A 144179-nucleotide genomic window follows, 5' to 3' on the forward strand; every position below is an offset into this window, starting at 1 on the left:
GCAGAAGGGTTACAGTCTGAGGCGAAAGGGTTAACCATGGAGGGGGGAAGAGGAGGGGGCTTCACTCCCTCCTACAAGGAAGTAGTAGCTAACAAAAGCAAGACACCACCGGATAGAGGCAGAGGGAGAGCGGAGGAAGGAAGGAGAAACAGGGAAGCGGAAGCAGAAGGCTCCAAACGAGAGGAGCTTGAGGGCACAAAAGACAAGGAGAAAACTGACAAAAGACAAGGAACAAAAGACAAAAATCAGAAGGGACCATGCAAACCCAAGGTTGAAATCACTCCTAGAGTAGTATTAAATAATCCAGAGTTGCAGGCCTACAAGGAGCACATGCAGACGTACACTATCATATGCAAATTTATGGGCTTATGGCCCACTGAAAAAGCTTTACAATCGTGGATCCGATACCACTAGAAACCCAAAGGGAGCAATGATCTCCATCTGGGGTGAAAAGGTTTCTTCACTGTGGTGTTCACCAACATCGAGGACAAAGACAGAGTGTTTGAGGGTGGCCCCTACTTCTATGCTGCGGCAGGGCTTTATATGAGGCCCTGGAAGATGAACTTCGTTCCGGAGAGGGAAACTTTTACCTCGGTCCTGGTTTGGGTAAGACTCTATTCTCTACCTTTGGATTATTAGCAAACAGAATCGCCAGCTGCCATAGGCAATAAGTTAGGGAGGTTTATTAAAGCGTCTGAAGCCACAAGGAGGGGAAAATATACTTCCTTTGCTAGGATCTGTGTGGAGATGGATCTATCTGGAGCTCTTCTGGATGAATTTATCTTGGACGTTTTTTATGAGGATTGGGTGCAGACAGTAGACTATGAACACATCCCATTCAGATGTTGCGGATGCCATGAACATGGACACCTGCTGAGAGACTGCCCTCTCAGTAAAGTAGAAAACAAAAACAAAAGCAACACAATGAAAGACACAGACAGCTTTCACAGAGTAGTCCACAAAGGAAAAAATGCCAAGAAAGGGCCAAAACAATATCAAGAGGGAGGGCAAAAGGACAATCAGAATCAATACCAAGTTCTTGAAGTGGATGTCAAGACAGAGATAGAAGATCGAGCTATAAAGGAGGGTTATGATAAGATGAAGGAGGAAGAAGATAATGATCTGACACAGGAAAATGAAAAGCAAAAAAGGCACATGATGAGTGATTCAGAACAAGAAATGGATGAGGAAATGAACCAGAGTGAGATGGAAACGGAGGACAATGAGTTACAAGAGATTCTTGACAGAGAAAACCTAGATCTAGAAGGATTCCTGAATCGGGGAACTCTTGGAGGAGTTGAATCATTACCACAAGAAAAGATCAATAGAATACAGCAGCTATTCCTATGGAAAACGCAAGCAAAGAGTTTGGAGGAAGTAAATAACATTGAAAGACAGAGCAGCGAAGGAGGGAAAGCAATAAAAGCAGCTCCGAGGCTAGCACCCAGAAATCCAGGAAAAAAAAGAGGCAGAAAAGAATAGAACGAGCTCCTGATGGAATGTGGAAAGCTCATGCTAGACTCAGGTAAAATGAAAGATCTAACCAACTACTCTATCACCAATCTTTAATTATGAAGTTCACAACATGGAATATTAGAGGTCTAGGCAGTAGGATAAAACAGAGAATGATAGATAATAGGATGAAACAAGCAGTTCCGGATATAATTTTTGTCCAAGAACAAAATGCTCTATACAAAAGCTAAAGCAAATCCTTAGTAAATGGCTCAGCAGATTTGAGTTTCTAGAAGTCAAAGCGGAAAACTCAGCAGGAGGTATCCTCACACTATGGAATCCCCTAAAGATTGGAATAATCGATGCGGAGGCATCAAGGAACTATTTATCAGTGGTCATACAGCCGGTAGGTGACAAGAACACCTATCTAGTCACGAATGTTTATGGCCCCCAAAAGTTGGATGACAAAATCAAGTTTTTAGATTCCTTGGTTGATCTCTGGATCAGGTATGTAGGGTTACCTTGGGTCATAGGAGGAGACTTCAATATGATCAGATCTCTCTCGGGAAAAAAACAAAAAAAAAACAAAAACAAAACAAAACAAAACAAAAAACAAAAAACAAAAAACAAAAAAAACAAAAAACAAAAAAAAAAAACAAAAAACATAAAACATAAAAGACAAAAAACAAAACAAAAAAACAAAACAAAACAACAAAACAAAACAAAACAAAAAACAAAACAAAACAAAAAAACACAAAACAAAAAACAAAACAAAAAAGGGGGTACAAGAGTTCTAAACAAGGATGCCGCAACCTTCCAAAACTTTTCAGAAAACATGAAGCTAGTTGACATTGAGACAAACAATGGCCTCTGCACTTGGAATAATAAAAGAGGAGGAAATTCCCAGGTAGCATCTAATTTAGATAGATTCATGATATCGGAGGATCTCATGCTTTTAGATAAGGAAATAATTGCAAGAATTCTCCCTTATAGTGGCTCAGATCACTGGCCGGTACAAATGGAGATCAAGGGCATAGGCACCCCTAGAAACAGACCTTTAAGATTTGAAAACATATGGCTATCACACCCTGATTTTATCAGCAACATTGAAAACTGGTGGGCGGAAGATCTGCAAATTCAGGGATCATCAATGTTCCTACTACACAAGAGATTAAAGCACATCAAGATGAAGCTAAAAGTTTGGAACAAAGATATTTTCGGAAATATTTTTGCAAGTAAGAAATCGGTGGAAAATAAAATTCTGGAGCTCAACCAAACTCTGATCAAGGAAGGATTTGACTAGAAAAAAAATGAACAGGTAGGAAAATACCATCTAGAATGGGAAAAGTTGTGTAAACAAGAGGAAATTTTCTGGAAACAAAAATCAAGAGTGCAATGGCTTAAGGAAGGAGAACGCAACACCAAATTTTTCCACATATCTACCATTGCTAATCGGACTCACAACAGGATCTCTTCGATCAAGAATGAGGACGGGCAGATCCAGCAAACCCATGAGGAAATTGAAGCTGTGTTAGTTAATCACTTCAGGGGTATAGCCTAGGAAGACATTTTAGTAAGGGAGCCTTTCATCAAAGATTTCACTAATCACATCCCTAGGTTGGTAACCAGAGAGGACAATGATAATCTCAACAGACCTGTAACTGAAAAGGAGGTAAGTGAGGTTCTCAAGGAAATGCAAAATGGCAAAGCCCCTGGTCCGGATGGATTCAATGTGGATTTTTTCAAATTTTGTTGGAACATTGTCAAAAAGTATATTATAAGGGTTGTGGAAGACTCCAGGCTGAACAGAACTATTTTGAAAGCTCTCAACACCTCCTTCATCACTCTTATTCCAAAACAGGATAATGCCCAAACGCCAGAGAAGTACAGACCCATTGCCTTATGCAATGTTATTTACAAGGTTATTTCCAAGGTAGTGGCCAACAGACTCTAACCCTTGTTGCCTACGATTATTTAGGGTGAACAATCTGGGTATGTGGAAGGCAGAAAAATTCTTGATAACATCATTCAAGCTCATGAGGTGGTTCACTCGTTTACTAGCAAAAGAAAAGCGGGTATGATAATGCAATTGGACATTGCCAAAGCTTATGATAAAGTAAACTGGACTTATATCAAAAGAGTGCTTTCTGCGTTTGGTTTTGATCATAATTGGATCAGATGGGTGATGGCCCTAGTGACTTCTGCCAGCTTCTCAATTTTAGTAAATGTCTCTCCCTCATGTGTTTTTCTTCCATCTAGAGGACTTGGGCAGGGTGATCCGCTCTCGCCTTTTCTCTTCATCCTCATGATGGAAGGGCTGGGGCGGTCCATTAAGCATGCTAAAGAAACAGGAAAAATTCAAGGACTCCAACTATCGGAGAATGGGCAAGCTCTGACCCACCAACAATTTGTAGATGACACAATGTTACAAGGAATTCCCACTGTCAAGGAAGCGCTCGCTTACAAAAAAATTCTGAACAACTTTGCAATGGCATCAGGTATGGCGGTCAATCTCTCCAAATCTAAAATTTTTTTCTTTAACACTCACATTGCCATCCAGAGAAATGTTTCCAGGATTCTAGGCTTCCAAAGAGAGTCCCTCCCCTTGAAATATCTGGGAGTTCCGCTAACGGTTAATCCTTTGCATAAGAGCATTTGGGAACCGTTAATTAGCAAGATGCAAGACAAAGTCAAAAAGTGGACTATCAGGTCTTTAAATGTGGCCAACATACTACTTCTTGCAAAAGCAGTGCTCCAAGCTATCCCAGTCTTTATGCTATCAGCTCTTCCTGCCCCAAAAGGAGTCCTATAGCAATTCAGAAATATCCAAAGAAATTTTCTTTGGGGCAAGGAGGAAACTAGGGAAAAATGGGCCTTAGTTTCTTGGGAAAATATTTGCAACCCTAAGAACCAAGGAGGCCTAGGACTGGATGATCCAGAGATTCTCGGTAAGACTCTGGGAGCCAAACTTTGGTGGCGGTGGGTCAAGGATCCTGAGGCTCAATGGGCAAGCATCTGGAAGGAAAAATATGTAAGCTCTTGGCAAGCCTTTGAGCTAATAAGAATGACGGGAAGCAGGAAGGGCTCTCCCAAATGGAACAAAGCCTGGGAAAACAAAGGAGTGGTGCAAAATAACAGCTTCTAGGAAATAAGAAATGGATATCACGCACTTTTCTGGGAGGACAAATGGCAGTAAGAACCAAAACTATTGATAGAGGATTTTTCAGGACTCAAGCAAGAGACAGATAACCAGGGACTAGTAAAGGTAAAGGACTTTTGGCAACATGCTCGCAATACTGAAAAATGGAGAACATGGAAAGTAATAGATGGTAGAGAAGACAGAACCCTCAATGACAAAGCAGAGACCCTAAAAAAGATGTTGGATCAAAGGATGATTTTAGTCACTGAAGGGCAGGATCAACTAAGATGGGGTAGCAATAAAGAGGGAAACTTTAATATTAAGGAAGCAAAAGGTATTCTCCTAGGACTGGTTTCACAAGCTCCGGTCAGATCTTGGCAGAAGCTTTGGAGGAACAAAGGCTGGATGAAAATCAAGCTCTTTATGTGGCTAGTCCACCATAGGAAAATCTTAACCTAGGACAATATTAGAAAGAGGGGCATGCTGGGACCCTCCCGATGCCAGCTCTGTGAAGCACAAGAAGAGACAATGGAACATCTTCTCAATAGCTACATTTACACCTCAAGGATATGGGATTTTTTTGCCTCTATCTTCAATCAATCTGACAGAGACAAAGACAGTATCACAAACACCATAAACAATTGGAAGGATAATTTTTCGGAGCATGAGGTTCTTAACTCAACCTGGGCTCTCTTGCCAAGTTTTATAATATGGAATGTTTGGAAAGAAAGAAATAACAAAATTTTCAAAGAAGAAAAGAAGTCCTCTCTCCGCCTGTTGGAGAAAATCTTGAAACAGCGAAAAGAAACAGTGGGCACTATAGTTAGGGATCTCCCCAAAAATCCTCCCTTAGAAACAGAGCTGAATATTCTCAAACAGCTAGACATGCAAGGGCTTACTCCTCCATGTTCAAACAGGAAAATCATCTTAAGGGAACTAATTGAGGATTTTTGGACCCCCCCCCCCCCCCCCCCCGAAGGCTTTTTAAAGTTTAACATTGATGGAGCGTCAAAAAATAACCCTGGAATGGCTGGTTTTGGAGGAGCTCTAAGGGATGAATCAGGAAACATCATCTCCCTCTTCCACTGTCATTTAGGAAGAGCTACCAACAACATGGCGGAACTAATGGCTCTAGAGCAATGCTTATACTTTTTGAAGCAGGACAACTGCCACAAGGTCATGATAGAAGCTGATTCAGAGTTAGTCATCAACGCAGCCAAAAAACGTAGTCATGGCACAGGACCAAAAAAAGTAACAAATCATTGGCGGTTAATAAGGGTGCTCCAAAAAATTCAAATCCATCTTCAAGGACTTCGCACACTCAGATTCAACCAAGTGCGTAGAAAAGCCAACAAATTGGCAGATATCCTGACCAATCAAGGCGTCATCTGTAAGGACATAAGCAATTCTATGAGATGGCGAGAAATGCCACAAAGCCAGCTAAAAGCTCTTTGCCACTCCCAGGCGGAAGAGGACAAAAGAGTGTATCAGCACAGAACCAAGGAAGCCACGACGCAATGAGCAGTTTTTTGCAGAATACTTATGGTTGGTCAGACAGATCAACGGAAGATAGCACGTCAGAGGAGGAATTAGCAGCTTTAATCACCAGTCCGCCGAATAGCCCTGAAGACGGGTGTTGGGTTTACACTATTAGGAGCAGGAATGAGAACAAAAAACGTTCTTGTGGCATCACTTCCCTTTCCTCGCATGGCAGAGTTTCAAAACCACCTCTTGGGCGGTTGTGGTGCGATCGCACCACTTTCCGGCAGATGGTGGTTTCGTTCGTTGGGCAGCGACACCTTTCATCGCTTTCCGCGTGGATGAGGGACGGTCCAGGAAACCACCCTTATCGCACATTAAAATTCTATCAAGTTCGGGTGTGCGATATTCTGCTCCACCGTCGATTTTTCTCTCGTCAGATCAACGCTCAAGATTCAGTGAGGGTTCAGTGGGGTCGGAGGGTTGTATTTTTGCTACATTTTGTAATGTTTGTTTTCTACAGCATAGGTCTTTACTTAAGCTTTGGGAGGCAGAGTTTCTTTAGTGGTTAGAAAGCGGGTTGGCACGGGGTTTTGCCCCGGATCTCTTTTGTTTCGGTACCCGAGAGTGTGTGATGTGGAACTCTTAGAGGTTAGAAAGCTTAGAGACAGTAGAGCACTTTTTTATTGATGATTCTTTGTAAGTATTGTAATTATGTTTGACTTAATGGAAAAAAAGGCACGACTCTTGCTTAAGCAAAAAAAAGAGAATAGGAACATCGAGGATGAAAACCACTTCCTCTTAGAGTGCCCCGCGTATAACCACATTAGATCTCAGTTTCACAATCTTTGTTACAATACTGACATTCCTAGCCTTTTACAATGTCAAAATTATAGTGAGCTCGGGAGGCTTCTCTCCAAGCTTTTTGAGCATAGGAATAAAATCTTAAATCAAAATAAATAATTTGTTTCTTTAGGTCCGATAGACCAATGTTTGGTCTCAGTGGACATTAACCACCACCATCATCATCATCATCAATTATATATTTTTAAAGAATATATACATATATGCCTAGTTTAACTTAAAAATGAAATAAATTTTTTCACCATATTTTTCTGATTAATTTTAATCAAAATTTTAAAAAGATTTTTAAAAATGTAAATATAAGTTATTTAATTTACATAATTCAAATAACTAATAAATTTTTCAATATATATATTTTTTAATCTTAAATCATATAAAATAAGGTTTTGACCGAAATAGCTATATACAATTCTAATTATTACACGTCAAAGGCATATAAATTCCATCTTCCTAATTGATTGTCTACGAAATTTTATTCGAAATTCAGTAACATCTTTTAATGTTTTTGGAGAGTTATTCTGCATTTTATCATTGACATGTACTTTATTTATTAATTTTATGGTTTGTTAATTCAAAAAATGGTTTATAAAAATGATGTGATAAATTTAATTGATTTTTTATGTAAGAAAATTGAAAAATGGTTTAAGATTTAAGGTTATTTAATAATAGTGAAAAAATATTTTTTACTCATTGTTATTTCAAATGGTATGGTTTTTTTTTTAATGAAAATGATGAGTTAATTTGTTTTTTAAGTAGTATAATTTTTTTAAATAAAAATAATGAATTAATTTGTTATGTACAAAATATTATGTAAATAATAACAAAAATAATAAATAAATAAAATGAATTATAAAATAACCAGGTTTGAAATTATTCTTCACCTCGGAAGAAAATGTGTGTTTCTTTTCACTTAGAGCTTGGAGCGACCAATGAGCAAGTAGAATCATATGTCTTGCTTCCAGGGGTGAATCTCGTTATTTCTTGAAGTCCTCACTCCTTGATCACCCTTGCTGATTCAAAGAGTACAATTCAACATTTACAAGATGGCTCTTCTCCTTTGAATCCCAAGTTTAGTTCAATCTTCAAGTGGGTTCGGTTTGGGCTCTCTTCTCTGCTGAAGGTGGTTTTTCTCCATGCGCTGAAGGCCCTAAACTCTTGTGCTAATACCTTCGCTAACCAAGCTGTCCACAGTCACTACGACACCGTTCACATCAATGCTCGCTCATACATTTAACCCATCCCAGGATGAAGCTCACGTCAATATTCGTTATTTGTCAGAGGTCACAAGGTGGTGAGGTGAGCAGAGATGGAATTTGATGGGTTATTTGCATAGGGTAATTTTTCTGTTAAATATGGTTCAAAATTTTATAAATTTGTCAAAAATTTTACGAAAACAACCGTCACTTTATCAAATTTTTATCAAATTTAACAAGTAACTCTCTTTTGAAATTCCAATGGCAGTGAGTGGTTGCATTTCAAACCCACAACGACTAACAAATAGCAAAAATTAGATACATGAATGACATTATTATAACAACCAGCTTTTGGATTTTCCGTGAGGTCAGGACAAGTATTGGTACATGCTCATTCATAGTTGCATTAACAGTGAGATCATGGGTGTCGTCGTGTCCAAGCACGGTAAGTGCTCGTCCTTATGGCGATTGTGGGAGTCTCTTGCCTATCAATGCAATATTTCCAATTCCTCCCCTAAACGTTGTGTGCTTGGTCCTTGTCTTGCTCCCTTCAAGTAATGGTGCACCATGCTTTATCAATTTGAATTGGAAAGTATTCAAGACTCCCTGCATTGCACATCAAGTCGTATTGAGGAGCTCGCAGCCTACATAGAAACATCATTGAACATACCAATTTAACATTGATAACACTTCCATCCATCCACTTGAGGATAAATTGAGTTGGATTCATAGCGAATTGGAAGAGGTTGAGTTGTATAGCTTTCTGATGCCATGTTCCTCCTCTTCCTCTATTCATTCTACTTCTCCTCAACCGGAGCAAAACCCTAGTCTTTCCATACTTAAAGCAACTCAGGTAATAGACCAAGATGCTTTCCACAAAGCTAGTGGTTTTTTTCTCGAGAATAATTAGAATATTGTTTTGTGTATATAATTTTGGGAATTATTTATTATATTTATAAATATAATAAATTCTTAATATACACAGGCTTAAGAATTTATTTTTGTTTAACACAATAAAGTTCAAGCCATAGTTACAAATTTTTTAGATGCAATCCTAATACATGCCATGGCCCAATTTTTTCTTAATAAATTTCCCAATTATAATTAATTAATTTAAATTTAAAAATTTAACAAACTATATATATATATATCCTTTTTATAAACATTAAATGAATAATAATCATTATGTTATACATAGATATATATTCATCTTGAGTTGCATGCTTTTTTTTTTAATTGGCATAAAAATTTTATTAATCAAAAAATATTTTGCAAAACATACATGGATCTCAATCAGTGTCTTCTAAAGGTAGATAACTCTCCTAACCATAACAACTTATTACCATCCTAAGAACAATTTTGTTTCAAAAAACTACTTGTACCATACCTTGAAACTATCTACTTAGACATTACTCAAAAGTTGTATCAAAATTATCCACTAATAAGAGTTATTCTTTGAGTACATATGGATCAAAAGAAAACCCAGTTAAAGGTGAAACAGAGTGACTGAGTGTTGGAAAGGAGTATGAGCCTACCATGATGCACTATGTCAGGTGCTTTGAAAGACACAAAGTCGTAAGGGTGCAATCCATATTGGGGAAAACTTGCCAAAAGCATTAGTCGTTGCAAAGGTAAACTTCTAGTCAGAAGTAACCACTAGACACAAGGGCTCTCCATTTTCTAGAGGGACATAGTTGAGATGGTAGGTAATATTGAACGATGGAGCATTAATCACCACAGGGGTATCAAAGATGTTCCCTGAGTCAGAATCTGAATCTGACACTACATACTTCTCCACCCTTTATAGGCGAACAAGAATATCATCCAAGCAGTACCAAATACTTCTAAGGAGGCCTTTCAAATCCTCTTGACCTGCAAATATCCTATAATGATCCACTTTTTTGTCCCGGATGACCAAATGGAGTAGTGATTCCAACTATTGGTAACTTGCAACAAATGTAGGAACTGCAACTTTCGCTTTCGAAATTTTCCAGGGTCAAGAATCCATTTGTATTCCTAATTTCCAAGTTCAGAGTCTGAAAAATAGGCTTTGTCCCCAAATTCTCGTAATTCCAAATCTTGAATATGCTTTCTAGATTCTGGAGGTATAGTATCAAATAATGTTGCAATAGAGGTCCAGCCAAACAATCGCCTGGAGTGAGAATCACACCTTGAGCCGAAACCTGCCCTACAACTTACCATTCTATGACGATGTGGCATAGTCATGCTAAGAAGTGCACCAGAAAGACAATAAAGATGAAATTCATTATTACCCTGAGGGCTATTGACCAATCGTAAGGTCATGTTCAAAAAAATTAGATATGGTGTACTTCAACAAAGAACTATATCATCACAAAAACCCACAAGACTCAGAACTGGACACAAACCCCAACTTCTTAAAACCCCTCTATATAGGGAGACAAAAGGAATGAAAATTGATGCCATAGAGAGACCTAAAGAAACTCTCGATGGAGGGGACTCAATTGCGTTTTACAATAGACAAAATCAAGAAATAACATTGAGAGAATGGACAAGTAAGTATGGTAGGAATACAAGACAATAAACAGTAATTAAACCAAGACCAAGGATTTCGTGACCTACATTGGACCAACGCAAAGGAAAATCATGGGTAAACGTAAAATGGAAACAATTCCATCTTGAATTAAGGTCCAAAAAGCAAAATATGCTCCATTGTGATTTTGAGAAACCAAGGAAGAATAAGCAATTAAAACCAAATTGAAAAATTGCCAGGGTACTAGACCTCGCACACCAAAACCGGACAATTGAAAGAAATACCTGGGAATTCGAAGTCGTGCAGTGCCAAGGATGGAAGCATGATCATGAGTTCAAAGACCGACCCTAAGGTTGCACTGTGCAAGAACAATATAAAAATCATTGACTAAGAATTCGTTGGATATAAAAAGACTCTCTATCCTCAAATGTTTCCCTCCACCAAGCTTGGATGAAAGGTTGTCGACGCATAGAGGACGTCGTGCCAATCATGTCATAATAAATTGAAACCATAGACCTTATGATGTTATAGAGTACCACATACATTCGCCATCCTTTACATCCCTTCCATTTATAATCACACGAGGAAGCAAGCCCATATGCATTTGGAGGATTATTATTTTTCCCAATTAAATCCAAGGTAGGACAAATGTTTTGTATGGCACTCGTCTTAAGACAAACATTATCCTTGCATTGTTAAATGCCATTAATGCATTGTAGACATGCTACCTCCACTCCCATGGTGGATCTCGTAAGGCCCATTAAAACTCACCTAACCAAAACTGGGCGAGTCAGGTTTATATGCACTGAACATTTGCAAGAAATAATGGTTTCTACCTCCTACCTCCTTCACTTGTTGAGGAGGGAACGCCACCAAAAAATGATATTCTATTCCCATTATACTTACCTTACATGTATCTTCGTTTGAGAGAATGTTGTCCATTGGATGCCACGTTCTCCTCCACCTTGGGTTATGTGCTAGTTGACACCCCCATCAAGGAACCTCCAATAGCTTTCTCCTGTTCTAGAAATGTCATTATTGCTTGATTTTCCACATCACAATCTAGAATATGCCATGGCTTGTCCATGCCTAAACCCTGCATCTGACAACCCAAATTTTGCAAATAGTCTGCCACATTGTTGCCTGCTCGTTTTGTGTGTTCAACTAGGACATAGTCAAAATGTTTCAGACATTCCGCAATATTGGAAACAACTATTTCCAATCACCAACAATGAACAAATATAGAGGCATGTTCTCCATTTAGTATTTGTTTAATACATTGTATCACCACTAGAGAGTCTCCATGAATCTGTATTAACTAATACCCCTGATGAATTGCAATATGGAGTGCTCTTTCCGCTACTAGGAACTCTGAGAGATTTCTTGTTGCAATCTCGCAATTCACCACAAAAGCTTTTGTAGGGATTGAGTTGGCATCACACAATATTCCCCCAAAGCCTACTAGCCTTGGATCCCCTTTCGAAGTACCATCAAACCTTAATTTTATGAAGTTATTAGGGATGGTTGATAATAATAGTTTTCAATTAGTGAGGGTTCTATATGATTCCTTAGTAGAGAAATGGCATTGTTACTATCCAACTGCAGATTTCTTAGAACAATTGTCTCCAACCCATTAGATTCCCAATCCCCCCGTGACCACGTGACCAATAATATAGTCTCCCTCAGATTTTTTAGGATTTTTTTTTCCATCAATTCCGATGTTTTCTCCTTCTTACGAAAATATCTATTATTTCATTCCTTCCATAAATTTCATGAAATGAAGCCAAAGATTAATTTTCATGCTTTATTAACTATGATATTCTTGGTAGTTGTCCATTAGTTGAGTGCAGAAATCATATCCTGGAATTATGGAAATAGGTGGCTAAAGAATTTCATTAAGAGTCCCCATACCTTAGTTGTAGAATTTCTCACTGTAGATCACCTCATAATGCAACATACTAAAGCAAAATACTTGATCTACTTCTACAAACAAACTTGCGGAAGCTTAATCGATTTTGAGCAAGATCAAATAGAATAGATATAACAGAGAATGAGAAAGAAATCACACATGAACACAGAAGAATACTTTGGGGAAAGCCTCAGCTAAAAACCCCGATCTCTGTAATATCACACAAGTGGAAATATGTTCGAATTACACAAAGCTTTAGCTCAAAAGCTATCCAACTCTCAGTAAAATCCTACAATATAGCTCACAGACTGAATAGACACAACATATGCCTTCCCTTAGCCCTCCAAGCCTCCTATTTCCTTGCACAGTTTCTCCTGGGGTCCAATGCTGCCACCTATGTGAATGTTCCATTCACACAACTCATCAAAACCAAAAGTAACTGTGCAATCTCCAAGGAATGAATTCCTTCTGCATGCAAGAGATATCCTCCATGGAATATTCCTACAACTGATAGTACACTGTCCCATCATCTGATCTCAACTGGGTCTCTAACTGAACTGACATGCATGAGTTATTTATGAGAGAATATTCAGTTATCTGAAGTGCTACAGTTACATGCATGCATGCATTAACTAATTGAACTCACAATCGATTCCGCAAACTGTTGGAACTAATCTAACTAGACTTAACTCAGATAATTAAGCTAACTAATTACAACTCAAAGTACAACTCATCCTGATCTCCTTAATCAAGGGATAACTTCCTCAATCAATGGAGAAATTGTTGCATGTCTTCACATAGACTTCATGTTTGATTTCCTACAACTAATTAACTTAGGATGAATTAATTAATTATTTTACAAATAGCTACTAAGATCAAATTCGAATTTTAATTCTCAATTTTAGTTCAGGGACTAACTAAAATTGGAATGTATCCCGAAATGCTATTTAGAGCAGTGCTATTTTTAGCACTTCTATTTTTAGCATTTCTTGTTGCTATTTTCAACACTCCCTCTCAACAAGAAAGGGTTTATCAGTCACCCAAATCCTGTCTCTGTGGAACTCGAACTTGCATTTTGACAATGCCTTAGTCAAACTATCTGCATCCTGTTCCTCAATCGAAACATACAGCAACAACATGATCCTCTTCACCACACAATCTCGAAGATGATGATACTAGATATCAATGTGCTTGGACCTGTCATGAAAATCTAGATTCTCAGAGAGTTTGATACAACTCTGATTATCGCAGTAGATCATAGTTGGATCCATCCTCTGACCAAAAAATCCCACTAGAATCTTCTGCATCCAAATGGCCTAGCATGTTTCCTGACTGGCAGCCATGTATTCAGCCTCTGCTGAGCTAAGTGCAACTGACCTCTGTTTCCAGTTGTACCAAGAAACTGCAGTTGAACCAAGGTTGAAGATTCCTCCAGAAGTACTCTTTCGGTCTGATGGACTCCTTGCCCAATCTGCATCTGTGAAGCCTTGAAGCTTCACTCCCTCTGTTCGTCTGTACCACAATCCATACTGAGATGTGCCTCTGAGGTATCTCAGCACATGCTTCATTTCCTTCCAAAACAACTTGGTAGGTTGAACCATAACTTGACTCAGTTGGTTCACCAAAAAGCATAAGTGTGGTTGTGTGTTCACTAGATACATCAGTGAACCCACAAGCTACCGATAAATAGTAGCAGCTACTACCTCACCTGAAGTAGCATCCTCCTTCCTCCATTTACCAGCTAGAGGAGTTTGCATGGTCTTTCACTTCTCCATGTGGAACCACCTGATTATCTCATTGGTATACTTGCCTTGAGAAACAAACACTTCCCCATACTTCTGTCACACTTCCATGCCTAGAAAGTAGTGCATAAGACCCATGTCCTTGATCTTGAAATCTCTTGCAAGGTCCTCCTGGCAAGACTTGATCAACTGATCATCACCTGTCAAAATCAGATCATCGACATAAAGAACAATGATCAATGGCTTACCTTCTACCATGATGTGGTAAAGGTTCGCATCTGCTTCACTCTTGGTGAAGCCCAACCCGGTGAAATAGTTGTCGATCCTGGTGTACCAAGCATAAGGTGCTTGCTTCAACCCGTACAAAGCCCTCTTGAGTCGGCACACATGCGACTCATGATCGAATGTCACAAAACCTTATGGCTGCTCAATGTACACCTCTTCCTCAATCTTCCCATTGAGGAACGCAGTCTTCACATCCATCTGATGGATCCTCCAACCCATCTGAGCTGATAGTGCCAACATTGATCTAATAAATGAGTACCTTGCTACCGGAGCAAAAGTCTCATCGTAGTCGATCCCCTCGACCTATGAGAAACCATGGGCAACAAACCTTGCCTTATGTTTCTCAACACTGCCGTCAGTTGCCTGCTTTACCTTGTAAAGCCATCGGGAACTCACCACTAACTTGTCTTGAGGTCTTGGGACAACATCCCAAACACAGTTCCAAACGATGGAGTTGTAACTCCTCCACCATTGCATCAACCCAGACTGGTTGCTGCATTGCCTCCTCGAATGAAGAAGGTTCGGACTCTACACACTACCCAACCAGGGCCATGTAACCAATGTACCAATCAGGTGACCTCCTCTGTCTGCGCTGAGAAGATGGTTGTCCCACATTCTCTCACGCATCTAGCATCAACCTGTCATCTTCCCTTGAGCGTTTCCGCCCATCTCTGGAAGACTCAGCATGAGTGGATGTCTCCACTCCCGGATCCTCTGCATGCGACTGCTCCACATCAGTCTAAGGCTCCTCCTCCTTAGGAACTGAAAGTTCCTCCTCTGCATGCAACTTGAGGTCCCTCTCAAGTGATACTCGCATGGCTTTCTGCTCGTCGAAATTCAGATCTCTGTGTACCACTGTCCTCTGACTAGTAGGCAGGAACACCCAATAGTTGTGGGGTGTATATCCCCAACTCAGCTGTTGGATCTAGCTTCTTCCGGGCATCTTTGGTCACATGGCAATAAACAAATGATCCAAAGATCCTGAAGTGACTCACATCTGGTTGCTTCCAGGAAAAGGCCTCCATAGGTGTCTTCATTCCTAGTATAAGGTGCGGGCTTCTGTTCTACAAGTATATTGTTGTATTGCATGCCTCAGCCCACAAATGAAGTGGTAGACTTTGGTCATGCAACATCGCTCGAGCTTCCCCCATAATCGATCTATTCTTCCTTTCAGCCACCCCATTCTGTTGTGGTTTATGGGGTGTCGTCAACTCTCGTTTAATTCCTTTTGCTGTGTAGAAGTCCTTAAACTATTGGGAGACATACTCTCCACCATTGTCGCTACGCAAGGCCCTTATTTTCTTTCCAGATTCTTTTTCTACCAAGGCTTTAAACTCACAAAACCTTGAGAAGGTCTTATCCTTCTTCTGCATAAAGTAGATCCAACATCTACGAGAAAAATCATCAATAAAAATAACATAGTACCTTTCTTTAGCAGTGGAAGCTGTAGAGAATGGTCCACAGACATCTATGTGAACTCGCTCCAGGATTGCTCCAGCTCTACTGTCTCAATCCTGAAAGGAAGATTTCGCATACTTACCTAAGGTACAACCTTTGCATGTATCCATCTGCTCCAGTTTTCCCTTGGGAATTCTAGTAGAAATCTGTTGCATGATCTTCAAGGCCCCATGGTGCAAGTGGCCCAATCTTCTATGCCATAGCTCGCCAACATCTTGGCTCTGCACCAACTCTGCTTTGGAACTAAATGCAACACATTCATCTACCTCTAGCTTGTAGAGATTCTTTACTTGAATCCCAATCCTCTTGATCTATCCAATGATGATATGCCTCAGGAATACCTTTCCTTTACTAAAGACTGCATCATAGCCTTTGTCTTCTAACATAGCCACGGACAGAAGATTCTTCTTCAGACCTGGCACATATTTTACATCAATCAAGGTGAGAGGAGCTCCATGCTCCCTCTGAAACACAACTGTACTTTCACCTAAAACACAGTACTTTCCATCATCACCCATCTCGATCCACATCTGGAGATCCTTCTCCTCCAAGGTACTGAAAAGATTCTTGTCGCCGGTCATGTGGAATGAAGCTCCACTGTCCAGGTACCAAAAACATCCCACCATGGATGAAACCATGCATGCGATGACAGAGAAATCCAACTCGAACTGTGAGGCCAGTGCCTCACCATTTGATCCCTTCGAGGATCCCTTCTTGGATTTCTTCTGTGGACAATTCGTAGCATAATGGCCCACCTCATGACAATGAAAGCATCGTACTTTTGATTTGTCAAACTTCTTCCCACCATGGGAAGAATTGGATTTGGAATGGGATGCCTTCCCTTTCCCTTTCCTCGCCTTACTCGCTAAGGCTAGATTTTCTTCATCATCTTGCTTTGATGAAGATCCATCTCTGGTGCTTCTTCTTATCTTCTCCTACATTAGATCCAACCAAAGTCGTTCCCAATCTGGCAGTTTCTCTCTTCCATTTATCGAGTCTTGGTAGCTATGCCAGCTATTAGGAAGACCGAGGAGAGTAAGACTCACCATGTCATCATCGGCTGTCATGATCCCTACACTTCCAAGCTCATCCCTGCAGTTGGTGAGCTTGTTCAAATACGTAGAGATCGTGTCGCCCTTTTCACACTTGATTTTCCGAAGCTTGTCTTTCAGTGCCAGCTTCCTTTGATCGTTGTTGTTCTGATATAGATCTTTCAATGTTTTCCACATTGAAAATGGTGTCTCCTTCCCATGGAAACTAGAGACTATGTGGTCTTGAACTCCCTCCAGAAGGATTCTCCTCACTCTAGCCACACATTTCTTCCATTCCACCAATTCTGTAGCATTAGTTGTTGTTGGCTTGGGGACTTCTTGATCAATGAAGTCCTTTAGACCGTTGTCCTCTAATACTACTTCCATTTGATCCTTCTAGGCTATATAATTCGAGCTGCCATCAAGGGCATACTCGAGTCTTAAACCGTTGAACGCCATTGGTGAAATTTCAGATGTGATAAGAATTTGAATTCTATAATCAGGAACTTCAAACTTAGAACTTCTCCCTTCTTTGTATATTTTTCTTCGCTTTGATCACCTTTGCTCTGATACCATGTAGAATTTTTTACTGTAGATCACCTGATAGTGCAATATATTAAACCAAAATACTATATTTACTTCTACAAACAAACTTACGAAAGCTTAATCGGTTTTGAGCAAGATCAAATAGAACACATCTAACAGAGAATGAGAAAGCAATCACACATGAACACAGAAGAATACTCTGGGGAAAGACTAGCTAAAAACCTCGATCTCTGTAATATCATACAAGTGGAAATATGTTTGGATTACACAAAGCTTTAGCTCACAAGCTATCCAGCTCTCAGTACAATCCTACAATACAGCTCACAGACTGAATAGACACAACATATGCCTTCCCTCAGCCCTCAAAGCCTCCTATTTCCTTGCGCAGTTTCTCCTGGGTTCCAATGTTGCCACTTGTGTGAATGTTCCATTCACACAACTCATCAAAACCAAAAGTAACTATGCAATCTCCAAGAAATGAATTCCTTCTACATGCAAGAGATATCCTCCATGGAATATTCCTGCAACTGATAGTACACTATCCCATCATCTGATCTCAATTGGGTCTCTGATTGAACTAACATGCATGAGTTATTTATGAGAGAATATTCAGTTATCTGAAGTGCAACAGTGACATGCATGCATGCATTAACTAATTGAACTCACAATCAGTTCCACAAACTGTTGGAACTAATCTAACTGGACTTAACTTAGATAACTGAGCTAACTAATTACAACTCAAAGTACAACCCATCCTGATCTCCTTAATCAAGGGATAACTTCCTCAATCAATGGAGACACTGTTGCATGTCTTCACATAGACATCATGTTTGATTTCCTACAACTAATTAACTCAAGATGAATTAATTAATTATTTTACAAACAGCTCCTAAGATCAAATTCAAATTTTAATTCTCAATTTTAGTTCAGGGACTAACTAAAATTGGAATGTATCCCAAAATGCTATTTATAGAAGTGCTATTTTTAGCACTTATATTTTTAGCATTTCTTGTTGCTATTTTCAACATTAGTGGCAAAGGTACATGAAAGAAATATATGCTATGTTGTTTCATGTGCTACATGATAGAGAAAACAAAGAGAGGGTCCTTCAATTCCTCTTCTTATTATATTCTCCCAAGTTAAAAGACGTCTCCATGCTATTAACCAGAGGAATTTGGAGATATTTGGCCACCAGAAACTCAACCATATCCACTTCCAAACCTGTTGATTCTCTATAAATGTTGACCTATTTCAATATGACATGCTTGTTTCACTGTAAAACAACCATGTTTCTTTGTCCCCCAACGTAATATATCACCACCATTCAAAATACTAATCCTTCGTTGTTGTATCTCTTGGTCAAGCTTATCCCATGAAAGTGGGTATGGAGCTATAGGTCAGTCACTATGTAGCTTTTGTGTCCTCTAGATTGATGAGTCACTAGATCTTTTCCAATAGTCTTGTACTTTCGTATTACCTAAATTCTCCATGAATTTTTGTATCCCTTGTAGTTCATCATTTTCATTAATTCTTGGCACTTGTTGCCAAGCCTCGTCCCAAAAGGCAATTTGTTTAACCATTTCTCTACTCTCTTGAGCCCAATTCCAAAGGTTGAATCCCGCATGATACTCCTTTACTCTTAAACTTTCCTCTGTTGTCGAACATTGGATATATTTGTGATTCCATATTTATATGCATAGATGTTCTCCTCCTATGATCCATTATGACCAAATTTTTTATCCAAACATCATGCTCATGATATCCAAATCTTGTAACCCTAATCCCCCTTGAAATTTTCGCAAAAAGAGTTTATCCCAGCGAACAAGCATCCATCTCTTTTCCTTAGCTTCGCCCTTCCACAAAAATTCCCTCCAGATTGTTCTGAGCTTGCTTCCTATCTATTTAGGAAGTGACATGGTTGTCATCTGATACAAAGGGATAACTTGCAATACTACCTCGGTTAATACTAATCTACCTACAAAGTTGAGTGCTCTAAATGTCCAATTTTGCAATTGTTTCCCCAATTTCTTTGTTAATTCTTGCCAACGACTTATGTGTTTGGAGAGAAGACTAATGGGACTCCCATATATTTTACTAGGAGATAGCCTCTTGTAAATTCCAAACCTCGGGTCAAATTATTAGCAACTGATTCCTTACCATTAAAGAAGAAAACCTTGGTTTCTTCCTATTTAATCATAGTAACTTACGCTTCCGCAAAGAGTTGCATTATTTTTTGAAAATTTCTTGCTTCTCTTAATGTTGGTAATCCGAATAAGCATACATCATCAACGAATTTTTGAAGTGTAACCTTTAAATCATGTCCAAACAACTTAAGTCCTTTTATAATACCCTTGGTACATGACTGCGTTAATAGTCTACCCAAACTGTCCATTGCAAGGATAAAAGGAAATGGAGATAAAGGGTCCCCTTGCCTTAATCCCCGTATTGATCTAAATGTAAAATAAGGGGGGCCATTGACAAGTATGGAAAAGAAAGGCGAAAAAATGAGTGAAAAGATCCATGAAATCCATTGCGAAGAGAACCCAAAAGAATCTAAAATGTAGAGTAAATAGTCCCAACTAAGATAATCATAGGCTTTAGATAAATCAAGTTTTATTAACATACCCAACTTCTTTCTTAATACCATCCATGATCTACCTAACTTCGACGAACCCTGTTTGCTCTAGCGAAATGAGACTGGAGAGCAGAGGTTTTAAACATTTGACTACAACCCTGGATATGATTTTATAAATGACATTGCACAAAGCAATGGGTCGAAAACCATTAGGGTCTTCTGAATGATCTTGTTTAGGTACCAATGTATTGAAGGTGGAATTTAGGCCTATCTGTAACGACTGAGTTTGTCTCGATGCCTCCACTAACTCATGGATCTCTTTCCCCATAAACAACCAACATGCTTGATAAAAATCCAAGATTAACCCGCCCGGTCTTGGTGCTTTATTTTTGGGTAGACCCATAACTACCTCTTCCACTTCCTGAAAGAAATTAGTTGCATCAAAGTGATATTCTACTGATCAGAGATAATTTGAAGGATCCCTTTGAGAATCTTACTTATTTGGCCTTGCCTTTGGCAATAATTTTCTGTTAAGAGGTGCCTATAATAGTGTACTAGTTCTTCCTCAATTTCTGAATGTAAAGTTTTATGTTCTCTGTCAACCCCTATAAGAGAGAAAATTTTGTTATTGTGCCTTCATTGTATCATTGAGTTATGAAAAAAATCAGTGTTTCGTTCGCCCGCCTTTAACCACTGAACCCTAGACTTCTGCTTCCATAACATTTCCTCTCGTTATCTCCTCTGTTTTATCTAATGTAAAGTGAGTCCTTCTTCCACAACTAGGTTCATCGTCAGCCCCTCAAGGATCATGTGTTGTTGTATGTCTTGCGTTTTTTGCTCCAACCTTAGCTTTTCTTCAAAAATGTTGCCAAAATGTTATTTGTTCCAAAGTTGTATACTTCTTTTTAATGCCTGTAACTTAAGTTGGAAAGAATACATGTTTTTACTGCCATGCATAGATGTTTCCTTCCACCAAGCTTGAACCTGTTCTATCAAATGAGGATCCATTAACCAAAAGATCTCTAGTTTAAAAGGCCAATTTTTTGGCGTTGCTTTCAAATCTATATCTAACCGAAGTGGCTAGTGATATGACCCTAAGCTAGGAAAAATGGTGGCTTCAATGTAGATGTCCATATGTAGCACCTCCACCGTTACAAGAAACCAATCTAGTCTACTTGTTATCTAATTTCGTTCCCCCCTTCTATTATTCCAAGTAAAAGTACCATTGACTGTAGGAATATCAACTCGCCGCAAATCCTCAATGAGACCATTAAAATTTTATGAGACCGATTTAAGTCTACCTGAGCCCTCATTTCTTTCTAAAAACGATCTTATTAAGTTAAAATCACCTCCTAAAATCCAGAATCGATGTTGAAGGCACCTTCTATGATAGAAACAATGAGTTTAAAATTTTGGCTTATCTATTGGTATTGGAGGTTCGTAGATCACTATCAAAACAATTGGTTCGTTTGTGCCCAAGTATCTAGAAAGCCCTGTTAAAACTCAATAGCTTGCCACACAATCTTGGAAAATAATCTCTTATGGGTTCCATAATAATTCCAATCCTCCAACGCTCCCTTGCACATCTAGTTGCATAAATTTGCATCCTTTCCAAAAAAATCAGAGACTTTTTCCAATTTTTCGCATACTAGCTTTGTCTCTTGCAAAATTAGGATTGTCGACTTCTCATTTTCCATTTATTCCCTTACATATCTTTGCTTTCCTTTGCTACTAAGGCCTCAAATATTCCATGTGAGGATCTTTATTAAGAGCGTTTTCGAATGGTTGGATAGTAATCCTCTATCTCCATAACTTGTCTTGAGTTCACTGAAACATCTCCCGTCTCTTGTAAAGAATCCTTTTTATTTTTCCTTCCTTGTTTTTTTGCTTCTTTAATAATCTCCTTAACTAAAATGTCTTTACTTTTCTCTTGAAATTCTTCTATGGAATGTAAACTTGGTCCCTTCGAAGCTTGCTTATGTCTTTGAGTTTTCTAGGCAAACAAAGCCTTAGCATATTGGTCGCATTGTTCCTTCGACAAATTTTCTAGGTCTTCCTTTGCCCGTTCATTGATAAGGTCAGCTAGGAAACTTTCTTCCTTGGACAAAGATTCGTAGGGTTGCCTTGTCAACTGGGCCACCTCCTCAATGTGTAGTAGGTCAGTAACCTCAATCTTTTCGTGTATCTCCTCTACATTCTCAGGAGCTTTCTGCTTCACCGCTTGCTAAGTATCTTTCTCCTTCACATGAGGAGTTTTTTCCCTCATTTGTACATTAGTTGTTGTTTCCTCTAGTGGGTCTTCTTCCATCTCTGTTAGGGCATCAAAACTATATTTTCCTGGAAGTAGTTGCGGATTGATGGTAACACGCGTTCTAGGATTTCTTCTGCAGGTGGTTACTTTGGTAAACCCTTCATTTTCAACCGAACCCACATTGTTTGGTTCCTTTCTTCGACTTGGGCAATCTCAAAAAAGGTGGCCATGATCATGGCAAAGTCGGCAACAAAAATGGACATGCTCATAACCAATTGGTTGAGACCAGATTTCTCCTTGATAATTCAAATTAATGGACTCTGGGAGGAGCTAGGGAATATTCATATATATGCAAAGACGAGCATACAACATGTTCCAGTCCTGTTTGGTTACTTTGGAAACTTTGACAAAGCGTCCCAGTACATTTCCAATACCTTCCAATATTTATGGGATCAAGAAATCAACTGGTAGGGAGTATAGTCTTATCTAGACATGTGCAGACACAAATTCCTCTTTATCGGGGTTGAAACATTCTTCCCAGTGCCGAATGTACAACCCCACATTATTATAAAAATAAGGCCTTCCCTCAAATATTTTGGCTCTATCTTCCAGGTTGGAGAAAATTACTATGAAGAATCCTTTAGGTCCCAAATGGAGATCAATTTCTCCCTTCGGTTGCCACTTCTGTGAAATCCATCGTTCCATCTCTATTAGAGGGCCATCCTCCTATAAATTTACATCTGAAAGCATGATCTTTCAATCTTTTCCAGTGATCCTCTAGGGATTTTGGCGAAATATCAGAAGTATAGTTTTGCGATGCTTTAGGGATACATCTACCTTGAAGATCAACTTGCCATTTCACCTCTAAAAATCGACATTTCCAAAGAATTCGCTTCATTCTTCTCACATTTGACCAACCTGTTGTAGAGCGAAAGGCAATATCCCTGAAGGAGGGGGAGGGGGAACTAGTTCCCCTTTCAAAAGACTCATGGAATGGTAAGAAATCCATGAAACCCTAAGGGTTGGGCTCGCAGGGTTGAGACAATAATTACAGAAATAGATGCGAAATCGAATCTCGCTCAGGTCACTCCCACTTTTCCAAATTCACAAGTCTAGTTCCCCTTTCAGGACACTAATAGAATGGTAAGAAATCCATGAACCCCCAAGGATTGGGCTCTGAGGGTTGAGACAATAATTACAGAAATATATTCACTATCAAATCTCGCTCAGGTAGCTCCGGCTTTTCCAAATTCACGAGTGAAATCGGGATTCCACTACACACCTAATCCATCTTGACTCACGTGTTAAAAACATTAAAAACTTACAAATAAATATAATGATGGTTAATTTGACAAAGACCCATTCTTATTTTTATAAAAAATACTTTTTCCTATTATAATGCTAAAAATGAGACACAATTATCTAGTTTGTATTTTATAGCACGCGATGATATTAAATTCGGATATGGTGCACATGGGGTTCATTCAGTCTTCATTGAAGGAGGCCCATATGTCCCGGGAATCTCGCCTTAGTAGGAGGTACAAAGTAACAGCTTGAAAGCATAATAGAATTTTTAAAGTCAAAAATTATATCTTAAATTTAATGAAACATATATCTTTCATTATTGACGTTTTAGTGGGAAAATTAAGTATTGACATTTTAATTGAACAACTAATTAGATGCCTCAATATGAATATTTTCATTATAGAAATATTTGGTTGAATTTGATATAATATGTACTTTGTTTATTCTCTTTTAGTTAATGGAATCTTTATATAAATTTGACAAAATGAAGACTTTAAAAATAAATATCCTAATTAAAATATTTTAATGAATTTTAAAAATGAATGGTAATATTTCTTATTGTGTTTTTTATAATTCAATATGGAGAGATGTTGTCACGTTATATTAATGTCGACCATAAATAAAATACTTCAATTTCTACATTAATTTTACATCAATTTTTTATAAAGAGATAAAATAATTAAAAAAAAAAAAAAAAAATTACTTTTTAATATGAGGGAGATATTTATTTTCTTCATTAACTAATATGGAGTTGACATAAAATAATATTATTAATATTGCATGATGTTTAGTTCAATTTATGTTTATTTTTCATGTAATATGTGAAACAAAAATATATAATAAAAACAATAATTTACTTTTTAAAACAACAACAAAAATATTTTACTGTTAGCCGTAAGTAAAATGTTCCAATATCCATATTAAAGAAAAATATAATAATTAAAAAAAAAATTATCTTATATTTGTATTTCCCATTATGAGGGATATGTGCAATTTATTTCATTTGTATGATGGAGTTGATATATAACATTTTAATAATATTAATAATAAAGAAAAAATTATTGTGGCTTAAAACATACATCAAATGTTTTAATATGCATGGGAGAGAAAGATTGAGAGAATTTTATTTCATTAATAAGTCTTTTATAATTCAAGTATGAGGGAGATTTGTATTTCTTTCAATGTTTAATCTAGATTTGATATATAACATTTTTAAAAATATTAATAATATAACTAATTAATTGTTTCTATACACGAAATGACTAAATTTATATATTATATAAAATAAGTGAAAATGAGAAACTTTTTATAGTTGAAACAATGAGTATGTTGCTCAAAACGAGTATAAGTTTATCTAATTCAGGATCTACCAAAAACTGAAAAGAATCAAATCTCTAAAAATGCAAACTTTTCATTAAATTTTACACTAAAAAAATTATATTTCTAAAAATTTGATCTCTCCATATAAATTTTAGATCTAAAATTAGATAGATTCTTTTAATAATATAAATCATATGCTATGAAAATTGGTAACAAATTCGATTAAACAAAACTAATTCATATCGAAATTGGAAATTGGGCGAATGTCTCAAATTACTCGATTTGATTTGATTGGTTATAATATAATTTTGAAACATTGAATTCGACCTATTAACTTCTGCCCAAAAGAGGGTAGGTAAAGGCAACCATTATAACATGTGCGTTTTAAAGAATTGTTTCCAAGCATTCATTTGAAAAGCCGTCCCTTTTCTGCGAAACACGAGAATCTCATGATTGTAAGATCCCGACTTTTACTTTAACGATAAACATATTTTAAAGCATATGTATCGGTTTTGTCTTATTAAAGAAAAAGATAAATCATTCTAATAAACACTTTGGACCATGGTTTATAAGGTTGTTAAATCGTTATTCATTTGTTTTTAGAGTGAAATCCATTTTCAATTTTATATATATTAATATTAGTGAAGATTTATTATAATGTGAAATTAGTTTTAAATATAAAATTTGAGTAAAGGTTAGTATTTTGAGAGATTTGATTTTTCTAGGTGTTTGATAGATCTCTCTATGTCATGATAATGATTGGAAAGATGTGATGAATTCAGAAAATACAACTTTAGATATAGATTGATTTAATTATTATTTTTGCTAAAGCAAGAGACGGTCCTTCTATTAACTTAGGTAAAAAATAATGATTTACACAGGTTACAACAAACTCCCACAAAGGGAGAGTGAAAACACAGAGGCGCAGACTCCCACAAAGGGAGAGTGAAATTACTCAAAGTACCCAAAAAACCTCCAAAAATCAAATAGAAACAATGTCGAGACTGCCCTGGAACCGAAAGCAAGCAAGTGGATTCAAAGTCCGCTCCCCAAAACCCACCGAAGATCTGTCTCATAGCAATCCGGCAGTCAAAAATCAACCCGTGCAAAGGCAAAGCCCGCAGAAAAAACCTAAAGTTTCACAATCAACGCTGACCGTTGATCTTATACTTCAGATCCAACGGCTGGTGTCCATATCGTGCGGCTTAAAAGCTCACTGAATACCGCGCGATGAAGGCGGTTTGCTTTTCTGGTCCTCCGCCACGTGTTGCATCCTGAGTGGAATCGCTAGCTTTTGAAAAAAACCGACTTTGGTTTAGATGGCGCCCGATGAAGGTGGTAAACCATTAGTGGTTTTGTCCTTTCGAGCCCACCAACTTGCACGCCAAAAGGTGGCCATAGATCTTCCTCCTCCGGATCTGACGGTCACAAAACAAATCGGACTGCACATCCGCTCGCGGATTACCCAGCGATGAAGGCGGTAAACACTGTTCACCCCCCTCCACGCGTCGCTAGCTGAATGGCATCGCTTGTCATCCGAGAAAACCTCAGAGGGCGCCTGAAGCAGGTGGTATATCTCGAGCAGTTTTTGACCCCGGTAATCTCTTCCTTTGACCTCCCCTGCATTGTATGAGGAAGACCTGGCTGGAAGGGTGGCCTCCTGCAAGGAATGCCATATGAGTGGAGTTGGCGCTCTGTGACGTTCATCTCACATGGAATCCCTTCTCCTGTGAGCAAATATCTTCTGTCTCAATTTCTGCGTTTGTTTCTATAAGCACCCTTAGAGAACCGACAATGCATATCCTCTGATAAACTGTCTGAAGTGAACTTATTCATCGTTGACATAAGGTAAAATTCTGTCTCTTGAATTTTTTTGAAACTGTTGTCTGTCATTGAGGGCCCAGGATGAGCATTCCTCCTTCATCCTATCATCCGTTACCTCCTCCCACCAGTAGCACAAGTCGATATGCTTGTTTCGAACCCCCTCATTGGCAAGCCAGTCCGCAACTTTGTTGGCTTCCTTGTGGACATGCACCAACCTAAGAGTTCTTAGCACTCTTAGGTGTGATTGGATTCTTTGGTAGACTTGCAGAAGCCACCAGTGACCTGAGATTTTCTCAGGTGCAGCACCAGCATTAACCCTCTTCACCGAATTAATGACTAATTCCGAGTCAGCCTCAATGATGACATTGTGAATGTTGTACTTGAGCAGTGTTTCCAAGCATAGTTCCATCGCCATGAGCTCAGCCATATTGTTGGTTGCTTTTCCTAGATAACTGTGGAAGATGACCAAAATGTTTCCTTCCTCATCCCTCATGACCCCTCCATAACTTGCTTCACCCGGATTTCCTTTAGAGGCCCCATTAATGTTAAATTTTAAAAAACCATGAGAAGGGGGTTGCCAGGAAGCTGAGGTATTCTTGTTGATCCGCATAGAACACTGAGGGAGATGAACCTTGAGCTCTAACTTTTCCAAGATTCTGGCCTCTCTTTGTCCTATGAGTTTTCCAGTATCGACACCTCCTAAGATATGAATAGACTCTTTGAGTTGCTTAAGGATTAGCTTTAGAATGCTACTCATCGGGCTCGCCTTATACTTGAAAATCTTGTTGTTGCGCTCTTTCAAAATATTCCAGATTAAGAACCCTGGGGTCAGTGCCCAGGTGGAGGTTATTATCTCATTATCCGAAAAAAAAATCTGCCGGTTTATCAATGTAGCAATGATGTGATTTGCATTTCTGTTTGTCTTCTCAAAGACATTACCAACCCAGTTCCAAAGTATTGTGGTGAATGAGCATCTATTCAGGAGATGATTAGTGGTTTCTTCCTGTTGTCCACATAGGTGACACCATAAGGGGCCAACAAAGCCTCTTTTCCTTAGGTTATCCCATGTTAGAATCTCGCCCTGTTGAACCAGCCACTTGAACAGTTTGACTTTCATCCAATGAGGATTATCCCAGATTTCTTTCCACGTCTTATCAGTATTTGGATAGTTAAGCCCTTTGTCTATCCTTTTGGCCTCCTTAAGGGTGAAGAGACCTGTCTTATTCTTTCCCCATCTTAATTGATATTCCAAGGTTGAGGTTAAGATTTGCCTCTTTTCGAAAATACCGTTAAGGGTTATAGCTTTAGTACGCATCATGCCCATTTCACTATAATCTGGAAGTTTCATATTCTCCATTTCCAATTGTTCCTTGAGTGATCCCAATAGTCCCTTACCTTCCTTAATCCTTTTTTGATGGTATCTGTGTGAATGTCTGCTAATCCTTCACTATGGAGATTGCCCTCCTGCTACCAATTATCCTCCCAAAACTAGGCCAAATTTCCATTTCTGATCTCCCAGAAACTATGATTTTGGACTAGGGCCCTATTCTCCCATGCCCTATTCCAAATTGAAGAACCTTTTACTTGTCCTGTCATTCTTATGAGGTTCTTCTCCTGCAAATCTCTTGCATACTTTTGCTTCCATAGTTTTGCCCACAGGGCTTGAATTTCCTTTAGCCATGTCCACCAGATTTTGGCTCCTAGAACTCTGTTAAGAATTCCTGGGTCATGAAGACCCAAGCCACCATGGGATTTTGGTTTGCATACCCTGTCCCATGCCACTAGGGCCCATTTCTTCTTTTCTTCACCTTTCCCCCAGAGAAAGTCTCTTTGAATGTTTCTTATATTAGTAATTACACCAATTGGTGCCGGAATGGCTGATAGCATATAGATAGGGATACTTTGGAGGATAGCCTTAGTTAGAATCAGCCTCCCTACTAGATTTAGGGCTCTATTTTTCCATTTGCTAATCTTATCTTTTAGCTTATTTAGAACAGGCTCCCAAATTTCCTTGTGTAACGGTTTGTCAGTGAGGGGAACTCCCAGGTACTTCGCGGGCAATGACTCTCTTTGAAAGCCCAAAATTCTGGAAAGATTTCTTTGAATCGAAATATCTGTATTGAAAAAGAAAATCTTTGATTTAGTGAGACTTACCTCTATGCCTGTTGCCATGGCAAACTCACTCAGAATCTGCTTGAATGCTCTGGCTTCCTTGATTGTGGGTGTGCCTTGAAGCATAGTATCATCTACAAATGGCTGATGTGTCACTGTGTCCCCACCTTGAGTGATTCTCAAACCCTGAATTCTCCCTTCCTCCTTAGCAACTCTGGTTGCTATCCCTAACCCTTCCATCATTAGAATGAAAAGGAAAGGAGAAATAGGATCACGTTGCCTGAGACCTCTAATAGGCTTGAAGGTTTTGGAGGGAGAGCCATTGAGAAGAATTGAACAGCTGGCAATGGTAACTAGCGCCATGACCCACTTAATCCAATTGTGATCAAAGCCATAGGCTTTTAGTACTGCTCTTATGTATGACCAACTAAGTTTGTCATAGGCCTTTGCTATGTCCAGCGGAATTATCATCCCTACCTGTTTATTGGTACTGAGTGAATGAACCACTTCATGTGCATGAATTATGTTATTAAGAATTTGTCTTCCTTCCACATAGCCCGTCTGCTCCTCTGACACTAGGGTAGGGAGGAGTGGTTTGAGACGATTGGCAATTACTTTGGATATTATTTTGTACACCACATTGCATAATGGAATAGGTCTAAATCTGTCTGGAGAGGTGGCCTTTTCCTGTTTGGGGATTAAGGCTATGAAAGATTCATTGAGCACCTTCAAGACTGTCTTAAATCTTCAAGAGTCTTCTACTACCTCTAGAATATCCTGTTTTACTATCCTCCAACATGTTTTGAAAAAGTCCACATTGAAGCCATCCGGGCCTGGTGCTTTCCCATTATGCATCTCTGTAATGACTTCCTTAATCTCTTCCTTTGTTACTGGTCTGTTGAGATTGTAATTGTCTTCTCTAGAAACCAATTTAGGAATGTATTGAGTAAATCTTTTCGTAAACTGATATCTATCTTCCGAGGTTTCCTTCTCACTAGGGTTCTTTTGTGTCTTCCTTCCCCCTCCTTTTCCTTTTCCTCCTACTTTGGTGAAACCTGTCTAATCATTCCCTTTGTTGGTGTTTGGGTATTCCTCCCTTCTATTAAGAGGACAATCTCTAGATAGGTGCCCATGTTCATGACATTTGTGACATCTGAACGGGATATGTTCATAGTCAACTGTTTGAACCCATTCCTCGTCATAAACTTCTAGAATGACCTCATCTGGAAGGGCTCCTGATAGGTCCATATCCACACAGATACGAGCATAGGAGGTATATTTTCCTCGTAGAGTTGCCTCTGAAATCTTTAAGAAATGACCTAATTTATTGCCTATAGCTTTTAAAGATTCTGGCATCCAGTAATCTAAAGGTAAGGAGTAGAGTCTAATCCATACTGGTACCGAAGTGAAGGTTTCTCGTTCTGGCACAAAGTTCATCGTCCATGGCCGCATATAGAGTCCAACAGTTGCAAAGAAGTATGGTCCTCCTTCAAAAATCCTGTCTTTGTCCTCCATGTTCGTGAATACCACTGTAAAAAAACCCTTGGATCCAAGATGTATATTTAACTCCCCCTTTGGTTTCCAGTTGTATTTTATCCAAGTGTACAATGCTTTCTCTGACAGCCAGATGCCCATAAATTTGCATATAATGGCATAGTTTGCCATGTGATCCATGTGCTCTTACAGAACTGGATCATTTAAAATAACTCGCAGTTTAGTTATGGTCTTGGGTTTACAGGGCCCCATCTTGGTTCTATTTTTTGTACCCTGACCTCTGTCTTCCGCTTTCTCCTTTGTCGGTCTTCTCCGTGGGTCCCTTGTTCTGCATGGGTTCTGTTGCCTTCCGCCTTCTTAGTTTCAGTGTTTTTTGTCTTGACCTCCAAGGATTGTGGAGGCTTGTTCTTATTCCCTGCTCTTCCTCTATTTGAAACCACATTACTGTAGGAGGGAGTGGAGCTCCCTCCTCCCTATGCCTCCATGGGTACCTGTTACCCTCTGTCACTCTCTTTGATGAACCCTAGAACCTTGTTCGCTAGTTTTCCGCCTTCCGATGTTTCTACTCGAAGGCCGGATTTGATTTAATTATTAATAACTAATAATTATAATCAATAATTTTATTTTATTTTTTAACTTTATTTTTGTGTAATTTGAATGAGTCAAAATGTTTACATTACATAACTTAACATTATAACATCTCTTCCATATTGGGATAGAGTGCCTCTTGGCACAATTATTATATTTTTATTTAAATATATTTAATTTTTTCAAATTATTTATAAATAATTTAGTGAAAATAATATATTTTCTTTGGTTTTTTAGGGTCAATTTTACCTAAAATTTGGGGGGGAAAATTAGAATCATAAGTTTGAGTTTTGTGATCTACAAAATTTGAATTTCTTGTCATTGAATCTAGTTATACATTAAAAGCACATTTTAAATAATAAGAAATTACAATGTCTCCTAAAATTATATGGCTTTCCAAAAAAAACCCAAAACATTTATTAATTAGTATATACCTTTAGTCAAGTCCCACTAGCACAACAGGTTGAGGATGGGTCTTGTCAACAAGGCAACCCAGGATCAAACCTCACGGGAGGTGGTTGTGCCCTGTGCTAAGGGGAGGAGACATGCTTAAAAAATCCAGTCAGTTAAGGGCTGGTGTGTCCCAAGTCGGGTGCAATCCTCGAGTGACTTTGATGGCTTAGATGCCCCTGGGTCATAGCTTATCAAGCCATAGGTCAAGCTTGGAGGATCACAGACAACGTGACCCAAAAAAAAAAATCTATACCTTTACAAATTACAAGTGAGTAAGCATGCTTTCCCACATTCCCATTAAGAAAGCCATTAGTTGTTGTCATATTAATGGTTATTGGCATAATGAAAGTACCATATTGTTTCATTCTAAGATCATATTGTTAATTAGGTTAGTTGTTTCTTTCGAAAACATGATATGGAGTTAATAAGGTGTAGTGTAACTTATAGAAGAAATAACTTTTTTCATCGGAATCCAACGATACAAATTCAAGGAAGAACGTGATTTTTTGTTGCTTAAAATATATGTTTGAATGCATAAAGGGATTCAACACCCTCAAAAATGCCTAAGGCACTCAAATTCTATAAATTAAATAACTTAAACTCAAGTTTTTAAAAATATTTATCGAATTTGGTTAAAATTAACCCAAAAAAATATCATGAAAATGGCCATTTTGTCAGTTAGACTATATCGAGTTAGTAATATGATATTTCTAAATATTTAAAAAATATATAAATATATTTAATGTGTTTGTTTATGTTTATTATTTTCTTAGTTGAAACTTGGGAGCATGATGAATCTAGAGCCCCTCACATAGAAGGATTCATTCTCTGGTCCACTTGGAACAATAAATCCTCCCTTAGACATTTTGGTGGTATGGTTTTTTATATAAAAAATAACATTTCTACTCACATTCGGCTTCATAAGATCGAGCCCCTCAATCAGTAAATGTGGATCAAAATTTATGATTCTAACACCAATAGGATTTTTCTCGTAATCTGTTATTTCACTCCTATCAATTCTTCCTCCTATAAGAAAAACAACTTGGATAAGAATTTGCCTTCCAAAACCTTAGAACATGATAGAACCACTACAAACCAAGCTACTCTTCTAAGTAATAACTCTAACCCTAACCCCTTATGGCTAGATGAGGATTGTGACTTAGCTAATATATTCAAAAGAAATTCTAAAGACATAACTGAGAACCTATTGTCTATCAAGCTTTGCAGTTCCCAAGACTTGATAATTTGTAATGGAATTAACAAGTGGCCAACCTTTGGCCAGATGACTTGCATTCATGGGTAGGGCAATTATTTTGTGGATTATGCAATATCTAGCACCCATGTTCTAAAACATATTGTAAGTTTTGACCTCTTAAATGACCATGAGCCTAATTCTAACCATAAACCTTTATCCTTAACTCTACATCTTGACATGCACACTGTTGACACCTAATCCTCAGGATTGGGTGAATAAGTGTAACTGATGTAAATAAATAATGGAAAATATGAAGTCACCGGGATATGAAATGAACAGTATCTCCCTCATGTATATAATAAAGACCAACCTGAATGAATATAACGTATTGATTTGAGGAGTTACTGCCTCGTCTGACATGGTATTAGAGTCAAGTTCCCAAAATTAGCTTTTGTGTAACTCCTGGTGTCAGTTTCCTGCCTATTTTGTAGAACTCACACCTCTGCCATGCTCCTGAGGCTTGCACCCACATTCCTGAACCCACTGTCATATGCGTTCTATATTCCCTCTGAACAGTCGACTCGCTCGATGGTATCTCATTGAATACTGCTTGGTGGTATCGCAGTGGAAACTAGCGCATCTGGTGACAGCTATGGGATATGAACACACACCTTTCACCCTGTGTGGCTTTGACTCTTCCAGTTTTTACATCCACTTCAATACCGGTTGTGTGTTTTGAGTCGGTTCGACAGGAGCCCTGGTTTCTGCACTGTACTTGATTTGCTTGCGCTTTCTTGTTTCCCTCATTACAGAAAGAATTGAGGGAACAACGCAGCAACAAGGAATGAATATTGTGAGGTAGAAGCTCATGGTATCGGCTCTGCAATGTTGAACATTGCCATACACATTTAGCTCTGCAACGCCATATGCATGGTATCAGAGCACTGTGGAGGGAGTGTGTTGTGAAACGTAAATATGACCATTATGGATCTTCAAGGATAATTTCTTGTGAGCCTTGCCAATCTCTTTGACTGGAGAATCCTTCTCAATTCCTAGTATGGTGAAATAATATGCGCCATACCTCCATGCCATATGCTGCCATACCTCCACCCATGGCTCTGTTGTCGCGACTCACATGTGTGATGCTTCTCGGCCTTTAATTTAAGATTTAATTCCAGTGCGATGTGTGGAGAGGCCGAAACTGTGTGTTAAACTTTGGCGCTGTGTGGGAACACCGTGAGAGTTCGTTGAATGTTATATGAAGCGAGGATATCATGGCATATCAATATGAAGATAAATGGTGTGTTTGATTGGTATGTTCACCTACTGTTGTGCGTTGAAAAATGTTTTGAAGGTCGATAATTACACTATTCATGCAGTGGTGTAATGTCGTGTAATGGCTCTGCGTTAAGGCCATCATGAGACCATGTGTACAAACCACCTGTTAATGAAGTGTTGCATTTTTCTGAAATTCGAGTTCTAATTATTGACTTGTGGTTGAATAAATCTTGGTGCATTGGCTAATAGCTCGGGGCCTAGTTTGAATACTCTATGGTTTTCATTATAGTACTATGTTTCAATATAGTACTTTCATACCAATGCCCCTTTGAATTGTAATTTTTTTTTTCTCAAAATTACCACCAGAAGTACAATTGTTTTTACAGTATATTACCAGAAGTATTTTTTTACAACACACAGATTTTACAATGCATTCAATCATATCTATTGTGGGAATAGTTCTCACTGGCAAGGAGAACTATCTTGAGTGGTCCTAGATGATAAAACACACCCTCATTTTCAATGAGTTGTGGAAAGGAGTGTGTGTTGGAGACGGAGACAAAGAGCCAGAACAACCTACCTTAGACAAAGAGTTTGCCATTTGGGAAAATAAGAACAACAAAGTCTATGCATTAATTGCAGCATCTGTAAGTGAAGAGGTGAGTCGCCATATTTCACCATTTTCAACTACTTTCGAAGCCTTACAAAAGCTGAAAGAACTCTATGACTCACACTCTGCACTTGAAGTTGTTCAACTCATGATTAAACTCTTCACTCTTGAATTACAAAATAATGATCCTTTTGCTCTTGCATCCGAAGTAAAATCTATAATGCATGATATCAAAGCCACTAAGGTTGAATTGGATATTCCTCTTATATCTTTTCTCAAGGCACTTTATCCTACTTAGTCCAATTATCTTGAGTCATTGCAAGCAAATGGAAATCTCAAAGATATTACCTTTGACTCTCTTGTGAAAAAATTTGCTGAAAGAGAGAAAGCTTTTGGAAAGAAGACAACCCGTGAATCTTTTGAAGAGGTTGTGTTCCTTGCTCATAAAGAAAATAATCTTGCCCAAGATTCTTCTAGAGGAAGAGGTGGTCGAAGAGGAAGAGGAAGATATTTCAAAGGCAGGGGGCAGACACTATCAAGGAGAAAAGTCAGATTTGTTCTGCATGCGCTGCAAAAAGAATGGATCACATGATGCCTCTACATGCAGGTTACCTAGACAAAATTGAGCAGCAAAGAAACCAACAGAAAGGTAAAACTAATGACACAGACAAAGGTAAAGCACCTGAATCCACTCATTATGTTGTGGCACAATGTAATACTGGAGTAAATGAATATTTATTTAATGCTTCACTTGCTTCTTGGAAAAATGATTGGTTGCTTGATTCAGGAGCAACTTGCCACATGTATCATAGAAAAGATTTTTTTGAATAATTTACTGACAATATTGATGGAGCAGTATACTTTACAGACCAATCAAAACTCAAGCCATCAGGGCTTGGCACAATCAGACTTAAATTGCTTGATCTTCCAGACTTTCTTCTGCATCATGTTCTATATCTCCCACAGCTGAAGAGAAACTTTCTGTCCTTGCTCCACATATACCAGCAAGGTCGCTCCATTCATATGTTTGATGGCAAGCTTGAGGTGAGAAAAGCATCTGACCACTCACTTGTCCTGAGGGGGATAGAAGAAGAAAGACTTCTCAAACTGCAGGGTACCTCTGCTTGTGCACAACATTTCTCATACAATTCTCATTATGAAGAAGGTACACTTCCATCAAGTTTATTATGGCATGCTAGATTTGGACATTTGAACTATGACAGCCTCCGCTTGTTGAAGAAAACTGGTGTTACTGGTTTGCCTACAATTCCTAGGAAAATTAAGCAATGTTATGCTTGCATTCTAGGAAAGCATAGCAAACAGTCTTTTCATGATTCACATTCAAGAGCACATAGAAAACTTGAACTCATTCATTCAGATTTATGTGGTCCAATACCTGTTCCTTCTGCAAATGGAAATAAATATATGATGACATTTATTGATGACTACACCAAAATGTGTTGGGTTTATTTATTGAAGAACAAATTTGATGCTTTTCAAACATTCAAGAAATTTCATACATGTATTGAAAATGATGCACAACCTCATATTGGCTCTATTCGCACTGATAATGGAAAAGAATATACTTCAAATGAATTTGAAAACTATCTTCGCCAACATGGGATCAAACATCAAACAATTGTGCCTTATAATCCCCAACAGAATGGTGTAGCTGAAAGAATGAATAAGAAAATCTTAAATATGGTGCGCTCCATGATGTTTTTCAAAAATGTAAAATTGATGTTTTGGGCTGATGCAGTTCTATGTGTTATATATATAAATAATAGATGTCCATCTAATGCTATCAAAAACAAGACTCCCTATGAAATGTGGTATGGGCACGTTCCTTCGGTAAAGCATCTCAAGGTCTTTGGTTCCACCTGGTATGCCTTGATACCAAAGATACATAGAAACAAACTTGGTGCAAGAAGTCGTAAGTGTATCTTCCTGGGATATTCAAACACCTCCAAAGCATACTGTCTCTATGATGAAGTCAATAAAAAGTTTGTTGTATCTAGAGATGTAATCTTTCTTGAATCATCCAAACTGACAATGTTGTTGAGCGACAACTTGATCACTTGGATAGATTCACAAATGAAAAATCATTTCAAGAATTTGATAATCAGATTCCACATCTTGAAGGGGGGATTCCTATACTAGATCAACCTGTGGAATCGTCTTCTGAAGCATTGTCTCCCCCGCGTGAAACTCCAACAATGGATGATACTTTAAGTGATGTGATTGATAGAATTGGGAGACTCAATCTTGATTCAATCCAAACTCAATCAACGGAGCAGCCTGGACCATCTGAGAAAGGTCCCCCAAAGTGGCTGACAAAGACACTTGAAAGTATTCATCCTGATGAGGTTGGAAAGACAAGAACTAGAAATTCAAACCGGCAAAATGGAGGTGAGGTAGATGACTCTGATTCACCTGTTGATATGGATGTTTCTTATGATTGTGAATTGAATTTGTCTAGAGATTTCGAACCAAATTCCTTCAAAGAAGCTGCTTCTCATGATGAATGGAAAGAAGCAATGCAAAAGGAGTATGATGCCCTGATAAAGAATGGCACTTGGAAGCTAGTTGATCCTCCATTAGGAATCAAACCAATTGGCTACAAGTGGGTCTACAAGAACAAGTATAAAGCAGATAGCTCACTTGACAAACACAAAGCCAAGCTTGTGGCAAAAGGTTTTGCACAGAAGGAAGGGGTTGACTATGAGGAGAATTTTTCCCCCATAGAAAAATGGGCTACCATTCGGACACTCTTTGCCCTAGTAGCTTAGAACGGTTGGAAAGTCCATCAAATGGATGTAAAAACTGGTTTCTTGAATGGAGATATAAAGAAGAATGTTTTTATGTCCCAGCCTGAAGAATTTGTTGTGAAAGGACATGAATATAAAGTATGCAAACTTGTGAAATCGTTGTATGGCCTGAAACAAGCACCGCGAGCTTGGTATGAAAAACTAACTGAGAATCTTCTGAAGCTCAATTTCAAACATTATGATCTTGATGATGCAACTTTATTTGTCAAGAAAGTTGGAAAAATAGTTGTATACCTTGTGGTATATGTAGATGATCTTTTGATGACAAGGAACAATGAAAGATACATTGCATCCATAAAGAAGGATTTGAGGAAAGGTTTTGAAATGACTGATTTGGGCTCTGTTCATTATTATCTTGGTATTGAAGTAACTCAACATCCGAAGTCCATATTTCTTTCTCAAAAGAAGTACATTGGAGATCTGTTGAACAGGTTTGGCATGACAGAATGCAATCCTCTTACTACTCCAATAGAACAAAACTTAAAGCTCACATCCATTGAAGGAAAAGAATTTGAGGATGCAACAAAGAATAGACAGCTTGTAGGAAGTCTCGGCTAACTAACTACGACCAGACCAGACATTTCGTTCGTTGTTGGAATCCTCTCCAGGTTTATGAAAAAGCCTTGTGAGGGACATTGGTATGCTGCAAAAAGAGTTCTAAGGTACTTGAAGGGAACTCAAGACTTTGGAATCAAGTATACACAGGTGGACGACTTCAGCGTGATTGGATACTCTGATTCAGACTTCGATGGAGACAAAGAAACTGGGGTATCTACTTCAGGTTATGTTATGAGTCTTGGATCAAGAGTTGCCTCCTAGAGATCACGCAAACAATCAGTTCCAACAGATTCCACAATAGAAGCAGAATATGTGGCAGCAGCTGAGGCAACAAAAGAAATTGTGTGGCTCAGGAAAATTCTTGAAGATTTGTAGGTAAAACAAATACAATCAACTCCACTCATGATTGACAATACCTCGGCAATAAAGTTGGCCAAGAACCCAAAGTTCCATGATCGAACAAAGCACATCAATACTAAATATCATCTTATTCGGCATCATGTTGAGGCCAAAACAATCCATCTCCGCCATTGTTCCACTAATGAGAAAATTGCAGACATCTTCACTAAAGCGCTTGGAAGAGAAGCTTGAATGATTCAGAATGATGCTTGGACTCACCAACATCCCTTCAGATTAAGGGGGGGAATGTTGACACCTAATCATCAGGATTGGGTGAATAAGTGTAATTGATGTAAATAAATAATGGAAAATATGAAGAGTCACCGGGAGATGAAATGAATAGTCTCTCCCTCGTGTATGTAATAAAGACCAACCTGAATGAATATAATATATTGATTTGAGGACTTACTGCCTGGTCTGACACACACACACCACATGCAAAAGAATTATGAGAGCCAAAGGCACATTCGTTTTGACAAAAGTAAAATGGATCTCTTCTTACAAGATTTAAAGAGGGATTTAGGTTTCTTAACATATAATCATAACATCAATCACATATACTACAATTTTACTACAACCCTTTCCACTACCATTAACAAATTCTCTACCGAGGTGTCGTATAAAAAGAAGAATAGAACTTCCAACCCTTGGTATGATAACGATTGTAAAACTACTAGGAAAGTGATTAGAGATGCTCCTACAGAAATCATAAAGGTTGAAAATATAAGTATAAAATGCTCTTATCAAAAGAAAGAAAATGACCTATATTAATAAGAGGTAAGAGTGTCTTCTTTACCTTTCTAAAGTCAAGCCTAGAAATTTTTGGAGGAATATTCTTGTTCGTAAAACTAAAGAAAATAACTCAATCCCCTTAAAAAACTAGGATATTTATCTTAAGAATCTGTATGACTCCTCAAACACCACAACAAACATCTTAAATACTCCTATAGAGCAGGATATATTTTCTTTGGAAGGCGTGGAGTTTGAGATTAAGAAACTTGCTAATGGGAAAGCTAGGGATATTTAAGGCTACTAACCTAAAATTTTCAAAATGGGTAGATCTATCCTCATCTCTCATATTCAAAAACTTCTTAATTTGGCTGTAAAACACGGCTTCCCTAGGCCTTTAACGCAAATCCTTATTGTGTTTATCTTTAAAAGTGGGGATAAAAACATCCCCTCTAACTATAGGACCATTATGATCTGCCACATTTTAGTTAAACTGTATGGGCTCATTTTGGAAAAGAAGATTAGCCTCTGGCTTGAGAGACATGGTAAAGAGCTAAAGAGAAAGAAGGATTTAGGAGACATCACTCAACTATTGACCATCCTATCACTCTTAGGATCATTTTCGAAGAATGTCACAATAATAAAATTGATCCCTTATGTTGTTTTGCTGACTTGAGAAAATATTTCGACATCGTTCCTTTGGATAAGTTATGGAAAAGACTTGTAGAGATGATGGTTCCTCCCAAGATGAGGGTTGTTTTAATTCAGCTATATGAGAATGTTATTTCCAAGCTTAATACCATTGAGGGTTGGTCTAAAGAGATTAAATTCAATATTGGTGTTAATCAAGGGTGTCCCCTTTCCCCTACCCATTTTGGCATTTATATCGGTGAGCTATAAGAGTGTTTGGAAATTGCGGGATGCAATGGACCCAAGCTCACTAGTATGATCATTACTCTTCTCCTTTATGTTGATGATATCGTTCTTCTTGCTAAAATCCATGATGATCTCGACAAGCAGCTTAAAATCCTCCATGATTACTGCTCTAAGATGGGTATGATTATTAATACCAACAAGACTAAAGTCATGATAATTAAATCCAAAAAGATCAACCATGATAATTTTATCTATGATAACAATTACTTGGAGAAGTTTTCTTCATACAAATATTTAGGTATTGACATTCATCATTAGCGCAACTAGAATTATAGCATTGAGAAAAGGATTATTAGAGCATGGAAAACTTATTATGATATTGAAAACAGTTGTAATTAGACTGATCTTTAGGTTTGGAGTAAAAGAAAGTTCCTATTTGAGACTCTCATCACCCCAGTTATTCTATATGGTTGTGAGGTTTAGGGTTGCAGTCTATTGTTGAGTCTTGAAAATGTCATTCATTTCCATTACACTTTCACTATTATGTCCATTATATCACCTCCATTTCACTACTATGTCACCACATTCATCCCACTTTCATTATCATTGGGCCACATTTATGTTTTTCCAATCTTTATTAATTCTAAGCCTTTTAAGTGAATTTGTGGTTAAAAATTAGAAAATAATGTGCATATGCTTATACCTAACAAATGGGTTGAGATTGTTGACATGTCTAGGTTGAAAGGAGGCTTCTAGAAGACCCTTATGTGGCACTCTAAGGCCAAATTCGAATTTGAGTGGAAAGAATCATGGGATCATGAGGATATGTGTCACATCTCCTAATTATATTGTAACTCTAAGAAGACATGTGTCTTATCAGTTCCTATTTTGATTAGGACTCTAGAGGTAAAGGGAGAGATTCATGGACTCTCATTAATGAGATGGCTTCTCATCTTTTTGTATAAATAGGAGATCTCTCTCCTTCATTTGTTAGCTTGGCTTGGCTTTTAGTTATTTAGCTTGGAGTTTGTAGTTCTTCCTTGATGGCTTTTGAAAGCTTTGGAGAGCTTTGTTGTACTTTGTAATTTTGGAGAATTTGAATAAAGCTTTGATGTTCTCAACATGGAAGGAGATGTGAAGTAGATGTCATGGAGCATATTAGAATGTAAGTTAGAGTAGATTTCATTTTGTAATTTTGATTTGATTTCATTATGTCATTTGATTGCTTTCAAGTTTGATAGATTAGATTTTCCATTCATGAAATTTTAATTCATGTAAGTGTGTTCAACCGGTTGATTGTAGATTAGTTTTTTCTTTACATGTTTTTGCATCAAATAGTGACATGAGATTTACCTCTCTGTTGACATTGCTTTTTTTTTTTAGCTTTTCAATTTCAGTTATGCTTTGATTTCAGCCTTATTCATTTGCTTTGTTAGTTAGTTTAGATATCAGATTGCTCAAGTTGTTGATGATTACCTCCGAAAGCCATAGCGGGACTAATGGCGAGGGATAAGACTATGAATTGATGTGATTTGATTTTAAGTTTACTTTTCTGCAATTAGATATCAGATTGTTCAAGTTGTTGATGATTACCTCCGAAAGCCATAGCGGGACTAATGGCGAGGGATCAGACTATGAATTGATGTGATTTGATTTTAAGTTTACTTTTTTGCAATTAGATATCAGATTGCTCAAGTTGTTGACGATTACCTCTGAAAGCCATAGCGGGACTAATGGCGAGGGATCAGACTATGAATTGATGTGATTTGATTTTAAGTTTACTTTTCTGCAATTAGATTCCTCAAGTTGTTGATGATTACCTCCGAAAGCTATAGTGGGACTAATGGCGAGGGGTCAGACTATGAATTGATGTGATCTAATTTTAGTTTTACTTTTCTGCAATTAGATATTAAATTGCTCATATCATTGACGGTTACCTCCGAAAGCCATAGCGGGACTAATGGCGAGGGATCGAATTATGAATGTGTAATTTGATTTTAGTTTTACTTTCCTTGCAATTTTTTATTTCTTTGAGTGCAATAGCTTAACTTTTATTTCTGTATTTAGACAAGCAGCAGAGACAGTGATTTCATGATCAATATTTCATATTTTGCTTGATTAAAGTAGCTGCATACTTACACTTTTGTTTAAGTACTAATTTCATCAATAACATGTTTTAAGATCTTTTGAAGTGCTAAGTTTTGGAAGTTACCATTAGGGACATAGACCTTGTCTTGAAATCTACATCCATACTTGACCTTTAAAAGTATTCTTAGGACCTTAGAATAGGATTTCCATTTCCATTAGATACTTTAGGAGATCAACAAGAACAAAACCCCAAAACAAATTAAAATCTGTAAAACAACGAAGTAAGAAAAAGGTTAACTAAGCACATATGGTGCACCACACTTCATCAGTTTACGATACCCGGATTGATAATTTATGTAGAGCAATTCAAGACGTTAAATTGACTAGACATATATCTATAGAATCGTGGAGAAAGATTGAGATGATCCAAAATAAATTTATAACCTACAACCTCAAGATTAAAGGAAATACTCCATATCCTATCCTCTTGATGGAAGCTAACCTTCCCCCATTGAAATAATGGCTATGTTTAGGTATATGATGTATAAAAAGAATCTCTACAACATGGAAGCCAAGAATTTCCCAAAAAATGGTTATAACTCTAGCCAAAACCCCCACCTCCGACTCAAGCAAGGATGCCACAAGGATGCCCAGTCTTGGCTCGACCATTAGGGGATAAAGGAGGAGATCATTTGGAAGAAGAAGGATAATATTAAAAGTACCATCACTTCCAAATTTAAGGATAAGTTGTGGGATAATAAGGAGCTTGAGGGGAAAATGAAGCTAAGGTATTATAAGGATGTGATCAACCCCACTCTTGCTAACCAAAATTATCTTTCTATCTTGACCAATGCTAAGAAGAAGATGAGAATTACGAAGATAAGAACTAATTATTATGAGCTTCGCAGTGAAACTGGACGTTGATCCATTCCTAAAACACCTTGGAATGAAATAATATGTCACCTTTGCAATACTAAGAGGGTTGAGGATGAAAATAACTTTCTCTTGGATTTCTTGGCTCTTATTCACATTCGTTCTCATTTCCAAAATATTTTCCACATTACCAACCTTCTTGACTTGTTAAGTCAACGAAACTATAGTGATTTAGAAATGCTTCTTTCCCTTCTTTTTTATCACAAAAATAAAATATTAAAGAGTCTCAATTAATCTCTTTCTTTCTTAAAGTCCAATAGGCCACATTGGTCTTAGTAGATGTTAATCATCATCATCATTTTTTGGTTTTTAAAATTTTGAAAAATCATAATTTTGAATTTAAAGATTTTTTTTGCACTGTTTATTATAATTAAATTAAATATATATAAAAGATTGAATAATTATATAAGATTATAATTTAAATTTAGAATAATATTATTTAAAAATTAAAATAAATAATGATACTAATTAAGTCGATGATATAATGGTAATATGTAAATTCTGAAATTGATTTATTGTATTTAATTAATCATAAGGGTTTGTTACTTCATTGATTTTATTCTTTATGATTTATGTTTTGTGGATATAATTGTCCCACCCAATCTTGTTGTACTCTCTACTATTTTTTTTTTAAATATCAATTCCCAATACTCAATATATTAATTTTACCTCTTCATTATTTGTTTGTGAATGTGTTGTGTAAAATATGAGAAAGTGTTTTTTCGTTTTTTGGCTAAAAAATTGCAGCTTTTTATTAATAGTCAAAATGTAACATATATACATGCATGTAGCATTCATCCTCTCATTCAAAAATAAGAGCTCATAACATAGGAGAAAGTGTTACTTAAGTCTTATCATTTAATTTTCAAACCTTTTTTCTTATGATTATTTAAATTGTTTCATCTACTAATCTTATATCAACGGATGTAAATTGGTTATTAATTATGTTGTTTCCACTTTTTATATCATAAAATATTAAATTTGAAATAATTTTATATTTATTTTCCCTTATATTTAATAAAATTATCTATATAATATTTTCCCTTATATTTCATGTTTTACCATTAATTATGTTTTCAGAGTGGAGGCTTATGTGATAAGAGTAATTTTATTCTAGTAAAAAATTATATAGCCTACGTCTCTAGTGACCAATTGTGACTCATCATAATTCAGAAATGTCAAAACAAAATAATATTTTGTTCCCAAAAACCTTTATTTTTAAACTATGATATTAGTGACCTATTAATATCATATCCCCTTATCTTTAAAGTCCCATATGACTTTTAATAAGGGATGAGATGGTATACCTCAAGGATAAAGCATACCCATTAACATAGGACAAGGGACATTTATAGTGTCTCTTTATCAAAAAGAAATTATTTTTAAATTCAATAAAAGCTTGTAAAAAAACTTAATTCCACTTTAACGATACAACTTTATTATAAAAAATTTAGTCTTATCATTCCAAATCATTCTACATATAAAATATTAAAAAATAAAACAATTTAAATATCCCTTGTAGAATGGCATGCCATTATTTCAAGTCGAGAATGAGCCCTATCCATTTCTCGTAGTGCACTCTAGGTGCAACTTGCAAGTTGTCATAGTAGGGAGCTAACATGTTAGATGTGTAGGGACATCATTACTTATATGTGCCACATTAAAGTTGAAGCTAGTGTGTTCCCCACGTTCCAATTCTAGGTTGTATGTCATCACATTCACTTTCGGAAGGTTCACATTGTGGATAGGTGTCACATTAGAGTTGCCTTCCATAAATATGTCGTAAGTGAAGCTAGTGCTAGAGCACAATGTCCATATAATAATGATATTATGTTTAGGCAAAGCACCTTTTATTGGGAAATGTATAGTGTATAATTATGTAATAAGATTAATTAATTAATTATAAGTTCGGAAGGTTCACATTGTGGATAGGTGTCACATTAGAGTTGCCTTCCATAAATATGTCGTAAGTGAAGCTAGTGCTAGAGCACAATGTCCATATAATAATGATATTATGTTTAGGCAAAGCACCTTTTATTGGGAAATGTATAGTGTATAATTATGTAATAAGATTAATTAATTAATTATAAGTTTGAATATAAGTTTGAAATTTATAGCATTATATCAAACTTATATTTAATTAATTGTATTTTCTTCAATTAAATTGATTTAATTAACCAAATTTCCTAAGTTAGACTTAGGAAATATTTAATTATTGGTCAGTTAATCTAATTGAGGTGTTTCTAAGGTGTTTCTTGCGAAACTTTTTCTAGGTTTAGGAATAAATGTGTTCTTTTTCCTCATAGACGCCATAGAGACTAGAACACATGTCTGCTTCTACCAAAAACTAACATGTTGGACATAAGATGTGTTATAGTTGTTCATCTATGTTTGAAATAGGGTTGTTAGTATTATGTTGTCCAATGCTCATATAATGTTGTGTAACATAGTGTGTGGAATACGAACTTTACTAGAATGTTTGGCCCCAAAGTTGAACTTGGTCATGTAGGTGGAACATGGTCACAATTTAATGAATTGTAACGTGAAAATTTGGTGAGGCAGAGTCCTAATATGTTTGTTTCACACAATTTCATGTAGATGTATGGACCTATCCAAACGAAGGAACATAACATTATCCTCTAAGGAGAGTGATCCTACCTTCCTTAGTTGCTTGTGCAATAAGTTCATCCCCAACTAACTTAAAATTCTTAAATATGCGAAATCATGAATATGTCATTCTCAACATTTAGAAAGGTTATAGGTACTAGTCTGGTTGAAATATATGTTTTGTAATAATAGAAAGGTTGCAGTTCTTAGCCTGCACCTCTAAAACCAAATGTTATACAACCAGATCACAAATTAGAATAAGAGATAGATAACAACTTCAAATTTAGCCTCTTCAAGGAGACAACCTCCTTTACATTACACAAATGAACAATTATTCCATGATACAAATGATAAAACCTCCTTTCTATATAGGAGTTTAAGGGGTCACAATATAATCAGAGTCAACATAACAATATTAATGTAAGGGCACAACAATAACAATAATGGGATTCTATGGGGCACAATAATAACAATATGGGGATAACAGGGGCACAACAATAATAATAAGGGGCTACAATTATAATCATAATGGGGGAATACACTAGTATTATAGTTACCTAACATGATTAAACACATATAGAGTGACAACACATCCAAGATAAAATATAATCTTTTATATGGATCATGAGCACTTTGGGGTTACCTACTACACATCTACAATTTGACAACAACAACTATCACACCATAGTCACATCAACCTAACACTTAGATTTTTTCATACACACATGGCACACATCAACTTTCATTTCAATACTAGGTTGAACATGATCACATGAATTCATGGCATTCTTCATCACAATAGCACTTATCATCTAAGGATCCACATTTCTACAACATCAACATATCTAGGAAACAAAGCATGGCCCTATCTACATTCACGACACAACAATGCGTTGCTTATAATATTTTTACTCCCTTGGCCACTTTCATAAACTAGTATTCATGGGCTCTATATTCGTAGATTCAACATCTTCCTCATCCCTGTGGTGTTTTTTATGCTCATGATTGTAATACAAATTGGTGGTGTTGATGTTGTATTAGGGGTCCAATGGTTGCAATCATTAGGATTAGTGGCCCTTAATTTTCAAAATATTTTCATGAGATTTTCCTCATAAGGAAAGGAAATCTAGCTTAGATGTATCCCAAGGAAACTTTGTAAAATTATAAGCTCTAATAGCATGAAAAAATAACTAAAAAAAGGACAACCATGGTGGAATTTCACAATTGTGCTCATTAAATGTTCAAACATCTATATCATCTACTCTAATGGATCTATGAAATATTATCAAGAATCATTCCAAGTTATTTGGAGAGATGCCTAAAGGTCTTCCACCTACTTGAGATCATGAAAATTCTATTCGTTTGTAATCTAGAAGTGTACCACCTAACATTAGGCCTTATCAGTTGTCCATATGCAGAGAAGAGTGAGATTGAGCATTTGATTTAATGAATGTTAGAGTATGGCATCATTCCACCTGGCCAAAGTGTTTTTTCTTCAATTATAAATATGGTTACAAACAAGGAATGTTCATGGCATATGTCTATAGATAAATTAAAATTGAGGTATTTTGGACCCTATACAATGTTGTAGAGGATTGGAAGTATGTCTAACAAATTGGAGTTGCCTCCATGTTCATCTATACATCAAGTCTTCCATGTTTATTACTTCATAAGTTAATAGGTAACAAAAGCCCTTTCAAACTATTTTTCCAAAGATAAATGAAGAGTGGAAAATCACATGAGAAACAAAAAAAGTCCTTGAATCAAGGACTAGTAGTTGAGAAATTGAGTAATTATTGAGTACCTTATCAAGTGGAAGAACCTACCAATGGAAAAGGTGGCATGGGAAGATGAGTTATTCATGTATAAACACCCGCAGTTAGTTAAGAGTTTAAGACAATACTTGTTTGAAGGGGAGGGGCATGTTAAGCCCTAGTTAATCCTAATGTTAATCCTAAAACCCCTTATTAAGCCCTAGATATTGAGTTGTTTTATTTCTATTGTTATATTGTTATTTATGCCAAAACGTTTTATTGTACCAAGGAGACCTAGTCTTAGGATCATAATATCTTGTCTTTTCTTATATTTGTTGTAAAAGGACGTTCCACCCTTGTAGTGGATTGTATTCATTGACTTCTTATATTATTTGGATAGAGATAGGGTTTTTTTCTCTAGTATCCCATAGGACATAAATATCACTCCTTTATATTTGCATCATTTATATTTAGAGAAAGAGAGAATATAGTAACCTCACCTTTCAATAGGGTTTTGTCTCGAAAGGGTTTCCCAAATCATATCTTAATGTTATTGTGGTTTTTGAATGATTGTTTTATCTATTATCTATTTTCTACAATTATATATATTGAATGATTAAGCATAAAAGAGTAATTTTATAAATCTAGAAATCTAAGGAAAATTAACCCTCTTAATATAGATTCAAATTTCATTATATTTTTATCAGATCTATTGTGAAAAGATATCTAGTGGAATATGGTAGTTTAAGAATTAGATTGGTATCATTGCATGTTTCTTTGGGTATATTGTTGGGAGTTGCAGGGGACCATATATGTTTATGTAGAAATCCATAAATCCCAGCCATGGCTTCCAATTCAATTTATGATAACCCTTGAGATATGAGAGAGGAGAGGTATGTGAAACTCAAAGCATAAGTCACAAATATTAACCATAATGTGAGAATCCTCATGGAAGCCCTCACCAACAATATCAGGTTGTTTATAGGAGATGGAGGTTTTAACTCAGAGGTTAGATTAAAGAGGAAATCGAGGGATCGGGAAGAACTAGTGAAGGAGTCCAATAAACCCAAAAAGGAACAATCCTATTTGAGTGTTTTAAACCATTCACAAACATTTTTCAATATGGAAGCAAAGGTCAACATCAACCCAGATTAAGGTGATATTTATGCTTTGAAATTAAATCACTAGTTACAATAGTTGAAGGTTTAGTTTAGTGTTCACCACATAGAGGAGGAAAATAAAATTTCTTTCACTTGTTTGAAACTAAAGGGCCATGCCTTGACCTGGTAAGAAATACACACATAAACTATGAGGTTGATGGGGATCCTCCATTGACTATGTGGGAGGATTTTAAAATTGTCATAATTTCACAATTCTATCATATCATGTATGTAGAGGACTAGCAGATCTAATGGATTTTTTTAGGTAGAGATAGGGGTAAAGTGTATAAGAGTACACCACAAAACTCAAGAAGATAAAATTAATGTTTGGTATCTCTCCCAAGAACCTAGACGTACTCCTTAAGTATATTGGGTGTTTAAACATCCATTTGTGAAAGCAAGTGATGTTATTCAAACCTAGAACGGTGGATGAGGCTTATTTACTTGCACGATACCTGGAAAACATAGGCCAAAATAAAGGGTAGTTGAGTAGTTTAAATAAAAAGGAATACCAAGAAGATTCCAAAGAAGGGAAGAATAAATGATAAGGTGGGAAGGAAAATAAGACCACAAACACAACACATTAGTACAAATATCCCAACAACCATTGTAACATTGATGGTCACATAGACATGAAGTTTTGGAAACTACATCCAGAATTCAAATCGAAGAGCCAAAAGATGAATGGGAAAAAGAAAAATATTATGGACATAGATTTGAGTAATCATGTGGAAAGTAGCTCGAATGTGGATGACAATATTATATGCACATCAATGCAGAAGGAGGTGAATAGAAGTATCCTTCAACAACATGAAGAGAAAGAGATGACCAAACTATTTCATATAAAAATACAGGCCAAGAAGACAAAAATTGATGCCCTATTTGACTCAGGATCACAGGTGAATCTTAATGCAATGGAACTAGTCAAGAAACTAAGATTGGAGGTTTGATATCATCCAAGACCATATCCATTGGGATGGGTAAATAAGGATGAAAAAATCAAAGTGACGAAATAGTGTAAAGTAAATTTTTCCATTAGAGTTGATTTTATTGATGAAGTATAATTGGATGTAGTTCCACTTGATCTATGTGGAGTGGTGTTTGGGAGTCCCTATATGTACATGCATGATGTAATATTGATGTGAATAGTAAACCAATACCACCTCATTAAGGACGAAAAATCCTTTACCATCAACATGCACAAGGGAAAGTCTAAAATTCACTGATAAGTACCAACCAAGCCAAGAAACTGATCAGTTCTAGTATGAGTTATGTTTTACTATTTTTAAGAGAAAATCAATCTGTATAAGAGTCAATGAGACCAAAAGCATCCATGAAGCGGTGCATTAATGAACAAAGACAATAGCTAGAAGAGTTGACATAGGAATACAAGAGAGTGTTCAAAGAGCCTAAAGGGCTACCACCTAAGAGGGAAGTGGAATATGAGATTCAATTGTTATCAAACTCTCTATTACCAAACATTGGGATGTGAACGTAGTCAATTATAGAAGAAAACAAGGTGAAGAAGTAGTTGTAATAGGTGTTGGAGTAGGGCATTATTCGACCAACTACCTCACCATATGGGTCACCCATAATAAATATACCAAAGAAGGATGGGACTTGGTAAATTTGCATTCATTATAAGGTGTTAAAAAAATTAAACTCAAGAATAGGTACTCACCAAGGATAGATGATTTGTTGGACTAGTTGCAAAAGGAAAAATATCTTACCAAGTTGAACTAAAAATGAGGGTATCACCATGTTTGAGTCAGAGAAGAAGATACTTGTAAAACCACCTTCAAAACCATCCAAGGTTTGTTTTAATGACTATTCATGCCATTTGGTCTATGCAGTGCACCAACTACATTCATTAGCTTAATGAATCACATGTTGCAACCCTTTTCTAGATTCATTTGTTATTGTTTATTTGGATGATGTATATTTATATATTGCTACCTAGGAGGATCACATCTCACATTTGATGAAGTTTCTAGTCACATCAAAGAAGAATAAATTGTTGGTAAATCTCAAGAATGTGAGCTTGCATAAAAAATTTAAGTGTATTTAGGATATGTGATTGGTGGAGGAGAGCTAAAGATAGATCCCGCCAAGATGGAGGCCATAATGAAGTGGTTGGTGACTACCAATGTTTCTAGGGTCAATAGTTTCATTGGGATAAAAAAATACCTAAGGAAATTCATAGCCTAATTTTCAAAACTAACAGCACCACTCCATACCCTAATAGCAAGTGGAAATATTTTCTAGTGAGAAAGGATCAATAGAAGACTTTTGAGGAGTTAAAGTAGAAAATCAGCCAAGCATTGGTTCTTGTATTACCAAACTTGTAACAGCCATTTGAAGTGGAGATATATGCAAGTAGTTATTCTATGGGAGTGATCTTGGTGCAAGGAGGAAGGCCTATATGCTACTATTCTAAAGTGTTTCATGGGGAAATTATCAACAAACCTACCTATGAAAAGGAATTATATGCCTTGGTATAAGAGGTCAAAAAATGGAAACATTATCTAATGGGAATGGAGATAGTCATCCACACAGATCACCAATTTCTATAGTACAAGTAAGCCCAGAGTAGGTTACAACAAAGTAGGCATTACAAGTTGATGGTGTTTTTATAGAAGTTTCATTTAGTGATCAAGAACAAGAAAGGAAACACAAACAATTTGGTGGAAATGATTTCAAGGCCACCCACATTAAAGATCAAAACTTTGGAAACTCTAATGCACATGGAGCCTTTCACCCATTATTCTTACAAAGAGGCATATATAGAGGATAAGGATTCCAGGAGGTGTTTCAGTGGTTGAAAAACTAGAGCCATGTAAACAATGGAGATAGAACAATTGAATATCATCTCTAGAATGGGTTACTTTATAGGTTGGACAAGTTATGTGTCCCTAAAGGTGCATGACTACAACTAATTAGAGAGGCCCAGAACCCCAAGGTTGCAAGACATTTTGGTGTAGGGAAGATAATGGCCAACTTACATAGCTATGTATATTTTCCCCTGATGTAAGAGACATAGCTAGGTTCATAAGAGCATGTATGTTTTATTGTACTAGCAATCTTAGTAATAGAAAGCAAAGTTTATACTCTTTGTTACGTATGCCTACTTGTCCTTGGGATAGAATTTATATGTAATTTGTGGTAGGTTTACTAAAAATTGGGAAGGGACATGATTACATGTTCATGGTATTTTCATGTTCAACAAGAAGTGTATTTTCATGCCTTGTAAAAATATCATTAGTGAGTAAGAAGCAACAAATTTGTTCTTTGGGCAAGTCTAGGTGCACTTTAGATACCAAGGAGCATCATTCTAGATAAGGGTAGAAGATCTCTCAATGCATTTTGTACTACATTGTGAGATAATATGGACACAAAGTTGAAGACGTATACAACATTCCATTGACAGGCAGATGGGAAACAATAAGTAGCCAATAGGACTTTGGTACAACTTTTGAGTGGTTACAATCATAAGCATCCAAAGATTTGGGATGAAAATATGGTATATATACAACACTCTTATAGCAGAGTAGTCCACACTTCTACTCATAAGTCCCCATTTGAAACTTGTTTTGGATATTTTCCATCTTCACCTTTGAATATTTCATATGGACAACAAGCATTAAAAATTATCAAGATAAATTAATTGATAAAGATAAATTTACTAACAATGACAAAACACACATAAACATAATTTTTATCTTGGAAAATCCGCTATCTGGGAAAAGACTAGCTAACAAAATATTTTATTAGACCCTTGACCAAATCCTAGCTAAGTTGACCAAGTGAGCCTTCACTACTCATATTCCTGGAACATTATAAAGAAGTCTTCCCATTCTTTTTAAAATATTCATTACATGCAATCCATGGGAACAAATCCATGGGAAACTAAAACTACCATTGTTGACCAAGTAACATTGACTCTTTCATTAAGACAAGTTTACTTAACAATACCCCCTTAAAACTTGACATGGGTTTCCCTTGAACAAATCTAGCCAAATTTTCCAAGTGAACCAACACCACTCACCTCCAAGTCCTATCCAACTTAATGTTTTTATCTAGGGTATCTAGTGATTTAGCTTGCCCCCCCATCACCTAGATCTAACTCCAAATGTTACTTGTAATTTCCCATGGGTACACATGCCTTACCAGGTCTTACAAGTAGTATGCCCATTTACATGTAAAAAATTTCAACTCCATCATAATAATTATTTATTTATTTGTTGTTGTTGTTATTTATAATATATAGCCAACATCTTTCTCTTCTATAGGTCACCCATTTCACCACCGAAAATCTACAATCTGAAGTAAAGAACCATGATAAATGATCTCATCGAAGCATTTCATCAAACACTTTGTGTGTGTCCTTGACATAAATATAGTCTCAATAGGAGGCTTTGGATGGGTTTCTTATACACCTCCTTGCACATATCCATGGCTTTTGTCATTCTCACACTTATTGATCAAAACCCATCAAGATTCTCTCTCCATTTTGACCTCACCCCATGTCTTTGATACCATGTTAAAACTTATTGAAATAATTAACTAAGAAAGATAAATTTACTAGCAACAAAAAAACACACATAAACACAAAATGTGTTCTAGAAAAATCCAATCTAGGGAAAAAACCAGTTAATAGAATATTCTATTATTCCCTTGGCCAAAAATTGGCCAAGTTGGCCAACTGAGCCTTCATTTCTCACATCCCTGACATATTACAAAGAAGTATTCCTAAGCTGACAAAGTGAGCCTGCACTTCTCACATCCCTGACACATTACAAAGAAGGCTGCCTAAGTTGGCCAAGTAAGCCTTCACCACTCACATCCCTGACACATTACAAAGAAGTATTCACAAGCCTTTTAAATGCTTTATTACATGAAATCCATGGGAATCCAAAACCATGTCCCCAAAACCAACATTGTTGATCAAATAAATTTCACTCTTTCACCAAGTCAAGTTTACCTAACAAAAGGAGGAGTGAGGGATGATCTCACAAGGGATGCTTTAAGGGTAGATTTTTTTTTATAGATATTAGGTAGATCCATCTACAAGTATAAGAGACGTTGAATAATTCAAAGGAAAAGTAAAAGGATAGGCATGATCAATGCAAAACAAAGAAATTATTCAACTTGGTGGGAGATAGAGTCACTCGTGGATAGAGTATGGTTATAGTTTAACAAGGAGAGGCTATAGGGTCTTAGTAATAAAATCAAGGCTCTGTGATATGGTCCTTTTGAGATACTAGAAAATGTTGGAAATAACATATATAGACTCTTTCAACCCTTCTACATGCACATTTACTCAATGGTGAATGTGGAAAATATGTAACTCTATGGGCATCCCATGTTGGGTGAGGAAGAGGAGTAGGTATTACTTTATATAGAGGACTTAGAACCATATGCTCAAGAAGAGTTGAAGGGGGATATATTTTTGTAGGAGAGGTCCAAAATACAAGTCAGGGGTAGCAATTCCTTTGGTAGTTTGGTTTGAAAGGACAATTTCTTGGCATGGATAAATGGTACTCTACGGATAAGGTAGAGGAAATATTTCCTTAACTCATTAAATAAAATATTTCGGGAGACCAAAACCTAAAAACATGATGAGGTATCATACATATTGGATCATTATATATTTTTCATCCATCTTAATGCTTTTAGGGTGGAAAATTAAAAGAAATGATCTTACAAGACCAATTTTTAGCAGTGGACCTAGTTTGGAGAATGAGGGCCATAAGCTCTCCAGAAAGTTTAAGGCCTTAACCAACATTTTTAGGGAGTAAAACTTTGGTACCTAAGAATGTAAACCCCACACACTATTCTACACTATAATAAATTTACAATGGTGCAGAATAATGTCTATTGGAGTTCAAACACAAAAGTTATGCCACACAAAAGTTGACCTATCATGTTTCACCACCCTAATTCAAGGGGATGCCACTTCATCCCCCATTATTCATGGAAAAGGGGCTATTCACATGAACATTATGAAGAATACTCTAGAAGGGTCAAGCTGTAGCTCATGTTTAGGGTAGAATCGAACAAATTTAACCAACAGTGGGCTATTAGACTATGTTATAACCAAGCCACTAGGAGGAAAATTATTTTGATTCTATTCTAGTGCATTTTGTTCTATAGAAGAGAAAAATAACTAATAGTGGATAGAGAGAGGGAAGAACATAGAGAATTTGTGTTCTCTAGTAGCCCATGGGGCACATGTCTCACTTCTTTATATTTTCACCATTTCCATTTAAAGAAAGGGAGAGCCTAATTTGTAAAACTAAAGACTAACTACTACACCTTTATAAATTTGATCCTAGAAAGTTTTGGAGGATAATTATAATTTATAAAAGCTAAAGAAAACAATTTGATTCCCTTTAAGAACTAGAATATATAACTTTAAGTCCTTTATGAATCCCCTAACACCATGGACACCATTTTGAATGCCCCTACGGAGGATGATATCTTTTCTTTAGAAGACAATGAGTTTGGGGTTAAGCAACTCGATAATTAGAAATTAATGATATTGAAGGCTAGCAAGCTGAAATTTTTAAAAAGGGAAGGCCTTTCCTCATCCCTCACATACCAATTTCCTTAATTTAGTAATGAAGCAAGGCTTCTCTGAACTTTGGATATAGAGCCTTATTGTGCCTATCTTCAAATGTAGGGATAAAATGACTCTCTAATCACAAAGTGATTATGATTAGCCACATTTTAGCCAATATGTATGGACTTACTTTAGAAAATAGGATTACCTTTTGGTTTGAAAGCATGGTAACTGAGCTGAAGGCTGAGTTGGGTTTAGGAAATATCATTCAAATGTGGTCCGACTTGTTACTCTCGAGATCATTAGCAAGGAATTCTACAATAATAAAATTGATTTCTTCTATTGTTTTGTTGACTTTAGAAAAACTTTTGACACCATTCCTAGGACAAAGCTATGGAAGAGACTTGAAGAGATAATGCTTCCTATCAAGTTTAGGGTTGTTGTGACAAGGTTGTATGAGAATTTTATTACCAATATTATGACCACTAAGGTTTGGTGAGAAGAAACTAAATGTAATATTGGAGTCAAACAAGGGTGTCTCTTATCCCCTACCCTTTTTAGGTTATATATTGATAAGGTAGAAGAGTGTTTGGAAGATGAAGGTTGTGTTGGCACCACAATCATTGGTATAATCATAAATATTATCCTTTATGTTGACAACATTGTTCCCTTGGCAAGGAGCCATTATGATCTTGGAAAAAAACTAAGAATCCTGCAAGATTTTGCTTTAAGATGGGTATCGCTGTTAATATCTAAGAAATTAAATTCATGATAATTAAATCCTAAAAGATCACATATGACGCTTTCATCTATGACAATAACTACTTGGAGGAAGTTTCCTCATACAAATGTCTACGAATCGACATTCATCATAAGCTCAATTAGAATTATAGCATTGATAAAAGGATAAATGGAGGACAGAAAGCTTACTATGAGCTTGAAATTAATTGTAAGTCAACAAATCTTTGGATATGGGATAAAAGAAAACTCCTCTTCAATATTCTTGTCACTCCTATCATTTTATATGGTTTTGAGGTTTGGGGCTACAATATATCTAGAGATTCATAATGGAATATTGAATAAATCCAAATAAAATCAACCTATAACCTCAAGAATAAATGAAATACTCCATACACTTTCATCTTGATTGAAGCCATCCTTTCTGCCCTTGAAGACATGTCTATGACTAGATATCTTATGTATAAGAAGAATTTATACAACATGGAAGCCAATGGATGTCCTAAAATTGCTTCTAACTCTGGTAAAAACCCCCACCTTCAGCTCAAGTGAGGATTTCATAAGGATGATTGTCTTGGTTGGACCATTGGGGGATAAATTAGGAGATAATCTTGTAGCATGAGGATAATATAAAAATATTATTATTCCAAATTTAAAAATAAATCGTGGGGCAATAAAGAGAGTTAGAAGGAAAAAGGAAACTAAGATATTATAAGAAGATGATCAATCCCAACGTCAAAAACCAAAAAAATATATTTGTATTGACTAGTGTTAAGAAGAAACTGAACATTACTAAAATAAGAACTAATACCAAGGAGCTTCATAGTGAAATTCAACATTGTTCAACTCCCAAAATGGTATTGGATGGAAGAGTTTGTCACTTGTGTGATACTAAAAGGGTTGAAAATGAAAATCACTTTCTCTTAGATTGTCCAGCTTATACTCACATTCATTCTAATTTTCAAAATATTTGTCACACTACCAACCTTCTTGACTTTTTAAGTCAACAAAAATATGATGATCCAAGAACACTTTTATGACTTCTTTTTTAGCGTAGAAATAAAATGTTAAAAATTCTCATTATTCTCTTACCTGCTTAAGGTTCAATAAACTATATAAATATTAATAGATATTAATTAACATCATTGTCATCTATCATAGTAGTTACACTATCTCCATTTTTCAACAATTTTTCCCATTTCATTTCCATATATAATTTATTTTTTAAACTAATATAATTATGATATATTATATCAATTAGTGAATTAATTGGTATCACCAATATTCAAAAGAGACAACTTTACCTATATTATTAGAAAGATATATAAAAATATATCTTAATTAATTGAATAAGATATGTTAATATTTACACATTAAATCCTCATTTTATCCTTGTTATATGTTTTTGTATGTTAATTTTATAATTTATTAACTTGTAATATTTTATTTTCAATTTTTTTAATTATAAAAAATAATAAGATAAATCTAAATTCTCCATCATTTCAATTAATTAATTTAAAAAGTACGTAAATTAATAAGTTACAACTTTTATGTTTATAATTTAATTATGTCGTAAGGCATATCTTCTGGGAATAACTCCCTTAGCCTGTCACTCTACACAGTTGGGCACCTTTTTTTTCAGAGAGGAAAAGCATCATTGTATTATATTGAGACAATATAAAAACTTTAGAAGATACAAAAAGGTGGTTCATGGAGCAGCCACGATAGAAACATCGAGGACAGATACAGCATCATAGATCCATAAAGAGACAGACCTCTAAACATCACAAGCCAGATCATGACATATTTCACTCGTTGAATTTCACCACCGAATCTACCTGAACTATCAACCACCTAACGGTCAACTGCTGAATTGTTAGTCGATTCCTTTATTTCAATTACCTACCTTCCTTTTGCCTGAACTGTGAGGTCATTGATCATCCCCGTCAAGGTCGGCACGCTAGTGGACCAGACAAACTCCACACTCTCCAACTACATGAAGCTGACTGGCCATTGCATCGTTAATGGGGGCAAGGTAGGTCACTGTGAAGGAGTTGTTGTTGCCTGCTTCCTAAAGTAGCTACAAACTTATGGTCATTTCAATTGTTTGAATATTTTTCTTAGGGATCTCATCACAGAGTTGAAGAATAAAAATGCTACAACTGATATTAAAGTGGACAGAAGCTCCAATTTATTTGCAACGGTGACAATAGATGAACCCACAGCATGATTGAGAGCTATTCTTAGCTTCACTATTCCAGACTCGAGATCTAGCAAGGTTGAGCTTCAATACCTTCATGATTATGTAGGGATCAATACAAGCATAGGATTAACAACAACTCCTATTGTGGAGACTTTTGTAGTGATAGGGAATGAAATTATTTCTCTTTGGGGAAGTTTTATTCTGATACTGCATCAGGCAAATTTATGAAATACACGACCGGCCTAAAGTTTGTGCAATCAGATATCATTTCTTCTTTGAATTTAACAGCCAGAGGTGATACGTTGAAGGCATCTTACTTGCACACTGTGAGCCCTCTGACAAAGGTTGCAGTTGGAGCCGAGATTGCCCATAACATTTCAAGGAATGAGAATACTTTCACCATGGGTACTCAACATGCTTTCGATTGCTTTACAACTGTAAAGGCATGCTTGAATAACCACAGAAATTTGTTGCGCTTTTCTAGCATGAATGGAGGAGTCTTTGATAACTCTTTGAGGGGAAGTAGACAACAAGGCTCTTGATACCAATGCTAAGATAGGTTTATCTCTGGATTTGAAACCATGAAAGGATTCGTGAGGATTACTTCATAATCGTTTTCCATAAACCATGGACTACGGACTTAACTATTCTCTGTGGTCCCCCGGATGCGGGTGTTATTGCTGTCATAAATGGCTCTGATGCCAACTGTTAATACCGCGTACTGCATGCTGCAGAGCAGCGGGGCTCCCCAGACCTTCACCTTAAGTAAAATGGATGATCAGCAGTTCGACGGAAACGGTGGTGTCTGCGCATTTATGGTTTACTTGGTTCGAAGCATGGCAAGGATGGTTATATTCATTACCACCCGGCTCTTCCCTCTCATGGTGTGTTTCAATTATTCTGGCTCTGAGTTCTGGTCCGCGAAAACTCCGGGAAGTAAGAGGGTCCTCTTTCTCAGAGGCGCGCCTCGCAGGTTTCAGGCACGTCTCAGGGGTAAGCAGCTCACTCATCCTTCTCTGGCTCACGCATTTTGTTTTTCAATTGCTCTCTCTGTTGTTTCTGTTGTTTCCGTAGCCCTTCTTTTGCTCTTCAATATGGTCCGACAAGGGGGCAGGAAGAGACCCAGAGGAAATCTCGGTGATGGCTCTCGGCCTTCTGCCAGTAGCTCTGATAACCCTGATCACTCACCTGCTAATCTCCCTCCTTCTCAGGCGAATGTGCAACCCTCTAGCTCTGTTCGTAGGCCTATCCCAAACAGTGCTTTTCAGACCACCCATTTTAAATTCCAGAGCAACCTCAATAGACCTCTGATCTCTGCCCATATCACCTTAATTCTCTCCGAAGAAGAAAACCAGATTCATCCTCTGGCATGTATCGCTCCGGAACCCTCTCAGAGCAGCGAGCAGCAGTTGACCATGGGTAGCCCGGAGAAAGCTCTGGTGGATCAGCCAGGCCATATTGACAGCCCGAGAATTACTCTGCCCCATGTAGATATTTTCCCTGCTGAGGGGGATGAAGCTCTGAATGACTCTAATCGCCCAATTTCGATCCCTGAGGACGATAAGGTCGGCAATGAAGTTCTGTGTTTGGCTAGTGACCGTCCAGCAGAAGAGAAGACTTCTGGCGGGGGCAAGGAAGACTAAGGCCACGCGGCACTGTTCTGGTTCATTTTGCTTTTTGTCTGTCAAGCAGACGACTGTTTCCAGGTTTCATTGATAACACACATGGCTCAATTCCGTCAGCTTGAAGTTTTTGCTCAGTTCCAGGGCAGGGGCAATGTTTTACAGACAGACTTGCAATGGCTACTCGCTTCTATGCTCTCATGCACAATCTCTCTTATCTACTGGTCCTTATCTGACATGTTTTTCTGTTATGAAGTTTTTTGTAGCACCTGTGCTCAGAATCCTTCCATTCTGAGGCGAACTTGCTGTGTACAGAGGCCTCATGATTCTTCTGAGGCCTCGCTTACTTGTAAAAATATTTTTATTTTAAGTTAATAGATATTAGTCTTTGCCGAGAAAAAAAAAAAAAAACTATTCTTTGTGGTCCATTTGAGACTGCATCCTATTTAGTGCCCACATTTTGTGTTCTAGGTTGGCACTGTAGCGATATTGTTTAGTGCTTGGTAGTTTGCAATGTGCATTTATAGATTCCCATAATTATCTTACAATTTTGAGACTGCTGAGGTTTGAAGATGTCCATTGGAGAATATTATGGCAGGTTAATAGCATATGATTTCTATGTGCAGTGAAATCAACAGAAGTAAAAAGTTTGATGTTGTTTTAACTACCAAAAGAAAGAGAAGGGGAAATTTCCTAATTATTTGTTCGACCTATTGTTGAATGTTGTTTTGACATGATTGAAGTTTTATTTTCTTGAAAAGCTCGGACTGTGTAATGTTATAATTCATGCACTAGAATACTCCATTGACTTATCAAGGAAATATTTGTTTAATGATATGTCATATTTTCCATGTCTTGAGAAGGCATTCACAGTGGTTGACATAAATCATTTCAATGTGTGTGTGGGGGGCTATGAATATGCAATCTGAAGTCGAGAGGAAGGAGAAGAAAATAAGTATTACCCCATTGGTGAAACCAGAAGTGACATTGGTTGGAGCCACCATGTTGTTGACTTACGAGCATGTACACATTAAGTTAGGCTATGTTATTTTCACCATACAATCTTGATCTAAAATAGAATCCCAGCATGCTAAGTTGTGCCCATCATGAAAGTGGGTGGGTGATATGCCTTCCTGGAAATGATTGATTTCTTACATGATAGAGGTTGTTTTGACCCAACTCATCGATTTTTGGTACAAGTGTGAAAGTGCATGGAGTTGAACCCTATATTTATACTAGGTTTATTATGATTCTTATTTAATTCAATTACATTTTAGTCAAATCTCGACAATGATTTATTAATAGATGACCATAGCCTCATGAAATCGCTCCATAAATTAAACACAATACCAAGGTTAAATAAACATAATAAATTATAATTACTTGATATAATTAGATGGGTCAGTGTATAAATAAAAGAGAAACAAAAAATATTGTGATAAATAAGTTGAGCAACAAAGGAAATTGAGTCTGTGCAAAGAAATGTCATTTATTGGTGGTACTTTAATATCATTTGTTGGTGGTATTTTTATGTTTTCGAATAATGTGAATCCTTGGTGAAATAACCCTCAAAAGTTATCAAACAAATAAAAAGAATATACATGAACTGTTATATATATGAACCGTTAACTATGTCGTGGTACAATTAATTGAAGTTCATTAAGACTTAATTGACGTAATTGAAGTTGAATGATTGGTGGAGTTTTTTGTTAACAATAATTTTATTGGTTTTGTTGTAAAAAATGGTTTCATTGATGGATTTTTGTATATATACAATCAAAATATTTTGCTAAATTATGGATCCTACATGGTTATTACTAGCAATTTCACCACATGTTGCAAAGGAAATTCCATAAGTAAGAGACTTTTACAACTCAATGGATTCCATCCATAATCTTGAGTTATCGATTGATACTACATGGTTAGTCGACATGGTTCATTTATGACATGATTCTAGGAAAATTGAAAACTATGTGCTTTTACTTTTTCCAAATATTGCATCCAATAAATGAATGGCATTGGAAGAAAGTCAATGTTTTAAGTTTTGAGAGTTGATTGTTTTTGTTTCAATATTTTTCAGATACATTTCTCATTTTCTTTCCAAATGAGAAGATCCTGCCCTTTCCTATGCAATTTTATAATGCTTATGGTGGTTTATTATGGTGTTTTGGTGATTTATTTTGATGTTCTATAGTTTGTTTATATTTTTGTTCTATAAAAATCTTTATTTCTTTTACCTTCAAGCCATATTACCTTATGAGAGCATTATTTGTTTCAACCACAACGTGAACTACCTTAAAAAAAATTCTCTTGTTAAAAAACCAACTCAACATAGTGAGTATATAAGCAATTAGCACTTAGCTATCAATATATGTTTCCCTTTAGGTTCAAGTGGTCCATCAAACTTTGCTTTGTCCTTTTTCTTTGCTCTTATATGCTTAAGAGAAAGTAGAGCAGGCAAGATGACTATGTCATACAGAGGTTGTGCATTTGTAATAAATTTATCATAATGTTTATTTCCCAAGAAAGATAAAATTTCTCTTCATGCTTATTAGCTTAATGATGATCCATAGTTAAATGATTCAATAACCCTTTTTTTTATTGAGGCTTATGTGATCTATAATGAATTAAGCAAACTCTTTCGGTAGAAATCACATAAGAGAAATTTTTGGCCAACGTGTTTTGAACCAACAAGTGTGGTTCATCATCTGGTCCTGATGATGAACCAGACTTGTTGGCTCGAAACACGTTCGCCAAGACTTATATGATTTCTAGCGAAAGACTTTGTTGAATAACTTTTGTTTGACAATGTTATCAACATAGAACCATTGAAAATTACAGGTGGACTTTGCTTTCTATTTGTTACAAAAACATGTATTACAAGTCAATAGTTTTCTTTTCCCACTCTTTTTTCTTCACTGTCCCAGACCAAAGATCTGGTAAGGTTGAGCTTCAATACCTTCATGATTATGCAGGGATCAGTACAAGCATAGGCTTAACAACAACTCTTGTTGTGGACACTTTTGTAGTCAAAGGGAATGAAAGTGTTGCAACTTTGTGAAACACTGTGCAAGCCTAAACGTTTATTCTTTGAATTTAACAGACATAGGTGATACATTGAAGGCATCTTACTTGCACACTGTGAAGAACCCTCTGAAATAGACTACAGTTGGAGCTGAGATTTCCCATCAAGCTTATCCATAACATCAATTTGCATAGAATACTCTATTCCATGTGAGTTATATCAAGATAACCATAATGTCAAATTCCCTTTCACTCACATTTATTTATTGGAAAGAAGAAAACATTTTCAACATTTTCATTCAATCTCGCCATATTTTTCACTCACATTTATTTATTGGAAAGAAGAAAACATTTTCATTCAATCTTATCATAATAGAAAATACATGACAGTCATTTTTATTGTTTTTACATATCTGTTAGGTGGAGAGAATTGTCATACCACTTCGTGTGTATAATTTTCACCCTAGATTTTTCAATAATCCGAGACAAAAACATAACTTATTCAACCCCTCAAAAAATATATTTTCATATGACAACCGTCTAGAGTAATTGTTGTTTAGATCATGTACAAACACAAGTTGATATGCGAGAGTGACCAAATTTAGGTCTTCCTATTTTAATTGCATCTAAGTAGAACTCCTCCCAGATATATCTTATCTAATGCTAAAGCTCTGATGCATTATAAACTTCTCCAAGGAATCCTTACTTAAGAAACAGTGCAAAATCATTTGGTCATTGCTTTCCTGAGTAAGTTAACATCACTGAATAATGAATTAGTCACAGATGTAGAATTGGAAACTCTACCTTTTTCCAAAAGCAAGCTTGAAAGAATCAATCTCAATGGGTGCTTAGTACAAACTTCAAAGGGGTTCTTTGCAATCATTCTCTTTACTAATCTGCAAATGTCTTACAACAGTAGATGATTTAACATTGGCTACTATAGCAAGTGGTGCCAAAATTCTCAGGCATTTGAGCTTGGTAGGGTGAATTTCCCCAATTTGTTGACATGTTAGATAATTGCATCCTTTGTTATGCTATTTAAACCCTCAGATCAAATCTCTGCACACATATTCATTGTTGAATCATTACTTCTCTACATTATCTAAAGTTCTAGGTGAACGTTTTTTAAAGTCTGAATACAAGTTAAAATTACATAGTTTGATAACATATTGGCCATCATTCTTCATCTGTTTCTATTGGTTTAACTACCTTCGACGTTCAACAAAACCTCTATCCAAACACATTGCTCAAGATGGCAATGTTCCTCCTAAATGTGTCAAAGGTATTTGGTGTGGCAAGCTTCATTGTTGTTGCAGCCAACACCTTTTCCTTTCTTTGAATTCACAAAAGGAAGTTGGATCCCTTTGAAAATCCAATTTATGAGTCACAAGAGGTGCTCGCAAGCTTTCCAGTAAATAAAGATGGTAATTTCATTTTTTGCTTCTATATTATTTTTAGTACGAAACTAATATTCTTTCATTGTGAAAGGCTAATCATTTATGGTATTTTTTAGTAGCTGCAAACCTATAGTCATTTCAAGTGTTTGAATATTTGAACAATTTCTTTTATGCCAAAGCACTCGTCCCATTTTTAACATTTTTTACCATGGAAATGGATGACGACAACTTTTTCTTTTCCATTTCAACTGCTTCTGCTCTTCTAGAAGAATATGCATGTCTCAAGTTTGCAGCGGATTATGGTGATTATCCGAAGGAGATAAAACCAAAGACCAAAGATGGTAACCAATCGATTTTGTCTGAAGCACAAAATGATTCTCAAGTCAGAAGTAACCAACAATTAGGCGAAGATAGAGAGAGTAAAGGTGGAAATGGTGGTCAAAACTTGGAAAATGCATTAACACTATCTACAAAAAATCTATCAAAACACCATCAAATTAAGGAAGGTGGATGACAGAATAAGGATTTCTATGAAATACCATTGAAGGAGTGCAATCTCCTCCTCACCTCAAAATGATTCTAATCAACAAGCTACAAATTAGTAGTTAAAAAGCTAATTATCACATATGTTGTGTTGAACGTACCTTTCTCTATCTGTATAATTATGCTATAAACTTGACGCCAATTTTTTTTCAACTTAGAAATTCAATAAACTTAAACCAAAGAAAACCATCTAGGTTGAAATGTACATAAAAGTATTATTGACTTCTACAGTCTAAACCAAACTTGATCATGTTCTGCAAACAATTCTTATTTCAAATAAGAGCACCCACACACACATACACATATATACATACTTCTAGGTTGAAATGTACAAAAAAGTATGGTTAACTTGTAAAACCTAAAACATCCTTGATCATATCCTACAAACGAAATTGTTATTTCACATTAGAGCACAAATATATACTTCATAGCTAGGTATATTTTTTATTTTCACAACTAGGCATATTGTTATTGACTTACGACATTTCCCTTGCAACATTTTATATTGTTTCAAAATATCAAAATACATCAGTCATCTATCTATCTTTTTTATGAGTTTACCATAAGCGATCTCAATCTGCCACAAGAGAAATGGAATATATTTACCATTTTTGAAGGAGATAATCATACTAAGACAAAAACAATTATTGCAAGTAAACCAATTTATCAACTATAGAACTATAAAGAAAGATGTCAATGAGGTGCATATAAGAAAATTTGGAGTTTTTGGAAGTCACTGGAGTAGGATCTTTGGCACTGGAACCTGGGGGAGTTGGAGGTTTAACCTCACACTGGAGATGGCTCTACAAATAAGCTAGATGGGCATCTAGACTCTCCAAGCATGAACGCCAAAATATGTGGGCACACTTGATATCAATTAGGGGAGAAAAAATGTCATACTACTCTTGTTTCTCCTTTAGAACTCTACTAAGGAGGGTTTTTCGTTGTTAGTGAAGGGTAGTTGAGTTAAGATATTGCTTCTGTCTTCCCTAGTATGGCCAGGGTCAAGAACTGAATGGCTACTTCTTCAAGGATTTTTGAGTTAGAGAAAACTTGATTATCATCAGTAGAAAGGCTCTCAGGATGACAAACCTTAGCACATATATTAAATGGGACAATAGATTGATAAATGTTTGTGGCCTCCTACACTTGTGGTTGGGCATGGGTTCTACCCTGAGGCCCATAACCACCCCCCCTCCTTGACAACTACACATGCATTGTCGAGGCATGGAGCTCAAGATAAAATGGCACTAGGAGTAGAGGTCGAGGATCAAATTTCCAAGGGAAGAGAAATAGAGGCAAAGGTAATCCTGCAAACAACAAAGGAGAAAACTATTGGGTGGACTAAGAACAAAGTGAAAGCAATGAGTCGAGAGAGTTGGAAAGCAAGAGAGGATGACGGTTAGTGCAAGACTTCAAACCGTATTCAACATGCCACAAACCTTGAAGCCAACATTCAATAGCTGCAAACCACCTAGCAAAGCTAAAGCCAACAAACATTATATCTAGTGAAAAATAAATTAGGCTAGTAGTCGCAGAGAGTACCATCAATAATGCAGCGTGCAAAGGCACGAGCTTCAATAGGTGGTAGATGGTTGAGAGCATGGCTCTTACATTTGGAGGAAAACTCACCTCCAAAGAAATCCGTAGTGTCACCACTAAAGGTCCAACAATGCAACCAACAACGTAGCTGAAAATTTGACCCCGCTCTCGCCTTAATTTTCTATTGAAGGGATAGACATTTCCCGAATCAAATATTGCACAAAGCCAAGCCAAACCATCGCAAGTCGACTGATTAGAGCAGACTGGTCCAAGTCCGGAAAAATACGAGGAAAAATCTCCAAGAAAACTAGTTGTCCTTCAAATGTCCCTCGATGCCGTAAGATTCCGGAAGAAATCCGACATATCTCAGGGAGGGAATGAAATTACACCATTTTAAAAAAAAATGAATTTCGGCAAGATAGCTTGCCATATTCATAATTGAAAGGATAAATCTTCACATGCCCCTGCATTTTGGGGACAACCCACGCAACCCCTCTTAAATGTTGCAGTGGGGTGACGAGTTCGCCCCCAATTAACTGCACACCCTCGTACTCCACCCCAATAAAGGAATTATAAATCACAAATTTTAAACCAATTCAATTAATCAATTTACGAAATGTGTAATTTAATAAATCGCAAATTTTAAGCCAGAAATGGAAAATAATCATATATATAAAACATGTGGAAAAAAAGAACTTATTTTATTTTGACACCGACTCTGAAAAAGTTTTTAAAAATATGCCTTTTATAAAATAAACAAAAAGATTATCTAGTTTTTCTTTTATCGCACGTTATGATATTAAATTCGGATATGGCGCACATGGGTTCATTTATTCTTTATTAAAGGAGACCCATGGGCCAGATGCACGGGGAATCTTGCGGCAGTTGGTGGAACAATCAGCCACAGAAACAGCTTGAAATAATGAATATTTAAATCACAATTATGGCCTAAATTTAATGCGTTGAATATAATTTTCCTGTATTAAATAAATAAAAATAGGTTACAAAGTTTGGGTTTAAGGTTTACTTGGGATTACAAGTAGTCTGGAGCTTATCTTGAAAAAAGAATATTATTTGAAATTCCGAAGTTGATGTTGAACACACTTGTTGGTTTTTTTTCAGAAAGAAAAACTGAATTGTATTATAATGAGTCTGTATAATAGAGCATTCATACAAAATATGAGGAATATAATCCATAGGATGAGTCTGAACAGAGCATATAGCCTGGACACAATAGCAGACCTCCCCAACACCCGCTGGGACCAAAAAACAGAGATAGTTGACGACATAAACAGATACAAACATATGCCAGAACAGATCTTGACGACATAAACAGATATAAACATATGCCGGGACAGATCTAAAGAGATAGGACAAAAGAAAGGCACAAAAGAAGCCAAAAAAAAGGGAGATCAAAATCCCGGGATACAAAAGTCCTGTATGATATAGGATTCCCTGCCAACAGAAATCTTCAAGGACCATGCACCAGTTTCCATAAGAAGCGCCTCCTTAGATAGGCAATCCGCTCTCAGATTCCAAACTCTGTAGATATGTTGGATTGTAGACCCCTGCAAACATCTCCAAAAAAACATAATTCGATCCATCCACACAGAGAGGTGAGGGCAGTTGACAAAACCTTTTCCATTTACATGATCCACCATTGTTTTGGAGTCCCCATAAACAGAGATGGCCTTGATGTCAAGAAAGCAACAGAAAGCGAGGAGACCCGCAAGGGCCTTAGCCTCAGCCAGGCTATTTGTACCCACACCTGCATTCCAAGAGAGATAATATTGAAGATTCTTGTCCATTTGAATGAACACACCTGCTCCACATGAGTTTTGTTGGGATGCGCCGTCGAAAAAGGCCCTCGGGGACCTGAACGAAGAAGATACCTGCACATTTCTATTGACAACACTAGATTTTGAAAAGATTTTGGGAATAGAATCATAGATGAGAATTATGCTTTGACAAATATCCTTCAGAGGCTCCTTTGCATCATTAAAAAGTTTGTTATTTCTCCATCTCCAGGCACACCATAAGACAATTAAAATGATCGGTCTCCATGATTCTTTTTGCCGGCTCCACCATATAAAAGCTTCTTGAGAAGAGGCATGAGAAACCAGAGGGAAGCCATAAAGACTTGCCAAAACCTGCCATATCTCCAAGAGAGAGTTGCATTTGAAGAACATGTGAAAATTTGTTTCCTCGGCTGATTCGCACATAAAGCATCTACTCAGCCCATGCCACTGCCTCTTCATCAAATTCTCCCAAGATAAATTTTTATTATAAAACACCAGCCATGAAAAATATATCATTTTGGGAGAGCATCCCGATTTCCAGAAAGCTGTTGGGAAAATAGATGAGAGCGCAGGCTTCAGACTGATCATAACAGCATAAATATCCTTTACACACAACTGAGAATTTGCAGATGGCATATTCCATACCAGATAATCCTGTGGCCTAGATTGGAAGAACCCACAGTTTCTCAGAGAATTCCAGACAGGGGTCCAAAGGCATTTTATGGACTGCGGTAAGCCAAGGTCATCAGCAGATTTCCAGATAGGAAGTGGGCCATGCCATCCCGCGATCAATTTATCCCAAGTGAAAATACCTTTGCAGTGAAGGAAGAGTAAGATCCTTTCAGGAATTGTGGTTAGAAAAGTGTCCGTCAAAAAATTCTCTTATGTGATTTTTACGGAAAGACTTCGTTTAATTAAAATATTTATTAATTGTTTTTATTAAATTAATAAATTTAAAGAATGTATCGTAGAGAATTTTAATGAAACAAATATATTTTAATTGAATATTATATAAATGAATTTGAAAAATATAGATATTTTTAATCGTAGATATTTTTAATTTAAAAAATATTTTATTTATTTAATATAATAGATGTAAATTGTAGATAAAATAAATATATTTTATTAAAATTATATGAGTGAGTTTGAAAAATAGAGACATTTTTGTTAAAAAAATTTTTTTTTTTCTTATAATAGATGTAAATTTGTAAAATAGATTTCTTTTAATAATATTTTAATCCTAAAAAGTATTGGAGACATTTTAATCCTAAAAAGAATTTGAGTTTTGATTTCAATGGGATTAAAATTCCTAAAACAAGTTCAGAAATTTTAATATAGGATTGATATTAAAAATATGTTGAAAATTAAATTTGGATAATTATGGTAAACTCTTGTTGATATACAAGTGGATCCTAATCAATTCAACACTTAGTAATGCTATTTTTCTCTAATTAGTCTTGCTAGATTGCAACAACTTTATGTAAAGGAATAAAGCACTAATGAGGTGTGTAATTTTATGTGAATGCATAAAAGAGTAGCGAGGCATGTATCTTTTTAAGCACTTTATTTTGATGTTTTCATTAAGGGTCCTTATTCATGAATGGAAGGTCTTGATTTCCATAGTGTAAGTCATCTAGTTAGATTAGGACAACTATGCATACATTTTTTTTCCAAGGAAACAATCGTAATTACATTCATGTTTCCAAAAGAAATTACATTTAACATATGCACCTACATAGTGCATTCATCAGGATTTATCCCATATCCTATCATGGCATAGGCAAAAAAGGCCCATCACGGTTATACAAAATCCACTGTAGTAAAAAAAATAGTACATAATTTACCACAAAGATACATAGAAAGGGAGTGTTGTCCCACAGAAAGCCAAAGCATTAAGTCAAAAACATATACAACAAAATAAATCCCTCTGGTTGAACATATAGGATCTCCAAAAACCGCATTGTTTAAGAAACGCATTGCTCATCACAACAACCTGTAACTTGCATGATAGACGACGGGAACACAAATAGAAACTAGAAAAGGCATGGGGCAGATTCCATGCACCATACGGTATGAGCCACATCCATGTAAGGTCTATGGTAGTACTTGAAGTGATCTGAACCATGATACTCAGTTACCTACCAGAGCCCCTAATCCAGAAGAAGGCCCTTCTTAGAAAGTTGGTCGACCTCTTGGTTCCTTGCCTTGTAGATTTGCATGCAAGAGAAGTCTGCAAAGGATAGACTTAGGCTTTTGATATCCTCTGCGGTGTTGACCAAATTCCTGCATTGTTGAATAGAATTGACCCAATTTATCACCAATAAGGAATATCCATAGATTTGCATTTTATCACAACCCTTCTCAAGTGCAAAAGAAATCAATGATCTGCATGCAAGAGTTTCATCCTAATTATTGGTTCCAGATCCCATTTTGATTTCTACATGAAAAGCATGATCTTCAAACATATAGAGAAAAAAACCCCCACCAACTTGAACCCCAGCCCCTCAATAAGCCTCTTCAAAGTATCCTAGAGGCATAGACTTATCTGGTTGTTCCTCTATTACAACTCTAATCGCCAACATATTTTTAACTTGAGGATATTGTTTAAGTATGGAAAGACCCTTCACAATAATCTTCCCTAGGAAGGAGGAGAGGCCTTGGAATATTTCTTTATTTCTCGCGAGCCATACACCCCAACCGATGATAAGTGAGAGGGCTCTAATATCTCTATTTTCCTAGTCTTGGAGCCATCTTTGCCAAGAGTTTGCAAAATTTGGCTCGTTCTACCTACATTGTAGTCATAAACACATCTTGCACTCATTCCACACATATTGTGTGAAAGAAGATGACACAAAAGGTTGTCGATTGTTTCATTATTCCCTTTGCACAAAGCACACCATCTCGATCTGATTACATACCTGCGTTGCATGACTTCCCAGGTAGGGACCTTGCTTTCCCTAATGCACCATCCCAACAACTTAGATTTTGGAGGGAATTTTGACTTCTAAACAACACACCACCACCAATCTTCTTAAACCATTTGGGCCAATACATTCAAGTGAATATAACCCAATTTTGGCGTGTAAATTCCATGAGGAGATAAGGACCACACAAGTTCATCTTCTTAGTCATTTAACCTTTTGTGATCCCTCTTTAGAGCATCAATATAATCTCTACATTCATCGTGGAGCTCTTTAGGCATGCACATGTCATTCGTTGTAAGCCAACGCTTGGTCCACAAAGTAGTGGCTTTAGGATTATTGACATGGTTGAGTTTAGTATATCCTTCATCCTGTAGTTGGTCTATAAGGTTTTGGGAGAGGATGCGGTCCTCACCACTCCTGGCCATGGATCATAACCCAATCAAACTCTATGCCCATTCCTGATTTTCCTGGTTAAACTAGAAGTTATTAAATCAGATGAGTTCAACACAAATCACCACACGATTGAAAGACTGCCTCTTTCTTTATTCAGAATCCTGATCTAGTCCTCCAAAGAATATGTCATGTTGTACTTCTGAGTGACAACAATTGTCCATAAACTATTTGTGTAAAGAAGCCTCCATCCAGATTTTACTACTAAAGCTTTGGAGAACAAGAAAATGTTTTTAAATCCCCATCTGCCTAAGAGCTTTGGGGTTGCAATCCTTGTCCATTTTACCCAGGGTAAAACACAAGTCTCTTGTGTTCTTTCCCATATAAATTTGAAGCAAATCCTCCTTTCCTTCTCCAGAATTCCTTTTGGAATCCATACCAATGGCATCTAATAGACAGGGATTGCTTCCAACGCTGATTTGAGTAGCACCAAGCGACCGGCTCTTGATAACCATCTAAAGCTCCAACATGATAACCTCCTTTCCAATTTTTCCAGTAGCTAGAACCAATATTCAATCATGTAACAGTTAGGTTTCAAATGGAAATCCAAGTATTTAAGTCCTAAATCAAAGTTCAAAAATTCAAAGGGGAAAACCATTTTGATATTGTTAATTTCCTATATCTCCAGATTGTGGATAGTGATTGTAGCTTTTGTTGCATTGATAACCATACTTGTGGATCTGCTAAATAGTTCAAGAATTTCATGAAGAATTTGCAAGTATCTTAACAATCCATCACAAAAAATTAAAATATCATCTACAAAACGGATATGATATATAACAAGGGAGCGAGAAACACTTACACCTTTGAAGTCTCCTCTTTTCTTGTTCGCCTCGCTCAAAAGTTGGGGGTTCTCAACACCCTTGCCACTTGTGACTTAAGGATCTCTGATGAAAAGAGCTTCGAGGAGGAGAAATCCCATCTCCTTAATGTCTTTGTTGAGAATGGTTATAGTAGGCACTTGGGACAGAAGGATTTCCTCAAAGCTGCTAAGAATTCGCTCACTAAAAGGGATAAGAAGGAGCGGATTCCTGGTGTCCATCTTCTGTTTTTTCAGGGGACCATGGATAAGATTGCGAGGATTCTTAAGAAGCATAATGTCCCCTCGACTTTTAGACCTCTTAACACCATTCGTAAGTCCCTCAGATCAGTGAAGGATCCTATTGACCCCAAGGACATGAAAGGGGTTTATATTATTCCTTGTTCATGTGGGACCCCCTATATTGGTGAGACTGGTCGCTCCATTAATCAAAGGATTAGTGAGCACGCAGCTGACCTTAGACATAGGAGGGCCAAGTCTTCTGCTTTAGCGGAGCATGTGGAGCAAACCAATCATCATGTCTGTATCGAAGAGGCTAGTGTTATTGCTAGAGTGTCCCAATTCCATCACTGGAAATTTAGGGAAGCGCTTGAGATTGAAAAAAGACCGAACAATCTCAATAGGGAGGATGATTGGAAGATCAGTAGTTGCTAGGTCCCAGCCCTCTCCTCCTAGTCGTTGTCTTCCTGTCTTCCCCTCCTCTTGTTTAGTTTTCTTGTTGTTTGTAATTTCCCCTGGTTTATTGTTTCTTGTGGCCTTTGTTCTTTATGATTGATTTTGGTGGCAATTTTTATGTTAATAAAGATAATAGTCTGTATATTAATCTATGATAGTCTTAACCCTTAAATTAACCTTTATTTTAAATATTAAAATATTTTTTCTTCCCTTAAATTACTTTAATTTCTATATGTTAACTTTTGTAACTATTAAATTAGAAATTAATTTATTATATATATATATATATATATTTTAAGTGTTTAAAACAGTCCCTTTTCAATATAAATATAACTAATTATTCATATTTATAACTTTTATAACTAACGACTCTAATTTTCAAATTTAATAACTTGGATCACTTACCATTAATTTGATTTATTTTATTTTATAATTTATTTTTTAATATATATTTATAATATCATTATTATAATACCCTTAAATTACTCTATATATATAAATTATTATTATTCTAAAATTAAACTAGTTTATAATTGATTTATTTTAATATTTATTTATAAATAAGGGTATGTAACAACCTTTTGACTTATATTTTTATATATTTAATTTAATTAATTAATTAATTTATTTTTATAAAAACTTTATTAAATAACTATTAAATTAAGTTAATTTATTTTATACATATGTATAATGGTAAGTCCAAAAAAAAGGGTCCATTTTATAACTAACTGGGATAACTTATCTAATTAATAATGGTTATTCCCCTGTCCTAACTAACTGGTCAAATCTAGCCGTTGTCGATATAGCCGTTGGAGGTCTGCTCTATCTATTTAACTTGCTATGCCTAATCTGTTCATTCAACTTGTCCTGACGATGAACCACACTGGTTGGTTCGAAACGCATCGACAAATGAAATATCTTGTGATTTACGCCGAAGAATCTCTCATCTCCTATGTTATTGAGTTTGTGCTTGTACAACAGAAGCCTAGTCATAGCTAGGCTCTTGATAGGGGAAAGACCTACTTCTATAAGGAGAATAGGATAGGGTGTATTGCTTTTAATTTTCAAGTTATATATTATAAAACGCTTTTGGATTTGCTCAATCTTTCTCCAAGATTCTCTAGAGATGCTGCAACCCCAGACCTCACATCCATATAAGATAATAGGAGTGACTAAAGTTTCAAAGAGGAACTTCTTTTTATCCCACATTACGAGGTTTGCCATTTTACAATTATTTTCAAGACCAAAATAAGCTTTCCACCCCCCATTAATCCTTTTCTCAATGCTATAGTTCCAGTTGAGCTTGTGATGAATATCAATTCCTAGGTATTTGTAAGAATACACTTCCTCCAAGTTATTATTGTCATACATAAAATTAGCGTAAGTGTCCTTCTTGGATTTGATAATCATAACTTTTGTTTTGTCAGTGTTAACAGTCATACCCATGGTAGAGCAGAAATCCTTAAGAAGCCTAAGTTGCTTATCAAGATCAGATGGGCACCTTGTGAGAAGAACAATATCATCAGCATAGAGAAGAAGGATGATGACTATCCCAGCTAAGATCGTGCCAGCACAACCTGCTTCCTCTAAATAACCTTCAAGCTTGTTGATGTAAATGCCAAATAGGGTAGGGGAGAGGGGGCAACCTTGTTTAACTCCAATATTACATTTAATATCTTTCGACCAACCCTCATTGCTATTTAGCTTGGCAATTACATTCTCGTATAATCTTATAGCAGCAGCTCTCAACTCCAAAGGAAACTTTAGCTCTTCTAATATATTCCAAAGGTTGTTTCTAGGAACCGTATCGAAAGCCTTTCTAAAGTCTACAAAGCAACAAAAGAGATTGGATTTATCATTACGACATTCCTCCACAATGATCCTAAGCGTAACGAGGTGGTCTGTTGTTGAGTGGTGCCTTCTAAAACCCACTTGGCCTTTAGCCCGCTTACCTTCACTTTCAAGTCATATGCTCAACTTCTTTTCCAAAATAATACCATATAGCTTGGCTAAGAGAGGGCTGATCATAATGGTTCGATAATTATAGGGGTTATTTGTATCCCTACTTTTAAAAATAGGGATAATGAGGCTCTTAGTCCATGGTTTAGGGAACCCTTGCTTGACTGCTTGATTGAAAAGCTTGTGGATGTGGGGGATGGGGACATGACCTCCAATTTTTAAGATTTCTGCCTGGTAACCTTCGATGTCCTTAGCTTTCCCATTTGCCAGGTGTTTAACCCCAAAATCAGTGTCTTCTAATGAGAAAACTTCTTTTGTTGTGAGCAGGGTTTCAAAGTTATCCATGACATTTGGAGATTCATAAAGCTTTTTAAGATAGGAATTCCAATTGTGTAAAGAAATTTTATTATTATCTTTAGTTTTCCTAGTCAGAATCTGCCTCCAAAATTTCTTAGGATCTACCTTAGAGAGATGTAAGAGATTCTCTTGTCTTTTACGAATGTACTACCTCTTTTTCCTTTTAGTTAGGGCTTTGTATATTTTTATCTTGCCCATTTTAAGAGATTCATCAATAACTTCCTTAATTGCTCTCCTCGCACTTTTACAATCTTTGTCATACCATGAGTTGATTTTGCTATTTAAAAAAATTAAAATATAAAACAATTAAATAATAATAATATAATTTAAAATATATTAGATTCAATATTTTATTTTTAATTAAAAATTATATAGGTATAAGTTTAGGTAAGTGAAATTATCAATAAGTTTTAAATATATAATTTCAACATCAAAAAGCTACTTAATAAAACACACCATCACTATTAATTCAACACTCCATCACTATTAATTCAAATATTAATTCAAAACTTTATAGATATATTTTAAAATAATTTTATATATTAAAATAAATAATAATTTAATTATATAATTAATTTTTTTTATTAGACTGAGTTTGGCTAAGGTTAATCTTTAGATAAAAAAAATATCTAACTCTTTATCACCAACCTTATATAGTCAAAATACAATTAATTTATATATATATATATATATATATATATATATATATTTAATTTTTAAAATATGTATTAATAAAAAATGGATTACACATTAAAAATATATATGAATAATAAAAATCACACTCGATAAGGGAGGACAGCATGTGTTGATAACCTTGTATGATAATGGCATCTCGTACGTGTGGCATATGTAATTTTTTATAGCTTCTAGAATGACATAATTCATATTTTAAAATTTCATAGCTTCTAGAATGAAATGAAATTCTATTTAAAAAAATGAACCACATGGGTTAATGAATTTGGTCACTTATTTTTGATGTTTTAAAGAAATTATTCTCTATCACTTTGTTGAAATTATATTTGTTTATAAATGGAATAACAACTTTAACGAGGGGATGCCAGAAGGATACGTAAACGATGATGTAACGATGGGGCCCGCAGTGACGAAGACTCCCTGGCGGAATGGCAAGGGGGGATTCACTTTGGGAAATTAATATTAAATTTACGCCATGTTGTTTCCTACTCAACTTCGTAATTTTTGGCGTGGAGGTTGACCTTAGTCTATAAAGACTAAAGGAGTCCAGAAAAACCTGACACAGACCTCAATTTGTGAGTGGATTAGGTCCCTAGGAATTATAATTCTTAATTTCTAAGGTTTCCCACATTGCAGAAATGAACGTCCTCGATCAGATTCGGCAACATCTGCTCGGGGAATCCGACGGCTCGCCTTCGTTCTGCACCGGATCACCGGCGGAGTCATGCTTGACGGAAAATTACGCGTCTTCTAACAGCTGGAACGCCTCAGAGGAACTGGACTCCGGCTTTGTCCAGAGCGCGCTGGTAAGCGATTCCGTTGAAGAAGAACAGACGGCGTCGGAGAATCAGCCATGCGGTGGCAGCGGCGGCACCAGGTTTTCCCGTCCGGTGCTCTCCATCACCGTTCCGCGGAGGGAATGCTTCGAGTGGGAGAGGCGTTCCGCTAGCTGGGGCGCGGATTCAAGGAATTTTGTCACCGCTTGTTGCCCGGCGTCCATCAGACGGTGCCTTTCCTGCGACTGGGGGAAGCTTCCGTTAGATGAAAACGATTCGCAGGACATGTTTCTATATGGGGTTCTCAAGGAGGCGACGCAGAAGGGTTGGACGCCGTTAACTCCAAAGGAAATCAAGAGCACTGATGTCAAACAGATAAATCCCCGGCAGGAGACGGGACGTGAGGTGTCGGAAAAGGACAAGAAGAGCGGGGGAAGGCATTTCCGGGGTGTGAGACGGCGGCCTTGGGGCAAATATGCGGCGGAGATAAGGGACTCTGCGCGGCAGGGATCTAGAGTGTGGCTCGGTACCTTCGACACGGCGGAGGAAGCCGCCTTTGCATATGATCGCGCCGCTTACAAGATGAGGGGCACTAAGGCCTTGCTTAATTTCCCCCTTGATTTGGTTGCTAAGTCCATGGATTCCCTCAGTGAGGATGAGAGTTGCTGTAGAAAGAGGAAATTGAATGGGCAAGCAGAGAGGGGAGGAGAAAAGAGGCACCACCATGGGCCGAATTTCGAAGAGTGTGGGGTGGAATCTCAGGAATCGATCGTGGTGGAGGATGGAGAGCAGAAGAGATTTACACGATGAATCAATATTCGTGAGCGTGGGGTAGATTCTGAAGAGAACCGATCGCGGTGGAGGATGCAGAGCAGAAGTGGTTTACACTATGAATGGATATTCCTCCTTTGGCTGAGGGATTCGGTGAAGTTGACTTGTAAATATTATGAATATTTCATATAAAGTTATCCACATTAATTCTTTCTTCCTTCCACCTTTAAAGTGATTCTTCTTGGAATGCACATTGTGATTTGGTAAAGAGATTTGTTGTAGCTGAATTCCTAAACCCTCTTAGCAATCGCAATACAAAGATTATTTTTATTATTTTTAACTTAAAGTGTAATCTGCCCCCCCTAAATCTGCAATCATTTTGGCTGTAGACCGAATTCGAGTCACAAAGATGATTCCTTCGGATAAGAGCATGTGAATTGCTTTTATCTTTCTTAAATATATTTGTCCCTTTTATAAAAGGTTAAAGTATTGGTCTTAAAATAAGATGTTTATCCTCATCTTTATATGTTATAAAAATTAATTTAATAAAAATATTGTAAGCAGTATAAAGTTTGAATGCAATTATGTTGTTCTTTATCAAAAGTTTTAATATTTTGTTGTTATTTTAAAGTTTTTTTAAAGAAAAATCTGTATTTTTCACAAGGAAAATCTGTATTTTTCCCATATTTAACAGAGTTAAATAAAACAAAAATGATTTCAACGCGCTTTAAATAAGATAATTTTATAATTTAAGAAATAATTTTATATATTTATATTTGAATATTATGAAGCTTTTTTTAAAGAAAAAACTGTATTTTTCTTATATTTAACAGAGTTAAATAAAACAAAAGTCATTAAGGATTTCGTGCACCCTTTAGGATATCATTTGGTAAAAACCTCTTGGTATAAATCTCTTGGAATCAATTCATCCTAAAGTCTTGGATCCAGGAGTGATCGGGTTACAGTCTCTAATAGAATGAATGATGTTCATCTGTAAGGGTAAGGTCAGACTATTATAGGTGGCAATTGTAATCACGAGTAATCGGGTTACAGTGTTTGATAGGATGATGTTATCTGTAAGGAGAAGGTTAGACTATTGGAGGTGGCAACTGTATTACTTAAGTGCCTTTGCAAGTCAGGAATTTTTGCAAGTTAGGAATATTTGCATGTCAAGAGTTAAGGTTTTGGGGGGGTTGAGTGTTTTTTGTTTTGGGATGTAGGCGGGGTTAAGGGTTTTAGGGATGTTGGCGGGTAAAGGATTGGGTTGAGTGCTGAAGTCTACATCTCTCATCTATAAAAAGATAAGGTTCTTGAAGAGCTCTGAGGGATGTTTGGTTGGAAGGTGGGGTGATGGGGCACCATCAAGGCTGGCCGAAGGCTCAAGGCTCAAGGCTGGTGGAAGATTGGCCGAAGGCACAAGGCTGGCTGAAGGCTCATTTGAGCCTGCCTTGCCTGGTGATGGGAATATGAGGGTTTCAACACACTTTAAATAATATAATTTTATAATTTAACCAAAATAATTTTATATATTTATATTTGAATATTATGAATGAAATATATAATTTTTTTGGTGTTTAACATAAATTTCACTCCTGATATTTTAAATAAATAATAATAAACAAAATATTTTAATGTTATTCATAGATAAAATATTTTAACTAATTGAAAATAAAATAAGATTTATAATTAAAATATTTAAATAATCTGGTGTTTAATCTGAAAAATTAAGGCGTATACTTATTTTCAGGTTTAACATGGAGTTGCCTTGTGGTGGATATATATAGGTAAAATACAAAAGTTCTCATGGTTACAACATTTTATTAGTGCGGGGCTTTATTCAAGGGAGATGTCTCATTTTTCCCTGAAATCAAATCCATTAACTTACAAATTTGGGGCTTTATTTAAGGGAGTTGTCTCATTCTTCTCTGAAATCAAATCTATTAACATACAATTTTTTTTATAACACAAAACTCAAATAAATATTTGTACCTAAAAGATTTGGTTTCCTTAACTTACAATAAACCTGGTTTCCTTAACTTACAATAAACCTGAATTTAAAATAAATCTGAATTTAAAATAAATCTATACCAATTTGATAAATTTGATTTATTCATATAATTTAGATTTAAGATTATTTAAAATAATTTTACTTAAAAATTTTAACTACTCAAAATTAATGAAATTATTTATAATTATTTTCTTAAATTTAAACTTAATATTAAAACACTTCACCCATACATTAAATATAATTTCCTACTTATTGATTATTTCAAAAAATAATGAAATATACTTTTGAAACTTACAAAATATCATGACTAAAATTGTATCAGTAAATATAACTAATAACATTTAAAAATAAATACAGTGAAATATATTAATTCTCATATATATATATATATATAAATTTCATTCTAAATTTGACACACACATATATAAATTTCATTCTAAAATTTCCCATATCACTCATTACACTTTACACATCAAAAAGAAATTTTAATGACTAAAATTGTATCACTAAATATAACTAATAACATTTAAAAATAAATACAATTATATATATATATATATATATAATTTCATTCAATTTAACATACATATATAAATTTCATTCTAAAATTTCCCATATCACTCATTACCCTTTACGCATCAAAAATCGCCATTAATGTTTAAAGACAAGTGGGAAGCATCAAAAATCGCCATTAATGTTTAAATACAAGTGGGAAGCACTACCCTTCAGTTATGGAAGAAATCCTATGATTTTGAATACATGTTATCACCATTAATGTTTACAGAGACAGCTGGGAAGCACTGCCTTTCGGTTTTAACCAGAACGTTCTGTAACAGAACAAAATTATAACATAATTGTTGCCTAATCAATATATAATTAAAATATGAAACAGAACAACACAGTTGTCAAATCAACATATCAACATGTCATTAAAGTAGGAAATAAATATTTGTAAAAGGATTGTTGCCCAAATTATTGCAATTAAAACTATGACATATTTGCAGTGGGGTCTAATGATAAGAAGCACTACTGAAACTTGCATTATGTTTGATTTGAATTTGAAGGAAGCAACAATAATGCTTTTCAGTATAAGTTACAGGCCTTTTAAATAACATAAAGATAGAGGAAAACCATATGTCAACTGATTGCTCAATGACAATTTGGAACGCAAGCAGAGGAGACACTACATTGTCAAAGATCCTGGATATTTTGAAAGCTAAAACGATTATATTTTGGATGAAAATATCTGGCTGGTAGCGGAGTGGAGCGTCTTTACCAATTACTATGAAAGTGAAGGTTTGTTTAAATTTTATAATGAATATTTTTTAAATTTGAATTGATATTATAGTAGATGGAAAAATAGAGTAATTGAAGGGATTATTTATTATTATTATTTTTTTTTTTTGAGATTAATGTATTTTTTTGTTGCAAGTGGAGAAATAATACTAATAATAAGTTATATATATATATATATATATATATATATATATATAATATTTTATTAAAATAATGAAAATTTAATATTTTAATATTATGTGTGTTTTTATATATTTGTTTAGATTTATTTTTAGATAAATGGGTGTGTTGTATAATTGGTTAAATGCTATTAGGAATTCATAATATTAAGTATGTGTGATGTTTCTAGTGATTGCAAATAGTTAATTACTGGAGTTAAGCAAATTGGGTATTGCTATTTAAGTTTAAATATTTATTATTTTAATTAAGTTGTGCATGAGGCAAATGTTTTGATGACAAACATGTAACTCTCATATGTCAGGTATTTAGGATAGGTGGTTACATATCCCTAACTACTTCTTTGAAGATTTATTCTTAAGGAAGAGATCAAGAGGGTATGCGTACCTGAGACAAGAAAAGAAAAGGAATGACACAAAGGTTTCCGCGCTGAGATCTCAGACAGGGTTTATAAGTTATATCTGGTCTATAAGCTAAGTCTGGTTAAGACCAGACGGGGCTAAGTCTAGTTAAGACCAGACAAGGTTTATAAGCTATATCTGGTCTAAGCTAAGTTTGGTTAAGACCAGAGAGCTGTGATAGTCTGGTTAAGACCAGACGGGGCTAAGTCTGGTTAAGACCAGACGAGGTTTATAAGCTATATATGGTCTAAGCCAAGTTTGGTTAAGACCAAAGAGCTGTGATAAAAAGGACTGTTAGTCTTACTGCATGTGAGTAAAAACTCGAGGGGAGACTCAGGCTTGGAAGTCTGGTTAAGACTAGACGGGGCTAAGTCTGGTTAAGACCAGACGAGGTTTATAAGCTATATCTGGTCTAAGCTAAGTTTGGTTAAGACCAGAGAGCTGTGATAAAAAGGACTGTTAGTCTTACTGCATGTGAGTAATAGCTCGGGGTGGAAAGTCAGGCTTGGAAGCCAATTTCAAGGTTGGGAGGTAATTCGCAGCATATAGTCGATTTTGATCCAAATAGTCAACAATAACTAATTACCAAAATCAGATAAGTATGTATAACTTCCTAAAGGTTAACTATACTATTACAACATAATATGTATGGTGTTTGATTAATTGTATTGTTGGAATAGAAATATGTATACTGTTTGGAAAAGGGTTAAATGAACCGGTTTAGTAAAGGCCAAATGCTCACTAGTAGAAATTCATAATCTGAAGGCCATAAAGAAAAACTATGTATGTTCTATTAATTAGGAAAGCAAATTTCTTTAGGAAAAATCTTTCTTCTAGGGTTACAATGCAGGAAAATCCTTAAGAAAGCAGAAACTTAAAAAAAAGACAAGAATTGTTCTGGAACTGTCTAGGAACTCTTCAAACAGAGGAATTACAACTCTGGAAAGTATTGTGTAATAATACTAACAGACAAACTATTAGATTGAATTTTGAATCCAACCATGTCTTTTAAAATATTTTGAATTAGAGAAAAATTGAAGATTGCATTAAGAACGAATCTGTCACATGTGCAAATAACAAGTTTGCCAACTAGAAATTAGGGAAAACCGAACCCAGAAATTCTAACCCCAAACGAGCAAGATATTGTTGCAAAGAAGTATTAAAGACTGAAACCAAGCAAGTACAGTCCATGTAGGGACGCGGGTCGAATCCCCATCTTCTACTTATAGAGAATAAAACTAAAATGACAGGAACAAACATTTAAACCAAACTGAAGCAAATATAATAGGAAAAGTCGGTTAATGCCTTCCAAGAAGAGAACAAAGAGGAGAGAGCCTGTATACTGGGCATTTTGTATCTCTGTAACGAATATATAAACCAAATAGCTATTAAACATTCCAGACATAGAAATATTTATGACAGAGCTCTTAAACTAGTAAGGAATTTCCAAATATAACATTTACAACTCATAATCGATATCAGATCAATTTGGGAACTGTTTACATCAGAAAATTACAAAAAAAACATGTTTAGTCGCGTACCTAGAACCTGAAATAACAGGCATGGAGGCTCCATGACCTGAACTTAAGAGGATATAGAGTACACCCTAACAGAAATAAACCTAGTTCAATCTAAGAGCAACATAGCAAGATGGTCCGATAAACCATTATCCAAGAGATTCCAGAACACATTTTCCACATTACCCGGAGGCTGGAAGAGGAATAAGTCTGCAACACTCGGACCAGATTTCGGGAGGAAGTCTCGCTCTCGAACAACCATACTCGAGCAGTAAGAAACCTTCGACGAAACCTAGCAAGCCACATGAGCAACTTATCAATACAACAATGAGACAATAATTATAGATATATGATACTTCAAAACTAAATCATAAAACCCTATACTTGGCTAGGGTTGCGGCTAAAAGGCAGCTCCTTCGAAGTGGAAACCACCAAAACCTCCTCTGCGAACCTATCAGACAAACACATAATCATGGCGGAGACACAACAATGTATTGGAAAACAAATTTCAGTATTACAAAGAAATGAGGTCGAACCTATGTGAGACCTGGAGCCATGGGTCAGAGCTAGAACACTCTGCTAGATGGAAAGAAAATGTCGAAAACACTCCACAAAGCAACTGACAAAAGAGATAAGGATTCACACATTGCCGTTGGATGAACTCACGTTTCAGAGGACCGTTGATGAAGAGATATTCTTGAGGAGATGCCAACAGCTATAAAGCAAACAGAAGAACCTAGAACTTGCTCCCGCAAACTCACGGGTATCCAAGTCCATTGTATTAGGAATTAGACTTAATAATCTTTTTATTAAGATATGTACAACGAAGACTACCAAACAATAACTTAAGTGAATATCAATGTATCTCAATATATGTACTTGGTGTAAAGCCATAAAAGCCATCAATCATATACGGCAGGTGTATTGATTTGTATTAAATATGTTGTGTATATATATGAAATTTAAATTTACTATTTTCATTGTATTTTTTTGACAATATTAATGTTTAGAGATGTGACAGTATGCACATACACATATCTTAATTGACAATCTATTATAAATCAGAAGGATCAATTGCTCAAGGGTGCAGACACATATCTTAATTGAGGATCTATTATAAATTAAAGGTGATCAAATCCGGTTAAGTGTAAAATATTTCTAAGGGATTTATCATCTTTTTAGGGGATCAAATAATTTAAAGTGTAAACTTTTTCTCAAATTTTGCAATTTAAAAAAGGTCCACATCCCTAGGAATTTGATCCTTATTAACCCTTGATAAATCTTAAGTTAAGATGTATGTATGTATGCTTGCTTGCTGTTTGTCATACAACACACCATTGAAATGCATGCTTGCTACTTGTTATACAACATGCCATTAAAATGTTATATATATATGAGTAATTAAAAGTAAAAAATTCAATATTTTGTGATAGGTGTTTTATATAATTCAAGAAGACTTAGATGTATAATTTCTATATATGTGTATATATATACATTTTCGGTTGTTTTTTCTAAAACATGGACTTCAAACTATTTATTTATGGTTTACATTAAAATATTAATTTTTGTTATTACTTTTTTTTTTCTTTTTTATGTTATTTGTCAACTCTATGTTAAACACTATATATCTCAATAATCTTGAATTATATAAAATACCTGTCACAAAATATGGAGTTTTTTTATTATTTTTAATTACTTTACGTTTTTATATATAGAAATCTTTGTATTTCATTTGAATTATTTTACATCTTTATCTATTTAAATTATTGCATTTAATAATAAAGGCATTTAAGTTTTTATATATATAAAAAATTCTATTTCATTTGAATTATTTTACATCTTTATCTATTCAAAGTATTGCATTTAATAATAAAGATAATTTTTTTTAATTATTAATATTATTTAAATACCATGTGCCAAATTTATGTCTTTTTCACACATATATAAAATTGATATAAAAATATTTTACTTAAAATAAACCTAATTTTTAATTATAAATATTTTTAGAATGTCATGTATTAAATTGGCTATATATTAAATATAGGAAAAAAAATGCCTTTCCAAATAATATATTTGATAATGATATTAAAAATAGCTAAAATTCTATGCAGTACTCTTAAAATGTTCAAGATTTAATTATTTTTTGATAACACAATATTATAAAACATCATAACTTAATATTTCTCCACTAAAAATATAAATTTATATAAATAAAATAACATTCATTATACTCAACCACTCAAAATAATCCAAAATAACTATTTAATAAAAAAAATTAATTGTGTTTATGAAAAAAATTAAAACCATACAAAATATTAAAAAATCAAACCAACAGTAAATAATATGATTAAAGTTGATTTTTTAAAGTATAATACGCTGTTTTGTTAAAAAATCAAACAAACAGTAAATAATATGATTAAAGTTGATTTTTTAATGTATAATACATTGTTTTGTTTTCGCGTGCGAGAATCTTAATTTTTTCTTGACAATTTGCCCCTGGATATTCTTGTGTGTTGGATAAGTGCGAGAGTCAATTATCGACATGCGTGGTAAAGTGATTTTAATTGAGTGATGAAGTAAACACTAGTCATTCTCAAAACACTTTGCCTAATGATTTTGCTTTTTCCATGAGGAGGGAAGGAGATTTTGTGTTATTTTGAACTGAAAACGGAAATGTAATTATATAAAAATGTAAATCATGTAATTACAGTATAAGGTAAATTATTTAACTATATTATAAGGTAAATTATATTTGTATAAAGGAAATGGAAAAGTGTTGTCTAAGTAGAAGCAAAGTTGTTGTTGTTGGGAGGGTGATTTTTTTTTTCAAAATTATTATATTTTTCTCAATAAATTTAACATGAGTGTTTGAATTTTGTTTTTGATGGTGAAAATATATTCAACACAATCAAAAACACTTGTAACATCCAAAATCTAGATTTCCCAAAATTTCAGCCACATTTTGTCAACATCTTATTCAAAATTCCATTGTTATTGGGCAAAGTTGAATCGCCTTTAGACTAGGAGAATGGGGAAAAGGAATAATGTCATAGTCTCGAGATAGTGTCATAGTCTACATTAGAGTTCATTGTTTTGGGATATATATATATATATATTGTGTTAAAAGATTATCATAATTTATTTTTATTAATTGATTTATATTCGTAATTATAATATTTAGAAATATGTAATTAATAACTATATAAAAACGTAATACTTACAATATTTTTTTTTTCTTAAACTAATTAACTATATATATAAAATCAATATCACTTAAAAAAATAAATTAAAATAAATTATGAAATATGTCACTAAAAAAATGCCAAGCATGTAATTATATATATTTTAATAAAATTAAGAGTAAGAATATAGAGATGTGAAATTTATATAAATATAAATAATAATATTAAGAATCAACATAGATTCATCTTAACCCTACATTTAGTAAAGGTTAGAGGAATCAAATCTCTAAATATAAACCTTTTCTCAAGTTTTATACTTGAAAAAGAAAATTACATTTTGAGAAATTTGATCCATCTCACTATTTAGTAAATTCCAAGTTAAGATAAATCTATATCAATAATGTGTATAACACAATACAATATTTTTTTTTGTAAGCTGATAGAAACTTGTATTATAACCGGAAACAAGACATACATCAATACTAGGGATACTAAATGAGTGGCAGAATAAAAATATTTTTGCCACAAAGTCAAAATTATATACTTCAGTCCTAACTCTCTATAGATATTAATTGAAAATTGCTACTGGTAATGAATTCAAACTGAAAACAAGAGACTACAAATTTCGTCCACAATTATGCGGAATATAAATCACAATTTAGAAACACATGCAATGACATGAAACCATCAAAACCACAATAACACAATGATTTTACAAGGGAACCCAACAAGGAAAAACCACTCCACTGTTTTTCATTAATTAGATGAGAATGAGAAACTATTATAATGTCTTGCGTCAACTTTGAAGCACACCATGCACTATAAACTTGTTCTCCTGCTGTCTGACTTGCTTTGGCCAACACTTAGCCAATTCAAGGCTCCAACTTCCTCCTATTTCATTGCACAATTAAGAAGAAATTGAGCTACTAAATAATAGGGGAATTCCCTGTTTCCTTGAGCAAATCCCAAGGAATTGATCACCTGCTTAACTACCAAGCCTATGCACTCAACTATTATATAATTAATAATTACAATGTTCCTTTTCCTCCACTCCAGTTAGGAAATTCGAATTCCATGCATGTCTGGGCTATTTTTAGCAGATTGACTAGTTTAACTGAGAGATCACTGAGTTAACAATAGTTCTACTACCCAATTGACCTTCAACTAACTCAATTAATTACTTGAGCTCAGTTAACTGAGTTCAACTCAAAATAAATGAAATAAATTGCTAAATTTTAGCAATCACTAGATGCACAACTCTACTCCAAGCCTATAACTCGAATTAATGACTTAACTAGTAGACAAGGCCATGTCACTCTAGCTAACTGAAGTCTAAGTAATTCTTGCGAATCTGGAAAATTGAATTACTCAATTTGACTAAGGTACAAGTCAAATTAAGTATTTCTTGCTACAATTTCTAACACTCCCTCTTAGCAAGAAAGATATTTTTCACCACCTCTATCTTGCACCTGTGGAATTCAAATTTTCCTTTTGATAATGCCTTTGTCAAGATATTTTCATCCCTCTCCTCAGTTGGAATTTACGGGAGCATCATAATTCTCTTCTGCACATAATCCCACAAGTGATGGTACCTGATATCAATGTGCTTGGACCTATCATGAAATATTGGATTCTTAGAGAGTTTAATACAACTTTGATTATCACAATAATCATTGTCAGATTCATCACCTAAATGAAAATACCCACAAGTATTTTTCTTAGCCATATGGCCTCACATGTTGCTTGAGTTGCAGCCATGTACATTGAGCTGAGTGCCACGAACCTCTATTTCCTGCTACACCAGGAAATAGCTACAGATCCAACATTGAAGATAACACCTAAATTAATTTTCTTGTTTGATGGACTCCTTGCCCAGTCTACATCAGTGAAGCCTTCGAGCTTCACTCCCTCTGCCCTCCTGTACCATAATCCATACTCGGTTTTTCCTCCGAGGTATCTTAACACATGCTTTGCTACCTTCCAATACAATTTGGTAGGCTTCACCATGGCTTGACTCATCTGATTAACTGCATAGCATATGTCAGGCCTTGTGTTCACCAGATACATCAAGGATCCCACAAGATGTCTGTAGATGGTAGCCTCTACTGCCTCTTGTGAAGAACCATGTTCCTTCCTCCAATTTATAACTAGAGGTGTGTCCATAGGCTTGCAATTCTCCATGTGAAATCTCTGAAGTATTTCAGAGGAATACTTACCCTGAATCACAAAAAACTCACCATCACTCTGCTATACTTCCAGCCCAAGGAAGTAATACATCAAGTCCATGTATTTCATCTTGAATTCTCTTGCAAGGTAATCCTTGCAAGAGTGGATCAACTGCTCATCCCATATAAGTATCAAGTCATCAACATACAATACCAATATAAGCAACTTGCCATCTACCACAATGTGATAGAGATTGGCATCTACTTCACTTTTGGTGAAGCCCAATCCACTAAGATATGTGTCAATTTGAGTGTACCATGCTCGGGGCACCTGCTTGAGACCATACAGGGCTCTCTTGAGTCTACACACATGTGTCTCCTTGTCATAAGTCTCAAATCCCTCTGGTTGCTCTATGTAAATTTCTTCCTCAACAACACCATTGAGGAAGGCAATCTTCACATCCATTTGATGGATCTTCCACCCCATTTGTGTAGCCAATGCTAGAATGGTTCTGATTAAGGAATATCTTTCCATAGGGGAAAAGTTTCCTCATAGTCAACTCTCTCTACTTGTGAGAATCCTTTGGCCACAAATATGGTCTTGTACTTCTCAATGCTCCCATCATCTGCATGCTTCATTTTGTAGATCCATCTAGAACTAACCACTGACTTATTCTTTGGTCTCGACACCACCTCCCATACACTGTTATTCATGATGGAGTCATACTCCTCCACCATGGCATCAACCCACATTGCTTGATAAACTACTTCCTCAAATGAGGAAGGCTCTAACTCAATGATTTCTGTCATGAGAGCCATATAGCGAGTGTGCCTGTCTAGTGACCTCCTCTGTCTGCGGAAGGATGTAGGAGCTCCCACATGCTCCCATGCATCTTGCACCAAACTGTTAGGCTCTCTGGTTCTCTTCCTCCCCTCTCTGGAAGGTTCTGGTTGAGTGGGTGCCTCCACTTGGCCTCTTGTCTACTCCTCCATATGTGGCTACTCCACAACATCCTGAAGCTTTGCATGAAGCTCCTCCTTTGGAGCTAAAAGCTCCTCCTTTGGTGGGATACTCAACTCTCACTCTAGATAGAATCTCATAGCCTTCTCCTCATAAAATTTGACATCTCTCCTCACTACTATCACCCTAAGTGAGACCAAACACACCTTATAGTTATGTGGAGTCTCTGTGTATCCTACAAAGACCCCCATCTCAACTGTAGGCTCCAATTTCTTCTTGCTATCCTTGGATCATCACCTTGATTTATGAATATGCCTCGATAACCCAAGTTGTTTGGGTTTCCCTTCAAGGCCCCGTGATTCATATGTTGATAAGTGTAGCAAGGAAAGATAAATTTGACTAAGCCTTGTTCAAATTGAGAAAATTCGAAATTTCCACATCAACAAACAACTTGGGGGCGGGCAATTAAATGAGGTGACATGGCTCTTATCACTCAGTTAGATTAGTAAATTTGAGTTAGAGGGCTTGGAGTTCAATTATGCATGTGTGATTGCTAATTTATAGCAATCTAGTTTAATTATTTCTAGTTGTACTCAGTTAAACTAGTTCTAACAGTTAATAGAACTAGTTGGAGGTCAGTTGTGTAGTAGGACAATAGTCTAACTCAGATATCATCTAATTAAATGACTAATCAACCAAAAATAGCTCATGCATGCAAGGAATTTAAATTTATCAGTTGTGGTGTAGATTCCAAGGCAGTGTAACATCAATTGTAGATTAGTCTTGAGTGTACAGGTGTTTCATGCAATCAATGATCAATCCTTGGGAATTGAGCAATCATTTTGGAGGAAAGTCCTAAAGAATAGGGTCTAATTTCCTTAGGATTTGCGCAAGGAGCTCAGGTGGGGGAAAAATAGACTAAGTTTGGGTTAGATCTTCTCATTCAACAGAGAGAATAATTATTCTTTTGCAGGTTGAGCTCAGGGTTAGAGCTAGCAATTGTAATAGATTCTCTACTCATTTGATTAATGCAAGCATGCTTAAGGGGTTTTTACTAGTTGGTTTCCCCTAGATACATATGTGTATGTGATTGATGCATGTTTATGAATGTTTTTATAAATTGTTAATTAATTTCCACAGAGCAGTAGAGTAGAATTGTGTCTCTTGATTTAGATCAAATTTCTTGAGAAGTTGCAATGTTATCACCAAATTTCTACATGGTATTAGAGCAAGATTCACATTAGAACAATAATTTCGAAGTTGTTCCTCAGGAGGTTCGAATTTGCAGCTTCAGTGTAGCAGTATTTACTCAGAGTTGGGAGAATGGACTTCAATGGACTAAGATGGAGGCTGTAATACCCCTTAGTTTCCATGTAAATATATTTTGTTTTAGATTGAACTATTTTTAGTTGTGACGGCTAGGAAGCCATGGTGGACTTGAATTAAAATGAACAATAAAGTATGATGATGTAATAAATGAATTTTATTAATGAAAAAAAAGTAGAAGGGAAAACTAGAAATTACTTGGGAAAGAAACACTGGAGTAAGAGATTCTTGCCAAGATATGGAAGCCAGCATTGGTGGATAGGATCAAGACAATTTTCCCTTAAATCACTCCTAAAAATCCCTAAGAGATGATTAATAAGATTTAATATGATGGGAGAGAAAATCTATTAAATCACTAAGTTGAAGAAAAAAACTGAGTAAGGGTCAATAAAGCGTTGTGGAGAGAAAAACAAGCTTTAAAGGAAAAGGGAAAAAAATAATCTTTTTCAAAAAGAAAAAAATCCTAGGCGAGAGGGTTGGCAGACCCATGAAAGGCGGGATGTCGCTAAGGACAAATATGCTAGGGAAATAATGTATAAAATAAATTACCTGGAATCATAAGAGGTTGTTTATTCTTTGGCAAGCTTATCTTGGCTCGGGGGAAACTGGAGGATTCAGTTCAAGGTTAGGAGGATAGTGTTTCCTAAGAATAGTTCCAACAACGGATACAATTAGAATTTTAAGTATATTTGAGTTTGAATTTCTTGGATGACTACTGGTTCCTGTAAAGGTTTTTAGGATTGTGCTTAATAGTTAATGGAGGAATCTATTATCTACACTTGCTGGTTATTTTGGTTACAAAAGTGTGAATGATGATTTAAATTTAGGCATCTTGGCTTGAGATTATTGGGAACATTAATTCATTGAGTAAGCTATATGATCATCTCGTTTGTCTTACTAATGTTATAAGCCAGCCAAATCTACTTTCTTTTGATATCTAATTATGTATCGATATAATGTGTTTCACCACTATGTAAAAAAAAAGAGAGGAAATGTGAGATGCTTGGGTAAGAAGAAAGAAATTTGGAGATTCTTTCCCTTTGATTTATTTTTAATTGGGACCAAAACTTACGGAAGAAACTTGTTGTATAAATATCATGCGAGGTGAAAAACTCGATAGTCAATGGCACCATAGCTGCCAGTATTAGTTTTCTGGAAATTTATACTGCATAGAACTTCTCTTAGGGTAAACCCATGAGTCCTGTTCCTATGGCCAAATTAACGGTAGTGTTGGTGACATTCTTGAGTAGAAAGTGAGGAGCATATAGTAGATGTGTTAAATTATGGGTATTGCATGGAGTGTGTGTATTAATCTGGGAGTCTTTAATAAGTGTCAAAGAATCACATAGACCAATAGTACTGGTATGATCAATTAACACCGATATCATTAGTTAACACTGTATATTCTTTGGGATTGTAGGTTCTAAGTACAGTAGTTGGGGAAATACCCTGTTAGGGATGAGTGTAGAAAATCTAGTTACATTATCGTTGATACGATAATATCATTTAAATTCTAATATAACCATTGAATTGTAGACTAGAAAATGAACAAGATATAATTATAATCAGAGAGAAAAACAGTCTTATGACTAGACCATATAAGAATGACTAGACGTTTGCCAACTGCCAATTGTATCATTTCATTTAACCACCGGATAAAGGGAAACACCGAAAGATAATATGGAGTGCTCTGGAAATGATCACAAAAGAATAAGCTTACTTAGAAAAGGTCAACAAATTAGTCTTAGAGTGAGTCACTCGAGATAAAAACAATGTACATTTATACAAGCAAGACAGATCAGTAAGGAAATGCAATTTAGATATAAGTCCATTGGTGATGATCATAAATTAATAAGAGAGATATAAATTAAGTTCGATAACCACCATGTGTGGGCACAAAAATATATGAATTACTCAAACAAAATATACACAGGAATGAGAAAAACAAAGATACATTTATATTCTGCCGTCAAGGAGGTGAGTCGATAGGGTTACCATTACCACTGTAGAGAAACAAAATTGAACAATAATTATCTAAACCATGTCAAATTTCAGTAATCACAAAGCAACAAAAACACGAATAAATGAGAATAACGATCTAAACTTAAATTCAGAGAAGGAAAAACGATTTATATATACTTCCAGAGGGTACAATGAAATGACACAGTTCTAGCGCCTTGAATAGGATTTGGGTAACTACCCAGTCCATTAAAAAGAGAGAGAGAGATTACAAGTCTAAGTGAAACACAATGGCGTTCTGCTATTTAATATACTGTATAGATGGAGAGAGAGAGATTACAAGTCTAAGAGAGAGAGAGAGATTACAAGTCTAAGTGAAACACAATGGCGTTCTGCTATTTAATATACTGTATAGATGAATATACATGATATATTCCAAGAATCCCACTTTGTGATACAACCAAAGACCGAAATTAAATCCCACACATAAAATAGTATAGGGCATCAACGCCACAAGGAGACCCTTCTGAGTATACAGGAGCACCGACCTGTGGAAGGAAAGAGCATTCGTCAAAGGTTGAATCACCGACTCGAGTGACCCAAAGCAATACAAGCGAGGTCCATTCTTACCTGCACTTGATACATAAACAAAAAACCCAAAATTAAACTAAACTCAAGAGAAAACATAGAATAGCAGGTATGAATGTGGAAAGAGAAAACACCATGGAAATAAAATCTCACCTAGTCACAGGGGAGGGGTCGGTGGTCTGTTGCCAAGAGACTGGGGAACATGAACCCCGCGCCATGAATTGGAGGAAAATAAAATAAAAAATATAAATAAATGAAATCGAAAACAAAAATAGAGGTTAACCCTACCACTTAAGGAGAATGAATTGTCAGATTCTAGAACTATCAACAAGGAATCGAAATACGAATAGGGTTTGGTGGAGATGGTTACCTAAAAAACTCTGCAATCCCCATTTTTGTTGCCTGTAATATGGAATGGTTCCTCCACTGTGGAAGGCTCGTCCGAGCATGGTGAATTGAATCAGGGGAACCACTATCACATTATTCTCGTCCGAGCATGGTGAATTGAATCAGGGGAACCACTATCACATTAATTTTGGAATACAGGAAGGGAATATTCATAAATCGAATAGAAAAAACAAGAAGCAAAAACAATGGAATTCTTATTACTAGTTGGGGTTTGTCATAGAAATTTCTTGCATAGTAATGCGTGGAAATCGACCCAAGCACAATTCTCGTTCAATGGAGTCACACTCTAGAGTCCTGGACATAAACCAAGGAAGACAGGTTTAAAATATATCAAATGCAGATGAAAATTAAATAGGAACGAGATGAAAATTAAATAGGAACGATATCATGTAAAACTGAGAAAAAAAAAAAAAAAAACCCTACCAGATACTCCATTCCAAAATTTGGCAGAGATTGATTGCAACCAAATGGAGTTGGGGTTGTGTGTTAGCATATCGGTGCAACAACTCCAAAAGGGGTTGCAAAAATGAATTAGGGCAAGAGAAGAACCCAAAAAAGGAGCTAGGGTTTTCTTTCTGTCAAGTTTCCACTGTCAAATATCCATGTAGCATCACCATCGTTCAATTACCCTCGTACCAGAGGCCAAGTGGGCACCATGTGAACGTCGTAAAGTCGACCAATTCTGGGTGGGAACATCATTGTAGAGTACAAAGCATTGGAATTCAAAACCCTTGGAATTTTAAACGAATAGTCGACAAAGGAGGTGGATTAATAACCCTTCCAGATAGTTCCATCTAGGAATCAAGGAGGCTAATTCCAGTGCTTTGATTTTATATTAACCACATAGTTATAATATCATGAACTTAAGTATGGAGATTAAAAATCAAACGAAATGGAATGTGCAGGCACAATTTTTAGTATGTGGACACAATATGTGTATAATTAAGGTGACTAGAATATAGGTCACCAAATTAAATTCTTTACCATGAAAATTGGCCAATGTTAGGTAAAATTGACTTAGGTTTAGAGTCAAGGTTGATCAGGGTAAATATTGATGGTTTTGGGGCACATGATATTATGATTGTTGCTCGTTATTTTCTCTCATGGTAAATATAGGTAAAATAATTTTTCTTTCTGGTAAATTCTAACATTTGGTATCAAAGCCAAAGGTTGTGTTTTGGCTTCAGAGGGACACTATGATGCTAAGGGTTTATAGGGCCTCATGAGATTAATGTAGATTCGATGTAGATCTATTGTGGAGAGAAAGGTTTAAAATTTTGAGCAGTGTACAATAGTGAGAGAGGCTAGCATGGGCATCCATGCAACCGTGCAGAGGAAAATTTAGATTAACGAAGATGGTCAAAGAACATTGGTGGTACGTGGACGTGGTCGAGAGCTACACTGAAACCCTGACATGGTGGTTGGGCTGTGTAGTAATCAATTATATATTGTTAGGCTGAAGAATATTTTTGTCATGCACAAAGAAGAAGGGAGTGTAGTTTTTTTATCAATTTTTTTTTATTGTCTGTCTAACAAAGGAGTCTATTTTTCTCGTAACATGTTGTGATAGACTATGAAAATTTAGATGAATACCACTTGATCTGTAGATCGAGAAAACTCATATGAGAAGGCATAAAATCTGATTAGGGATGGAAACTATGATGATTGACCCGTCATGAGACTGTTTGTTGGAAGAAGAGCATTCTTGCGTGGAGGTCGAGGAAGTCTTGAAGGGACTTGCAACATGGAATTAAGAGATTGAGCATACTACATGTGGTTTTAGGGACATAATATCTGTAGATGAGGAATTCCTCGAGAGAAATTAAAAAGAATCTATGCAGGAGCAAATGCAATGGGCATGAGAAGAGCAGGAGTTTGTCAAAAGGGATCAAGATGTGTCTCTGTTATCCTGCATCGATCAACTATGTGCTAAGCATATACACATGAAGAATATGCTTGGGAATGTGTCTGGTGCCTTCCAGGTATTGCAACAATAGTTTCAGAGATGTCTGCTCTCTTGACGAGGAATGGGTGAGCCGCACTCTAGGGATTGAGGTGTGGTTGGCTTGGTGATATTCGAGACATTTTTTCCACATGTTCAGGGATAACATCATAGTTCAAGAGTCTCCATATCGATTTTTGGCACTGCAGGCTACATGGGTGACCATCGGCTTAACGTCAAGACTCTGGTTGGATGTGTCGATCCCTCCAAAAGATGAAAATCACATGGAAAATTGGGCTATTTTTGAGCCTTAAGTAGTTGTAAAGTGTACCTATGAGTGAACCACGGATCATGGAGACAAAAGCTAAAAAATATGAGAATGAGACCAATAGGGCCCTATATGTTGCATTGTCTGAGCACTATGCTATGATGATGTATGTCTTCAAGCCTATTAAGCAGCGTGATGGCCAAGAAAATCGTAGCGAGGGACAATCCGAGCACGTACGAGGTCTTTGTGAAGGGAAAGTTGAGGCACAAAGTGAGTTAGACAAGTCTGCCAAGAACACATGGAAGGGATTTTTGCCATGATGGCTGTGGGGAGATCTAATCATAGATATAGAAGCAACATGGCATTTAGAGGAAGTGACATTGGCCTTAGAAATGCAGGGGAAGTCATTGGAGTCCGAATGAGAAAAAATATTTGTAGAGGGATTCAAATGGAGCGAGAGCACTCAGATACAATGAGAGAATGAAAACAAAATAGCAACAAGGGATAAACAATTTTTATTTTAGTTTTTATGATGGAGTCAACTTTTTTGCATGTAAATGGGTATACTGCTGTAAGGCCTAGTAAGGCATGTGTACCACTAGGTAATCACTGTTAAATTATGGGTTAGACTTAGGTGATAGGGGTATGTCAAGTTAATAGATACCCTGGGTAAAAAATTTAATGGGGTAAGGGCCAGAGTGAGGGGGGGTTGTCTCACATAGCAGTTTTGGTTGGATTTAGTCAAGGAACCCCAAGTCAAGTTTAAGGGGGGAATTGTTAGGTAAAATTGATTTGGGTTTAGGGTCAAGGTTGACCAGGTTAAACAATGATGGTTTTGGGGCACATGGTATTGTATACCCATGGTTTTATTCCCATGGTATTGCATGCAATGGATCCTATAAAAGGTTGGGAAGACTTCATTGTAATGTAGGTAAGGGAAGTGAGAGGTGAAGGCTCACTTGGACGGATTGGACATGGTTTTTGCCAAGGCTAATGAAATTTCATTAGGGTGGGGTTATCTCGGAATTGGGGTTTTTCCTGGATAAACATCTGTGTTTATGGTTTATGATTGTTGCTGGTTGTTTACTCTTAGGATAAATATTGGTAAAATCATTTTACTCTCTGGTAAATTCTAACAACCAATCCATGTTAGGTGTGGAGCCTGATTATCTTCTTTATTTAGAGATATTGTTGTGTTGGACCCTATTTTGTAATAGGGAGGCAATGCCACCCGCCATTTAATCTTCGTCGTCCCCCCTGAAGCTAAAAATAGATGTAAAATTGCCTTGTAAAATATTGTAAATTCGTAGTCAATCTGAGCTGTTTATTAGGCAGATGATCTGATGATAAAAGTTATGTTTAATTTAGGGGTTTTTTCCCCTAGAAGGCAACCCGTCGGTATATATGAGGGAATTGTATTGTGGCTAGACATATGTGTATTTTGAGCTAGAAAGATAGAGAAGATTGTGTGAGACTGAAGAGGGAATTATAGTGGCTCTGTTGTAGGTTTTATATCTTCATTTTGTTGGATAATATAAAAGGAAGGAATAGTTGTTTCTCCATGGACATAGCTCAAATTGGGTGAACCACGTATATTTGTGTCTCTCTCTTGTTTTATACATATTCTATGTTTGTGTTTCTGCAATATTTTATGTGTTCCATTTCTCTGTAACATATAGTTTTCTAACAATTGGTATCAGAGCTGAAGGTCTATTTGGTTGATAAAATTGCAGGAGAGAAGGATTCCTGGTTCAAGTGGGAGAAATGGCAGAAGATGGCAGGTTTAGGGTTGAAAAATTTAACGACCAAAAATACCATCTTTGGAAGATGAAGATGGAAGATTATATGTATCAGAAAGATATGTAAATACCATTGAGCGGAAAGATAAATAAGCTGATGAGTATGTCAGACACATAATGGGATATTATCGATAGAAAGGCACTTGGAATAATACGGTTGTTCCTAGCGGTGTCAATAGCCTTCAATATTTCAAAGGAAACGATAACAAAGGTTTTAATGTCGACATTGGCCAAACTATATGAAAAACCCTCAGCTTCAAATAAGGTATTTCTTATGAAGCGTTTAGTTAATATGAAGATGTCAGAAGGTGGATCTGTTGCTGATAATTTAAATGAATTTAATACGGTTACTAGTCAATTGTGTTCTGTAGGGGTAAATTTTGATGATGAAGTTAGGGCTCTTTTATTTCTATGCTCATTGCTAGAAATTTGGAATGGTTTAGCTATGGCCATTAGTAGCTTTGTCTTTGGATCTAGTACTTTAAATTTTGATGATGTTGTCGGTGCAATCCTTAGTGAAGAAATGCGATGGAAATGCTCTGGTGAGACATAAAGTAATGCTTTGAATGTAGAGACTAGGGGAAGAAAAATGGAAAGAGGAAAGAGCCCAGGATATTGCAGTAAGTCAAGGAAAGGCAGATCGAAGTCTAGATAGGGGATAGTGTGATGAAAATGTGAGAAGAAAGGAAACCTGACGAAAGACTATAAGTCTCAGAAGGGAAAAGAAGGAGACACGAAACAAGAAAACAACCATGAAGCGAATATGACAGGTGATGTGTTGTAAGATGTTTTGATTCTTTCATTAAAAAATATTATTGATGCCTAGGTAGTAGATTTAGGGTCTCATTCCATGCCACACCTGATAGGAAATATTTTCATGATTATGTTCAAGGAGATTTTGGATAGGTTCATTTTGGTGATGATAAATCCTGTAAAATCATTGGAATGGGTAAAGTTTTCATAAAACAAAAGAATGGAAACCAATGGCTATTGAAGGAGGTAAGGCATGTTCCAGATCCAAATAAAATTCTAATTTCAATAAGGAAGTTGGGAGGTGAAGGTTGTGTAACTAATTTACAGATAAAACGTGGAAGGTAACTAAAGGAGCCCTGGTAATAGAAAAAGGAGAAAAGGTTGGTACATTGTATTTATGCAATGGTATTTCTAATTCTGTTAATGCTTTAAACTTTACAGGAGCAAATACAACATTGTTGCATCATATGCTTGGGCACATGAGTGAGAAGGGGATGCAGATTCTTCAATCAAGAAATTTGTTGCCAGGTTTTAAGCATGTTGATTTAGAATTATGTGAAAATTGTGTTTATGGAAAACAAAAGAGAGTAAGATTTCTCAGAGTTGGGAAAGAAAAGAAGAACAAAAAATTAGAGCTTGTGCATGCAAATGTATGGGGAGCTGCTCAGGTATCATCTCTCAATGGCTCTTGCTATTATGTTACTTTTATTGATGATGCAACTAGGAAAACTTGGATTTATTGAGTTAGAAATAAATCTGATGTATTTGATACTTTCAAGAAATGGGAAGCTTTGGTTGAGAATGAGACAGGAAGAAGGCTGAAGTGTCTCAGATCAGAAAATGGAGGTGAATATTGCAACAAAGAGTTTGATAAGTATTGTTCAGAATATGGAATTCGTAGAGAGAAGATAGTTCCAGGAACACCACAAGAGAATGTTGTGTCAGAAAGGATGAACATGACAATCATGGAGCATGCAAAGTGAATGAGATTGCATGTAGGATCGCCTTTATAATTTTGGGTAGATTCTGTAGATACTATTGTCGAGTCATGTCATGGGTCATGTCGTTTGCATCTCTACTATGGGCCATACTGTCAATCAATGTAATGTAATGTGGAAGTCCAAGAGACCCACTTGTTGTATGAAGAGTCATGTAAAGTCGAAAAGTCATGGAAGTCAAACAATCATGAGGGTAGTCGAACAACCACAAGGGTCAGTTTCACCCTTGGCTATAAATACCCCCTCATTTGTACATGAAAGGACTTTTCACCTCAGCTCCTCCCACATAGCCTCGAGAGTCTGTAATCTTTTCTTTGAGGAGTAAGTAGTGGCTCCAATGCCCCACCCACAGGGTTAGTGATGTATGGTGTAACGATGTGTCTTGGAACTTTCGCTTAATTCAGAAGCCTGCTAATAGGCCAACACGTTTTCACACATGTATTGTAACTATTGTAAGACTAATCTTGAACACTTGTAATGCATGTTGCTTTAACCTGTGTTTAACACTTGAACTCATTCACTTGTTGTAATACATATATATTAATGAAAATGTGTTGTATATGTTGTTAACATTGTCTCACCCATGTTGGTTACCTCCCCGAACATCATACAGACCTTTCACATAAAACTTGTTATAACAACCATTGCATTCGTGCAGACTCATCTATTAAGTGTTGTACGTGTTATCTTCCCTTGTGTGTTGCGACTGCTGCATCCATGTGGACTGTTCTTCTGGACACTTTGCACATCCTGTTGTGTTGTGTGTTCCTAACAGAGTTGGGGCTTCCTCCCAACTGACTTGGGACTCACTCCCACCCTCCCCCTCTACAGTGAAAGAACCATTGCCACAAGTAACACTAGCAATCATCAGGCACACAAACCTCACTTCTTGAAGAAAAACCGGACCACTCTCCTGTAATGAAAAACAAGAGTTGAGGCAGACCTTCAAGATGATGGCAACCGGGCCATCATACTGGATGGGACTCCCACACCAAATGGTTTGAGGTCTAGTTTGGACTTCATACCGGGGTGATCCCTTGAATGTTGGCGGGTCCAACACCATCAACAATTCTGGAGCTAGAAGGAGGGTAGCTAGTTGTATATGGCTGAACATCCTCTCACACTCACTCATCAACCATCTAGTCAAGGAAGTAACTTGCACTCCCTCTCACCTACGTGCGACTTTGCAGTTGGTTACTTCTCACCTCCCAGGACTGAACATGAAATTCCATATCATCACCTTCGTTCCATCCATCCCATCACCCGCCAGTTCACGAAAGTAGTCAGACTGATCCTAGGCATACATCACCTTCCATATGCATCAAGGAAACAAAAAGCCACTCACACAGGTGTTGTTGTATCATCCATGGAAGAAGCAGTTCTTGCCACACTTGAAGGTCTAGAATAAGCTATTGGAGGTGGAGGGGAACCTTCCGTCTTCCAACAAGGGGAACGAGATACCCTTGTGATATTAGTATCAGACTCTGGTATAGGAGGTGGAGGGGAAGGCATCCGAGGAGGCAGAGGCAGAGACGAACCAACAGACTTAGAGCCAGAACCACCATATTCTGAAAGAGAGGAGGAGGACGAAGAAGAAGAAGAGATGGTTGACAAAAATCTGGAATGGATGACTCAGGGACCATTGGCTCTCCCGTGTCTTTTTCACAAGATGCCGAAGCGAGTGGAGAGAATGAACATCAAGTTCAACCCTGACAGCACTTTGAAGGCAAAAGACCATTTGGACAACTTCTACCTACAGCTGCAGACCCTTGAGGTATAGCATGACGACATAGCATGTAGATTGTTTCCATGTACCTTGGACAGTCGCATAGCTGCTTGGTATCACAACCTTCCACCAAACTCCATATAGAACTGGGGTGCATTCAAACAAATGTTTCTTGAAATGTTTGTTGATGACAATACCCCAGCTATGTTACTGAAAGAATTGGGAAGATTGAAGATGGAGGGGAAAGAAAAGGTAAAAGATTTCAATCAGAGGTTTACACGCATATTGAAAAAATTTGCAGCGGACACCAAGCCTCATGACTCCATTCCTGTTGATTACTACACGTCCACACTGCCAACCAACATTGCGTAGTTCGTCAAGCGAGCTGCGAAACCAACACTCTTGGAAAACTACGAAGAGGCTATCGTTGTTGAGAAAGACTTGTGCGCGATTGGAGTCATCAAGGATGATGAACCAAAAAAGGACTCCAAAGACGCGAGCAAAAAGTCCCAAGAAATGGTGAGAAAGGGTAGATATAAGGAAGAAAATGATAATGAAATCCTCACTCGCCTTGTCAAGAACTTGACAACGGAAGTGTCTGAGCTTAAACAATGGAAAACGAACACATCTGCAAGTAGCCATCCGCCTAGGCAGAGACAGGCAAGCAGCTCATTAGGTAGCAACTGGTACCGTCAAAAAACTACGCAAAGGTCTTTTTTTAATGTTGAAAAGTCCGTAGATCTCGAGTTTTGTTCATTCCATGAAGAAAATCACCTCGAGAACTGTTGTTCGGACTGGAAGCGAGTCGCAAACTCGGTATATAGTTATACATTCGATGTAGAGAGAAGTATGCAAGAACAACTGGATGATAGAGATAATGGCAAAGGTATTGCACCTGATGAAGCATCAAGTTTTGGGCATGTGGTGAATGCATATTATTGCTTGCAAGAAATGACGAGGGTGAACATCGAGAAGCATTCGAAATGAAAAATGACTGTTATAATCTTAGGAGTAAAGGGGCTCCCCCAACACTTGTGGAAGTTCAAGAAAAGATAAGACTGCTAATGAGGAAGGCTGATCCACTAGCCGCCCCAAAGAAAAAGACAAAAAACAAGTTCGAGAAGACAACGACGGACAAGAGTATATCCATGAGTAGAAAACTACAAAACACTCTGTTGGACAGCGCGAACATCTGTTCTACCCTGGACACCTCAGTGAGTCTACCACTTCTGGACTACAACAATTTAGATGACATGAAGAAAACTTGAGCAAACATTAGTTTGTTCGAGTTAGCTAAGATCCAGAGTCAGCGAGGCATCTTGCTACGTGCATTGGGACAGATAACAACAAACAAGGAAACCTCTACTAGAAAGGGAGAAAGCACACTTCCCGGATCACTTTCTACTGTGCTTAACGCACTCCGAATGGAAGAAGAAAACTCAAGTTGCCCTCCATTCCTACTATCATTTAAATTTTTTAACTGCAATGTTCACAACTGCTTGGTTGGTTCTAGTGTGGAAATAAACATCATGCCGCTCTCCATTGCGAAAAGATCAATGCACAATAGAGCGAGTCATCCACGCGAATCATCTAACTTGATCGAACATTGGTACCAGCCATTGGTGAACTCTGGGACGTGATCATCTGACTATCTCATGATGGTCGAGTCCACCAATGCATCAACATAGTTGTTGTGGACATATTGGAGGCATATAGTCTACTACTCAGTAGAGACTGGTCCAGCAAGCTAGACAAATACTTTGCTATAGACTAGTCTCACATGTCGCTTCCGTACAAGGGAAAATGCAACCAAATTGGGTGTTATCCGAGAGTTATATGAAGCAAAATGTAACTCCCTTAATGACGAGAATGAACCGTTGGCCTTCGCAAAACTTATGTTTGGAAACTGCCTCTTGGAAACAACATTGGGGTGTTATCCTACACGGCCAGCTCCAACCCCACTAGACACATAGTTGGGACTCCTTCCTTTCCCAACTGATGGTAATGAAACATGTATAGTACATTGTACCAGTAGCAGCAGCAGTAGTAGCAATAGTAGTAGCAACAGTACTAGAATGTCCGACGGTCTGTGTACAGACAAGTTGTGGACCATGTACTTTTACAGATCAAAGACATAAGACGGCTCAGGAGACAGGCGTGTCTTGATCAATCCTTACAATAGGAAGCATCTGGTTTCAATTCGTTTGGCGTTGGAGTGCATGAACAACATTGCTGAGTATGAAGCACTCGTGTTAAGCTTGCATAAATCCATCAGCCTCAACGTGGTCGCGCTCAAAGTGGTAGGTTATTCAGAGATAGTGGTACGTCAGGTACATAACACCATTCACTATTTGTCACTTCATCTCAAAGTTACTAACAAGAGGTATGACAACTAATCTCTAACTTCCAAGAATTTAACATCATTGTTGTACCACATATGCGCAATACAGCTGTGAATGCTATGGCAAATGTAGCTTCAAGAATGTCACCGATTACAGATAGATTTACTATTGAAAATTTGTACAAACCATATATCTCAGATAAGATAACTAATTTACGCAAGTTTAATGATGATCAATAGATACCACATTTCATGGCAAATGTTGACATCTTCAAAGATGCAGAGATAGATGATGATGATCACGAGCGCTCTCTGCAAGCAGAAGCTAGTAACAGGAAATGCCACCTTATCACAAAAGGTGTGGAACCATTGGAAAATCTTTATGACTTGCAAGAACATTTTTAGGGGTCGAGAACAACAAGACCCACAGTTCCACCATGATGCAGGAAGTAATCAACCTGGGAAGTTAACAAGATCCAAAGTTCGTCAATATTGGTACATCTTTCACACAGCTAGAGAGGCAAGCCTTTGTCCGCTTGTTCAAATAATATGGAGATGGGTTCGCATGGACGTATGATGATCTGAAAACTTATGACATGCGGATCATCCAACACATCATCCTGATCAAAGAAGGGGTCAATCCATATCAGCAAAAGCTGAGGAAAGTACACTCGTCGCTTGAACCCCTCATACAGAAAGATCTCACCAAGTTGTTGGATGCACATATCATATACAAAGTTTGTCATTTCACATGGGTTTCAAACCTTGTTCATGTACGCAAGAAGTCCGGGAAAATCTACTTGTGTGTTGATTTCCAAAACATAAACCGCACCTCGGACAAAGACAACTACCCCGTGTCATCTATGGACCACATTCTGCAAACAATATCTAGGGCACAAATGTTTTCTCTTCTCGACGGTTTCTTAGGATACAATCAAGTTTTGGTAGCAGAACCTGATAGGCTTAAGACTACTTTCCGTACCAAGTGGGGTACATTCGCTCACAGACGAATGCCATTTGGACTTGTAGATGCAGGCACAACTTTTCATTGTGCCATGGTCATCGCTTTTCGTGGACTCATCGGATAGAGCATAATGGTATACCTCGATGATGTGGCTATGTTCTCAAGAAGACAAGAAGACCACATACGTGATCTAAAGAAAATATTTGAGCGATGCCAGAGATACGGGATTTCCTTGAATCCCAAAAAGTGCGTATTCTCAGTGTCTTAGGGGAACCTTCTCAGACACTTTGTTGCAAAAAGAGGGATCAAGGTGGATTTGGACCAGGTCCATAATATTATACAGATCCCTCACCCATCCAACAAGAAATCCATGCAGTCCTTCTTGGGAAAGATAAACTTCCCCTGGAAGTTCATCTCGGATTATGCGTAGATAGTCAAGCCCATGCAGGACATGGTCAAGAAAGACACAGTCTATAGCTGGGGCAAGAGGGAAAAGTATGCATTCGCTCAGATTAAGCAAGCCATTGTAGAAGCGCTTGCACTCTACAACCTAGATTTCAAGAAATATTTCCTGATATACACCTTTGCCTTCGATAATTCGCTCGCTACAATACTCACCTAGAAGGATGAAACGAACGATGAATGTCCCATCTCCTTCATGAGCACAAGCATGTAGGGACCAGAGCTCAACTACCCTGCTATTGACAAGAAAGCATATGAAGTTTACAAGGCAGTGAAACACTTCAAGCCCTACTTGTTGAAGAACCACTGTATAGTCTTCGTTGCTCACCTAGCATTCCACACATTTCTTATACAACAAGAACTAGGTCAACAACGTGCGAACTAGATGACAGGCTTACGAGTATGATCTTGAAATCAAGCTAGTTCACACGATCAAAAGACATGGGCTCTGCAGACTTGCAACTGAAGTGATACATGCATCGAAGAGTGAAGAAGAGCTCGCTGGCTGGGAGTAGGAAATTGAGATGTATGATATAAGGCAAGCAACCCCCATTAAAGACATAACCTCTTGAGATGTAGATGTGCTCTAGTACCTTGAGAACGACATTGTACCCTCTCACTTTTCCATTAGACAGAAGAGGGAATTGCTCCTCAAAGCCTTAGCATACCAGTTGGTGCATGGAGTTCTTTACAATAAAGCACAATAACAGAGTTTTGCTCAGGTGCTTGGAGGCACATGAATCAGAGAAGGTACTTCAGGATCTACATGACGGACCCGCCGGGGGTCACTTTGCAGGAAACACCACTGCACACAAAGTTATGCAACCCGGTTTCTACTGGCACACATTATTCAAGGATGCACATGATTATGCCTGTAGGTGCCCAGTCTGTTAGCGATGTGCTGGAAGAACACGAAGATCAGCGACCCCACTACACCCTATTGCAGTGATCGAACCATTCCAACAGTGGGGCTTGGACATCATCGGGGAAATATTCCCACATTTGTCAAAGAAACACCGCTAAATTCTAACAACAATTGATTACTTCACGCGGTGGATAGAAGAAGTTCCGCTCAAACAAGTGAATGACTAGGAGGTCATCAGCTTCCTCCAGTAGAACATCATCTCATGCTTCGGCATTCTAGTATCACTTGTTTTTGATAATGAAACATAATTTTCGTCTTTGAAACTCTATGATTTTTCATTATAGAATGGTATTGTGCTAAAACATTCATCTAACTATTACCCACAAGGAAACGATCTCGCAGAATCCATGAATAAAAACCTCATCCGCATAATCAAGAAGACCATTTTCTCTAAGCAGCGCAACTGGCATACTGCCCTGATGAATGCATTATGGGATGAACATGTAACACCCAAGACCTCTCTGAATACCTCACCGTACTTCTTGGTCTATGGTAAAGAAGCCATCCTTCCACCCAATATCTACTTGCTTGCACTTCAACTTTCCCAAGAATCCAAAGGCAAGCCTTGCCAGCTAGTCTAGCATAGGAAGGATGCTCTCCATAAGCTTCAGGAAGAAAGGATGAAGGAAAAAGAAAAATTCACACTCCACCAAAACCATATCAAGATATGGTTTGATAAGAAGTCTACAGGGAAAGCTAACTTCGGTGTTGGTGACTTAGTTCTGAAATGGGATAAGTCCCATGAAGACAAAGGCAAACACACGAAGTTCTCGTCCCTGTGGATTGGTTCGTACATATTCCATAAGAAGCTTGGCCCACACACGTACCATCTGCAATCACTTGACGGGAGGGTGTACAACATTCCTGTCAATGGCTAAGATCTCAAGCATTTCTTCTAGTAGGTCAGGCCGCGCCCTGTGCCATGTACATAGTCTGCTTGCTGCTTGTTGTTTTCATCTTGTTTTCCTTGCTTACTATCTTTGTTTTTATTTGGTTTGTTCTTCTTACTATTTTTGTTTACATTTGTTTTGTTTGCTTGATACCTTACTATTTTTGTTTCCGGAAATAAGTGCTACCAACTACTACGTTTTGGCTTTTGAATAGAGTATGTGGCTAAGATTTGAAGAGACTTGTGACACTACAACACTTTGCCAGTATTGAGTCCATATTCTCTGTGCTTGGTTATAACCTTCGGTTGGTAAAGTCTGGACGAAAAATACGTATCATCTGCAAGGGAAGTTTTGGTCCAACAATGAACCTGTGGCCACACTGGGAAGCCCCATGCCTATAATTAGCCTTCTGCTCTGTGTGTTCAAGCTCATCCAACTAGTAGAAATGGAGAAGGGGACAATATAAATGAGTAAACCTATGTCAGAGGTCTTACATGCTTCTCTGAAGGAACAAAATCTTCTGCTCTCAATAAGTCAGGATCCCTCTTCTGCCTCAAAAATAAATAAGTGCCTATGCACAGTCCTCTTGAAAATATAAAGGTGAAAGAAGAGAAAGGCTTCCTTTGCAGATAGGTGAAGCCTGAAACTCCACTGGGGTACTGACCAGTCTTGCTGGTAGTGGAGCAATGTGTGTGTTCCTGTGTGGCTCCGCTGAGGTACTATCCAGGCGTGCTGGCAGTGGAGCAACACCAGAGATGAAGAATTATACTCTAAAAATATTCAACTCTTGAGGTAAACTACCCTTCCTGAATTCAAAACACTATGATCAAGCTGGACTTTTAATTATGTTTGACTGAGTTGGAAAAAGGTAAACCATGTATGTCCACGAGGTAAGTGGGGAAGCCGAAGTAACCCACACAGCGATTCAATACTCATCGAAAGACTAAGGCCTTGTGCTAGCAATGAACAAAAATAGAGAAGATGGAGTTCTACAAGTGTGTTGCCAAGTGTTGTAGCGGCTACAACCACCCTCCAAAATTTTGGCCTGCATCCAATTCCGGAGCCTCCGTTGAGATTTTCACTTGATGATTGCACACACTTGGGTTCACTCCGTGAGCTTGTGTGTCTTCGCACCCACCTTGCTTGATCATTTCACCAAAGCTTTTACATGTTGATGTCAATGTCATGCTTGCGACCATGTTCTGGTCATGCTCAAGTTCTTCGCTTCGTGTGTACATGTTGTGTTCGCTATGAAAACATTTGTCGTACTCACACATGGAGTCACATACACTGTCGCGCAAGCGTCGTCACAGTCGACCAATGATCAATCACAAGTGTTGTGCTTGTCACTCACACCGTTGGTCAGTCATGTTGAGAATGTGTCTCGATAGTTTGAGTCATCTCGTTGTCAAGTTATGTAAGTGTGTGTTAGAAAGATCACATATGCATCTTTCACTCGTTCACACACTTAGTCATTTTGCTAAATTTATGATGGCCAGACTCCCCTCTAACAGTTGGACCATCACCTCGCCATCGAATCGATCGACTGTCACCTAGAACAATGCAGAAACACCAAGCAAGTCATTTCAAGCTGCGCTGCCCGCAAGCGAATCAATCGGCCTTCATGCTGGTCAACTAGAGAGTTTGACACGACAGCCACCCCAAGACTCACTCCCCTCAAAAATTGCATAGAGGCTGCAGACCTTACCCACTTTGCTGACTAGGAAAATTGTACAGATAGGCTGGATAGACACCTAGTGCCTGTCCTTGTCTCCCCTATAACATTGCGTAGTTTTTCTAGCCAGACCTCCTGATAGTCGACCAAATTATCACCAAGAAAATTGTGCAGTTTTCATGAGCAAGTCCTCTACTACCCAGCAGTGCGCTCAGCTCAGAATATGTGCAGAGGTGATCAACAGGCCAGCTTCCCAGCATCAACGCATTTTTTCCCGCCAGTAGCTCCCGACAGCTGATTGGTAGTTCCCTCTAGGAATTGCGCAGTTTTTGCAGCCAAGCTCCAGCAGTTGAATGCCAATTCCCTAAGGAATTGCATAGTTTTTGCTGCTAGCGTCCCGACATCCAGCTACCAGTTCCCTCCAGGAATTGTGCATTTTGGCTGCCAAGCTCCCACAACCCGCTCGTTCTGGAAATTGCACAAATTTTTCCTGCCCAGTGTTCTTGCAACTTGGACTATTCCTCCCAAAAAATATGCAGTTTTGTCCTCCAGTGGAGCCAAACCCTACGGACAGTCACTGTCGATTCATATTTCCCATCTTCATCGCCCAGTGACTCTTGTGTAGTTTTCATTAGCAGTGCCTAGAGCCTCCATCATGCCTCACAACCTTGTTACCTATCTCGATAACCTGCATCCGAAATGATCATGTATCATAGTAGACTAGGAGGTTTTTGGATTTGATGTTGTCTCGTCATGAGAGACTGCAGGTATAGGTACATAAACAAACATGGCGCAATAACGAATGGGATGAATGAAGGGAGCACATGCAGAAGGACAGGTTCACCAATGGACAAATAAATGATGGATGCGAAGAGATGTGCTCGCGAACAAATTATCATGCAAATATGTGTTCGCGGACAGACGAATGAGCGAACATGCAAGATGTGTTCACGGATGGACGGACAGACAAAAATGCACTTTTCACGAACAGACGAACCTGTCAAACCTTCCAACATAAAAGCAAGGAGCAATGTGTGAAAGCAACATCAAGAGAACCAACGACCATCGAAGACTCCACGCACTTTGCCATGTGAAGGTGAAGCTGTGACACACCATGAGGACATCTGTCACCCAATAACACTACAACTTGACATGCACACCAGTAGCAACACGAATGTACCAGTACTGTCATGTTGAGTCATGTCATCCGCATCTCTATTGTGGGCCATACTATTAATCAATGTAATGTAACGTGGAAGTCCAAGAGACCCACTTGTTGTATGAAGAGTCATGTAAAGTCAAAAAGTCATGGAAGTCAAACAGTCATGAGGGTAGTCGAACAACCACAAGGGTTAGTTTCACCCTTGGCTATAAATACCCCCTCATTTGTACATGAAAGGACTTTTCACCTCAGCTCCTCCCACATAGCCTCAAGAGTCTGTAATCTTTTCTTTGAGGAGTAAGTAGTGGCTCCAACGCCTTGCCCACGGGGTTAGTGATGTATGGTGTAACGATGTGTCTTGGAACTTTCGCTTAATTCAGAAGCCTGCTAACAGGCCAACACGTTTTCACACATGTATTGTAACTGTTGTAAGACTAATCTTGAACACTTGTAATGCATGTTGCTTTAACCCGTGTTTAACACTTGAACTCATTTACTTGTAATACATATCTATTAATGAAAATGTGTTATATATGTTATTAACGTTGTCTTGCTCGTGTTGGTTACCTCCCCAAACATCGAACAAACCTTTCACATAAAACTTGCTATAACAACCATTGCACTTGTGTGGACTCATCCGTTGAGTGTTGTACCTATTATCTTCACTTCTGTGTTGTACCTACCGCATCCGTGTGGACTTTCTTCTGGAAGCTGTGCATGTCTTGTTGTGTTGTGTGTTCCTAATAGAGTTGGGGCTTCCTCCAAACCAACTTGGGACTCACTCCCACCCTCTCCCTCTACAGTGAAAGAACCATTGACACAAGTAACACTAGCAATCACCAGGCACACGAACCTCACTTCTCGAAGACAAAGCAGACCACTCTCCTGTGCTGAGAAACAAGAGTTGAGGCAAACCTTTAAGATAATGGAAACCAGGCCATCATATCAGATGGGAATCCCACACCAAATGGCGTGAGGTCTAGTTGGTACTTCATACTGGGGTGATCCCCTGGATGTTGGCAGGTCCAGCACCGTCAACAAGTCTGTGAATGTGGCGGGGTGATGTGTGATTGTGATACGACAGACCCGACAAAACTATTAACTGGAACCCATAATATTATCACATCCGAGATCCATTTCAATTCATAATCGGTGGAGTCAAGGGGGTAACAGATATATAGGACTCTACACTTCTGTGATGTGCGATTGCGATTATCAAATCGTAACCCGGGTATGCTGGGGGTTGATTCATCGCATCGTACCTTGGCTTGTTCTGGGGCTAATTATTTTATGTCGACCCGCATGCGACATGCAATTTATGAAATGCGGGGCCAATGGGGGCCTACCACTTGGCGCTTCCACATTCGCTGAAGGGTCCTGCCATGTCATCCACTCCTTCCATGTGTCCAAGTCAAACCTGAACTTTGAATTTCTCTAAATTATTCATATGAGCTCGGATTCGAGTGTCGTTTGCACCGCTGGAATTAGGATGACGAGAACTCCTATCTGAAATTGAGTTTATCAAGATTCTACCACTTTGATTTTTGAGCCTAATTTTGAGAACTTGATCAAATTTGGGGGAAGATATCTATATAGAACAACCACAAGGATTTGAGGTCAAAGGGAAGGATAAACTAGTGTGCAGGTTGAAGAAGAGCTTGTATGGATTGAAATAGGTTCCAAGGTAGCAGTATCTAAAATTTGACAGGTTTATGTCTGAACAAGGATATATGCTAGATGTCACTGTGAACATTATGTTTATCTCAAAAGGAAAAATGATGGCAGCTATATTATATTGTTATTGTATGTAGATGAAATGTTTGTTGAAGGTTCTAACATGCAGGAAATAAATGTGCTCAAAGGAAAATTGGAAAATTAATTTGCAATGAAGGATTTGGGTGCTGCAAAACAAATCCTTGGTATGAGAATAACTAAAGACAAGAAAAATCGCAAATTAACATTTTCTCAGAGTGAGTACATACAAAAGTTGTTGGAAATATTTAATATGCAAAATGAAAAACCAGTTACTACACCTTTGGCTATCCATTTAAAAATAAGTAAGGAGATATGTCCCAAGACTCAGGAAGAGATGGCTTATATGTCTAAAGTTCCATATGCATTAGTAGTTGGAAGCTTAATGTATGCAATAGTTTGCACAAGGCCTAAATATTGCACATGCAGTGGGAGTTGTAAGTAGGTACATGAACAATATAGGAAAAGAACATTGGATGGTAGCAAAGTGGATTCTCAGGTATTTGAGAGGTACCACAAATCAAGAATTATGCTTTGGTGGTTCAAACATTGCTCTATAGGGATATGTTGATGTAGATATGGCAGGTGATAGAGATAACAGGAGGAGCACCACAGGGTATGTGTTTACTATAGGTGGAACAACTGTTAGTTGGGTTTCAAAATTGCAGAGTGTTGTTGCACTCTCAATGACGGAAGCAAAGTATGTTGCTACTACAAAGGCTAGTAAAGAAATGATTTGGTTACAAAGGTTTCTAGATGAATTGAGTAAGAAGCAGGAGTTGGTCAGGTTATACAGTGATAGCCAGAGTACCATTCATCTTGCAAAGAACTCAAAATTTCATTCCAAGACTAAACATTTACAAATCAAGTACCATTTCATAAGGTCAGTGTTGGAACATGGACAGTTGAAGCTGGAAAAGATACACACTAGCTAGAATCCTGCAGATATGTTAACAAAAGTTGTAACTAGGGAGAAACTGAGATTCTGCTCAGCTTCAATCGGTCTTCAAGTATGATGATGAAGATGAGAAACAACCAGGTCCAAATTGGAGTCATTGTCCAGCAAATGAAGCAACAATGGAGTTTCTGTAATCAATCTCCAAGTGGCAGATTGTTGGGTTTGGAGCCTGATTATCTTCTTTATTCAGAGGTATTGTAGCGTTGGACCCCAGTTCGTACTAGGGCAGCAACGCCACCCATTGTTTAATCTCCGTCAGGGGGGTCCAAGGGCCTTGTAAAATTTGAGGTGCTCATTAGGCAAATGATCAAATGGTAGAAGTTATGTTTAATTTAGGGTTTTTTTCCCTAGAAGGCAACCCTTCACTATATATGAGGGAATTGTATTGCGGTTAGATATATGTGTATTTTGAGTGAGAAAGAGAGAGGATATTGTGTGAGAGATGAGAGGTAATTACAACAAATCTGTTGTAGGCTGTATCTATTCATTTTTTTGGATAATATAAAAGGAAGGACTGGCTGTTTCTCAGTGGACATAGCCCAAATTGGGTGAACCACGTATATCTGTGTCTCTCTCTTGTTTTATGTGTATTCTGTATTTGTGTTTTTGCAATATTTTACGTGTTCCATTGCTCTGTAATATATAATTTTCTAACAACCCATATATTGACAATAAGATAAAGGTCAAGATTGTGTATAGGAGCAAACATAAGTGGGGAGAAATGAAAAGGTAATACCCACTTGACATTGGTAATTAAATGAAATAAAGGAAGGAGTTAGGTTTAGTATAATAGACTCTATGCTCTTTATGTTAGTTTTTATTTTAGTAAGGATCTTAACACTAGTCATGGTCATGTACGCATTTCATACAATTTTCTAAACGAAAAAAAGAAGAATTGCAAGGGTTGTGACATAATGGTATCATAGCCAATTTCAACGCTAGGCTTGCAAGGAACCATCACAGTAAAATAAAATATGAAAAGAAAAATAAATATGAAATACTGACAGCAGGTTGTATTATTTTATAAGGTACTTGAGTAAAGCAGACTGCCACAACATGGAAGAAGACTCCCCTCTAGTCATAATAGTTGGGGAATAATTATATGTGGAATTAGGTAATGGAAGTACCCCACAAGCCTCTCAATTTATGGATGTCATCCGAAATTCGAAACAATAGTTGACTTATCTTAGAAACAACAATGAACGTATGTTAAAGGCTAGTGAGGAACATGAGAGGATGATAAGAGAATTGACTGAAAAGTCTAGCCATAGGAGCATAGAACCAGAAGGGCTGAAGAGGAATAAAGTGGAAACAGAAGCAGAGAAGTCTGAAAGTGGAGGTGAATCAGGTAAGATGTATCTGAAATCACATAATGAAAAGGCGAAAATGAATTTACAAGGTGAGTTTAGGAAAATCAAACCCCCTACTTTTGACAGGGAAAAGGAGGAAGATGCGGAAGCCTAGATTCTTAACATGATAAAATATTTTCAAGTATATGAGTATGAGACTTGCTAGACTTGCTGTTTACAAGATACATGGAAAAAATACTCTTTGGTGGGAAGAGGCCAAAAGTGTACACCTGTTGGAGGAGAATACAACTTCTTGGGAGAAATTTCAGAAATAGTTTAAGTCTCGATACCTGAGTGAGTGATACTATGATGATCGTTCCAAGGAGTTCCATGAGTTAAGGTTGGGATAGTTAAATATGGATGAGTTTATAGAAAAAATTAAAAACTTATTACAATATGTTCCCTACATTAAGGAAGAGAAAGCAAAGGTACAATGATTTTTGAACTGTTTACCAACCCTTACAAAGAAAGGATTGAGTTTGACAATCCTAAATCAATGGATTAGGAAGTAAGAAAATCTAGTTTGTGCTATCAACAGTTCAAGAATGGAGGTGAAGGTTTAAAACCATGGTAGGATAAGGACAAAGCCAAGTATGAAATGTGTGCAAAAAGATAGAAACCTCCTTATCTTAAGAAATTTGGAAAGGATCAACAGAGGAATAAATTCAGCAAGGGAAATGTGAATAATCCTGCACAATCACATGCTGGATCAAAACCCATGGAACTAAATAGAAAAGGAGTATCGGGGTCAAGGAAAGGGAACCATTGAAGTGTTGGGGTTGTGGAAAACCATAATTATTAAGAGACTGTCCGCATAATCCATGATCTATTCAGAATATTCAAGTGGTCCATGAAGCAACAACTGTGAATGATTTTGCCAGAAATATTCCCATAATCAACACGACACTAGAGGATAGGCAAGTTGAGCACCAATCTACTATGATCTAGATTGAAGGTACCATTTTAAACCAATATGTTTATGTTTTCATTGATCTAGGGGCTAGTCTAAGTTACATTAGTCCCCAAATTGTGGAAAAATGAAAATTAAAACCCGAAAAATTTAAGAATGCATGATTGGTACAGTTAGCGATTGGTACTAAAAGAAAAGAAACCAGTCAAATAAGATAGTTTCTCATGGATTTAAATTGTTATCACATAGAAGCAGATTTAAACATTCTCCCTTTAGGATCCTATGATATATTAATAGGCATAGATTGGTTAGAGAAACATGAAGATTTTATAAACTATTTGGAGAAAACAATAAGTTGTGTGAGTTAAGATGGGAAAAACTAGTTAATTAGAGGTAAACCAAAACCAATATCTGTTTGACAAATTTCAGCCTTACAACTGAAAAAGAATGCAAGAAAAAGATTCCAGATATCCATGGTGCATGTGGAAACAATTAAAAAGCAAACAAGAAAGGGAAATTTAGAGACCTTACCAGTCTTTAGTGAATTCCAAGATGTTTTTCCAAAGGAAATTCCAAGTTTACCCCTTGATAGCGACATACATTTCTCCATCGATTTAGTACTAGGCGCCACCCCCATATTTAAAGCTCCTTACCGAATGAGCATACCAGAGTTACTAGAATTAAAAATGCATCTATAGGAACTGTTAGACAAAGGTTACATCAGACCCAATGTCTCACCATGGGCCCCCCCATTACTATTTGTCAAGAAAAAGGATGGCACATTTACAATGTGCATTGATTATCATCAGTTGAATAAGTTAACTATAAAAAATAAATACCCGTTGCCCCGAATTGATGATTTGTTCGATTAAGTGAGGCGAGAAACTATATTTTCAAAGATTGATTTAAGGAAATACTACCACCAACTGTGAATAAAATATAAATATGTTCATAATACAACTTTTAGAATCAGATATGGTCATTATGAGTTCATAGTGTTTCCCTTTGGTCTCACTAACACACCAACAACTTTTATGTGTTTAATGAAAAAATTACTCCAAAAATATCTTGATAGATTTGTGTTGGTATTCATTGATAACATTTTAGTGTGTTCCATAAATGAAGAAGAACACAAAAAACATCTGAAATTGGTATTACAAACTCTAAGAGAACATAAGCGATATGCTAAATTCAACAAATGTGAGTTTTACAAATTCAACAAATGTGAGTTTTACAAAGACATAATACAATATTTGGGTCACGTCATTTCCAAGGAAGGACTGTATGTTGATCTTGAAAAGGTTAGGGCTATTATGAATTGGCCCATACCTAAGGATGTGTCAATAGTTCACTCATTTATGGGAATCATAGGATATTATCGAAGATTTATAGAGATCTTCTAAAAATTGGCTTATCCCATTACTTCCTTACAGAAGAAAGGAACAAAATTTGAATGGACATCCAAATGCCAGGAAAGCTTTGACAAGTTAAAACAACTTATGATAGTATCCCCTATACTAAAAATTGCATATCCAAATAAGGAATTTACTGTTTATAATAATTCCTATTTGGAAGACCTTGGGGAGTGTTGATGCAAGAAAATGAAGTAGTAGCCTATGAGTCTAGAAAATTGAAACCACATTGTAACAAACCCTGGTTAAAATTCCATGTAACAAAAGTAAATAAAGGAAAAAATAAGACCACGGTTAAGGGACAGTATTTCCAAGCTGAATGTTGGGTAGGACATGTTGGTGTGGGTGTTCATTCAGTTTATTATGGCTAAAAAAATTGGCAAAGGAAATGGAAAAGGCATTGGGAAGGAAAAAAGGAATTTTTAGCACATTTATTTATGAAAATAAATGAAATCAGGAGAAAATAAAGGTGAAAGGTAACATGTTTCATGTGAGGAGGAAATTGAAGGAAACTAATGGAAAATGAAGAAAATAGAGGCCTCATTGATAAAAAGGCTTCTGAGGATTACTTGGTACCTTTTGTCAATTAAGTTTTGGAGCTCTCTCATTATTCTCTCTCTCTCCCTCTCTCTCACTCTTGGACACTCAAATTTTTCTTGGAGCACTCTAGCTTGGAACAAGGAAGGAAAAACAAGCAAAAGGAAAGGAAGGAAAATAAGGATCAAGCAAGGAAGAGTAGGATCAAGCAGTTTCAACTGGAAGACTTGTAGGTAACATATTGCATGTGTGATTTCTTAGATGGTTTTGATATGCATGGATTCTCATGTTGGTATATGGTTCTCTTGTTGTCGGTGGCATGGTTTTGCCGGGGTCTGACAGTGGTTTTCAACTTAGCCTTGCCTTTTTATGGATAGACATGTTGTGATGGGATTGTTTTTAGGTTTGAGCTTTGGAATTCCCAGATTTCAGAATTAGGTGTAGATGTGGTCTCAGGAAAACCCCAAAGGCCTAGGAATCCCTTGATCGATTTTGGCGGGATACACGATAAAGCCTGAGGGTGGAGTCTCGGTTTAGGGCCTAGTGATCTGATGTGGATTGTGGTAAAGCCTGAGAGACTGGTGTCTCGATTTAAGGCCTAGTGATATGGTGTGGATTGCGGTAAATCTTGAGAGACAAGGAGACGAAAAATTCCTCAAGGATAGTGATGGAGTCCTGAGGCATTGCAAGCTCAGTTTGGTTTTGTGATCTCAGTTCCAGTTTTGGTGAGATCACAGTTTGGTGAGGGTGGAGGTCGTTTCAATTGATTGTTTTTGTATTGTTTTATCCATGAGATCCCACATCCATGCTTGGGATATGGCACGAGGGTGACTGTCTAAAGGAAAGATTTGGTTCAACCGTGTCTATAGTCAAGTGGTATGTGGAAGTCCTGAACCTGGTCGGCTTCACCTATGTTTAATAAAGCTAAGTTCTCTTTCTTTTGTACTTGTTAATATGTGTCTTTAATGGTTTTTATCTCATTTTTATTTTCATGGTTTAATGTTGATTAAAAGCCTGATTATATGACTGGTTATTTCATGTATTTACTTGTAATTGAAAGGATAATAGATGCAAGACCTAATTGATGTCAAAACAGTTAAAGGAAGAGGGTGGTGATCCTTCTTGTCAAGTCCCATATGTGTTATTAGTCATTTACTCTCTATCTTGTATTCATTTCCTATAGATTGCAGTGATGCCAAGTGTTTGACAAGACGTTAGTTTTGGTTGGGGATGGTCAGGCCCAGTTTCAGAGTCAATTCTTGATTTGTAAGCCTTTTTATTATGTAAATCATGGATTTTTAACGTGTCATTGAGTTTTGGGCAATGAACTGGGCTCTGAGCTTGAAAACGTGGCTCAAATCTTGGGATGATAGCACAACATAGAGCAAAAAAGTCCTAGACCCTAGCATACCATGCTGGGGGAGTGTCCAAATACTTCTGGATGCATGCATTCCCATATGATGGGAGCCTCTGGAGGTTAATTGGTCTAAAAACCCAGTGGGACCTAGGGGCTGGTTACTTGAGAGGTTGGGATGGTTCATGGGAGTTTTGTTCCTGATGTGGGAGGTCTGTATGGTGTGTTTTCGTCGATTCCACTTCCTTAAGGTGACTTAGGAGGTTGAATCATATCATAGTAATTTCTCATCACATGTTTACCCCAATTGGCTGGTTACTTGTGTAGATGTAGGAGGAGAGCATTACACACACGAAAAAAGCGGTATATGATCTAGAGCTGGCGGCAGTGATACATGCTTTAAAAATGTGGAGACAATATTTGTCAGGGAAAAAGTTTACTTTGGTGACAAATACCATTAGTTTGAAATATTTTTTTAGCCAACCCGATCTAAATTCTAGACAAGGAAGGTGGCTAACGTTCCTCAGTGAGTTTGAATTTGATATAAAACAAATAAAAGGTAAAGAAAATAAAATAGCAGATGCCTTAAGCAGACATGCACATGTGTTATTGGGAGTATCGATGAGCAGTATCAATACAGATTTTGTAGAGAAGATTAAAAATTTAATACAACAAGATCATAAATATCTAGAAATTCAATAGAAACTACAACAAAAATAAATTCCAGGATATGCTAGAAATCTTGAAAAATTGCTAACCTATAGAAATAGATTGTATATTCCTAATGTGAGCTCTTTGAAACAAATGATACTAGATGAGTACCATAAGAAATCATATGTAGTCCATCATGGGTATCAAAAGATGGTAACATCATTAAGGAAATAACTGTTTTGGCCGGACATGAAAAAATAAGTGGCATAATACTTAACAAGATGCCTAGAATGTTAACAAGTAAAGGTGGAACATCAGCATCTTGTAGGACTGTTAAACCCATTTCCCATTCTTGAATGGAAATCGGAAGTGATTTCATGGGATTTTATTATAGTATTACCAACGAAAAACAAAAAACATGACTTCATCATGGTGGTGGTGGACACTTTGACTAAAGCAATACATTTTATACTAGTGCATTCCACTTATGGAACCACACAGAATGTTAAAATTTTCATGAAGGAAATGTTTTGATTACATGGTGTAACAAAGATGGTAGTGTCAGACAAAGATGCTAAACTTACGTCTAAGTTCTCAAAAGCTCTGTTTGGATTAAGGGGAACCCAATTAAAATTCAACACTGCATATCATCCTCAAACGGATGGACAAACCGAAAGAACCAATCAGATCTTGGAGGATATGCTGCGAATGTGCGTCATGGACAAACCTACTAAATGGGAGGATTTTCTGTATTTAGTAGAATTTTCATATAACAATAGCTACCAAAATTCCATAAAATGAGCCGTTTTGAAGCTTTGTATGGCAGAAAATGTCATACACTACTCAGTTGGAGTCAACCGAAAGATATATTGATCCTAGGACCATATGCTTTACAGGAAATGGAACAAGTAGTACAAAATATTCAACAGAACATCAAGATTGCACGGGACAAACATAAAAATTATGTCGACAAGAAAAGAAGCCATAAATATTTTAAGATTAGAGACCATGTTTACTTAAGAGTAAAACTGAGGAAAAGTACATTAAGAACTGAGACATGTGCAAAATTGGCACCACAATTCTCTGGGCGTTTCGAAATCTTGGACAAAGTTGGTCCAATAGCATATCAATTGGCTTTGCTTAGCCATATTAAAGTTCACAATGTCTTTCATGTGTCTTTATTAAAGAAATATGTTCATGATAATTCTCATGTGATTGATTGGAACCTGATACAGGTGGAACCCGAATTAGATTTCCTGCTAGAGCCACTTCACATGTTAGATTAGAAAGAGGTCTTGCTTGGGAATCGAGTCTAAGCTCAAGTTAAAGTATAGTGGAGGCACTTTACACCTGAGGATGCTACTTGGGAGTGAGATGATACAATGAAAGAAGCTTACCCAACATTGTTCAAGAATGAAGCAAAAGAACAATAAACACTGAGGACGGTGTCAATTTAAAAATTGGGGGAAGATGTAATACCCCTCTGTTTCTATGTAAATATATTTTTGTTTTAGATTGAAGTATTTTTAATTGTGAAAACTAGGAAACCATGGTGGACTTGACTTAAAATGAACAATAAAGTATGATGATGTAATACATGAATTTTATTAATGAAAAAAAAGAAGAGAAAACTGGAAATTACTTGGGAAATAAAAATCGAAGTAAGAGATTATTTCCAAGATTTGGAAACCAAAGTTGGTGGATAAGATCAAGACAATTTTCCCTTAAATCACTCCTAAAAATCCCTAGGAGATGATTAATAAGATTTAATATGACGAGAGAGAAAATCTATTAAATCAATCAGTTGAAGAAAAACACCGAGTAAGGGTGAATAAAGCGTCACGGGAGAGAAAAGAAGGATTTAAAGGAAAACAATATACATATTTTTTCGAAAAAAAGAAAAGAAAGCCTAGGCCAGTGGGTTGGCAAACCCATGAAAGGAGGGACGACGCTAAGGAAAAATATTCTAGAGAAATAATGTATAAAATACATTACATGGAACCGTAAGAGATTGTTGATTCTTTGGCAAGCCTATCTCATCTCGAGGGGAACTGCATGATTCAGTTCAAGGTTGGGAGGATAGTGTTTCTCAAGAATAGTTCTAGCAGCAGATATGGTTAGACTTTTAAGTATATTTGAGTTTGAATTTCTTGGATGACTACTCGTTCCTGGAATTTTTTTTAGGATTGTGCTTAATAGTTAATGGAGGAATCTATTATTTGCACTTGCTCTTTATTTTGGTTACAAAAGTGTGAATGGTTCTTTAAGTTTTGGTATCTTAGCTTGAAATTGTTGGGAACATTAATTCATTGAGTAAGCTGTATGATCACCTCATTTGTCATACTAATGTTATAAGCAAGCCGAATCTATTTTCTTTTGATATATAATCATGTATCGATATGTTGCATTTCATTTCTATGTAAAAAAAAACAGGAAATGCGAGATGCTTGGGTAAGAAGAAAGAAATTTGGAGTCTCTTTCTCTTTGATTTATTTTTAATTGGGATGGAAACTTAAGGAAGCAACTCACTGTATAAATATCATGTGAGCTAATAAACTCGATTGTCAATGGCACAATAGCTCCCAGTGCTAGTTTTTTGGAAAATTATACTGCACAAAACTTTTTCTAGGGTAAACCCATGAGTCTTGTTCCTATGGCCAGATTAATGGTAGTGCTGGTGACCTGCTTGAGTAGAAAGTGAGGAGAAGATAGTAGATGTTAAATTCTGGGTATTGCATGGAGTGTGTGTATTAATCTGACAAGTCTTTAATAAGTGTCAAAGAATCATAGAGACAAGTAGCACCGATATCGTCAATTAACACCAATATAATTAACTAATGCTAAATAGTCTTTAGGATTGTAGGTTCTAAGTATAGTAGTTGGGGAAATACCCTGTTAGGGATGAGTGTAGAAATTCTAGTTACATTATCGCTGCTACGATAAGATCATTTAAATTCTAATATAGGCATTGAAGGGTAGACTAGAAAATTAACAAGATATAATTCTAATAAGAGAGAAAAGTAGTCTTATGACTAGCCTATAACCATATAAGAATGACTGGATGTTTTCCAATTGCCAATTTTCTCGTTTCATTTAACCAACAGATAAAGGGAATCTCTGAAAGAAAATAATATGGAGTGCTCTGGAAACAATCACAGAAGAATAAAAATACTTAGAAAAGGTGGGAAAATCAGTTTTGGAGTGAGTCACACAAGATAAAAACAATGTACATTTATATTGGCAAGACAAATCAATAAGGAAATGCAATTCAGATATAAGTCCATTGGTGATGATCATAAATTATTGAGAAAGATATTAATTAAGTTTGATAACCACCGTGTGTGGAAATATATATATATGACTTACTTCTTAAACAAAATATACATAGGAAAGAGAAAAACATAGATACATTTATATTTTGTCATCAAGGAGCCGAGTTGATAGGGATACCATTACCACAGTAGAGAAAGATAAAAAATAATGATCTAAACCATGTCAAATTTCAGTAATCAAGAAGTAACAGACATGAGAATCAATGAGAATAACGATCTTCTAGTAAAAAATTAAATTCAGAGAAGAAAAAAATGATTTATATATACTTTTGGAGGGTACAATGAAGTGACACTATTCTAGAGCCTTGACGAGGCTTCGGGTAACAACCCAAGCCATTAAAAAGCACGTGCGCGCGCACACACATATTACAAGTTTGAGCGAAACACACAATGGCGTTCTACTATTTAATATACTATACAGACAGACATACATAATATATTCCAGGAATCCCACTTCGTGATACAGCCAAATACCATCCCACACAACATACATTATAGGATATCAGTGATGCAAGGAGACCCTTCTGAGTATATAGGAGCATTGACCTGTGGAAGGCAAGAGTATTATTTAAAGGTTGAATAACCGACTCCAGTGGCCTGAAGAAATACAAGCAGAGGTCCAATTCTTACCTACACTTGATACGTAAACAAGAAACAAAATTAAAGTTCACTCAAGAGAAAATGTAGAATATCAGGTATGAATGTGGAAAGAGCAAACACCCTAGAAATAAAATTTCACCTGGTCATAGGGGAGGGTCGGTGCTTTATTTCTGAGAGACTAGGGAACATGAACACTAGGCCACGAATTAGAGATATACAAATATATATATGTAAATAAATGAAACCGGAAACAAAAACATAGGTTAACGCTACCACTTAAAGAGAATGAATTGTTGGATTCTAGAACTATGAACAAGGAATCAAAATATGAATAGGTTTTGGTGGAGGCAGGTTACCTATCAAACTTAAAAATCTCCATTTTTTGTTGCATGTAGTATGCACTATTTCCTCCTGTATGGAAGAATCATCCGAGCGTGGCGACCTAAAGTAGGGGAACCACTGTCACATTAATTTTGGAATAGAGGAAGGGAAAATTCATAAATCGAATAAAAAAAAAACAAGAAGAAAAAAACAATGAAATTCTTATTACCATCTGGGGTTTGCCATAGAAATTCATTGTAGAGTAATGCATGGACATCGACCCAAGCGCAGTGCTCATTCGATAGAGTCACATTCCATAGTACTAGACATAAAACAAGGAATATGTGGTTAAAATCTATCAAACACATGTGAAAATTAAATAAGAATGATATCATGTAAAACTGAGAAAAACCAAAGAAGCACCCTAAATGATACTCCATTCCAACATTAGGCAGAGATTGACTACAACCAGATGGAGTTGGGGCTGTGTGTTAGCATAGCGGTGCAACAAATCCAAAAGGGGTTGCAAAATGAATTAGGGCAAGAGAATAACCCAACAAAGGAGTTAAGATTTTATTTCTGTGAAGTTTCCACTATCAGATATCCAAGTAGCATCACCACCGTTCAATTACCCTTGTACTGGAGGCTAGGTGAGTGCTATATGAGTGCTGTAAAGTCGACCAATTCCAGGTGGGCACGTCATTGCAAAGTACAAAGCATTGTAATTTGAAAACTTGGAATTTTAAACGAATAGTTGACAAGGGCAGTGGATTAATAACCCTTCTATAGAGTTCCATATGGGAATCAAGGAGGCGACTTCCAGCACTTCGATTTTACATTAACCACATATTTATAATATCATGAACTTAAGTATGGAGATTAAAATTAAATAAAATGGAATGTGCAGGCACGGTTTTTATTATGTGGAATCAATATGTGTATAATTAAGTCGACTAGACTATAGGTCACCAAATTAAATCCTTACCATGAAACTTGGCCAACCCATATATTGACAATAAGATAAAGGTTGGGAATGTGTATAGGAGTGAACATAAGTGGGAATAAATGAAAAGATAATACCCTCTTGACATTGGTAATTAAATGAAATAAAGGAAGGAGTTAGGTTTACTATAATAGTCTATATGATATTTATGTTAGTTTCTATTTTACTATGGATCTTGACACCAGTCATGGTCATGTATGCTTGTCATACAATTTTCTAAAGGAAAAAAAATAATTCTAAGGGTTGTGACAGAGGCAATGATTGATGGAAATGGGTTGCTAGATTATTTCAAGACATATATTCCAAAACCATGATTCGCTGATGCCTAGAACCTAGCCTAATGGAATATAGATGTAGCCAAGGCGAGGAGAATAATCTTGGAGGGAGTGAGAGATCGCATCATCTCAAATCTTATGGTAAGGAAACTCCTTTTGCAATGTGGAAGGCAATGACTAACCTATTCAAGAATATTAGTGACCATAGAAAGTTTACCCCCAAAGACAAAATTCGAAACATTAAGATGCAGAAGAATGATACTATTCTGCAGTATCTCACTAGAATTACACAAGTTCGGGATGAGCTTGGAGTGTGTTAACAACCAGGTTGTTCCCTTTGACTCCCAAGGGAATACGGCCGGGGTAACCACTAACCAAGCTTTGGATTATAGGCTCTAGCCCACCTATAATCAGAGAGGTCTCTCTCTTTAAGGTTTGTCTCTGTTTTGTGAAGATTTTAGGCTAGTTATGATGTTCAGTTTTGTTCAAGGTTTTGGTTGAATGATGTCCTTCAGTACCTAAGGTGGAAATCTTCAGACAGTTCTAATCCATTGGGCTATGGAGTCTGTGTCTACAGGTTGTTTGAAATATTGAGTTGAGTTGCTGAAACTACAGGGCCATTTAAACATTTCATGAAACAAACTTGAAATAGTGATGATGCAGTGTGTTTAACCAGTGAAAATCAATTAAGAATTTTCCACTAAGCTGTGGGTGTGAGAAAGAGATATACTGCACAGGAGCAGACTTGAATTCCTGAGCAATAACCACTGTGAAAGATATAGTTTGAAGATGCAACAATTAAGAATTACACCTTTATAACTATAACTGAAGAAAACAATTATAACAGCGAAGATTGAGTTCAGGGTATTCTATGAATAAATCCTAGAACTATTCTTTTTCTCTGCCATTAACTGTGAAACATAGCATATGATTGGGTTATGAAGAAGTAAATAAAACACATAATGAAGAGTTTACAGGAAACTTATTGAGCCATGAGATACGCAGGAATCCTGTAGCATTCAACAAACACACTACAACGCCTCAGACAATGCAGAACTTTAGAAATTCCATCAGCTTTGTATTAATACTCTGAAAATTTACAGCGTAAGATCTCTAGAAGAGAAAATCAACAACCCCTACAAGCTTATGCGAGGGGGAATATATACAATCGGTTACACAAAATATCTGAACCGCTGAGTCACTTAAGAAATAAATATGTTTACAAACTTTACAGAATAGCATATAAGGAAGTTATTGCTGCTCTTAATACAAAATGAATTCTCTTTAATTCTGTCAGAAGACTTTTTGACCTTTGGAGGCCACCGAGTCGGTTTAGCGTTCTGAATAAATGCTCAATGATGTGTCTTTATGCCCTGTCATCCGTAACTGTCAGTGCTGCTGTAGTGGCCGAATCTTTCTGCTGAGTTGGCTCAGTCCATCTTTTTTCAATCATATTGACTGTATCACATTTTCTGAAGGTGATGACTTATGTTTTTTGATGAAAAAACTTGATGAAAGGCTTATGATTACAATATCATCTGTATCATTTTGGTCCACCATTCCTGTGTGGGCAGTTGATGTCTCAAAATTGCATCCAGGGTCTCATCTGCCTCTGTATATTTGTAGAAGTTTGGAGGCACTTCAAACAAATGCTTGATCTCATTCATGATAAAAAATAAATTCTCTACTCTGTCATAGAGATTTTGCCCAGATGCTGGCCCTGTTTCTTCTGAAGTATTAGGTCTTTCAGTGATCTGATTTGTAGCAAATGTGTTGACCCTCTTTGCATAGTTCTCATGTGAAAGTAGCCTACCTGCGCTGTTCAGTAAGCCAGGAAGACCTCTGCTTTGTAGTACTGCAAATTTGTCCATGAACCTGTTTACTTCTGTCTGCATGTCCTGGCTTCTTCTTTCCAGTGTTTGTACCAGGCTTCTTAATGTAAGGACCCTCTTTATTAACAAAATGGTTTCAGTTCTGCTGGTAATTCCCATTGCTGCCAGCTGAGGACCTGTACGGTTATTGAGCACATTAATCATTCTATTGGCTACCTCAGGCATGTTGCCTAGAGATTCCCTTACTCTCTGGATTTCTCTGTGTGCTTTTCCTATGAGTTCTATTTGCTCATGAATGGTCTCAATGTATTGCCACTGATCTGTGACTGATTGGCCAATGTTGGCCCATAAAACTGTCTTGAGCTAAGCCACCACTTTGTCAAGGGTGAGCTCTTTTTCCAGCTCCTTTATCTTCTCTTTGAGAGCCTTTATCTCTCTTCCTTTCTCAGCTATGCTTTGTTTTGACTTGTCATATTTCTCATTTAGCTTAGCTAGACTCTCCCTGGCCTCATTTAGTTCTGCCATTTGGGCTTCTAAAGCCTGGATTTCATTCTTTAGCTTCTGCATGTCAAGGCTTGGAGCCTGCTCTGTTGTTGGTGTTGGTGCTGATGTAGAGGGTGTTGTCTGTTCTGTGGGAGGAGGAGCAGTTTGAGGAGGTTCCTCAAGATTGATTATCTCTGGAGGGGGCTGAGAAGTTTGGCCTCCTTCCTTCTGTTGTAATGCTGCCTGCAGTGCAACCTCTGATTCTCCCAATTTCTCCTCAGTTTGGATCAGCTGTTTATATAATGAGACCAGCATAGCTGATGCATCCTGGTCATGTCTCAGCTGGGCAACCTCTTCTGTTTGTGCGTGAATAGTTGCTGGGATCTTAATCATTTTCCTCAATGCTGCCATGTCTGCATCCCTTAGTTTCAATAGCGCTTGAACAGCCTTGATGTCCTTGGGATCATGCCCAAGCTCTATGATGATATCCTCCAACGCCTTGATTCAGTTGTCCTTTGCCTGGGAGGAAGCCTTTTCCAACTCAAGTTGGGCAGCTGTGTTATTTAGGCTATTTTCCAGCCTGTAGTTCACCAATATTTTATCTGCCAGGGTGGAATATACCATCTCACCCGTTTGCTTATGCAATTTAATTTGATCCATTGGGTGGATGTCTTTTGCAAGGACCTAAAGATTGGTCCTTAAGTAGTTTGCAGCTGACTGTGGCTGCAACATGGTTGGCATAAAGTGGCTCATGATCATTTTGCCCTCATGTACATCATAGGCAGACATCAATCTTTGCTGGTTAGTGGGAGCCATCTTTAACAAATGATTGTAGAGCTGCACCTTGAGGGGTTCATTCCTCTTCTTAATATCTATAAATTGCTGTTTGATGCCTGCTTCAGCTCCCCTTTGGTGGCTTGAGGAGCTGACTTCTCCTCCAATTGTCCTCTCTTGTTCCTCCTGGAAGGAACTTGCGGATGCTTCCATGCTTGGTGGGCCCATGCCCAAAGATTGCCCTATAGGTATTTCTTCCTCGGAGAGGGGATTCATTATGTGCCTTTTCTCCCCATGAGTTGTGGAGGTGGTGAGGGGAGTCTCTCTGTCCCTCTTCTGATTTCTGTCCTCATTTTGTGGAGTTTGGAGGACCGAGGCCTCCACTGTAGTCTCCTGCCTAGGAGGCAGAGTGTCCTGTGCTTGTTGCCCTATGGATATTGGGGCCTCTAATGTTTGTTCTTGCTGCCCTGATTGCTCTTTTTCTTGCTGTTTTTTCTGCTGTACCTCTTGCTGTTGTACTTCCTGCTGCTGTTGCTCTTCTGTGGGAGCTAGCTGTTTTGGCTCCATCTGTTTCTCTTTGCCTTTGTTGGAAGTTTGATGAGTAGTTCTGGCTGCTTGCTGATGTGCTGTTGAAGATGATGCAGCTGCTCCAAGCTGCCTTTGGTATGAAGAGGAAACCTGCCCACAAGTTTCCAAGTCAGCCTCTTTCTCAATATTTTTTGCTTCTCTTTGTAGCATTTGCTCTCTAGTGATTGGCTCTTCTAGGGTGCCCTCTTTCCAACTTAGTTGATTGGCATATTTCTCAATATGAGGCAATCTGACATGAGGATAGCCACCCAGTTTATGTTTTACCCTCCTGAGAGAAATGAAATGATTAGGGTCATAAGGTATCCATGTGAAACTAGTTTCAAATCGGAGGGCCTCTAGCATGCCATATGCTTCCTTCCACCCCTCCTCCCTTATGTTGTAAAGGAAAGGGCCTAGCTGGTTCCCGACTTTTAGTTGCACTTTCTTGTTTTTACTATGGAAATGGATGTGATCTGCATTTCCAAACTGCCTGAAATACTCCAAGGCAAATAGTCTCATAGGGACATATCTTGGCATCCTATAAGGGTCCAACTCACATCCATATATTCTGATTACTGTGTGGTGTTGGTAAAAGTACCAATCACCAATGCTGTAGGACTTAGAAAGATGGAGAATTATTTGCATTTCATCTGTTAATCTTGGAGGAGGAACACCATATAACAAGGTCAAAGCTGGATGAATGAAAAAGTCTATGAATTCAGAGTATGTGTATGGTGAGCAAGAGGTGTGATGAAAAACTGAAGTCCAAAACACAACTGACCTTGGATTTCCCTGGGCATCAAGTTTCTTGAGAGGAATAGGGAAACTGTCAGGTTGATAAAATAAGAACAGATGATATATGTATCTGGTGTATCTAAACACCTTTTCCCTTTCTAGATTCAACAGTTGCTCATGAATCTTGTTTGCAATATATGTAGCATAATCATAGTGCACAGCAGGAGGCTTCCCAGGAGAAAATATGGACATCATAGCCATAATGGTGTCATCAACATCCTCAGTTCCCTTGTAGCCCAGGACATAGCTAATCAAATCTACAAGCATTTTTCCCAAGTCGTTGAGGTATGGATTTCCAATAGGAGGCGTTCTCATAGCTTCAGAGCCTGGCTGTATGAATAACTGATTGATTTTGATGATCTGGGCACTGGACAGGTTGCCCCCCTTCTTTAATAAGTCTAACATGGAGAGAGGGGTCAATGGTCTTGCATAATGAAAGTTGAGCATTTGATTTATGGCCTCAGGGGTGATATGGAACAAGACTGCACCTGAGGGATTGAGAACAGCTCTCTGACATGGATCATAGCATTCACAACATCTATGGATCAAGTCTGGAAGGGCATTGACTTGAGGGAGGTTGAAAATAGGCAAATTTGAGTCCCAAATCCCTAATATATCAGCTCCACTAAGGTGTTGGGCTTTTAACTCGTTTAGCAGATGGATGTTAAATTTGGAGTTCATTGAAAATGAGTCTATCATCTGATAATCCTTATCCCCCAGGGCCTTCCATTCTAATTCTCTTTGTGGGGCATTCAGAGGTTGAATATTCAATGCAATTGGTGCTTCCATGGCTAATAAGGCCTCTAATTTTTATGTGAAGTGGTTTGAGTGAACAGAGCAACACAGAGGGGTATATTTACAATAGAGAGGTGAATTGCAAGGAACATAGGGTAAATTCTAACAGCAGCAATTGAAATACTGCACAGAGGACTGATAGAACTAATATTAGGACTGATTCAAGTGTTTGCACGGTGAATTATTATAGTTTCGGGGTCTAAGTCCATGAATGCGCGGACAGACTGTAGGTTTGGTGAAAACTCGGACAAACAAGGCTCTGCAGGTGAATTTGGACTCAATGGTTAAAAAGGAGGCCAATCACCGGGGATTTACTGGTAAATTCAGTGTTTTCTTACTCTTTTAAGCTATCTTTGGAAAATGAAGGATAAAACCAGGTGCAGAGGAATGCTTTGGATAAATACCTGGTAAAACTGTCGGCAATGGCTACAAGTGTAGGTGGGATGGAAGCGCCGGTGATCTCTGGCTCGATTTCTGTAGGTTGGCAACGAATGAACGTAATTTGCATGCAGAGCAGAATAGTTCTTGTTTTTGCAAAAAGTGAGAAAAACCGCGTTTTTCGACAAAAATATGGACTTTTTGGATTTTGACGCTTTTATTGGATGACGTCAGCATGACGTCATCGAGTGACGTGGCGGCTTATGAGTGGTCCACGGGGATGGTGAGGTGGCGGACAGGTCAGAGCAGTGGCGGACAGGGGCGCTGACGCGGCGGTGATGCAGCAATGATGCGGGCCTGACGTGGTAGTGACATTGGCATGGCGGGTACGCACAAAACCAAAAGCGGTAAGTGGATTTTCTCGGACCGCCCTCGATACGGAAGTTGTTTTGTCAGAGGGCGACTCGAGAAATTGTGGGTGCGACGCGTGGCAGAGGCCTGATGTCACCCTCTGACAGTTTCTTGGGTGCTATCTTACGGACTTCGGGCCCGACCCGATATGCATGTGGGCCGTCGGATGAAAAGAGCCAGATCCGACGATCGACGGATCGCTAAGGCGCCAGGACGATACGGCAGCGGGCGGGGATTAAAATAATATTTTCTTTGGAATACGCGCCCGGCGGGGACTTAGGAGTTCGGCGGATAATATGGGTTTTTCAATGTAATTTTTTATACAAATGTGTATTTGCGCCAAACTTTGGATAAAGCCGAGAAGTGGGTTTTTGATGTGTTTTTACAAATAAAGCGGGTTAGGGGTGAAAGTGGGGTTTTTTTACAAGTTTCTTTTGCAGATGAAGGGGTAAATGGTTTAAATGACCTTTGAAGAGAAAAGAGGGGTAATGCTTAGGCTGTTAAACTGACCAGAGGTCAATTTAATCCCTGACTTTGAACATATGGCTATAATGCCAAGGGGAAAGGAATATTTATACATTGCTTGGGATTTATACACCATAGTGTTTATAATAGTAGGGAAAAAGGGGAACATAGGGGATTTAGATAATAAGAATTTTAGAAGTTAGTATGAGTGGAGGAAGGGGGTGAGAGGGTGAAACACTAAGTTTTATATGAAATCAACTTAGTTTAGGAAGTAGATCAAAATGAAAAGAATTTTAGACAAGAAATGTGGCTTTTAAAGAAACAAGAACCACCATAAGACCTTGAATTCTTCCATGAACATGGCTGGCAATGGGATGTTAGCAATGAATGTGAGGGGGGAGATTAGGAAGTTAGACATGCTCCATTGTGTTGCTGCAAATGATAGGGAAGAGGAGCTTCTCTTATCCATTGATGCTTCCTTTAGGTTAGACCAGCAAAATTCAGTTGAAAGGAATGACATTTCTGCAACCCCATCTACCTACCCATCTACTTGCCTAGCATTTTTTGTTTCTTCATGGAGGGTGCACTTAGACTTGCAGACCCTTATGTGCCTTTTCTTTTCTTTTGGCTTTTTCTTTTAATTTTCTATCTAGAATTACCCTTATTGCTTCCAAGGTCCCAGATTAAGCAGTTGGGAACCTTAATTCTCTACATAACTACTGGTCTGCCAAGATTAAACAGTTTGGACAAACTTCTTTCTCTATTCTACAACAGAAAATTGAAACATGGCATGATCCAGATTAGGCTGTTGGACCATCCATCCAAAATTGAGTCAACATCAAGCTTATGTACACACATTGTCTTCTCATGGAAATATGGGATCTTTGCATCACCAAAGCAGAGCATATTTGGAACTTTCATTTGCCAATCATGAAATATGAAACCTATTGGTATAGGTAGCTAACAGTGGCTCCACATGGGGATGGTTTTTCCATTTGAAAGACCAAGAACAGCAGGTCAGAATGCCTTGGCCCTTTAACTTCTCTTTACCAAACTTGGAGTACTTCCCTTTGAAATCTCAAAATTGTGCTCTTTCCCTCTTGGTGCATCTCTGAACTTATTTTCCTTTTGCTGATAATTCACAAAACTTGAAAAACTGCATTCTTTTACATGTTAACAGAAAGTAATATATACACCTGAAAGAAAGTAATATATACACCTGAGTATGTACAAGGGAGAATTAGGCTACACTCATGGATAGTAGTCAAAATAGTGCTTCAACATCCTGCCATTCACAGGACCTTCATCCAAATCAGTTTCATCAAGACTTTTGAGGAAGTAAGTATTGTTTCCTTGTACTGCTTGAATAGCAAATGGTCCTCTCCAAAGGGAATCAAATTTTCCATGTTTTCCCTTATCTTCCCTTCTTGAATCCCACTTGAGGACTTTGTCACCAATGTTGAAATCTTCAGCCTTAGTCCTTCTGTCAAAAGCTTTCTTTAGCTTTTCTTGTAAAAGTTGAACTCTGCTATAAACTTGGTCTCTAGTTTGCTGCAGACATATTATTTGATTGATCCTTCTTTGCATGTCATTTGGTTCAGCCTGGCTTTCTTGAAGAAGTTTCATGACAGGGATCCCTAGTGATGAAGGAAATTTGGCTTCTAATCCATAAACTAACTCATATGGGCTGACCCCAATTGATCTCTTGGTTGTTAGTCTATCTGCCCATAAGGCATTGACCAGCTTCTTATGCCAATTCTTCTTATTTTCTTCCAACACCTTCTTTATGATGTTTACAAGGCTTTTATTTGATGATTCAGCAAGGCCATTACCTTGGGGATAGTATGCAGTAGAATGGCCCAAGGTAATGTGAAATTTGTGGCAGAAATTCACCATCTTCTTAGATCTGAAAGCAGCAGCATTGTCTGTTATTATCTTATCAGGACAACCAAATCTAGAAAGGATATTGGTCTCAAGGAACTGAATGATAGTGGAATCATTTGCTTGTCTACATGGGATGGCCTCAATCCATTTGGTGAAGTAGTCTGTGGCTGTGAGGATCCATCTATGTTGGCCTGAAGATGAGGGATGAATTTCCCCAATGAAATCCAAGCCCCATTGTTGAAAAGGTCTCTCTGTAGCAATAGGCCTCAAAGGAAGTGGCAGTAACTTTCTCTTTCCCTCAAACACTTGGCATTTATGACATGAGGTAGTAAATTTTTTAACATCAGAGAAGACAGTGGGCCAATAGTAACCAGCCCTCAATATCTTATCCACAGTGGACTTCCAATACAAGTGTCCACCACAATCACCTGCATGAAATTCTTTCATGACATTGTTAGTCTCATTCTCAATTAAGGAGTTTAACAGTATACCCTCATGGTTTTTCCAAAGTAAATTTCCATCCATGACACAAAATCTTGAAGCTTTCATTTTTAGGAACCTACATTTAGTTCTGGACAATCCTGGCGGAGCACACAGGTTTTGTAACACATAACATATATCAGAATACCAAGAGGATTGTTCAAAGGCTGCTTTGATCTTTGGAGTCGCCAGCTCCGGTTCATTGTCCAGTTGGTTGATGTCTAAAGCTTGAAAGTTTTCCTCTGTCATTAATTTGGCCAAACCTTGCCCTTTTATCAGTTTTGTAGGTTTTATTTCAATATCAAATTCCAAGATGTTGGCAATCCATTTGCCTCTTCTGCCCTCTAGGTTTCCTTGGGTGAGTATGTCTTTCACAATGGGACTTGGCACATAAGCTATAACATGGGAGTATAGGATATAAATCCTAAAGTCTTTAATGGCCTTGACCAAAGCATATGCTTGCTTTTCCATCATCTGATATTTCAGGGGTGCATCTATGAGAGCTCTACTAAAGAAAGCAATAGGTTTTTCATTTCCTTGGTCATCTTTCTGTAATAAAACAACAACAATGGTATGCTGGGAAGCAAAGGAGAACATGATAAATTCTCTGTCAAATTGAGGATTTGTTAAGACCGGTGTTTGGGTAAGGGCCAACTTTATGCCTTCAAAAGCTTGATTTGCTTCTACTGTCCATTTCACTTTTGAATCCTTCTTTAGCATGTTATTTAGTAATCTGATCAATTCTACTAAGTTTAGGATAAACCTCCTTAAAAAGTTAATCTTCCCCAAGAAGGCTTGTAATTCTTTGATGTTTCTAGGGCGGGGCATTTGTAAGATAGCTTGTATCCTGTCTGGGTCAATTCTAATGCCATCCTTTGAAATGATATGGCCTAACAGCTTACCTTCTTCCAAGCCAAATAGAGACTTTTTGGGATTTAAGGAAATGCCATATTTCCTACATGTTAAGAATATCTGTCTCAAATGTTTCAGGTGTTCTTGGTCAGACTTTGAGAAGGGTGTGAGGTCATCTAAATAAATAACAAGGAAGTCATGAATCTCCTTGGCAAAAGCAATATCCATTGCTCTCTGAAATGTAGCCCCTGCATTTTTCAATCCAAAAGGCATTTTTACATATTTGAAAGTTCCCCATGGGGTTGTGAATGCGGTTTTGTCTTGATCATCAGGGTGTACTAGGATTTGATTAAAGCCTGAGAATCCATCAAGTAATGAGATCCTTGAAGCCCCTACCACTCTTTGGAGAATGTGATCCATCTTAGGTAAGGGGTAATTATCCTTGAGGGACACTTGGTTTAGATTTCTAAGATCAACACAAAGTCTTATTTCACCAGTTTTATTTCTTGTGGGCACCAAATTTGAGATCCAGTCTGAAAACCTGATTGGTGCTATGATTCCAGCTTTAAACATTTTTTGCAGCTTTTTTTCAATTGAAGGGAGAAGCATGGGATTGATCCTTCTCAATTTCTGCTTAAATGGCTTTTGATTAGGCTTGAGAGGGATAGTATGTTGGATAACAGAGGTGTCATAGGATTTTAAATCCTCATAACCCCATGCAAAGACATCTTGAAACCCTTTGAAGAGGTCAATGTATTTAGGCTTTTGATCAGGAGGTAAGGATGCAGACAATTTTATTATCTTGGGTTTCTCAATGGTTCCAATGTTGCATTCCTCAATGGCAGCATTAAGGGGCTGCATCTTTGGTTTTCTAGGGATGTCATTTGAATCAAAAATGTCCTCCAACGGAGTTAGGCCTGTTGGAAGAAAATTGTCTTTCAGCTCTATGATTTCAGCCTCTGCACCAGCTGTTTCTTCACAACTGATTTGTTGAATTTCTTGTATGTTGTCTTTGTTAAAAATTGTTGGATGTAGCATTTGGTTAGCTGTTTTGGGTGATATTGCCCTGTGGTTCTGTTCACTAAGTATTTGTGATTGACTTGCTCCCTCAGTGTCAATGTTTAGTCCTGCAAATTCTTGCTGCAAGGTTAAGAAGTTATTTATTTGTGTATCATCTTCAAACACTTGCCAGTCTTTAACATTGTTTGGGACAGAAGGTCTGTGTTTTACCTCGGCTGTAAAGCAATGGCTAGGTTCAAAGGGTAGTTTACAGGTGCTTGCAAATGTGGCCAAACTATGAGCATGAAGATTATGGGTTCTAGAGATTTTGGTGATTTGAAATTCAGTAAAGGAGTTTAGTATTTCAGCAGCAGCAGACCTATAAGATCTCAATCTTTTGTCATTAGTGAAAAAATTCCCCTTTACTTGTTGGATAATTAAGTCTGAATCTCCCATGATTGAAACCTTTGTGGCTTGTAAGGATTTTACTAGTTTGAGGCCTAGTAAAAGAGCTTCATATTCTGCCATATTGTTAGTGCATCTGAAATTTAGTCTATAGGCTCGACCTTCTGCATGATTGTTTTGTTTGTTATGTATCCAAACCCCTGCTCCTGCCCCTAATTTGTTGACTGACCCATCAAATTCAAGAAACCATAGGATCTCTTGTTTTAGGGGAGGTTTAATAGCTTCTCTGTAATCTGGAATTGTGAGCTGAAGTTCTGGTTTTTCACTTAGTTTATCTTCTAGGACAGTCTCATCACTTGATTGGATCAGCTTGATTTCTAGAGCAGCAGCTTGTTCATTAATGTCCTGATCTTGTTTGAGTGTCTTGGTTTCATCATTATTTGTAAGACCTGTATTGTCATTGAAGAGAATATATGAGTCTATGTCAGAATGGACAGCATATATGGGAAAGTTTTGAGGTTTTTCTTCACTGCTGACCATGTATTTCATGAGTGTTTCTCTGTATAGTCTTTTTGGTTGCCCAAAGACAGAGATGGTGGCATATAACATATCTAGCTGCAAGGAACCTTGGAGCTTAGCCCCCCATGATCTTGATAACAACATTCCATACTTGGGTGGGATATCAGCAACTACAACATCCATCAAGATAGTCTTATTAGGGTATTGGACAAGTGACACACATAGATCTTTTATCAGGCCTAAACACTTAACTTGGCTGGAATCAAATGAGAATAGGTCCTTATACGGTCTTGTAATATCTAGATTTAATCTTTCCATGACTGATTTGGGCATCAGGTTGTGAGAAGCACCAGAGTCAAACATTGCATTGTGTAATATCTTATCATGAATGTGCAAGCTGACATAAAAAGGTAAGATTCCTGTAACTGCTGTCTTTCCATCAACTTCTGGGCCGAAAAGTAGTTCAGGAGTATCATCCAACACATTAACATCATCTTTGTTATTGGTAAGTTGAAGAGATTTCTTGATTTGTTGTTTGTAGATGTTATGTTTGGCCAACTCTGAAAGAGGAATGGCTATCTTTAATTTCCCAATTTCAGCTTGTAGGTCAAAAGGTCTTTCAGATTGGGTCTTAGTGTTTTGGTTAATAGCCCTTTCCTTTTCAATGGAATCCTTGATGCCTTCCTCCTGATTCTCTTTTTGATCTTGAGGCTTGTCCTTTTTACTTGTCTTTTGAGAAATGTTGCTTGGCTTATGTTGGAAGGGTGTTGTATCTACTGGTTGTTGATTTGAGGGTGATGTTTCGGTTATTTCCTCAACTGTTACCTCATTTGCAATTGGGCCAGTTTTGTCACTTGGCTCTATGACAATAGCTTTCTTAGGCTGTGGGGTGTCCTTTGTTTTGTCAGGCTGTGTCACATTTATTGTTCTACTCCTCAACCTGTATTGCTTATGAACTTCAAAAACAGCTGTATCATAACCCTGTTTAAAATCATATGACTCACCTGATTTGGTTTGGAATTGCTTGATGTCATCATCCTTATGATCTTCTTGTGTTAAAAAGACTTGATTTTCACCATCCAAACCCATTAGATTAATGTGAGGATCTTCATTAGGTTCATTAGATGTAGAAGCCTCAGTATAATTCTCTTGGAAAGGGGGTCTGATATGTTGATCAGGGTCAGTCCTTCCAACATTGGGGTTTTGAGTCTTTCTAAAGTTTTGGTTTCTTACATTGCTTGTTTGCCCTTCCCATGGTGACTTTCTTTCTATGGTTTCCACTCTGTCCCCAAGTCTATCCATAACTTTGATGATTGCATCTAACTTCTGCTCAAATGCTGAGGGTTCTTCTTTAAAGGTAGTTCTTCTTTCCGTTCTTGCCCTATTTCTCTTGGCAATCAGATTTGCCTCTACACTTACTGCTATGTCTTGCATGTCTGCCAAAGTAGCAGGGGCTCTTTCTCTTAATTGATATGCCATATCAACATCAAATCGATCAGGGAACTTAATTAATGCCAGATCAGGTGGTGGTCTAAGGTTTTGAGGAATGTCGCTATAGACAGAATTGAATCTAGTGCAATAGTCTGAAACAATTTCTTGTGGACCCCTCTTTATGGTGTCATATTCAGATAAAATGTGTAGAGGGTCCTTTTTCTTTTCCCATCTGTTTAGGAAGGACTGATAAAGGGCACCCGAATTAGCTAAAGAATTTGCAGCCAGTGCCCTGAACCATGTTCTTACTTCACCTGTCAGACTTTGTACAAAGATTTTCATTCTCACATCATCATCATCTATCTCATAGTTTTCGAAGTAGTCTTGCATTTTCTTTGTATGCTGTAAGGCAGTGTATGTAATGGTTCCATCAAAATACGTTATTTTTCCTTGGTAATCCTGAGGCATGGCCCCAGGATTGTTAGGCAGCTGGAGGGGAGCATAACGATTTGCCATGTTTGGTGGGACAACTGGAACAACAGGAACAACAATAGCAGTTTGTGTGTTAGATGTTGCCAATATGTTTTGTGAAGTGGATGATGAAGAGGGGGAGGAATGAGTTGTATGGAGGTGAATAGTAGGTTTAGAAGGGGTGGGGATAAAACTATGTTGAACTGCCTCAGGGCTAGATTCAGGAGATTGCTCCCATTCCTCTTGTCTTTTATGAGTTTTATGGATAAAATTGGGGTTATTGAAAACAGGAGGAGGATTTGGGTCAGGATTTGACCTAGTGTGCCTAGTTTTCCTTTTAGGAGCCAGCTTCTGAACTTCTTTTTATGAGAATTTCTGAGGAGGTAGTGATCTTCTGATAAGGGCTGGTCAGTTATAGCACAACTATATGAAAATTAATACTGAATAAAGATTGACTGAGGCAGCTTTTATATACTCCTGCAAATGCAAAGAAGAGGCAATTTCTAAGGCTATCTGGCTGTCACCCAGGCTTTATCTACAACATTAAGAATAAGATAGGAGATTGCAAAGTTTATCCAAGTCCCCAGTGGAGTCGCCATTTATGTTAACAACTAGGTTGTTCCCTTTGACTCCCAAGGGAATACGGCCGGGGTAACCACTAACCAAGCTTTGGATTATAGGCTCTAGCCCACCTATAATCAGAGAGGGCTCTCTCTTTAAGGTTTGTCTCTGTTTTGTGAAGATTTTAGGCTAGTTATGCTGTTCAGTTTTGTTCAAGGTTTTGGTTGAATGATGTCCTTCAGTACCTAAGGTGGAAATCTTCAGACAGTTCTAATCCATTGGGCTATGGAGTCTGTGTCTACAGGTTGTTTGAAATATTGAGTTGAGTTGCTGAAACTACAGGGTCATTTAAACATTTCATGAAACAAACTTGAAATAGTGATGATGCAGTGTGTTTAACCAGTGAAAAGCAATTAAGAATTTTCCACTAAGCTGTGGGTGTGAGAAAGAGATATACTGCACAGGAGCAGACTTGAATTCCTGAGCAATAACCACTGTGAAAGATATAGTTTGAAGATGCAGCAATTAAGAATTACACCTTTATAACTATAACTGAAGAAAACAATTATAACAGCGAAGATTGAGTTCAGGGTATTCTATGAATAAATCCTAGAACTATTCTTTTTCTCTGCCATTAACTGTGAAACATAGCATATGATTGGGTTATGAAGAAGTAAATAAAACACATAACGAAGAGTTTACAGGAAACTTATTGAGCCATGAAATACGCAGGAATCCTGTAGCATTCAGCAAACACACTACAACGCCTCAGACAACGCAGAACTTTAGAAATTCCATCAGCTTTGTATTAATACTCTGAAAATTTACAGCATAAGATCTCTAGAAGAGAAAATCAACAACCCCTGCAAGCTTATGCGAGGGGGAATATATACAATCGGTTACACAAAATATCTGAACCGTTGAGTCACTTAAGAAATAAATATGTTTACCAACTTTACAGAATAGCAGATAAGGAAGTTATTGCTGCTCTTAATACAAAATGAATGCTCTTTAATTCTGTCAGAAGACTTTTTGACCTTTGGAGGCCATCGAGTCGGTTTAGCGTTCTGAATAAATGCTCAATGATGTGTCTTTATGCCCTGTCATCCGTAACTGTCAGTGCTGCTGTAGTGGCCGAATCTTTCTGCTGAGTTGGCTCAGTCCATATTTTTTCAATCATACTGACTGTATCACATTTTCTGAAGGTGATGACTTATGTTTTTTGATGAAAAAAATTGATGAAAGGCTTATGATTACAATATCATCTGTATCATTTTGGTCCACCATTCCTGTGTGGGCAGTTGATGTCTCAAAATTGCATCTAGGGTCTCATCCGCCTCTGTATATTTGTAGAAGTTTGGAGGCACTTCAAACAAATGCTTGATCTCATTCATGATAAAAAATAAATTCTCTACTCTGTTATAGAGATTTTGCCCAGATGCTGGCCCTGTTTCTTCTGAAGTATTAGGTCTTTCAGTGATCTGATTTGTAGCAAATGTGTTGACCCTCTTTGCATAGTTCTCATGTGAAAGTAGCCTACCTGCGCTGTTCAGTAAGCCAGGAAGACCTCTGCTTTGTAGTACTGCAAATTTGTCCATGAACCTGTTTACTTCTGTCTGCATGTCCTGGCTTCTTCTTTCCAGTGTTTGTACCAGGCTTCTTAATGTAAGGACCCTCTTTATTAGCAAAATGGTTTCAGTTCTGCTGGTAATTCCCATTGCTGCCAGCTGAGGACCTGTACGGTTATTGAGCACATTAATCATTCTATTGGCTACCTCAGGCATGTTGCCTAGAGATGCCCTTGCTCTCTGGATTTCTCTGTGTGATTTTCCTATGAGTTCTATTTGCTCATGAATGGTCTCAATGTATTGCCACTGATCTGTGATTGATTGGCCAATGTTGGCCCATAAAACTGTCTTGAGCTGAGCCACCACTTTGTCAAGGGTGAGCTCTTTTTCCAGCTCCTTTATCTTCTCTTTGAGAGCCTTTATCTCTCTTCCTTTCTCAGCTATGCTTTGTTTTGACTTGTCATATTTCTCATTTAGCTTAGCTAGACTCTCCCTGGCCTCATTTAGTTCTGCCATTTGGGCTTCTAAGGCCTGGATTTCATTCTTTAGCTTCTGCATGTCAAGGCTTGGAGCCTGCTCTGTTGTTGGTGTTGGTGCTGATGTAGAGGGTGTTGTCTGTTCTGTTGGAGGAGCAGCAGTTTGAGGAGGTTCCTCAAGATTGATTATCTCTGGAGGGGGCTGAGAAGTTTGGCCTCCTTCCTTCTGTTGTAATGCTGCCTGCAGTGCAGCCTCTGATTCTCCCAATTTCTCCTCAGTTTGGATCAGCTGTTTATATAATGAGATCAACATAGCTGATGCATCCTGGTCATGTCTCAGCTGGGCAACCTCTTCTGTTTGTGCGTGAATAGTTGCTGGGATCTTAATCATTTTCCTCAATGCTGCCATGTCTGCATCCCTTAGTTTCAATAGCGCTTGAATAGCCTTGATGTCCTTGGGATCATGCCCAAGCTCTATGATGATATCCTCCAACGCCTTGATTCGGTTGTCCTTTGCCTGGGAGGAAGCGTTTTCCAACTCAAGTTGGGCAGCTGTGTTATTTAGGCTATTTTCCAGCCTGTAGTTCACCAATGTTTTATCTGCCAGGGTGGGAATTACCATCTCACCCGTTTGCTTATGCAATTCAATTTGATCCATTGGGTGGATGTCTTTTGCAAGGACCTCAAGATTGGTCCTTAAGTAGTCTGCAGCTGACTGTGGCTGCAACATGGTTGGCATAAAGTGGCTCATGATCATTTTTCCCTCATGTACATCATAGGAAGACATCAATCTTTGCTGGTTAGTGGGAGCCATCTTTAACAAATGATTGTAGAGCTGCACCTTGAGGGGTTCATTCCTCTTCTTAATATCTATAAATTGCTGTTTGATGCCTGCTTCAGCTCCCCTTTGGTGGCTTGAGGAGCTGACTTCTCCTCCAATTGTCCTCTCTTGTTCCTGCTGGAAGGAACTTGCGGATGCTTCCATGCTTGGTGGGCCCATGCCCAAATATTTCCCTATAGGTATTTCTTCCTTGGAGAGGGGATTCATTCTGTGCCTTTTCTCCCCATGAGTTGTGGAGGTGGTGAGGGGAGTCTCTCTGTCCCTCTTCCGATTTCTGTCCTCATTTTGTGGAGTTTGGAGGACCGAGGCCTCCACTGTAGTCTCCTGCCTAGTAGGCAGAGTGTCCTGTGCTTGCTGCCCTATCGATATTGGGGCCTCTAATGTTTGTTCTTGCTGCCCTGATTGCTCTTTTTCTTGCTGTTTTTTCTGCTGTACCTCTTGCTGTTGTACTTCCTGCTGCTGTTGCTCTTCCGTGGGAGCTAGCTGTTATGGCTCCATCTGTTTCTCTTTGCCTTTGCTGGAAGTTTGATGAGTAGTTCTGGCTGCTTGCTGATGTGCTGTTGAAGATGATGCAGCTGCTCCAAGCTGCCTTTGGTATGAAGAGGAAACCTGCCCACAAGTTTCCAAGTCAGCCTCTTTCTCAATATTTTTTGCTTCTCTTTGTAGCATTTGCTCTCTTCTAGTGATTGGCTCTTCTAGGGTGCCCTCTTTCCAACTTAGTTGATTGGCATATTTCTCAATATGAGGCAATCTGACATGAGGATAGCCACCCAGTTTATGTTTTACCCTCCTGAGAGAAATGAAATGATTAGGGTCTGTCAGGCAGAAAGAGTCGATAGTGCGGACACAACCAACCTCCCTAGGAGCCTAAGACTCTCTAGTGACAAACAAGAAAAATAAGAGCAATCCTTCTCTAAACATGCATTTACTATATAAGAAATCAAGTGTTTAGATCCTACCTGTAATCCAACGCTGTTGTAGCAGTCCAGCCTCACTGATCCGGATGAGCTCCTCCTTCACTTTGAAACATGCATCCACTGTAATCCAATGCTGTTGTAGCAGTCCAGCCTCACTGATCCGGATGAGCTCCTCCTTCACTTTGAAACCTGCATCCACTAACAATCAAACGATTAAATAGCACTTGATAATCTCATAGAATAAAACATATTTAACACATAGACCAAGGAGTACATGAAACAACTCATAAATAACAAGTTATTGAGAAGAATGGACTCATTTGCATTAATAGGAAACAAAAGGAACAATTACAACTTGAGCCTTGGTGTTGTGCAAGTCCCTCCCAGGGTCCATCAAGAGTTCTCCTTTACTTTGACAAAGCTCACCCACTTCCAAATAGAACAAGCAAAGATGGCAATCTCTCCTCACAAGCTTCTAAATGGGAGTCCTAATTCCAGCAGCATCTACCCTTAGAAATGTTTAGCTTCCAACCTCTCCTCCTTCTGGCCCAATGCCTGTATTTATAGTGGTCTAGAGGAAGTTATTCAGGTCCACCATCAATGGGATAATCCCCTCTTTGGATGGGATAGCTCCCTCATTGATGGGATAAGTTCCTCTTTGGTAGGGGTACATGAACCATCTGGAGGCGCTCAATACACGTCGAACAACCTTCTAGAATGCTCTAGAAATGACCACAAGTAACTTTTTAAATATGAAACTTGCGCATTTTGACCTTTACAGGGGGACGCACCTGCCCCTTTACATACAGAGCGTACAAGTACGCAGCTTTTGTGAACATTGGGTGCGTACCCGCAGGTAAGGTTGAGTGAACCTGCGTACCCAAAGATAAATACATTTATAAAGACTTTCTCTCTTTTTGGAGTTTGACATGGAGAGCAGAGGCATAAGACTTGCCTAAGAGGATAGCATGACTGTTGATAGAGCCATACTAACTGTAAATAGCCATGGTGACATTTTTTAGTGTAACAGATTGCCCCCTAAAGTGCGAAGCCTGTAATAGATTAGGGTTTTGTATTATCTAGGAAGGGTGAAGCGCTTTATCATTTCAAGGATTATCTCGTGGAGAGCCTGGTCAGAACCTGCAATTTTCAACACAAAATACATGTATAAGATTATATCATCACTGAGGTAGGCATTCCCATACTCAGATCAAAACTTTAACTAACAGACTAACTACTCTGATACAGGAATGATCTTGCAGTACATCATAATCATAGACTTTTGTAGACACAGTATGGGCGCAACCATCTGTTTATGATTAGTCTACTTAGATAATGAATACAAAACTCCTTGCAGCCTGGATGGTGGAAACTAGATCCAGGGTCTTCATTTTTGCTTCCCGAATTGGTACGATTCTAGCCATGCGAATGAATGAGTTGATGTCGAACATGGTAGAAACCACTTGATTACCAGTCGATGATGTAAACTGTTAACAAGTGTGAGAGAGACCACCAGTAATGTCAATGGTTCTCAAAGTACCCAGTACAATCCATGAGATGTGAATGAATGAGTTGATGTCGAACATTTCACGGAATCCTTTGATCGAAAGTCAATGATGTAAACTGACGTCAAAGGCGAGAAACCTGCCATTGATGCATGCAGACTTCAAGGTACTGACGATTTCTAAGTCATCTCTCTAGATAATCTGTTGATGTCGATAGAAAGCGACCCGTTGCAGGCAAGCCCACAACACGAAATCATTTGTTCAAGTTGAAGAAATGTTGCTGTAAGGACTGACTCAGGGATGGTCAAATGGATGACAAGTATTTTGCAGATGAAAGCTTTGTTTGCAGACCTCTTGAACACATAACGACACGACAGATGGCTTGGTGATAAACGACTCAAAGTTAATCCCCGGAACCCGGCTGAAGACTTTCAAAGTGGTTTGATCAACTGTGAGGTAAAGGATTTCCCAACCCAGGTGAATGAAAAGTGTCGTGTCCAAGAGTGGTAATAAAGTTTCTTCTGAGACAAAAGATAACAAATAGGCTCATTCTTCTCTCTTTTCCCCCACCATTTCTGGCAAGTACCTCTTTATTTTTAACAAGCTTGAGGAGGATAACATATGCTTGATTATAAGCTCATCCTTCGGATGAGTCCAACCTAGTTTTGATTCGAACCCTAGGAAGGAGTGGTTCGTTCCTATTTGTAATTGAACAGGTCCTTTACTGTAAAATGTTTAACGAGCCCAGTATAGGAGAAACTCGGCGTTTTTCAATTTTAGAGAGTCTGAAAAACTTAAGAAGACTTCAAGTTGAACTTTTTCGTAGATTTGTGTCCCCTAAGCCCGAAAAAGTATAAAATAATACCTGGGGGAACCGCTTGATCTTGCGACCAAGGAGTACTTTCATGATTAGTGTCTCTGACCTGAAAAGTAAAAAGCGATCAAGGACACGTCGTTTTATTTCCGTATCGAGTTTGAAACGACAAAAACCCGGCAATCTTTTCCTGATTTTACGGTCAGA

The 144179-nt window shown here is 37.2% G+C and overlaps 1 protein-coding gene, 1 long non-coding RNA gene and 1 pseudogene across 3 annotated transcripts; 2 read left to right on the top strand and 1 right to left on the bottom strand.

The window, feature by feature from the left end:
- Positions 1 to 6006: 6006 nt before the first annotated feature.
- On the top strand, positions 6007 to 58635 carry LOC149225361 (mitochondrial outer membrane protein porin of 36 kDa pseudogene; annotated as a pseudogene).
- Positions 58636 to 76392: 17757 nt separating this feature from the next.
- LOC149225362 (uncharacterized) lies at positions 76393 to 77742 on the top strand. Its single transcript, XM_089377068.1, has one exon. The coding sequence runs from the start codon at positions 76494 to 76496 to the stop codon at positions 77439 to 77441; it is 948 nt and encodes a 315-aa protein (XP_089233194.1). The 5' UTR covers positions 76393 to 76493; the 3' UTR covers positions 77442 to 77742.
- Positions 77743 to 92520: 14778 nt separating this feature from the next.
- LOC149225363 (uncharacterized) lies at positions 92521 to 94113 on the bottom strand. Of its 2 annotated transcripts, none has more exons than XR_016246957.1 (5): positions 93814 to 94113; positions 93592 to 93684; positions 93353 to 93454; positions 93136 to 93175; positions 92521 to 92942 (listed from the first exon to the last, which is right to left on the bottom strand). It is a non-coding gene; the product is annotated as an uncharacterized LOC149225363 (long non-coding RNA). The 2 variants fall into 2 exon arrangements; XR_016246956.1 differs by having other exon boundaries at positions 93353 to 93408; positions 93814 to 94112.
- Between the last annotated feature and the right edge of the window lie 50066 nt (positions 94114 to 144179).

This window comes from Pinus tabuliformis, chromosome J (genome assembly GCF_031772625.1).
Source record: "Pinus tabuliformis cultivar Carrire ecotype Pingquan chromosome J, CPIR1, whole genome shotgun sequence".
NCBI lineage: Eukaryota > Viridiplantae > Streptophyta > Pinopsida > Pinales > Pinaceae > Pinus > Pinus tabuliformis.

What these genes read in the sequence shown, in the direction of transcription:
- LOC149225362 (XM_089377068.1), top strand. Translation starts at nt 76,494, where the DNA reads ATGAACGTCCTCGATCAGATTCGGCAACATCTGCTCGGGGAATCCGAC.